General features: G+C 48.0%; 4 protein-coding genes and 1 pseudogene across 4 annotated transcripts; 1 reads left to right on the top strand and 4 right to left on the bottom strand.

Moving 5' to 3' along the window:
* Positions 1-1,310: 1,310 nt before the first annotated feature.
* On the bottom strand, positions 1,311-18,948 carry LOC140532088 (SUN domain-containing protein 2-like). The gene is made up of 17 exons (XM_072650634.1): positions 18,818-18,948; positions 17,941-18,140; positions 17,250-17,384; positions 16,905-17,000; positions 16,541-16,634; positions 14,979-15,075; positions 14,239-14,334; positions 5,577-5,828; positions 5,345-5,422; positions 4,575-4,618; positions 4,058-4,223; positions 3,522-3,743; positions 3,256-3,340; positions 2,931-3,046; positions 2,612-2,779; positions 1,668-1,760; positions 1,311-1,424 (listed from the first exon to the last, which is right to left on the bottom strand). Exons 1-17 carry the CDS (start codon positions 18,946-18,948, stop codon positions 1,311-1,313), a joined length of 2,187 nt encoding a protein of 728 aa, XP_072506735.1.
* Positions 18,949-36,027: 17,079 nt separating this feature from the next.
* LOC140532089 (SUN domain-containing protein 2-like) lies at positions 36,028-52,397 on the bottom strand. Its single transcript, XM_072650635.1, has 15 exons — positions 52,267-52,397; positions 51,390-51,589; positions 50,698-50,832; positions 50,353-50,448; positions 49,989-50,082; positions 48,427-48,523; positions 47,687-47,782; positions 39,003-39,254; positions 38,771-38,848; positions 38,003-38,046; positions 37,486-37,651; positions 36,950-37,171; positions 36,684-36,768; positions 36,359-36,474; positions 36,028-36,207 (listed from the first exon to the last, which is right to left on the bottom strand). Exons 1-15 carry the CDS (start codon positions 52,395-52,397, stop codon positions 36,028-36,030), a joined length of 1,992 nt encoding a protein of 663 aa, XP_072506736.1.
* Positions 52,398-67,431: 15,034 nt separating this feature from the next.
* On the bottom strand, positions 67,432-85,847 carry LOC140534745 (SUN domain-containing protein 2-like). The gene is made up of 13 exons (XM_072656161.1): positions 85,686-85,847; positions 82,182-82,252; positions 81,106-81,233; positions 72,421-72,672; positions 72,189-72,266; positions 71,416-71,459; positions 70,899-71,064; positions 70,363-70,584; positions 70,097-70,181; positions 69,772-69,887; positions 69,453-69,620; positions 68,528-68,620; positions 67,432-68,284 (listed from the first exon to the last, which is right to left on the bottom strand). Exons 1-13 carry the CDS (start codon positions 85,817-85,819, stop codon positions 68,171-68,173), a joined length of 1,671 nt encoding a protein of 556 aa, XP_072512262.1. The 5' UTR covers positions 85,820-85,847; the 3' UTR covers positions 67,432-68,170.
* Positions 85,848-101,568: 15,721 nt separating this feature from the next.
* Positions 101,569-119,210, bottom strand: LOC140532090 (SUN domain-containing protein 2-like). The gene is made up of 17 exons (XM_072650636.1): positions 119,080-119,210; positions 118,203-118,402; positions 117,512-117,646; positions 117,167-117,262; positions 116,803-116,896; positions 115,241-115,337; positions 114,501-114,596; positions 105,826-106,077; positions 105,594-105,671; positions 104,825-104,868; positions 104,308-104,473; positions 103,772-103,993; positions 103,506-103,590; positions 103,181-103,296; positions 102,862-103,029; positions 101,926-102,018; positions 101,569-101,682 (listed from the first exon to the last, which is right to left on the bottom strand). The coding sequence occupies exons 1-17, from the start codon at positions 119,208-119,210 to the stop codon at positions 101,569-101,571; spliced, it is 2,187 nt and encodes a 728-aa protein (XP_072506737.1).
* A 10,590-nt stretch (positions 119,211-129,800) lies between these two features.
* On the top strand, positions 129,801-130,443 carry LOC140532092 (large ribosomal subunit protein eL29-like; annotated as a pseudogene).
* The last annotated feature ends 2,690 nt before the right edge of the window (positions 130,444-133,133 follow it).

Below are 133,133 nucleotides of genomic sequence, written 5' to 3' on the forward strand. Positions count from 1 at the left end.
TTTCTACCAGAATACCACCTTCTTTTCCCCACTACTCCAAGTTGGCCTCAAGAGCAACAGGTGGAGAAGGAGAAGCCACAGATCCCAGAGAAAATTTATATTTGCATAGGCATAAATTAGAATTTGTTGATTAAAAAATCAAAGTAAAGAATTAAACAGTAGCCTTTGTGATGGGGAAGAACTAAGACCCCATCTGTAGGTTCCTATGCAGGGCTGCTCAGACGCCAGCTTCCTGGTAAGCGAACAGAAGCAGAGGGAGCAAACTGGGTTGAGGGCCAGCTAGGGGTCAGCCTGCCGCTGTCTGCTGGTGACCCCCAAAGCCTGCAGATGAGTGAGTGCCCCTGCTTGCTTCAGGGACCAGTGGCCAGCCCTGTGGTGTGAAGGCCTGCCTTCCCTCCTACAGTAAAAGGCAGGAAGGATGGGAATGTCACTGTGAGGATCCGTGCCTGACAGCCTGCCCCCCAGCCCAAGCTGGAGCTGGAGTGAATATCACCCTGGGCCCCAGGGGGAGGAAGCCGGAAATGAAGCCCATAGCTTTTCTGTCTGATAACAAAGAACAAAGAGATCTATGTATAAATATAAATATCTATCTATATACATAATACAATCGGCCCGCAGGGCCAAAGAATTTGCCCTTCCCCTCCCATCCCAGCCTTAACTCCAAAAAACTAACCCCAACTCTATCCCAATAAACTTAACACCAGGGAATTGTGGCCAGTCCCAGATACTTCAGATTTCAAAGACTGCCCCCATCATGCCCCATGGTAAAGAGAACTATGCATGCTACCATGGACGGGAGCTTTAGCCACCTGCTGGGGCATGCCCAAGACAGACTGTCTACCAGTCTGCCCTTTGGAACTGCCCAAGTTGTCATGCCCTCAATAAACCAAGTTCTTTGACCTAGACTCTTGGGCAAGGTAAGCTAAGGTGGCCTAAGCTGTGGTTCTGAGTGCTGCTGAGCATAATAAGGCCCTCATGATGTCTTGACTCACACCTTCAAGATATCATACATAGCTGTGTATACACCTCCTGAGGGCAGGCAGGGCCTGGTAGGGAGCTGGGCCACCTGACCCTCAAGAGGATGGGGAGTGAAACAAATAGCTGAGCTGGTGATCTCCTCTCCATCAGAGAGGGCAGGGTGGGGCCAAACTGCTCCATGGTGGTAGGCTCCCACCTTGTATCTCTCCCAGAAGCCACAGTGGCCATAAGGGATGAAGTGTGGGAGAGGGCGAGAAAGTGGGATGAAGTGCTTGCTGGGGGAGGGGAGGGGCTGAAGGGGGAAAGAGGGGAAAGGCCCTGGGGGGGAGAGGCTAATTGGCAGGCTTCCCATGGACCCGGAAGCGGTAAATGCAGGTGTACTCAGGGTGACCCCAGTTGCTTAAGATCCGAAGTTCGACCACCTGGTATGGGGCTGTGTCATTGCCCTGTGGGAAGAGGAGACTGGGGTCAGGAAGGCTCGTGATCCCTTGGTGGACATCCTGACCCCAGAGCCCGTCCCCCCCAGGCCTTCTTCAGTGGCTGAATGTTATCCCTCAGGTTGCTATCAGAACCATGGGGTCCTGGCTCAAACTGCAGCTCCTAGCAAAGCCACAGCATCCCCATGGCTGGTGAACTAGCCTTCAAGAGCACCAGCCTCCCTGGGACACTGTGGGGCCAGCCCTCCATACCTGAAAGTGGAAGGTCTGAATGGACTCCCCAGCATTATCATAGGTAAAGTGCCCGAGGGCCACCCCTTCCGACTGTGAATCTTCATTTAGCCCCTACAGAGAAGGAAAAGCAAAGGGAAGGGATGGATGGATGGATGGATGGATGGATGGATGGATGGATGGATGGATAGATGGATGGGAGGGGGTTAGAGGAAAGGTCATGCTGTTAGGACATGAATCCAGATCAATCCAGGGAGGCAAAGGAAGGGGAGGTTGTGGAGGAGGAGGTGGAAGAGGAGGAGGAAGGGGGTGTAGGGGGGGATACATTGGGGAGAGTAAAGGGGAGAAAGCAAAAGCCACCATGATGTTTCCTTCTTTGGTCCCCTCACCTTCCAGCATCTCTCACTAACTCAGTAGACAGATCCTTTTCCCTCCAAGCCCCTGGCCTCCTTCTCTGCCTCTTCCCCTAAGCTGCTGAATGGCTTGGGACACACAATTTAATTGTAGGTGCCTCAGTTTCTTCATCTATCAGGATTTAGGTCCTGAAGCATCCTGTTCCCCTACACGTTTCTTCTTCTCCTCTGGCTCCACTTTTTTCACCCACATCCTCCTTATGAGGACATTCCAACTCTGCCCTAAGGAGGTGACTGTAGGGAATGGTGCTCATCATCCCCACTCAGCTCCCCCATGGGACACCTGGCCATGGAGGCACCCATGTATAAAGGAGTTGTATAAAAGGACCCTGAGACAGCATTGAAATCTTGACTGCTGTCAGCTGTCCTCTTCTGGCTTCTCTCTAAGAAGAGGGGGAGCAGGGAAAGGGCTGGTTGTGGAGTCCAGAGACCAGCCTCAATATCCCAGCTGTAAAATGGGCACATCCTTCCATTCCTCACCTCACAATGCTGCTGTTAAGAAATGGCTGTCAGGCATACGGGAATGGAGAGCTGCAAGGCTCAGATACTCACCAAGATGACAAAATCCTTGGGGGCGCTAGGGATGTTGCTGATGGGAGACAGGGCTTTGGGTACATGCTCCAAGGTGACAGCAGTGAGGTGGATGCGGGCAGATAATCGAACCACAGCAAAGCCCTGGGGGCCCCGGAATGCCCAGCAGTTGCCAGGGTAAACATCTGGCTGTGGGCAGAAGACAAGTCAGGTGACAAGTCAGGTGGGCAGCCAATGGAATAGATTTCCATTGTGTAATCCTCCCACCTTGAGAGCCCAGCCCCCACAGAAGGTGGGAGATGGCAGAGAGCCAAGCTGGGGGCCCTTTGTTCTGTCATACCTGGAGGATGGCTCTTGGGGACTGGAAATAGTACCACAAGGGGATGCCAAACAGACTGAGAAGGGCCGTCTTGGTATCATAGGTCTCTGAGCAGCGGCTACTGATGATGCTGGCCCCTGAAAGAACAAGAGGGAGAGAAGTGAGGTGGGGGCAGCTGAGGGCTGGCAGGACACAGAGGTAGTCCTGAAGATGAGGGGTCACTGCCAGGGCATCAGCCCTTCAACTGCCCCGTCCCATAAGGGGCATCATGAGTTTTTAATTCCTGCTGTCCCTTAATGGGCAACCATCATGTCCCCAGCCCTCTGGCTTTCTACAGGCTACCTACCTGAGGACTCCAGGGCATAATCCACTAGCCCAATGCGGTCTTCACTGTATCTCTTCAGGGCCTCATTCACAATCTGGTGCACATCCTAAAAGACAGGCATGGATGGACTCATGGGCCTAGCTGCCTGCAGAACTGGCCCAGCCCTTTCACCAGAGGGCCACGTGTGCTACCTGCTCTGCCAGGGCTTCCCCTTCCTTCCCTGGAGGCTCCTCTCAGGGCAAACCCATGACCTCCGACAGGCAGACAGGGAATGGGGCAGGCCTCACCTCCTCTGTGACCCCAGTCACTCCTTCCTTGTGAAGGGTCAGCCTCAGGCTGGCAGCAGCTTCACTGGCAGATTTGACCTGCCCTTCTGCCACCTGAGTGAGGATTCTGTGCTCCAGGTCCCGAAGTTGGGCCTGTACCTCCTCCAGCTGAAGAAGCCCAGCCTTAGCGCCCTTGTCTCGAAGAAGGTACTGACTGATCCAGGCTGGGAACTGAGACTCTACCTAGAAACCACCAGAGACCATCCACAAAACAGTAGAGGTAAGGAAGAAAGAGGGCCGGGACAGGGGACCTGGGGAGGGGGTGTCTAGAAAGACTCTGAGAGCTCAGAGCCTATGCATGTCTTCCTGGTGCCAGGGAAGGGACGGCTGTGAACCAAGTGACTGGCATTTTTCCACTGCTTTCAGGTCTACCAAAAAAGATCTCATTGGACCCCAGTGGACACCTTAGAGGGTTGGGTCTCCCTGGGCAGATGCTCAGGCAGCCCACCTTGGAGAGAGGGGCACATGTGGTCTAAGTGGTGGACTGGAGGACTCACATCACTGCGCAGGGCTGCCATCTTCTGTGGCCAAAGGTCTACTTCCTCTGCCACTGCAGCCTGTCTCTGGCTCAGGGCTGCCAGTTCCTGTCTCAGGCCAGCCAGCTGGGCCTCCAGTGGACCCATAGCCTTTAATATGTTTTCCTGGAGGGCTTCTTGGGCCAAACTAGACAGTGACAAAAGGAAAAGGGAAGGGCAGCCACTGGCTAGTGACACAGGATAGAGTCAAGCAGAACCACTATCAAAGGGAAAGAACAGAACCAGAGATCTGGGTGCAAGTCTTCCCTGACATTTACTCCCTGTGTGACCCTGGGCAAGTCATTTCCCTCCCAGGCCTCAGGACCCTCATCTGCTCTCTGAGGTCCTTACCAGCTGGGATTAATCCTATGGACATGCTAACCCAAGTATTCTGGCTCTACTGACACCCCCCCAGAGAATCTCAGTGGTGCTTTCTCTGGTCTAGTTTTCTAGCCTTCCTTCCCTCCTCTTCTCTTTGCCAGTTAGTTTGGGGCCTTACCTCTGCCATTCAGATTTTAGCTGGAGCACCCAGCTTTCCAGCTCCTGTAAGGAAGATGATGGCACAATGAGACTGATGAAAACACCAAACCACACTCTGGGGACTCATTGTCTCCTCTGGGTGGACCCTCTGTCTGCTAAGGAGGATCTGAGTCTCTGCAAACTGTTGGGCTCCAGAAATCTTGACCTTGAGTTTGGGCTAGACCTTTCAAAGACTGGACTCCTCTCTTATCATCCCACCAAGAGGAGGCATCTGACAGAGACCCCAACTCAGCTGAGATTAGGCATGAACCACTTTCCCTAGAGTGGTGAGGTCACTTCTCAGTCCCTGAAAAGAGTTTCAAACTCAGCTGTTGAGTTACAGTCTTCTCATTGACAATCTTATCCCTCCCTAGTCTTCATGCATGGATGTGCTCAGTACAGGAAAGGGGTTCCAGAAAGGAGCTACAGGAGGAGGCTTAGGTTGCTTTAGATCAGTAAGCTCTCTGCTTATCCTTCGGACAAGGGGATCCAGAGTCCTCAGACAGGAGCTCTCAGGGACAATGAGTCAATCGAATATGCTCCCATACAAGTATGGAATCTGGCCAGAAACCTGTAAGCAAGTGTTAGGTCTACTGACAGCAGCACCAACATTTCCAGCTACAAGTGACCTCCCCCAAGACGTCTCTGCCCCCTCTCCCCCCCTCCCCGCACCCTTTCCCCCCCCCCCCCCCCCCCCGCCCTCCATCCCCTGTGTCTCTGCCTCCAGAAGCGTCAGAGCTTCTGGATTACCTGGGATGCCTGAGAAATCTTCTTTAGAACATTATCCAAATCTTGCCGATGTTCTGCCCTGAGGGTGGTGAGTGCTTCCTGGAGACCACAAAAAAGGAGACAGGCGTTCAACAAGACCCAGAGAACTTGGCAGGTCCTGCCAAGCCCAGAGTGCTGCCTCACCTCAAGACCTCTATGCCTTCCACTAGCTGGGCTTGCCGACCTGGTCTTCTTAGCAGAGCGTTCTCCTCACCTGGATGTGGGCAGTGGTGTCCCTACGGAAGTCCTTCTTCAGGGTGGGTTCCCATCGGCTCAACAGGCCCTCCAGGAGAGTTGAAATATCCTCGTGGCTCAGGCTTTTTCCACCTCCATTCCCACTGGCCCCCTGCAGCTCCAGCAACTCCAGCCTGATGGCCTCCTTCTGCCAACGTGCAGAGTATTCAGAAGCCAGAGTTTCCAGCCGCCTTTCTAGGGCATGAACCTTGGACAGGACATGCTGTTCAGCCTTGGGAACAAGGAGGAAAACACACAAAGATGAAAAGTCTCTTAGGAGGAGGAACAAGGAGCACTGGGCATTTGTTAAGCACCACTGTGTGCCCGAGGTGGGGCTGAGTGCTGAGAACACAAGGACCAAGAAGGAAACCTTTCTTGTGTACGAAGAACTTCCATTTGAATGGAGGAGACAAGGACATTAAAAGCCACCAGGTCGTTTAACTGCTGTCGGCAGATTTCTTCATTTCACACTTACGCTATTTACAAAAACGTAAGCATTGTTGGTCTCCGCCTGAGAATGGAAGTTCCTGGTCAATGGGAATGGTTTCATTTTGTGTACCTGTGTCCCCTAGGCCGGGACCCGGCACTGAGGAAGTGCTTAATAAATACATGTGGGTTGACAGGCTGACTGGAAGAAAGAGCACCAGAATGAATTCTCAGCATGGGGGCAGCCATTTGGGTAGGGTCACCGAGTGTGAAAGGAGTACAGAAGACCAATGAGGCTAAGGCTGGAAAGACAGGGTGGGGCTGTTTTCCTCTGGGGGGCAAAGGGGAGGCCCTGCCATTGACTGAGGAGGGAAGTCACTTGGTCTGCTCTGTTCTTAAGGAAAGTTCCTTTGAGAGCAGAGTGCAGAACAGACTGAAGGCAGGGAGGCCACTCAGGACACTGCGGCAGTGAGCCAGGAGAGTGATGAGGGAGGGCCAGGGTCACCAGGGTCGAAATGGCAAAGAAGCTGGGAGAGCTCAGGGCAAAAAGCCAGGTCAGAGACCTCCCCAAGAGGTACAAAGGAGGCTAAGCATGCAGAAGGTCCCCTCCCCACCAACCACACAGCACAGGGGCAGAACCAAGAGAACAGAGGGAGGGTGGGCATTTTTGATGAGCCCAGCCCACCTCCTCTCTAACCATCTAGATAATGTGCCAGACCACATTCTCATGAGGAAAGCCAAGAAAACATCCCTGTGTGTCATTTCTCCAGCCCAGGGAAGCTTAAGAAATAAGAGAGCTGTGGACACTGAGGTGGGGGCTGGCCAGGAGCCCAACATAATGGCAGCCAGGACAGTGGGAAGCATTTCATTGCCCAAGGATGGTAAAAGGGCTAGAACTGAATCCCTGAGCAGGAGCAGATCCCAGGCTATCCTGGGAGCATGAAGGGGGCCAAATGACTCTTCTAGGCTGAGAGGAGCAGTTATGAGTGAGCGAGGCCCTAGCTGAGCACTGATCAAGAAAGGGGTTCTGCAAAGAGGTTCTGGACCTGAGCCCCAGAGCACAGCTGGGGGCTCAATGTTCACTTTTAGTCCTGCAGTGGGATACCTCGGGTAGGAGACCCAGGCGCAAGAAGAGTCAATAAGTTCGGTCCCTCTGAACCTGCAGAACCTCAAAGTGTGCTAACAATGACTGAGTCCAATAACATTCTACAGAAACTCCAGCACCTGCAAGCCAGAAGACCTAAACCTGAGTCAGGAACTTGCACAACTCAGACAAGAATAGCAGTGAACAGATATCACCACTATGGAAGCACTGAAAGTTTGCGGACTGAACTAAGAAAGCCCAGAGGTGAGCTGAGCCCAATGCCAACATCAAGTTCATAGTCAAGAAATAGGCTGGAAGAATGAGTAAACAAAACTGAACCTGACCACAAAGGGCTACTATGGCTCAAGACAGAAAGACAGAAGAAGCCAATGACTTGAAGATATCTTTAAGCAAATCCTCCAAGAAAAAGGGTAGATTGGATAAGAGTTGAACAAGAATTCCTAGAAGAGTTAAAGAATGAGATAAAAATGAACAAAAAGTGATTTTAAGAGTGGAAGAGGAAAAATTTTTAAAAAGCGGTACAAGAAAGATATGAGAAAAGAATGAATAATTAGTAAAAGAAGCACAAAAATACTGAATTCCTTAAAAATTAGAACTGAGCAAATAGAAGCTAATAACTCTAGGAGACAACAACAAAAAATAAAATCAATTCAAGAGAAAATGTATAGGATCTCATACAAAACTCCAATGACCTAGAAATGGATTGAGGAGAGAGAATTGGAGAGTCATTTGTCTATCCAAAAGCCAGGAACAAAAAAGGAGCTCAACATAATATTTTAAGATATTACAAAGGAAAATGCCCAGATGTGTTAGAATCAGAGGGCAAAGTAGAACTTGAAACCACAAATCATTTCCTGAAAGAAACCCCTACATGAAAACTCCCAGCAACTGTTCTAAATCCAGAACTGCCAGGTCAAGGAGAAAATTCTGCAAATAGCCAGAGAGAAATAATCCAGTACTGTCAGGACACATGAGATTTAGAAGCTTCCACATTAAAGGAGTACAGGGCTTGGGATATCATATTCTGGAGTGGAAAAGATCTAGGATTAGAGCCCACAATAAGATTAAACTACCCAGCAAAACTGTGTATCGTCCTACAGGGGAATAAGGACCCTTCGTGAAATAGAGAACTTTCAAGCATTCCTGATGAAAAGACCAGAACAGAATAGAAAATTTGACATTCAAACACAGAACTCAGGAGAAGAATAATAAGGTGCACATGAGTGAGAAATCACAAGTCACTAAAAAAGGGCAAATTGTTTAGATCCCTTGTGTGGCAAGATGATACATGTAACCACTTCAGAATTTTATGATCACCACGGGTCCTAGAAGCAGTCTAAATAGATAGCGACCTGAATGACTGTATTATGTTGTGAGGATCTCAAAAGAATGGAAGGGTGGAGAAGAGAAATGCACTGGAAGGTTGTGGGGAAGGAGAGAAAGAATGGGGAAAGTTATCTCATAAATGGGGTGCACTAGAAAGAGTTTATACAATGGGAGGGACAGAAGAGGGGAACAGGCAACACGAACCTTATTCTCATCTGAACTGGTTGAAAGAGGGAAGAATACACATACACACACAATGAGATGGAGAGATTCATTTTACGCAAGGAGAAGTAGGAGGAAAAGCGTCTAAGAGAAAGGTGAGGGGGAGGGAAGAATGACGGGATAGATTAAGGGAGGCAAAGGTCAGAAACAAAAGACTACTGAAGAAGGGACAGAGTAAAAAACAAAAGGATGAGTGTAAAAGAATAGCATGGAAAAAAATATACATTTAATGAACACAACTGTGAATGGGAATGGGATGAACTCACTCATAAAATGGAAGAATACAGTTGAATGGATTAGAAACCAGAATCCAACAATATGTTATTTACAAGAAATATGCTTGAAACAGAAAGATACACAAATAGAGGAGTTGGAGAAAAAGAATGGATCTTACAGAATGGATCCTAAAGAATGGATGAGTCAAAGAACAAATCATAGAAATGGTTAACAATTTCATGGTGACAATGACATAACTAAATTTTGGGGATGCAGTCAATGCAGGACTTAGAGGGAAATGTATATTTTCAAATGCTTACATCAATCAAAGAGACAAAGAAACAGATTAAAGAATTAGACATGCAACTAAAATATTTAGAAAACCAACAGATTAATCCCTTCCCAATTAAACACCAAAATTAAAATCTTGAATCGATAGAAAGATGAACGAAATTGAAAGAACAAAACCCCAATGAACTAATAAATAAAACTATAAGCTTTGAGAAAAACAATTAAATAGATAAATCCTTGGCTAATTTAATTTTTACAAAAGAAAACCAAATTATTACATCAGAAAATGAAAACAGTGAATTTACAATCTATGAAGAGAAAATAAAAGTAATTACTAGGAGCTTTGTTGCCCAACTACATGCCAATAATAAAAATGAAAATCTAAATGAAATGAATTTTTCAAATATAAATAGTCCTGTTTAACAGAGCCCTTAAATAACCCCATCTTAGAAAAAGGAACGAAACAAGCTATAAATGATCTCTCTAAGAAAAAACCCCAGGACTAAATCAAATTTTTCCAAATGATTAAAAAGTAATCAATTCCAACACTAAATAAACGATTTGAAAAACAGGTAAAGATAGAATCTTATCAAATTCTTTCTATGACAAAAATATAATCTTGATACCCAAACCAAGGAGAGTCACGTCTCCCCAAGAAAGGGAACTATAGATCAATTTCCTTAATGAGTATTGATGAAAAATATTAAATGCTAAGAAAGGAGATTACAGGAATATATCACAAAGATATATTGTGACACTGTGACCAAGCTGGATTGATACCAAGAAGTTGGGCCTGGGTCAATTATTAGGAAAACTATAAATGTAACTGATTATATCAATAACATAAACAACAAATTTATATGATTTCAACAGGTGCAGACAAAGCTTTTGACAAAATGCCTCATCCCTGTTGAAAAACACTAGAAAGCACAGGAATAAATGGAGTCTTCTTTAAAATAAGTATTATCTAACTAAAACCAAGAGCAAGCATGATATGTAATGGGGATAAGCCTTCCCAGTAAGATCACGGTAAAGGAAGAAAGTCCATTGCCAACCATTGCTATTCAGTGTTGTACCAGTTACAGCAACTGCTAGATATAGCAATAAGGCAGAAAAGAAACTGAAGGGAAAAAACTGCAATGAGGAACCAAAACTATCTCTTTTGGTAGATGATACAATGGTTTACCAAGAGAACCCTAGAGAGTCATCTAAAAAACCAGTTTAAAACAAAACCAGTTCAAACAATTACTTAAAGAAAGTTGGAAGCCCATCAAAACCATCAGCATTTCTATATATTAATCAAGAAAATCCAGCAGGAAGAGATAGAAAGAGAAATTCCATTGAAAATAACTGTATACAATTGTATACTGTATACAACCTGAGAGTTTGCCTGCCAAGACACACACAGGAACTATATGAACACAATTACAAAACATTCTTCATACGTAGAGATCTCAACAGTTGGAGATGTACTCACTCCTCGTGGGTAGGTCAAGCCAGTAGCATAAAAATGATAAAACTACCTAAATTAACTTATTCAGTGCCATACCAATTGAACCACTAAGAAAGTTCTTTGGTAGCAAAGAACTCATTGACAGAGGAGTGGCTTATGGATACAAGGAAATATGACTATGCTGTACGAAGCCACAACTCTGCTTAATTAGAAGACTTACATGAACTGGGGAAAAGTGGAATAAATGAATGAGGAGAACAAGAAAACAAGCACCACAGACAACCATGGAAATGGAAAGAACAGACATGACCCATGAGGATCTTCTTCCCTTCCCGTCCTGGCTAGGGTGGGAAATACTGGCAGGGAACCTGCATCTAATGCTGGGCTCGCCTGCTGTGTTCTGCTGAACTTTTCTTCCCCTTTTTGGTTTATTCTTTTGCTTAAGGGCTGGCTCTGTGGGAGGGCAAAATGGGAAGGATACACTGAGCAAGGTGGGTCACATGAAAGCAAAAGCTAGAGACAAGTCTTCAAAGTCAGTGGGATGTGTGCGTTTGTGTGTGTGTGTGTGTGTGTGTGTGTGTGTAAAGATGTACCTAATTCAAAATGATTTTCACTAGTAGATCACACAAGCTTTGCAGGGTTTTTCCAAATTCCCTGCTTCTCTTTCTGAGAAGACACACTGGGAAAGGTAGGTTAAGTAAAAACCAATGATATCAAGAAAACTTTTGGAAACACACAACACGATGAGGAGACGTGAAAATGGTTTTCAGACTTTGTGGACATGGACAGGGTTAGAGTTGCTTTGCTTGTCCTGGCAAGGTAGAAGTTGTGGCACATTTCAGAGGCAGGAACAGCTTCCTAACAAGGTGAGTCACTGAGAGGGGAAGGAGCTGACTCAAGAATTTGGGGGCCTCCACTCTCAGGACTGAGCTGAAGAGGGAGGCTGAGGGCCCTTCCTGATGTTTGCTGTTTCACGGGGCCACTGTTTGTATCCTTTAGTCACCACCCTCTTCTTCTCTTGCGCCAGTGGCCTATTTTCAGATCCAGTGTTGCCTTTGGTTTCTTTGCTTGCCAAGAGCCGCTGGTCTCTGACGGAGGCAGCCTCTAGGATTGCTGGCCTTCTCACTGGAATGTGATGTTTTGGGGCAGCAGTCAAACATCCTTAGGAAACGATGCTATGAGTCAGTGTTCCTTTTGCCGTGCCTGAGTGGTTGACACATCTGAAGAGGAAGGACTGGAGCTGTTGGAGCTGTACGGTATGTTTTTTCCCCTTTTGTCCCCCTTTCTTCTAACTTGCTCGATTTTGACCTTTGTGGGGCCCAGTCACTGATCTGGTCCTTGATGCTGAAATGATTCGTGTAACCAGCATTTCTCATTCCGTGAAGATGGTCCTTTGGTTTCGTTGTGACATCTTTTGGTGCTGATCATGTATCCTGTGCCTGGGGACTTTCTTACTGACAAATAATAGTTGTGTCTTCTTCCCTTGCACGTTGTTTTGTGGACTTAGTACAAGGACAGCCAACAAACACTGATACACTCCCACTAAGTGTAACAGGCTATGCCGAGTGTTGGGGTCACAAGGACAAAATGATCTTCTCAGCTTCCTCCTGGACTTCCTTTGCCCTCTGTTGCCTTATGCTCATTTGGAATAGCAACTATGGGGTTTTTTAGTTGCCTTTAAAAATGTGATGAAATCTAATCCTTGAGGCTGATTTGCCTCCTCCAAATTCTTCTGCCTGTGAGTGATCATTCCACTGATTGTTTTCCCCCCCACATCTGAAAAAAAAACTCCTTGCAGCTGACATGAGAAGTCAGACAAATCAAATTCTGACACTGGCTGTGTCCAAAATCGTGGACCTCATTGTGCATCTGACATCCAGCACCTCATCTGTTGCTGTTTCTAGAGCCATGTCCTTTATCCCACCACTCCATGTCACCCCTCAGATTACACTGGAATAATGTCAACCACTTAGACTGTGGTTGGACTGTGTGAGGACTGAGGGAGACCAAGTACTCTTTGTCCTTCTCTGAGGTCCCCTGACCTCTGTCCACAAACAGAAGGTGGCTGCAGAAGGCAAAGGTTGTTTGGTCTTTTTATCTGCTTCCCAAGTCATCATGACTCCCCAAATCCAATCACCTGGTGGCCAAGCTTCTGGTGGGCAGACACCAGGATCTGCACACAGCCTTCAAGTCTTCCCAGCTTGATCAACTCTGATAGTCTGGGCTCTGCTACCAATTTCTGGAGACCCCCCCCCCCCTCCAGAATCACTTCACTGTGTGACAAGGTGTTAGGGAAGGCCTTTTGGGGGAGGCAACTATGATTTCAGTTGAAGGCAGCGGGGGAACGCGGGAGGCTGAGTCTTGAGAGGTTGGCATTGAACTGCCCCAGGTCCCAAAGCTAGCAAGTGGCAAAGCTCAAACTTGAGCCCAGGTTTTCTGACCCTGGCTCCCCAGGGATCTGCATATCCAAGGTGAGAGAGTCTCCTAATGCTGCTTGTGAGTGGCCCTGGTGCAAAGATTGATGAGTTTGGAGATGGAAATCCATGGATAAATCGAGGTTACTAAATGAAGGCTTCATTATAGCCTGGATTTATATTCTCATCTCTTGCCCCACAGCACAGACCATTAAGAAGAGACTGTCACCACTGAGATGAATGACCTATCGTCTGCATGACACACACTTGGCACCCAAACAGCAAAGACAAAGAAATGGAAACTACTGGCTTGCCCCCGAACTGGGCAAGAGCTGAATAAATTATGGTGTAAGGATTGAATACAACCGTGCTCTAAGAAACAATGAAATAGGTGGTATTGAGAGAAACCTGAGAAGACTTTGTATGAACTGGTGCAGAGCAGAGTGAGAAGAACCACAAAGAAGCAACTTTGAAAGACTTTAGAACTCTGATCGATGCAGTGACCAAGTACTTTTCTGGAAAATGACCCAACTTCTGACGGAGAGATGGCCTCAGGAGGCAGAAGGAGACATAGATCTTTTAGACATGGCCAAAAAGGGACTGGTTTGCTTAACTCTGCACATTTGTTACAAGTGGTTTGCTTTTCATTTTTCTGAATGGGTGGGAGAGGGAGAAGGGAAATAAAACAGACTTTTGTTCATTACAAAATGGAAACAAAAGCAGCTTCCTCTGGCTAATCCTGCTTCCCCCTCCTCTGATGCCTCATAGTGCTGCAGAGCTGTTTCAAAGACAGCGCTAGGAGAGGACACCACCTGGAAGATCCTGCCAGGCCAGAACTGTCTTCAAAGATGGTATGGTAATAGTCTGTATGGCTGCCATAGAAGAAACAGCATAGCCAACTCCCTCTACTGCTTCACTCCCATCTGTCCTGGTAGATCTCCATTGTACCTAGTTGTTTCCTCATGACTCGGGGACTCCTTCAGGGCAGGGACTGTGGGCTTGTTTGTTTGGGTTTGAATTCTTTCTTTGAATTCCCATCCCTTAGCACAGTGCCTGACACACAGTAGGCCACACTTAAGAAATGGTAGTGGACTGAGTGATTCTGGGGTTGATTGGAACAGACTTGGTTGTGAGCAGACTGTCTGCCTGTCCTGCACAAAGTGTTCCTGGCACTCACCCAGGCACTCACCTGGAAATATGGGGTGGATTCTCCTGCTTCCCACACCTCCTCTCTCCTGTTGCTGCCCTTTGCTGCCCACCAGGACAGCATAGCAGGGTGGAATGTCTGTAGTCCATAGGGGTAAAAATACCAAGCACCTAGCACATGGGAGGAAAGGCTAATGAAGGCAGAGGCTGAGGCACCAGAAGGGAAACATGTCCAGGATGAGGACCTACACCTGGACTGTGTCTGGCAGTGTCACATCCACATGGGCTCAGACCCTGGCCCAAGGAAGGTGCATGCATTATGGGCCCCATGATCTGGAAGGCAAGACCCTTCAGGAAAGGCATCTCTCATGATCCTTTCAGGAGTCATTACACACTTTTGGATTATGAGAAAAATGAGGGACAAGAAGCAGCTGGGGAGAGGACATGGAGAAGTCCTGCCTCCTGGTCCCAAGCCTGGTCCACATACAGCCCTGTCTCTTCTGGAGGATCAGAGTGCTTTCAGGAGATGCCAGCTGAATAGAGGTCCTGGTAACTGACAGCTTGTGGTGTCACCATTCCCAAGCTGGGCTTCATCTCATAGTAGGGGGTAAGTGATGTCATGGTTCCTGAACAGAGTACAGCTCTTTTGGGACCATCCAGGGAGGACCACCCTGTCCATTCTCCCCAGTGAGAAGGGGCAAAGGCCTCCAGAGCTGGCATTGGCTGTGTCCTGCCCAGCTAACCCATTCATTGTGGACTCAGCTCTTCTACCAGTTCCCCCACCCTCAAGTGCCTTGACAGTGACCACTGAGGGGGCAGATCAAACACCCATGTAAAGCCAGCACTGTCATAGTAGGCATGCAGCATGAGTCTGGGAGGCCTGCATACAGAAGATGCACAAGAAAGGCTTGTGGGATTGGATCAAGAGGAGGAGACACAGGCCGTCTATCCCATTTCAGGCACAAGAACTTTCCCATACAAGGCCTGGGTCCCTTTTCCCCTAAAGGCTAAAGGCTCCCCTTCAAAGCTCTGTCTTCCAGACTTGCGTTCAGCAGCCCTGCCCCCAAGCCCTTGTCTGTCTGGGCTGGCAGGGTGCCCTGGGGACTCAGCAAGGCTCACCGTAAGCCAGCGAAGCCAGAAGCAACAGCATCAAGAGAAGCAGAAACAACTTCTTCAGAGTTGAAAAGCTCCTGGATTTCATGGGGATGAAGGAGGAGACATTAGTGCCTGGTCTTCCCCACCAGATTCCTGTGCGACCCTCCCTGAGCTGCTGAGGAAACCAACAAAGGGTGTGCCCCCACCCTGGGACAGCTACGATGGGGAGCTCTGGGCTTTTATGGACAGCCCTCGAGGTCAAGTGGAAGGAGAAAATTTGACCTTGGTCAAATGTGTGAATGTTGTTATGAAAGGTGACAGGGCTGGTGGAAGGCATCTCCCTCCCAGGGCTCTCAGGAATGTGCTTATATGCTAGTGAATTGGGCAGGCTTCTTTTGGCTAAATCATTTCAGTGCTTGTCAAATTGGGACTTGGAAGGAGTAAGCCCTGACAAGGTTGGCTAGTCTCCCTGGGCCTAGCCTGTGGCCCCAAGAATCCAGAGCTAGATAGGGAACCTGCAGCCTGGAGATCACATGTGGCACTTGAGGTCCTCAAGGGTGGCCCTTTGACTGAATCTAGACTTCCAAGAACAAATCTCCTTAAGAAAAGGATTTGTTCTGTAAAACTTGGCCTCAGTCCAAAGGTTGCACCCCAGGACCTAGAAGGCTACATGTGGCCTGGAGAGCGCAGGTTCCCTACCCCTGCTCTAGAGGCTCCTGGACACAGCCCTGGAGGCTGCCTGGAAACCTGGACATGACCCCCCACAGAGAAACTGTAAGGATGGCCTGGCTACCCGAAGGACTGGGAAGAGACTACAACCCCTGGGAGCTCAGGACTTTCCAACTGGCCAAGGTGAAGCCACCAGAGTCAGTGGAGATGAGAGGCAGGAACTACTGAGGGGACAGCTCCTCCAAGATACTCAGGAATAGAGCAGCACCTGTGCTCATGGGGATTGGCATGTGCTGGGGAAGGGTTAACAAGCAGTTCTGAAGGGGGTGAAGGCACACACAACTTGTCCCATCTTCTTCTTCAGTCTAGATACCCAGAGGAGCCCTGACTGGTAGCTGACACTCAGGAGCAGGTTCAAGCTGGTTCCAGCTGATTCCAGCACACCCCTGACCCTGACCTGACCTTCTGTCATAAGATTCATGGCACAAAAGTCTCAAAAGCTGAACTGAGCTCAAGCGTGGTGAAGCTTTTTCAAGCATGGGTTCTTTGGTTCTGGCAGAGCCCAGGGAGGCCTCACTGACCTGGTTAAGACAAAGACGTCCAGCAGGGAGGCAGCTGTGGTCAGGCGGTAGCAGGTAGTGCCCAGCCACCAGTAGAACAGGCCAAAGAGCCAACCTGTAAAAGTCCCAGCAGAGGGGTTCAAAGGCTTCGCCCTCCTATCCCAGAGTTAGCTTGCTCCCAGCCTGCCCACTCTGCAGCTGCTCCTTGAATCTCCCAAGGCTTTCTAGCTGTGCCTGGGGATCCTGCCATAAAAGCCTGTCTCCACACACTGTCCTAGGGTTAGCACCCAGGCCTGGTGTGCCCCAGCATAGGAATGAGGAAGCTCTTATGGGCCCACAGCAGGGACTGCCCTGGGCAGTGTGCCCACCCACTCCCAGAACCCACCTGGAAAAGTGATGGCCACCCACAAGAAAGCGCCAACTTGGGAGGCAGCATTCCTTAATGAGGATGCTGAGCCAGGCTGGTCCATAAGTGTGTGCCCTGCAGGAAAGTGAAGACATGAGGAGCCACCCAGAAGGAGACACAAGTGGGCCTCAGGCATCCCCATTACCATGCTGAGGCTTGGGCCCTCCCAACCTCCAAACCCCCACCTGGAGCCAGACTGCAGAGTTCTCTATCCTTTTATCTGAAATCTATGTTCTCCCCATCCCCCCTGGATGGGGCACCCTTCAAAGTACACGGGGCAGCGTCCAGGGGATGGAGTTCCAGTAGGCAGGAAGTGCTGCCTACCTGCAGAGTCATCCTCCGAGGAGTATCCTGAGGAAGATCCATAGATATCATAGGTGACTTTGCCCTCATTCAGTCCATTGATCTTACTCTTCTCAGCACCTCCCAGGCCTCTCCTCCTCCTCACCAAGTCCCCACCTGCACAGAGCATGGAGGTGCCTGATAAGCAGGGAGCTTCAGGCTTCCAGCAACAGCAGCTGCCAGAGGTGGAACACCTGGCAGAACTTTTCAGAATTCAGACTTCCCACCCCTTTGGGGGTCTGAACCCAGAAGCCCCCCCCATGTGGTTTAGGGCAGGAATGGAGTTCTGCACAAGGGCAAAATCCGGCCCCCTTCCTATTTCTGTATGAGGTAAGAACACTTTTTATGTTTTTAAGTGTAATGGAACTTTACTGAAACATGTAAAGATGATTTTTAGCTCATTGGCTGCACAAAACCAGGTGGCCTTCTGCCTTAGGAGGCATGGTTATTGTCAGCCAGATCTGGAAAAGTGCCATCTATGGGACTGAGGGGCTTCAGGAGAATGGAAGGATCTCCCACCTGGGAGGATCCAGGGAGATGAGCCAACCTGGAGGAGTAAGGTAACTCCCAACAGACACTAGCCTCCTTAGGAATCTTTAGAAGACAGGGAGGAGCTCCCTTCCTTCTCCCCAGCCCAAGCCCTCGGGTTTGTCAAGCTCTGGCCAGAGCTCACCACGTTCACTCCAGTAGACATCGCTGTTCAGCTGATCTTGTAGGATGGAGCTTTTGTCCACCGAGGCGACCCGGGGGCCCCTGACGTAGGACTCGCTGACCACTGATTCACTGTAGTAGGTAGTGTGAGGATTGGAAGCAGGGCCCAGGTGAGGGGCTGGTGAGAGGCGTTTCACACTGCCAGATTTCCTCTTCAGAATCCTGGGGGGCGCCAAGCATGAAGAGCAAAGGAAAGAGGGTGAAGGAGATGAAGCAGGAGAAAAACAGGGGGAGAAAGGCCTGGAGGAGGAAGAGACTTTCAAGGAGCTTCTAGGATGAAAAGAAATGATCCCCAAAGCCCTCTTCTGTTCTTATTCCTTCAACAGATGAATCCTTTATAACATTGGAACAAATCCCCAGCTCCCATGGGCCAGGCAGGGCCTCTTTCCAAATGGAACCACCATGATGAGGTACAAGAGGAGCTAAAGCCACCTGAACCTGTCTCCTCCCCCACAGGTCCATCACCCCCATGGCTTCCTATGCTCTTGCTAGGCCCTGCAGCTCACCCCAGAAACCGTGGGTACTGGGCCACATGATGGTTGTTCCCTGCCCAGCTTTAAGCCTCAGTTTCTGGCCCTCTCAATGCTCAAAGTCACCCCTCCCTAGTTCCTGTTCTCAGAGAGTGAAGGCAGCAGCAGCCCAGGTTGGGGTAGAAGGGGAAGAGACGGTGCTGGGGACAGGAAATTCTCGCATTTGTGGGGAAAGAAAGCACTAGAGTGATGTTTCCACCAAAGATGGGGGCAGGAAAGAAAGGTGCACATGGAAGCTGGCCAGGCCCTTGGCTGCCCTGAGTGGTTGTGATCTGGAAGATGACCTAGGGCCGCTGTGGAGTGGCTTACCTTAAGGGACTGTCCTTGAAGGCAGTGTGCTGACCAGCCACCAGGGAACTTCCTCCACTGCTGCTGCTGCTGCTGCCTCCATCATCATCAACATGGTAACGATGGCTCAGGCGCTGACTGCGTCGAGACATCATCAAAATCTCACTCTAGAAGTGCTAGAAATTCCTGGAAGAAGCAAAAAGTAATGAGAAGCTGTGCTTACTGACTGACTAGGTGTGATTTTCTGGGACCCCCTGAGAAGAGCCTGATGGGGGAGACGTTGAAGGGGAGGGATGGATTCCTCCAAAAGGAAAGCTGGCTGCACTGGGACAGAGAGGCGCTTTCCTAAAGAGTTTCTGAAGTGTCTCCCAGACGCTGAGGGTGGCTGCTCACCAGGGCCAAGCCTGCCAGCTTTGTGCCTGAGCTGGCCGTGACATCTTCTTGCAGGTGGCTTCCCTGGTGAAGCGCTGCCCCCACTCTCTCTCCAGCCTCCATTTGGAATGTCTCCCTTGGTGTCTTTACTGAATCTGGGGTTTTGACACTTGCCTTGGGATTGTTCTCAGGTCGCTTCGCACACACACAATTTCCTTCTCGCCATAGTTGTTAACTCTGAGGGAAAGGCCTGCTTTCCCTTCCATGTCTTTGTTTCCCCTCATCCCCAACAGCACCCAGTTCTGTGATCATTCTGGAGGGTGGATGGGGTCCAAGCTAACCATCAGATACTAACCCCACCCCTTAGGTCATGTGTTTCTTTAGTAAGAGCCCTCAATGGACAACTGGATTATTGAACTCATTTTACAAATGAGTAAACAGACAAGTGGTAAATTCTCCAGGGTTCCCCATACCACCAGGAAGAGCCTCCAAAGCAGGCCCTGGGCCTTCCTGTCCCCCAGCTCCCTCAGCTCCAACCTCACTGCCTCCTCAGGGATTTCTGAATTGTCAAGGATTGCACAAGCAAAGTTTCAGTGACAGAGGGCTGACACAAAAGGGAGGCTGTCCCAGCCTTAGGAGACATGGATGTCATGAACATGAATTAGACCACCCCTAACTCAGATTACAGACGAGACCAGGTTGTAGGGGATCTCAGCTTGGTTTCCTAGTCTATCCATGCTATAAAACCATCTCTAATATACCCAGCCTTGATTTTGGAGGGCCTGTGACCTTTGCCAGAAGCTGTATTCTGGGGGTTACTGCTTTCATTTCCAAGATGCTTGCTTGGGTCGTGGGACAGAGACCCCAGTGGATGTCTCTGCCAGTTGGGAGAACAAGAAGGCCTGGTTTGGCTAGCAGGGAGAGTTCCTACTAGACTTGTCCTAAAAAGCAAGAAACCACATGTCTCCCTGGCTAAGGAAGCCCATTTGGTCGACCCGTGAGCTTCTCTGAAGATAGGGTGCCCACTTGGCAAGGACAGGAAGAGGGAAATCGGCAGCAGCCAAGGCAGACAGCTGGCCTGATGTCCCTTGCTAGCTTCCACCCCCACATGGTAATCAAGTCTGCCCCACTGGAGTCTTTGAATGCCCACCCACTCGGGCATCAGCATCAGCTCTCACCCTCCCTCCCCCATGCTTGGGTGGAGTCTTTGCCCGAGGCCTCAAACAAAGCAGTACAGCTAGTAGTCAGGCTGTTGTGGATACAAACCTAACCACATCCCAGGGGAGGCCTGAAAAGGCTGTATGGGCACCCCCCAAATTGCCAAGGAAAGCCCCCGGTCTGCCAGGTAGCCTTATCTTCAGCATTCCAGTATCATAAAGACAGAGAATCTAAGCTCTTGACTATTCTGAATTCTACAGTCAAAGGGAAAAGCCAACCCTACCCTCTGTCATCATAATCTAATCCCTGCTCTGCCCTCCCCCCCTCAAAAAACCCCCATGTTTTGAACAGCACAAGGCATGGTTGCAGGCCCAGTAAAGGCAGAACTCTCTCTCTGCTACTACTTCCTATGCTGACCTACAACCATAGAATATGAGTATTGAAAGGGCCCTTGGAGATTTCAGAGGCAGTCACAGTACTGGCCCCCAATAAGGTGGCGCTCATCAAGAAGAGTCCTTTGTTTTCATGTGAGAGGATAAAAGCCCAGTTTAGAAAGATACTGCCTCATCTGCCATCACATGGTCACCAGCAGGGCCAGGGTGGTGTTAGAACCTGGGGCACCTGCCCCCTACATCCCTCTGCTTTATCCTGACTCACCCCACTCCATCCTGTTATGTGCAAATGAGAGCTGATTTTACCCAGAATCTCACTAGTCTCCCACAGTCTCCTGGGGACTGTCAGGCCAAGATGCTACCATCCCCCTGCCTTGAACCTTCACATGCCTCCCCAGCCAAGTGACTTTCATCTGAAGGCCACCTACTGTCTTGCTCTGGCAGTCACTGACCCACAGGGATGGACTCCTGTTGGCTCAGGCTGGTGAGCACACAGGATCTGCCCAGACTGTGAACAGAATTTGCAGGGCCAGAGATGGACAGACTCTTCCAGGCTGCCCAGAAAGGGCCTGGGGGATTGGTAAGGTTTCAACCACAAACATTGACACTTTTCAATAGCTCCAGCGTGGAGCAGCCTGGCCTTCTCTCATCTGCCCAGCGATGACCCACAACACCCTCCACAGTCCTTTTCAGGATCTGCTAACCCAACGAAAAGGGATCACTTGCACGTGCCGGGAGTCTGAGTTTGGTTCAGCTCTGCAAAGTTCAGGGGAAGTGGAGGGAAGTGGCCAGTGGCCTGAGAGGATTTCCTTCAGGGAGGAACTAGGAAGGGGGCCATGATGCTCCGGCAGGGTCACCCAGTGAGCCAGGGGCAGCAGGCCCTTCATCCTGGGAGGATCATCCCCGGGCTGGGGTTGCCCCACGTTAGAGGGTAAGCTGGAGGGCAGCTGGCCTCTGGCACTGGGAGGATGAGCCTGGCCAAGACCAGGCAAAGAGTGGGTGATGAGTCCCAGTCTGGCCAGCCAAGGGGGGCATCTGGGGCCAGGGGACAGGGTGCATCAGGTCTGGGCACGGGACTGTTGCCAGCTCTCCCACCCTCTCCAAATACACACAAGTCACACAGACACGTGTATGCACACACTCACTGGGAAAATCAACACAACTTTGGCCCAGAGGGAGGTGGAAAGGCATGCCAGGCCTTGGCACTGGGAAGTGAGTCCGGGCCTGGGCAACTCCATTTTGGGGTTGTTTGTGGGGAGAGGAAGCAAGGGGGCAAGCAGGCCTGGCACCGAGGGACCCAACTCAGTTACCGACATCCCTGGATGCTGGGGATTTGGGGGAGAGGTTAGGGGATGAACCAGAGGCAGCTGCACCAGGGGCAACTCTGGCGGGAGAGCTGTGCCCAGGTTTGGGGGGCAGACAAGGGGAGGGGCCGCCTCTGTGCCCAGGTTTGGGGGGGCGGCCGTGTCCTGGCACAGAGGAGGGCACCGTGCCCGAGCCGTGGCCCCTCCCCCGCCCCCTCCTCTCCCGGCCCTGACCCGCCCGGGTACATGCAGAGAAGGTACCTGCAGAAACGGCTCCGACCCTCCCCCGCCCGCCAGCCGCGATCGCGTCCGCGTCGGACGCTACCGTGGACACGCGGGAGGAACATTGGGGGAACGCGGGGCGAACGTGGGGCGGGCGGACAATGGGGCGCGGGGGCAAAGCGGTGGCGAGCTGGGGCGGGGGCGCGCGCGGGGAGTGGGTCCACGTAAACCTCGTGTGTGAATTCCACAAATACCTTAATACCTGTTTTATTTCTCAACATCCTTTATTTGGCTGCCGATTAGACTACCTTCTTATCCTCCCGCTCCAGCTCTTAAAAAAATGGAAATAACTTGAGAATGGTTGGAATCATTCGATTTCCCATAATTAGGTCTAACTCGCTTCAATATTTTAGATTCAAGTGTAAATTTCTGCGTGTGTGTGTGTGTGTGTGTGTGTGTGTGTGTGCGTGCGTGCGAGTGCATTGCAAGCAAGCTATGTTGCAGGTAAGAGAAAGTACAAGGAAGGGATTGGCATAAATGAGCTGATACAATCTTCTCCTTTACTTCTATTTTCTCTTTTGAGGAGAATGATCTCTGGGATAGGAAGGATCGGACACCACAATGGATAATGGGGAATGGAAGCCCCAGATCAGTGTGGAGGTGGTAAGTCCATTCAGCTCTGTATAATCTGAGAAGTTCTTGCTACATTGTAGGGACTGAGATACAGAAAGAGCAGTGAAGTGGCCTCTGTCCTCAGAGAGCGTCTCTTCTGTTCCGTGTACATGAATGAGTCAGTATGAGGATGGCGAGAACCCTGACAACTGGGGCAGGGAAGGCATCGGACAAGAGGAGGCTGCTGAGATAGGAGCATGAGGATCCTGAGCAGTCTTAGCTATGGGCTCGCCACCAGGTGGTGACTTTTGGCCATGGCAATTCCTAAAACAAAAAGACAAAATTTGTGGGCATCCCTCTTGCAGGACTCCAGTGATAACAGACAGTGTCAGAAAAGGAAGCAGAAGGTGGCTATGAAATTGCAGCTTTGAACCTCATTTTCTTTTCTATTTAAAAAAATACTTCTTTTCAGCATTCACTTTTATAAGGTTTTGAGTTCCAGAATCATTTTCTCCTTTTGTCTCCCCTTCCCTTTCCCCAAGACAGAAAACGCTCTGATATAGGCTATATGTGGACAATCATATTACGCGCGTTTCCACATTAGTCATGTTGTGAAAGAAGAATCAGAAGAAAAGGGAAAAACGAGAAAGAAAAACAGAGAAAAATAGTGCTCTTAAATCTGCAGTCAGACTTCACAGTTCTTTGTCTGGAGGTCGATGTCATTTCTTCCAACGAGTCTTTTGGAATTGTCTTAGAGCCTTGTACTTCTCAGAAGAACGAAGTCTATCAAAGTTACTTATCACACAAAGTGGCTGTTACTGTGTACAATGTTCTCGTAGTTCTGCTCACTTCACTCAGCATGAGTTCATGTGAGCCTTTCCAGGTTTTTCTGAAATCAGCCTACTCATCACTCTCATAGCACAGTAGTATTCCACTCCATTCATACACCCCAGCTTGTTCAGCCATTTCCCAATCGATGAGCATCCCTTCAATTTCCAATACTTTGCTCTCACAAAAAGCTGCTATAAACATTTTTGTGCATGTGGGTCCTTTCCCTTCTTTATGATCTCTTTGGAATACAGACCTAGTAGTGGTATTGCTGGGTCAAAGGGTACATATAACACAGTTGTATAGTCCTTTGGGTATAGTTTGAACTTCAGTTGAACTGCACTTCCTTAAATGTGAGATCCTTCTCCATTGATTCCTATTCAGCATTCCATTGGAGGATAGCATGTGTATCAATATTGACATTTTTGCTATAAATGAAGCCACAGAAATCAGGAAATGGAAGGATGGCTCACAGGCTCTTTGAGAAATCAAGAAAAGGATTGATATCATTGGATCTAACAAACAAGAAGTGACTCAGGTGATTCAGCCTACTTACTTTACAGATCTCATTAGCCAAACACAAATACAGCAGCTCCCGAAACCTCCTTGGAGCTTTGTAGTCAACATCAGAGCAAAAGATGAGGTCAAGAAATTCTATGAAAATAAACGGTAGATTTCTCCAGATGAAGTCAATATACACCTTGATATTTGGTGATTTCAGTGCAAAGGTGGGGAGAGAAAATGGCAAAAAAGACATTGCAAAGTGTAACCTAGGATTAGGAAAGGAAAGAGTTCAGTCATCTATGTAGCAGAAATACTTCTTTCAGGAAGAGTTAGAAGAATTGAAAAAAATTTAATTGCAGGAATTTGAATCGTATATATTTATTATAAGGGTTTTTTTTTCCCATAAATAAGGGAGACCAGAGGTGGATTTTCGTTAAAATGAAAAAACATGAGTGGGGTGGCGGAGCCAAGATGGGGGACTAGAAAAACACACTTATGTAGGGTCTCCCCACACAGCCCACAAAATACCTGTAGAGAGGGACTCTCAACAAATCATGGAGCAGCAGAAGTGGAGAACAACAGAGTGGAGGAGATTTTCAGCCGACGGTGACCTGAAAGGCCCACAGAAACATCGTTTTAGCTGGACGCTGAGTGGAGCGTGGAGCCCAGCCTGGCCTTGCCCGCCTGATGTGGCGTGGAGCAACATGATGAGACTCTGGAAGGAGGACACCTCAGGAGTGGAATTTCCAGTTGTGGAATCTCCAGTTGCAGCAGCAGGTTCTCAGATCCCTCAACCCACAGGCGCCAAAGATCTGTGATGTGGTTTATTCAGTTGGCCAGGAAGGGAGCAGGGCCTTCCTATAGCTCCAGCAGCAGGCAGCAGCCACAGAGGGTGCACAGCAGCCCATACAGCGTAAAAACCCCTGGGGGCACTGAAGAGCTGAGTCTTACCTCAGCCCTGGGTGGAGGACCTGGCCTAGCTGGTCTTTGTCTCACACTGAATGGCGGCCCTGCCTGTTGGGGTCCCCTAGACCATTTACGGGAACCCCTGACCGCGACCCAAGGCTCTTGTCCAGCAAGAGGCCTTGATCTCGTGAGTAATGAAATGGGGCGGGAGACAAAGGTGGTGAAGACTCCGTTTATTTCATCTCATTCACATGCATATGTAGTCTTTATGTAAAACATTCCTAAGCCTTACGTTGAACCTATCAGCTATCACCTTTCACATTGAACTTATCACCTATCACCTTTCCTTATATGGGTGTCTTCTCCACTGGACATCTGGAGCCAGGACAAAGAACTGCCACGTTGCAAACAAAGACGAGACCCTTCCTCCTGAAATCCATCTAGTTCCACCCCTACTGACAAGCCCCTAGGTTATCTAGGCAGGCTCTCAGTGTGGCGTCCTGAAATGGATAGGGGTTGGCTCTAACTCGTCCCGTTACACCTGCCCATACAGCTTATCTGAAAATCAGCCCCCAGTGCTGACTTGATGGAACTGGAGGTTAGGTGGCTGTGGAGAGGTAATTGCTAAGATTCTGGACATAAAAATCCCTTTCTGCGTCCAGAGCAGCACATGCTTGATCGTGCCACCTTGGAGCAATTGAGATCTCACAGATTCTCAAAGTATACCCTACTCTTGACAAAGGACCCAAGAGTCAAGTAACTGGTTGGGAAAATGCTCAAAAAATGGAAGAAAAATAAGACCAGAGAAGGTTACTTTCTTGGTGAACAGATATCTCTTCCCATCCTTTCAGATGAGGAAGAAGGAGGCTTACCATCAGGGAAAGACATAGAAGTCAAGGCTTCTGTATCCCAAACATCCAAAATCAACATTCAATGGGCTGAGGCCATGGAAGAGCTCAAAAAGGATTTTGAAAATCAAGTTAGAGAGGTGGAGGGAAAACTGGGAAGAGAAATGAGAGAGATGCAAGAAAAACAAGAAAAGCAGGTCAACACCTTGCTAAAAGAGACCCAAAAAGATGCTGAAGAAAATAACACCTTTAAAAATAGCCTAACTCAATTGGCAAAAGAGGTTCAAAAAGCCAATGAGGAGAAGAATGCTTGAAAAAGCAGAATCAGTCAAATGGAAAAGGATGTCCAAAAGCTCACTGAAGAAAATAGTTCTTTCAAAATTAGAATGGAACAGATGGAGGCTAATGACTTTATGAGAAACCAAGAAATCACAAAACAAAACCAAAAGAATGAACAAATGGAAGATAACATGAAATACCTCATTGGAAAAACACTGACCTAGAAAATAGATCCAGGAGAGACAATTTAAAAATTATGGGACTACCTGAAAGCCGTGATCAAAACAAGAGCCTGGACATCATCTTTCATGAAATTATCAAGGAAAACTGCCCTGATATTCTCGAATGAGAGGGCAAAATAAATATTGAAAGAATCCACCCATCACCACCTGAAAGACATCCAAAAAGAGAAACTCCTAGGAACATTGTGGCCAAATTCAAGAGTTCCCAGGTCAAGGAGAAAATATTGCAAGCAGCTGGAAAGAAACAATTCAAATATTGTGGCAATACAATCAGGATAACACAAGATCTAGCAGCCTCTACATTAAGGGATCAAAGGGCGTGGAATATGATATTCCCAAAGTCAAAGGAAGTAGGAAAATAACCAAGAATCACCTACCCAGCAAAACTGAGTATAATACTTCAGGGGAAACAATGGTCTTTAAACAAAATAGAGGACTTTCAAGCATTCTTGATGAAAAGACCAGAGCTGAAAAGAAAATCTGACTTTCAAACACAAGAATGAAGAGAAGCATGAAAAGGTAAACAGCAAAGAGAAGTCAAAGGGACTTACTAAAGTTGAACTGTTTACATTCCTACATGGAAAGACAATATTTGAAACTCTTGAAACTTTTCAGTATTTGGGGAGTTGGTAGGATTACACACACACACACACACACACACACACACAGACACACACACACAGACACACGCACGCACACACACACAGAGCACAGAGTGAATTAAATAGGATGGGATCATATCTTAAAGAAATGAAATTAAGCAGCAAGAGAGAAATATATTGGGAGGAGAAAGGGAGAAATGGAATGGGGCAAATTATTTCTCATAAAAGAGGCAAGCAAAAGACTTTTCAGTGGAGGGAAAAAGAGGGGAGGAGAGAGAAAAACATGAAGCTTACTCTCATCACATTCGACTAAAGGAAGGAATAAAATGCACACTCGTTTTGGTATGAAAACCTATCCTACAATACAGGAAAGTGGGGGAGAATGGGATCAGCAGGGTGGGAGGGATGATAGAAGGGAGGGCAGTGGAAGGAGGGAGCAATTTGAAGTCAACACTTAGGGAGGGACAGGATCAAAAGAGAGAATAGAAGCAATGCGGGGCAGGATAGGATGGAGGGAAATATAGTTAGTCTTACACAACACGACTATTATGGAAGTCACTTGCAAAACTACACAGATATGGCCTATATTGAATTGCTTGCCTTCCCAAAGGGAATGGTTGGGGAGGGAGGGATGAAGAGAAGTTGGAATTCAAAGTTTTAGGAACAACTGTCAAGTATTTTTCTTGCTACTAGGAAATAAGAAATACAGGTAATGGGGTATAGAAAGTTATCTGGCCCTACAGGACAAAAGAGAAGATGGGGACAAGGGAAGGGCAAGAAGAGAGGGCAGACTGGTGATTGGGGCAATTAGAATGCTTGGCGTTTTAGGGGGAAGGGGAGAAATGGGGAGAAAATTTGGAACCCAAAATTTTGTGAAAATGAATGTTAAAAGTTAAATAAATAAATTAATTTAAAACACAAAAACAAAAAACATGAGTGTAGGAAATCCCTGGATGTGGCAAATGCCAAACAATCTCAGCCTAAAATGTATCTTAATGGATAAGAAATGATTGGTTATCGATGTGGGAATCATTTCTGAATAATCTTTGCAGTCAAATCATCTTGTTAAAGCAGAGGACAAAACCCCCAAATTAGAGAGAAAGATAAGATGGCATGCAATCCAAATAGCTTCAACTTGACCCACTCAAGTAAGTGAAAAGTGGTGAAAAGTAGGAAACAGAGGAAGGAAAGGGCAGAAATTGAATCAACATAAAGCAATTGCCACCTAGAGGAGGTCAAAATATCCTAGAAAATATTTAGCCAAGCACCACCTGATCCCATTATCAAATAGAGAAATGTGGCAACCAAGGGCAACACAGGTTTAGAACATGACCTCGTTCCCAAAACCTGAATTAGGGCGATGGAAGATCATGAAGAAAGATCCCCTCTGCCTTTATAAAAACGGAGAAAAATTGTGGAAGGAAAAGCTAAATTTCCAGCAATCTAGGTGTGAGATTGAACCACCCCGAGAGTATATATCAAAAACGAAACTGCCAAGGAGACAACAAAAATACTAAAAATGCAACAGATGTATTGGTGTTTCTGTAAGAAATGAGGTTACCATTGACCACATTTGGATGTTTCTGTCCCTCATGTCCTCTGCTGGATTGAGGAATGTTTATTGATTGGGTACATTGTCTACAAGAGGCACATTCACTTCCTTTCTTTCACTCTCTTTACCCTCTGTAGTCTGGCCTCCAACCTCATTATTCCACCCAAACTGGTGACTTCTTGACTGTCCGATCCTCTCTCAGTCCTCTCTCAGTCCTCATCCTCCATCCATCACTCTGCAGCTTTTAATAGGATCATTCAGTCAATAAATATTTATTAAATACTTATCATGCACCAGGTGTGTTAAAAGGTAGGAATAGAAAGAAAGACAAAAACAGGGTGCCTGCCCTCAAGGGCCTCACAATCTGTTGAGAGAGACAACGTGCAAAAAATGAGTACAAAGAATGTACTGAAAAAGAGGAAAAAGTCAGCAGAAGACAGAATGAAGGCGAGTTGGGGGAGGTTTCTTGTAGAAGGTAAGATTTTAACTGGTGCTTGAAGGGAGCTAGGGAAGCAGAGAAAAGGAGGGACAACATTCCCAGCATGGAAGATGGACGGTCATGTGCAAGGAAGAGTCAGGAGGCCAGTGTCACTGGATTGAAGAAGTGGGGAGTGAAGTGGGAGACGAGTGGAAAGGCAGGAGAGGGCTAGGTTAGGGAGGGTTTTGAACTCTCGTTCAGAGAGGATTCTGTATTTGATCCTGGAGGCAATAGAGAGTCACAGGTTTATTGAGGAGTTGAGTGGCATAGACCTGCACCTCAGGAAAATCAGTTTGACAACTGGAAGGAGGAGGGAGAGACTTGAGGGAGGCACATCCACCAGGAAATACTGCAGTAGTGCAGGCATGACCTTTCCTGTCTCTAGCTTTGACTTCTTCTAGTGGGTGGAATGCCTGTTAGTGAAGGTTGTTGTGTAAAGATGGCTAAGTCTAAGAACCATACCAGCCACAACCAATCACAAAAATGGCACAGAAATGGCATCAGGAAACCTAAGTCACGGTGATACATGTCTCTGAGATGGGTCAACTCCAAGTTTCTGAGAAACACATGCTTTGCCAAGAAACACAAGAAGGAGCTGAAGAAGATGTAAACCAAAAAAACCAAACAATTCCCAAGGTCCAAGCAGAAGCCATGAAGCCACCAAGGCCTTCGAGGTCAAACTTCTTAGGGCTAAGATCTCTGAGGCGAGTGCCCAGCATGCTGGCCACAAGATGGCCACTAAGCATCCAGGCCCTAGGGTTGCCACCAAACGTCCAGGCTTCAGGATCATGAAGCCTGACTCTAAGGCTCCAACGCGCACTGCCCTTAAGGTCACCAAGTCTGCCATCAAGGTCACCAAGTCTGATCCCACGGCAGCCAAGTCTGATTCTAAGGACACAGAGCCCAGTGATTCCAAGGCTGGGAAGCCTGCTGAGTCCAAACCCAAAGATGCTGGAGCTAAAATTGCTAGTCCCAAGCCTTCAAAAGAGATGTTTCAAAATGAAAGAACTTGTTTAAATCCTAAAACATCATCTTCCCCCAGCCATGGTATGATTCTTCACTACTTTGTACAAATAAAATAAATGGTGAGTCATAAGAAAACAACAGTGCACAGGAGATGAGGCCTGGACTAGGGTAGGGGCAGCATCAGAGAAGAAAGTTCTGTTTTTGAAAGATGCTGCAGAGGTGAGCCTGAGGAGAGATGGTGCCAAGGTGAAATCTGCAAGAGACGTTGAAGGGTGAAATCTGCATGACATATTGGAGAGGTGAAACCGATGAGAGATGCTGTAAAGATGAAATTTGTGAGAGATATTGGAGAGGTGAAATTGATGAGAGGTGCTGCAAAGCTGAAATGGACAAGAGATGTTGGACAGGTGAAATTGATGACAAATGTTGCAAAGCTGAAATGGACAAGAGATGTTGGAGAGGTAAAACTGATCAGAGATGCTGCAAAGATGAAATCTGAGAGATGTTGAAGGGTGAAATCTGCAAGGGATGTTGGAGAGGTGAAACTGATGAGAGGTGCTGCAAAGCTGAAATCCACAAGAGATGTTGCAGAGGTAAATTGGACAATCTTTGGCAATCCCTTGGACAGAAGTTAGGATTTGAAGATGATGCCAAGGTTAGGAGCCTGGAAGATGGTGGTGCCCTCTACAGTAATAGGGAAGGTAGGAGGGGAAAGAATAGGGGGAAGATGAAGAGTTCTGTTTTGGACATGTTGAGTTGAAAATGTCTACACGACATCCAATTTGTGGCATCAACAAAGCAACGAGAGATGAAAGACTGGAGGTCAGCACAGGGTTTTAGGCAGAATAGGTAGATTTGAGAAATCATGAGCATGGAGAGGGTGATTCAATCCATGACAGCTGATGAGATCACTGAGTGAAGTAGAATGAAGAGAGAAGAGTAACGGACCCAGGATTGAATCCAGGGTCTTCTTCTCCTTCCCACTCTTTTCTCTCCAGGTTTTCATGAGTCCAACCTCACCTGTTTTTCTTCCTTCATGTTTGACTGCCCTTTCTCAGTCTCCTGGTCGGGATCTTCATCCAGGTCATGCCTGTTAAGAGGCTGGGCTCCCTAGAGCTCTGTAAAATCTCTGCATCTCTGCCTACTGGATTGGACAGGTTACCTTTAGGTAATTGTAGGACCCAGATTAACTTACTTTCCTTTTTAAACTCTTCCCCCCCACCACTCCCCCCTTAAGTTAGAAGCATAGAGGCAAAGGTTTATTAACCTCACTCTCCCTTCTCTCCCATCTCAAGGTGAGCTCCAGCCTATTCTAAATGTCCCTTAGGTAACCCTGATTTTATGTTCTTGCCCCATTTGTGCTTTGTGCCTCAATGAGACATTATGGGCAAGTGACTCTGGACAGAGAATCCTGAACTCTCCCTTCCTGTTCACTGCTTTATATAAGGTGCATGAGTTCATCAAGCAGGTGGGAACTGCTCCATCAAGAAAGCCATTTCCAACCTCAGTTGAACAAGCACTTTTTCAGACTCTGAGCACTATCTCTCCTTTGGTCCACGAAGCAGTTTGTTTTCGTGACAGGAGGGCAGAACTGCACAGGATAAAAATGTGCATTTCCTGCCTACGCTGCCAAGATCCCAGATCCCTTGTAAAATGGTGTCTGATGAGCTGCTAGTCTTTGCTTGGATCAGAGCAATTCTGCAAAGTGCAGTCAGATTTTAGCACAGTCTGAATCTCAGATGACAGGTGGATTTGGAAAGGGTTAACGGGTTACATTGCCCTACCTGTCGAGTGCTGGCTAATGAGCTGATGCCAGCTCCCTGGGAGGTCTCAGGGGAATTGTCCTGATTGCCCCAGGGATCTCCCCTTTTCTCCGTGCTTGTTCAGCATTTTTATCAACGACTTCAGTGAAATAGCACAAGGTGTGCTTGTCCAAATGTGCCAATGCTAGAGCTGGGAGGGAGGGGTGGAGATGTCACATGACTGATAGGATGGAGGAGGTTTCAGCTAGCTAAAATTTAGGATTCTATCCAAATGAAAATATCCAGTGGAGGTAAAAGCAGAGTCCTCAACAAGAATTAGAAAAGAAAAACCAATGAGTGGGGGAGGGTGATGCAGCCATGGCTCCTGTTAAAGGATTTGGGGATTTTAGGGGATAGCAGTGTCTGTGTGAATCACTAGTTAAACTTGATGGTTGGAATGACCAGTGCCTTCCTGAGGGGCATGGAGAGGCCTACGATCTAGGAAGGGGGGTCAGTAATAGGTCAGCCCAAGTCTGTCCTGAGGAGACCACAGCCAGAGGGCAGTGTTCAGGCCTGAGCATCACAGTGTGGGAAAGAAATGACCAAGGTGAGGTGCATTCAGAGAAGGGTGAACAGAAGGATGAAGGGCTCCAAGAACATGGTGTAAGGCCCTTGAGAAGCTGTCAGAGGACCATGAGAACTGTCTTCAGGTGGCACAGGAGATGGAACTCTGCACCTGGAAGCAGGAAGATCCAAGTTCAAATTCTCCCTCAGATACTTACCAGCTGTGTGACCCTGGACAAGTCATTTCACCTCTGTGCCTACATTTCCTCATCTGCAAAATGGGTCTAGAAATGGTGCCTACCTCACAGGGTTGTTGTGTGGATCAAAGGAGATATTTGTAAAGTGCTCGGCACAGTGGCTGGCACGCAGTAGCCACTCTCTAATGCTACTATTTGAAAAGTGATGTGGAAGGGGGATTAGCGTGTTCTGCTTGACCCAGGATGAAAGAACGAGGAATAGTGGGTGGAAGATGCCCAAAGATAGATTTCAGCCTGATTTCAGGACAAATTTCCCAACAACTTGAGCTGTCTGAAAGTGGAAGAGGACGGCTGGCAGTTTGTGATGTGTTTAACCCTTGCTGGAGCTGTCAAAGGCATGCTGGTGACCCCTTGTTGAGAAGGCTGTAGAGTATATTCTTTCTTTACACCTGAGTTGAAGTGAATAGCAATGCTCAGATAAAGTGTCTGCTGGGTGGCAGGCCTTGTGCTAGCTATGGGGGAGACCAAGGCAGACACAAAGCTCTTTTCCTTAGAAAGCTGTCCTGCTCCTGAAAGATGGAGCAGGCACACAGAGGAATGTCTGTCTGGATAGGTGTGTGTTTATGTATGGATATGCAGACACACACAAGGAAGTATAAAACATCAATTTGGGCGCACTGAGGGAGGATTAAGACCAGGAGAGGCCTTGGGTGAGCTTTAAAGGAGCAGGCAGAAATGAGAAAGCCTCCTCTGGTTCCCTTACCCAGCTTTGCTTCTCCCAGCCCAGGCCTGGGCTTAGCTCCCTCTCGATGCCCAGGACAATCCCTCCCAGGCCTCACTCAGCAGCAAGGAAGCCGCCCTTTAACCAGGGAGTTTCTACCAGAATACCACCTTCTTTTCCCCACTACTCCAAGTTGGCCTCAAGAGCAACAGGTGGAGAAGGAGAAGCCACAGATCCCAGGGAAAATTTATATTTGCATAGGCATAAATTAGAATTTGTTGATTAAAAAATCAAAGTAAAGAATTAAACAGTAGCCTTTGTGATGGGGAAGAACTAAGACCCCATCTGTAGGTTCCTATGCAGGGCTGCTCAGACGCCAGCTTCCTGGTAAGCGAACAGAAGCAGAGGGAGCAAACTGGGTTGAGGGCCAGCTAGGGTCAGCCTGCCACTGTCTGCTGGTGACCCCCAAAGCCTGCAGATGAGTGAGTGCCCCTGCTTGCTTCAGGGACCAGTGGCCAGCCCTGTGGTGTGAAGGCCTGCCTTCCCTCCTACAGTAAAAGGCAGGAAGGATGGCAATGTCACTGTGAGGATCCGTGCCTGACAGCCTGCCCCCCACCCCAAGCTGGAGCTGGAGTGAATATCACCCTGGGCCCCAGGGGGAGGAAGCCGGAAATGAAGCCCGTAGCTTTTCTGTCTGATAACAAAGAACAAAGAGATCTATGTATAAATATAAATATCTATCTATATACATAATACAATGGGCCCGCAGGGCCAAAGAATTTGCCCTTCCCCTCCCATCCCAGCCTTAACTCCAAAAAACTAACCCCAACTCTATCCCAATAAACTTAACACCAGGGAATTGTGGCCAGTCCCAGATACTTCAGATTTCAAAGACTGCCCCCATCATGCCCCATGGTAAAGAGAACTATGCATGCTACCATGGACGGGAGCTTTAGCCACCTGCTGGGGCATGCCCAAGACAGACTGTCTACCAGTCTGCCCTTTGGAACTGCCCAAGTTGTCATGCCCTCAATAAACCAAGTTCTTTGACCTAGACTCTTGGGCAAGGTAAGCTAAGGTGGCCTAAGCTGTGGTTCTGAGTGCTGCTGAGCATAATAAGGCCCTCATGATGTCTTGACTCACACCTTCAAGATATCATACATAGCTGTGTATACACCTCCTGAGGGCAGGCAGGGCCTGGTAGGGAGCTGGGCCACCTGACCCTCAAGAGGATGGGGAGTGAAACAAATAGCTGAGCTGGTGATCTCCTCTCCATCAGAGAGGGCAGGGTGGGGCCAAACTGCTCCATGGTGGTAGGCTCCCACCTTGTATCTCTCCCAGAAGCCACAGTGGCCATAAGGGATGAAGTGTGGGAGAGGGCGAGAAAGTGGGATGAAGTGCTTGCTGGGGGAGGGGAGGGGCTGAAGGGGGAAAGAGGGGAAAGGCCCTGGGGGGGAGAGGCTAATTGGCAGGCTTCCCATGGACCCGGAAGCGGTAAATGCAGGTGTACTCAGGGTGACCCCAGTTGCTTAAGATCCGAAGTTCGACCACCTGGTATGGGGCTGTGTCATTGCCCTGTGGGAAGAGGAGACTGGGGTCAGGAAGGCTCGTGATCCCTTGGTGGACATCCTGACCCCAGAGCCCGTCCCCCCCAGGCCTTCTTCAGTGGCTGAATGTTATCCCTCAGGTTGCTATCAGAACCATGGGGTCCTGGCTCAAACTGCAGCTCCTAGCAAAGCCACAGCATCCCCATGGCTGGTGAACTAGCCTTCAAGAGCACCAGCCTCCCTGGGACACTGTGGGGCCAGCCCTCCATACCTGAAAGTGGAAGGTCTGAATGGACTCCCCAGCATTATCATAGGTAAAGTGCCCGAGGGCCACCCCTTCCGACTGTGAATCTTCATTTAGCCCCTACAGAGAAGGAAAAGCAAAGGGAAGGGATGGATGGATGGATGGATGGATGGATGGATGGATGGATGGATGGATGGGAGGGGGTTAGAGGAAAGGTCATGCTGTTAGGACATGAATCCAGATCAATCCAGGGAGGCAAAGGAAGGGGAGGTTGTGGAGGAGGAGGTGGAAGAGGAGGAGGAAGGGGGTGTAGGGGGGGATACATTGGGGAGAGTAAAGGGGAGAAAGCAAAAGCCACCATGATGTTTCCTTCTTTGGTCCCCTCACCTTCCAGCATCTCTCACTAACTCAGTAGACAGATCCTTTTCCCTCCAAGCCCCTGGCCTCCTTCTCTGCCTCTTCCCCTAAGCTGCTGAATGGCTTGGGACACACAATTTAATTGTAGGTGCCTCAGTTTCTTCATCTATCAGGATTTAGGTCCTGAAGCATCCTGTTCCCCTACACGTTTCTTCTTCTCCTCTGGCTCCACTTTTTTCACCCACATCCTCCTTATGAGGACATTCCAACTCTGCCCTAAGGAGGTGACTGTAGGGAATGGTGCTCATCATCCCCACTCAGCTCCCCCATGGGACACCTGGCCATGGAGGCACCCATGTATAAAGGAGTTGTATAAAAGGACCCTGAGACAGCATTGAAATCTTGACTGCTGTCAGCTGTCCTCTTCTGGCTTCTCTCTAAGAAGAGGGGGAGCAGGGAAAGGGCTGGTTGTGGAGTCCAGAGACCAGCCTCAATATCCCAGCTGTAAAATGGGCACATCCTTCCATTCCTCACCTCACAATGCTGCTGTTAAGAAATGGCTGTCAGGCATACGGGAATGGAGAGCTGCAAGGCTCAGATACTCACCAAGATGACAAAATCCTTGGGGGCGCTAGGGATGTTGCTGATGGGAGACAGGGCTTTGGGTACATGCTCCAAGGTGACAGCAGTGAGGTGGATGCGGGCAGATAATCGAACCACAGCAAAGCCCTGGGGGCCCCGGAATGCCCAGCAGTTGCCAGGGTAAACATCTGGCTGTGGGCAGAAGACAAGTCAGGTGACAAGTCAGGTGGGCAGCCAATGGAATAGATTTCCATTGTGTAATCCTCCCACCTTGAGAGCCCAGCCCCCACAGAAGGTGGGAGATGGCAGAGAGCCAAGCTGGGGGCCCTTTGTTCTGTCATACCTGGAGGATGGCTCTTGGGGACTGGAAATAGTACCACAAGGGGATGCCAAACAGACTGAGAAGGGCCGTCTTGGTATCATAGGTCTCTGAGCAGCGGCTACTGATGATGCTGGCCCCTGAAAGAACAAGAGGGAGAGAAGTGAGGTGGGGGCAGCTGAGGGCTGGCAGGACACAGAGGTAGTCCTGAAGATGAGGGGTCACTGCCAGGGCATCAGCCCTTCAACTGCCCCGTCCCATAAGGGGCATCATGAGTTTTTAATTCCTGCTGTCCCTTAATGGGCAACCATCATGTCCCCAGCCCTCTGGCTTTCTACAGGCTACCTACCTGAGGACTCCAGGGCATAATCCACTAGCCCAATGCGGTCTTCACTGTATCTCTTCAGGGCCTCATTCACAATCTGGTGCACATCCTAAAAGACAGGCATGGATGGACTCATGGGCCTAGCTGCCTGCAGAACTGGCCCAGCCCTTTCACCAGAGGGCCACGTGTGCTACCTGCTCTGCCAGGGCTTCCCCTTCCTTCCCTGGAGGCTCCTCTCAGGGCAAACCCATGACCTCCGACAGGCAGACAGGGAATGGGGCAGGCCTCACCTCCTCTGTGACCCCAGTCACTCCTTCCTTGTGAAGGGTCAGCCTCAGGCTGGCAGCAGCTTCACTGGCAGATTTGACCTGCCCTTCTGCCACCTGAGTGAGGATTCTGTGCTCCAGGTCCCGAAGTTGGGCCTGTACCTCCTCCAGCTGAAGAAGCCCAGCCTTAGCGCCCTTGTCTCGAAGAAGGTACTGACTGATCCAGGCTGGGAACTGAGACTCCACCTAGAAACCACCAGAGACCATCCACAAAACAGTAGAGGTAAGGAAGAAAGAGGGCCGGGACAGGGGACCTGGGGAGGGGGTGTCTAGAAAGACTCTGAGAGCTCAGAGCCTATGCATGTCTTCCTGGTGCCAGGGAAGGGACGGTTGTGAACCAAGTGACTGGCATTTTCCCACTGCTTTCAGGTCTACCAAAAAAGATCTCATTGGACCCCAGTGGACACCTTAGAGGGTTGGGTCTCCCTGGGCAGATGCTCAGGCAGCCCACCTTGGAGAGAGGGGCACATGTGGTCTAAGTGGTGGACTGGAGGACTCACATCACTGCGCAGGGCTGCCATCTTCTGTGGCCAAAGGTCTACTTCCTCTGCCGCTGCAGCCTGTCTCTGGCTCAGGGCTGCCAGTTCCTGTCTCAGGCCAGCCAGCTGGGCCTCCAGTGGACCCATAGCCTTTAATATGTTTTCCTGGAGGGCTTCTTGGGCCAAACTAGACAGTGACAAAAGGAAAAGGGAAGGGCAGCCACTGGCTAGTGACACAGGATAGAGTCAAGCAGAACCACTATCAAAGGGAAAGAACAGAACCAGAGATCTGGGTGCAAGTCTTCCCTGACATTTACTCCCTGTGTGACCCTGGGCAAGTCATTTCCCTCCCAGGCCTCAGGACCCTCATCTGCTCTCTGAGGTCCTTACCAGCTGGGATTAATCCTATGGACATGCTAACCCAAGTATTCTGGCTCTACTGACACCCCCCCAGAGAATCTCAGTGGTGCTTTCTCTGGTCTAGTTTTCTAGCCTTCCTTCCCTCCTCTTCTCTTTGCCAGTTAGTTTGGGGCCTTACCTCTGCCATTCAGATTTTAGCTGGAGCACCCAGCTTTCCAGCTCCTGTAAGGAAGATGATGGCACAATGAGACTGATGAAAACACCAAACCACACTCTGGGGACTCATTGTCTCCTCTGGGTGGACCCTCTGTCTGCTAAGGAGGATCTGAGTCTCTGAAAACTGTTGGGCTCCAGAAATCTTGACCTTGAGTTTGGGCTAGACCTTTCAAAGACTGGACTCCTCTCTTATCATCCCACCAAGAGGAGGCATCTGACAGAGACCCCAACTCAGCTGAGATTAGGCATGAACCACTTTCCCTAGAGTGGTGAGGTCACTTCTCAGTCCCTGAAAAGAGTTTCAAACTCAGCTGTTGAGTTACAGTCTTCTCATTGACAATCTTATCCCTCCCTAGTCTTCATGCATGGATGTGCTCAGTACAGGAAAGGGGTTCCAGAAAGGAGCTACAGGAGGAGGCTTAGGTTGCTTTAGATCAGTAAGCTCTCTGCTTATCCTTCGGACAAGGGGATCCAGAGTCCTCAGACAGGAGCTCTCAGGGACAATGAGTCAATCGAATATGCTCCCATACAAGTATGGAATCTGGCCAGAAACCTGTAAGCAAGTGTTAGGTCTACTGACAGCAGCACCAACATTTCCAGCTACAAGTGACCTCCCCCAAGACGTCTCTGCCCCCTCTCCCCCCCTCCCCGCACCCTTTCCCCCGCCCCCCCCCCCCGCCCTCCATCCCCTGTGTCTCTGCCTCCAGAAGCGTCAGAGCTTCTGGATTACCTGGGATGCCTGAGAAATCTTCTTTAGAACATTATCCAAATCTTGCCGATGTTCTGCCCTGAGGGTGGTGAGTGCTTCCTGGAGACCACAAAAAAGGAGACAGGCGTTCAACAAGACCCAGAGAACTTGGCAGGTCCTGCCAAGCCCAGAGTGCTGCCTCACCTCAAGACCTCTATGCCTTCCACTAGCTGGGCTTGCCGACCTGGTCTTCTTAGCAGAGCGTTCTCCTCACCTGGATGTGGGCAGTGGTGTCCCTACGGAAGTCCTTCTTCAGGGTGGGTTCCCATTGGCTCATCAGGCCCTCCAGGAGAGTTGAAATATCCTCGTGGCTCAGGCTTTTTCCACCTCCATTCCCACTGGCCCCCTGCAGCTCCAGCAACTCCAGCCTGATGGCCTCCTTCTGCCAACGTGCAGAGTATTCAGAAGCCAGAGTTTCCAGCCGCCTTTCTAGGGCATGAACCTTGGACAGGACATGCTGTTCAGCCTTGGGAACAAGGAGGAAAACACACAAAGATGAAAAGTCTCTTAGGAGGAGGAACAAGGAGCACTGGGCATTTGTTAAGCACCACTGTGTGCCCGAGGTGGGGCTGAGTGCTGAGAACACAAGGACCAAGAAGGAAACCTTTCTTGTGTACGAAGAACTTCCATTTGAATGGAGGAGACAAGGACATTAAAAGCCACCAGGTCGTTTAACTGCTGTCGGCAGATTTCTTCATTTCACACTTACGCTATTTACAAAAACGTAAGCATTGTTGGTCTCCGCCTGAGAATGGAAGTTCCTGGTCATTGGGAATGGTTTCATTTGTGTACCTGTGTCCCCTAGGCCGGGACCCGGCACTGAGGAAGTGCTTAATAAATACATGTGGGTTGACAGGCTGACTGGAAGAAAGAGCACCAGAATGAATTCTCAGCATGGGGGCAGCCATTTGGGTAGGGTCACCGAGTGTGAAAGGAGTACAGAAGACCAATGAGGCTAAGGCTGGAAAGACAGGGTGGGGCTGTTTTCCTCTGGGGGGCAAAGGGGAGGCCCTGCCATTGACTGAGGAGGGAAGTCACTTGGTCTGCTCTGTTCTTAAGGAAAGTTCCTTTGAGAGCAGAGTGCAGAACAGACTGGAGGCAGGGAGGCCACTCAGGACACTGCGGCAGTGAGCCAGGAGAGTGATGAGGGAGGGCCAGGGTCACCAGGGTCGAAATGGCAAAGAAGCTGAGAGAGCTCAGGGCAAAAAGCCAGGTCAGAGACCTCCCCAAGAGGTACAAAGGAGGCTAAGCATGCAGAAGGTCCCCTCCCCACCAACCACACAGCACAGGGGCAGAACCAAGAGAACAGAGGGAGGGTGGGCATTTTTGATGAGCCCAGCCCACCTCCTCTCTAACCATCTAGATAATGTGCCAGACCACATTCTCATGAGGAAAGCCAAGAAAACATCCCTGTGCGTCATTTCTCCAGCCCAGGGAAGCTTAAGAAATAAGAGAGCTGTGGACACTGAGGTGGGGGCTGGCCAGGAGCCCAACATAATGGCAGCCAGGACAGTGGGAAGCATTTCATTGCCCAAGGATGGTAAAAGGGCTAGAACTGAATCCCTGAGCAGGAGCAGATCCCAGGCTATCCTGGGAGCATGAAGGGGGCCAAATGACTCTTCTAGGCTACAGACGTAGGGCTGAGAGGAGCAGTTATGAGTGAGCGAGGCCCTAGCTGAGCACTGATCAAGAAAGGGGTTCTGCAAAGAGGTTCTGGACCTGAGCCCCAGAGCACAGCTGGGGACTCAATGTTCACTTTTAGTCCTGCAGTGGGATACCTCGGGTAGGAGACCCAGACGCAAGAAGAGTCAATAAGTTCGGTCCCTCTGAACCTGCAGAACCTCAAAGTGTGCTAACAATGACTGAGTCCAATAACATTCTACAGAAACTCCAGCACCCGCAAGCCAGAAGACCTAAACCTGAGTCAGGAACTTGCACAACTCAGACAAGAATAGCAGTGAACAGATATCACCACTATGGAAGCACTGAAAGTTTGCGGACTGAACTAAGAAAGCCCAGAGGTGAGCTGAGCCCAATGCCAACATCAAGTTCATAGTCAAGAAATAGGCTGGAAGAATGAGTAAACAAAACTGAACCTGACCACAAAGGGCTACTATGGCTCAAGACAGAAAGACAGAAGAAGCCAATGACTTGAAGATATCTTTAAGCAAATCCTCCAAGAAAAAGGGTAGATTGGATAAGAGTTGAACAAGAATTCCTAGAAGAGTTAAAGAATGAGATAAAAATGAACAAAAAGTGATTTTAAGAGTGGAAGAGGAAAAATTTTTAAAAAGCGGTACAAGAAAGATATGAGAAAAGAATGAATAATTAGTAAAAGAGGCACAAAAATACTGAATTCCTTAAAAATTAGAACTGAGCAAATAGAAGCTAATAACTCTAGGAGACAACAACAAAAAATAAAATCAATTCAAGAGAAAATGTATAGGATCTCATACAAAACTCCAATGACCTAGAAATGGATTGAGGAGAGAGAATTGGAGAGTCATTTGTCTATCCAAAAGCCAGGAACAAAAAAGGAGCTCAACATAATATTTTAAGATATTACAAAGGAAAATGCCCCGATGTGTTAGAATCAGAGGGCAAAGTAGAACTTGAAACCACAAATCATTTCCTGAAAGAAACCCCTACATGAAAACTCCCAGCAACTGTTCTAAATCCAGAACTGCCAGGTCAAGGAGAAAATTCTGCAAATAGCCAGAGAGAAATAATCCAGTACTGTCAGGACACATGAGATTTAGAAGCTTCCACATTAAAGGAGTACAGGGCTTGGGATATCATATTCTGGAGTGGAAAAGATCTAGGATTAGAGCCCACAATAAGATTAAACTACCCAGCAAAACTGTGTATCGTCCTACAGGGGAATAAGGACCCTTCCTGAAATAGAGAACTTTCAAGCATTCCTGATGAAAAGACCAGAACAGAATAGAAAATTTGACATTCAAACACAGAACTCAGGAGAAGAATAATAAGGTGAACATGAGTGAGAAATCACAAGTCACTAAAAAAGGGCAAATTGTTTAGATCCCTTGTGTGGCAAGATGATACATGTAACCACTTCAGAATTTTATGATCACCACGGGTCCTAGAAGCAGTCTAAATAGATAGCGACCTGAATGACTGTATTATGTTGTGAGGATCTCAAAAGAATGGAAGGGTGGAGAAGAGAAATGCACTGGAAGGTTGTGGGGAAGGAGAGAAAGAATGGGGAAAGTTATCTCATAAATGGGGTGCACTAGAAAGAGTTTATACAATGGGAGGGACAGAAGAGGGGAACAGGCAACACGAACCTTATTCTCATCTGAACTGGTTGAAAGAGGGAAGAATACACATACACACACAATGAGATGGAGAGATTCATTTTACGCAAGGAGAAGTAGGAGGAAAAGCGTCTAAGAGAAAGGTGAGGGGGAGGGAAGAATGACGGGATAGATTAAGGGAGGCAAAGGTCAGAAACAAAAGACTACTGAAGAAGGGACAGAGTAAAAAACAAAAGGATGAGTGTAAAAGAATAGCATGGAAAAAAATATACATTTAATGAACACAACTGTGAATGGGAATGGGATGAACTCACTCATAAAATGGAAGAATACAGTTGAATGGATTAGAAACCAGAATCCAACAATATGTTATTTACAAGAAATATGCTTGAAACAGAAAGATACACAAATAGAGGAGTTGGAGAAAAAGAATGGATCTTACAGAATGGATCCTAAAGAATGGATGAGTCAAAGAACAAATCATAGAAATGGTTAACAATTTCATGGTGACAATGACATAACTAAATTTTGGGGATGCAGTCAATGCAGGACTTAGAGGGAAATGTATATTTTCAAATGCTTACATCAATCAAAGAGACAAAGAAACAGATTAAAGAATTAGACATGCAACTAAAATATTTAGAAAACCAACAGATTAATCCCTTCCCAATTAAACACCAAAATTAAAATCTTGAATCGATAGAAAGATGAACGAAATTGAAAGAACAAAACCCCAATGAACTAATAAATAAAACTATAAGCTTTGAGAAAAACAATTAAATAGATAAATCCTTGGCTAATTTAATTTTTACAAAAGAAAACCAAATTATTACATCAGAAAATGAAAACAGTGAATTTACAATCTATGAAGAGAAAATAAAAGTAATTACTAGGAGCTTTGTTGCCCAACTACATGCCAATAATAAAAATGAAAATCTAAATGAAATGAATTTTACAAATGTAAATAGTCCTGTTTAACAGAGCCCTTAAATAACCCCATCTTAGAAAAAGGAACGAAACAAGCTATAAATGATCTCTCTAAGAAAAAACCCCAGGACTAAATCAAATTTTTCCAAATGATTAAAAAGTAATCAATTCCAACACTAAATAAACGATTTGAAAAACAGGTAAAGATAGAATCTTATCAAATTCTTTCTATGACAAAAATATAATCTTGATACCCAAACCAAGGAGAGTCACGTCTCCCCAAGAAAGGGAACTATAGATCAATTTCCTTAATGAGTATTGATGAAAAATATTAAATGCTAAGAAAGGAGATTACAGGAATATATCACAAAGATATATTGTGACACTGTGACCAAGCTGGATTGATACCAAGAAGTTGGGCCTGGGTCAATTATTAGGAAAACTATAAATGTAACTGATTATATCAATAACATAAACAACAAATTTATATGATTTCAACAGGTGCAGACAAAGCTTTTGACAAAATGCCTCATCCCTGTTGAAAAACACTAGAAAGCACAGGAATAAATGGAGTCTTCTTTAAAATAAGTATTATCTAACTAAAACCAAGAGCAAGCATGATATGTAATGGGGATAAGCCTTCCCAGTAAGATCACGGTAAAGGAAGAAAGTCCATTGCCAACCATTGCTATTCAGTGTTGTACCAGTTACAGCAACTGCTAGATATAGCAATAAGGCAGAAAAGAAACTGAAGGGAAAAAACTGCAATGAGGAACCAAAACTATCTCTTTTGGTAGATGATACAATGGTTTACCAAGAGAACCCTAGAGAGTCATCTAAAAAACCAGTTTAAAACAAAACCAGTTCAAACAATTACTTAAAGAAAGTTGGAAGCCCATCAAAACCATCAGCATTTCTATACATTAATCAAGAAAATCCAGCAGGAAGAGATAGAAAGAGAAATTCCATTGAAAATAACTGTATACAATTGTATACTGTATACAACCTGAGAGTTTGCCTGCCAAGACACACACAGGAACTATATGAACACAATTACAAAACATTCTTCATACGTAGAGATCTCAACAGTTGGAGATGTACTCACTCCTCGTGGGTAGGTCAAGCCAGTAGCATAAAAATGATAAAACTACCTAAATTAACTTATTCAGTGCCATACCAACTGAACCACTAAGAAAGTTCTTTGGTAGCAAAGAACTCATTGACAGAGGAGTGGCTTATGGATACAAGGAAATATGACTATGCTGTACGAAGCCACAACTCTGCTTAATTAGAAGACTTACATGAACTGGGGAAAAGTGGAATAAATGAATGAGGAGAACAAGAAAACAAGCACCACAGACAACCATGGAAATGGAAAGAACAGAGATGACACATGAGGATCTTCTTCCCTTCCCGTCCTGGCTAGGGTGGGAAATACTGGCAGGGAACCTGCATCTAATGCTGGGCTCGCCTGCTGTGTTCTGCTGAACTTTTCTTCCCCTTTTTGGTTTATTCTTTTGCTTAAGGGCTGGCTCTGTGGGAGGGCAAAATGGGAAGGATACACTGAGCAAGGTGGGTCACATGAAAGCAAAAGCTAGAGACAAGTCTTCAAAGTCAGTGGGATGTGTGCGTGTGTGTGTGTGTGTGTGTGTGTGTGTGTGTGTGTGTGTGTGTAAAGATGTACCTAATTCAAAATGATTTTCACTAGTAGATCACACAAGCTTTGCAGGGTTTTTCCAAATTCCTTGCTTCTCTTTCTGAGAAGACACACTGGGAAAGGTAGGTTAAGTAAAAACCAATGATATCAAGAAAACTTTTGGAAACACACAACACGATGAGGAGACATGAAAATGGTTTTCAGACTTTGTGGACATGGACAGGGTTAGAGTTGCTTTGCTTGTCCTGGCAAGGTAGAAGTTGTGGCACATTTCAGAGGCAGGAACAGCTTCCTAACAAGGTGAGTCACTGAGAGGGGAAGGAGCTGCCTCAAGAATTTGGGGGCCTCCACTCTCAGGACTGAGCTGAAGAGGGAGGCTGAGGGCCCTTCCTGATGTTTGCCGTTTCACGGGGCCACTGTTTGTATCCTTTAGTCACCACCCTCTTCTTCTCTTGCGCCAGTGGCCTATTTTCAGATCCAGTGTTGCCTTTGGTTTCTTTGCTTGCCAAGAGCCGCTGGTCTCTGACGGAGGCAGCCTCTAGGATTGCTGGCCTTCTCACTGGAATGTGATGTTTTGGGGCAGCAGTCAAACATCCTTAGGAAACGATGCTATGAGTCAGTGTTCCTTTTGCCGTGCCTCAGTGGTTGACACATCTGAAGAGGAAGGACTGGAGCTGTTGGAGCTGTACGGTATGTTTTTTCCCCTTTTGTCCCCCTTTCTTCTAACTTGCTCGATTTTGACCTTTGTGGGGCCCAGTCACTGATCTGGTCCTTGATGCTGAAATGATTCGTGTAACCAGCATTTCTCATTCCGTGAAGATGGTCCTTTGGTTTCGTTGTGACATCTTTTGGTGCTGATCATGTATCCTGTGCCTGGGGACTTTCTTACTGACAAATAATAGTTGTGTCTTCTTCCCTTGCACGTTGTTTTGTGGACTTAGTACAAGGACAGCCAACAAACACTGATACACTCCCACTAAGTGTAACAGGCTATGCCGAGTGTTGGGGTCACAAGGACAAAATGATCTTCTCAGCTTCCTCCTGGACTTCCTTTGCCCTCTGTTGCCTTATGCTCATTTGGAATAGCAACTATGGGGTTTTTTAGTTGCCTTTAAAAATGTGATGAAATCTAATCCTTGAGGCTGATTTGCCTCCTCCAAATTCTTCTGCCTGTGAGTGATCATTCCACTGATTGTTTTCCCCCCCACATCTGAAAAAAAAACTCCTTGCAGCTGACATGAGAAGTCAGACAAATCAAATTCTGACACTGGCTGTGTCCAAAATCGTGGACCTCATTGTGCATCTGACATCCAGCACCTCATCTGTTGCTGTTTCTAGAGCCATGTCCTTTATCCCACCACTCCATGTCACCCCTCAGATTACACTGGAATAATGTCAACCACTTAGACTGTGGTTGGACTGTGTGAGGACTGAGGGAGACCAAGTACTCTTTGTCCTTCTCTGAGGTCCCCTGACCTCTGTCCACAAACAGAAGGTGGCTGCAGAAGGCAAAGGTTGTTTGGTCTTTTTATCTGCTTCCCAAGTCATCATGACTCCCCAAATCCAATCACCTGGTGGCCAAGCTTCTGGTGGGCAGACACCAGGATCTGCACACAGCCTTCAAGTCTTCCCAGCTTGATCAACTCTGATAGTCTGGGCTCTGCTACCAATTTCTGGAGACCCCCCCCCCCTCCAGAATCACTTCACTGTGTGACAAGGTGTTAGGGAAGGCCTTTTGGGGGAGGCAACTATGATTTCAGTTGAAGGCAGCGGGGGAACGCGGGAGGCTGAGTCTTGAGAGGTTGGCATTGAACTGCCCCAGGTCCCAAAGCTAGCAAGTGGCAAAGCTCAAACTTGAGCCCAGGTTTTCTGACCCTGGCTCCCCAGGGATCTGCATATCCAAGGTGAGAGAGTCTCCTAATGCTGCTTGTGAGTGGCCCTGGTGCAAAGATTGATGAGTTTGGAGATGGAAATCCATGGATAAATCGAGGTTACTAAATGAAGGCTTCATTATAGCCTGGATTTATATTCTCATCTCTTGCCCCACAGCACAGACCATTAAGAAGAGACTGTCACCACTGAGATGAATGACCTATCTTCTGCATGACACACACTTGGCACCCAAACAGCAAAGACAAAGAAATGGAAACTACTGGCTTGCCCCCGAACTGGGCAAGAGCTGAATAAATTATGGTGTAAGGATTGAATACAACCGTGCTCTAAGAAACAATGAAATAGGTGGTATTGAGAGAAACCTGAGAAGACTTTGTATGAACTGGTGCAGAGCAGAGTGAGAAGAACCACAAAGAAGCAACTTTGAAAGACTTTAGAACTCTGATCGATGCAGTGACCAAGTACTTTTCTGGAAAATGACCCAACTTCTGACGGAGAGATGGCCTCAGGAGGCAGAAGGAGACATAGATCTTTTAGACATGGCCAAAAAGGGACTGGTTTGCTTAACTCTGCACATTTGTTACAAGTGGTTTGCTTTTCATTTTTCTGAATGGGTGGGAGAGGGAGAAGGGAAATAAAACAGACTTTTGTTCATTACAAAATGGAAACAAAAGCAGCTTCCTCTGGCTAATCCTGCTTCCCCCTCCTCTGATGCCTCATAGTGCTGCAGAGCTGTTTCAAAGACAGCGCTAGGAGAGGACACCACCTGGAAGATCCTGCCAGGCCAGAACTGTCTTCAAAGATGGTATGGTAATAGTCTGTATGGCTGCCATAGAAGAAACAGCATAGCCAACTCCCTCTACTGCTTCACTCCCATCTGTCCTGGTAGATCTCCATTGTACCTAGTTGTTTCCTCATGACTCGGGGACTCCTTCAGGGCAGGGACTGTGGGCTTGTTTGTTTGGGTTTGAATTCTTTCTTTGAATTCCCATCCCTTAGCACAGTGCCTGACACACAGTAGGCCACACTTAAGAAATGGTAGTGGACTGAGTGATTCTGGGGTTGATTGGAACAGACTTGGTTGTGAGCAGACTGTCTGCCTGTCCTGCACAAAGTGTTCCTGGCACTCACCCAGGCACTCACCTGGAAATATGGGGTGGATTCTCCTGCTTCCCACACCTCCTCTCTCCTGTTGCTGCCCTTTGCTGCCCACCAGGACAGCATAGCAGGGTGGAATGTCTGTAGTCCATAGGGGTAAAAATACCAAGCACCTAGCACATGGGAGGAAAGGCTAATGAAGGCAGAGGCTGAGGCACCAGAAGGGAAACATGTCCAGGATGAGGACCTACACCTGGACTGTGTCTGGCAGTGTCACATCCACATGGGCTCAGACCCTGGCCCAAGGAAGGTGCATGCATTATGGGCCCCATGATCTGGAAGGCAAGACCCTTCAGGAAAGGCATCTCTCATGATCCTTTCAGGAGTCATTACACACTTTTGGATTATGAGAAAAATGAGGGACAAGAAGCAGCTGGGGAGAGGACATGGAGAAGTCCTGCCTCCTGGTCCCAAGCCTGGTCCACATACAGCCCTGTCTCTTCTGGAGGATCAGAGTGCTTTCAGGAGATGCCAGCTGAATAGAGGTCCTGGTAACTGACAGCTTGTGGTGTCACCATTCCCAAGCTGGGCTTCATCTCATAGTAGGGGGTAAGTGATGTCATGGTTCCTGAACAGAGTACAGCTCTTTTGGGACCATCCAGGGAGGACCACCCTGTCCATTCTCCCCAGTGAGAAGGGGCAAAGGCCTCCAGAGCTGGCATTGGCTGTGTCCTGCCCAGCTAACCCATTCATTGTGGACTCAGCTCTTCTACCAGTTCCCCCACCCTCAAGTGCCTTGACAGTGACCACTGAGGGGGCAGATCAAACACCCATGTAAAGCCAGCACTGTCATAGTAGGCATGCAGCATGAGTCTGGGAGGCCTGCATACAGAAGATGCACAAGAAAGGCTTGTGGGATTGGATCAAGAGGAGGAGACACAGGCCGTCTATCCCATTTCAGGCACAAGAACTTTCCCATACAAGGCCTGGGTCCCTTTTCCCCTAAAGGCTAAAGGCTCCCCTTCAAAGCTCTGTCTTCCAGACTTGCGTTCAGCAGCCCTGCCCCCAAGCCCTTGTCTGTCTGGGCTGGCAGGGTGCCCTGGGGACTCAGCAAGGCTCACCGTAAGCCAGCGAAGCCAGAAGCAACAGCATCAAGAGAAGCAGAAACAACTTCTTCAGAGTTGAAAAGCTCCTGGATTTCATGGGGATGAAGGAGGAGACATTAGTGCCTGGTCTTCCCCACCAGATTCCTGTGCGACCCTCCCTGAGCTGCTGAGGAAACCAACAAAGGGTGTGCCCCCACCCTGGGACAGCTACGATGGGGAGCTCTGGGCTTTTATGGACAGCCCTCGAGGTCAAGTGGAAGGAGAAAATTTGACCTTGGTCAAATGTGTGAATGTTGTTATGAAAGGTGACAGGGCTGGTGGAAGGCATCTCCCTCCCAGGGCTCTCAGGAATGTGCTTATATGCTAGTGAATTGGGCAGGCTTCTTTTGGCTAAATCATTTCAGTGCTTGTCAAATTGGGACTTGGAAGGAGTAAGCCCTGACAAGGTTGGCTAGTCTCCCTGGGCCTAGCCTGTGGCCCCAAGAATCCAGAGCTAGATAGGGAACCTGCAGCCTGGAGATCACATGTGGCACTTGAGGTCCTCAAGGGTGGCCCTTTGACTGAATCTAGACTTCCAAGAACAAATCTCCTTAAGAAAAGGATTTGTTCTGTAAAACTTGGCCTCAGTCCAAAGGTTGCACCCCAGGACCTAGAAGGCTACATGTGGCCTGGAGAGCGCAGGTTCCCTACCCCTGCTCTAGAGGCTCCTGGACACAGCCCTGGAGGCTGCCTGGAAACCTGGACATGACCCCCCACAGAGAAACTGTAAGGATGGCCTGGCTACCCGAAGGACTGGGAAGAGACTACAACCCCTGGGAGCTCAGGACTTTCCAACTGGCCAAGGTGAAGCCACCAGAGTCAGTGGAGATGAGAGGCAGGAACTACTGAGGGGACAGCTCCTCCAAGATACTCAGGAATAGAGCAGCACCTGTGCTCATGGGGATTGGCATGTGCTGGGGAAGGGTTAACAAGCAGTTCTGAAGGAGGTGAAGGCACACACAACTTGTCCCATCTTCTTCTTCAGTCTAGATACCCAGAGGAGCCCTGACTGGTAGCTGACACTCAGGAGCAGGTTCAAGCTGGTTCCAGCTGATTCCAGCACACCCCTGACCCTGACCTGACCTTCTGTCATAAGATTCATGGCACAAAAGTCTCAAAAGCTGAACTGAGCTCAAGCGTGGTGAAGCTTTTTCAAGCATGGGTTCTTTGGTTCTGGCAGAGCCCAGGGAGGCCTCACTGACCTGGTTAAGACAAAGACGTCCAGCAGGGAGGCAGCTGTGGTCAGGCGGTAGCAGGTAGTGCCCAGCCACCAGTAGAACAGGCCAAAGAGCCAACCTGTAAAAGTCCCAGCAGAGGGGTTCAAAGGCTTCGCCCTCCTATCCCAGAGTTAGCTTGCTCCCAGCCTGCCCACTCTGCAGCTGCTCCTTGAATCTCCCAAGGCTTTCTAGCTGTGCCTGGGGATCCTGCCATAAAAGCCTGTCTCCACACACTGTCCTAGGGTTAGCACCCAGGCCTGGTGTGCCCCAGCATAGGAATGAGGAAGCTCTTATGGGCCCACAGCAGGGACTGCCCTGGGCAGTGTGCCCACCCACTCCCAGAACCCACCTGGAAAAGTGATGGCCACCCACAAGAAAGCGCCAACTTGGGAGGCAGCATTCCTTAATGAGGATGCTGAGCCAGGCTGGTCCATAAGTGTGTGCCCTGCAGGAAAGTGAAGACATGAGGAGCCACCCAGAAGGAGACACAAGTGGGCCTCAGGCATCCCCATTACCATGTTGAGGCTTGGGCCCTCCCAACCTCCAAACACCCACCTGGAGCCAGACTGCAGAGCTCTCTCTCCTTTTATCTGAAATCTATGTTCTCCCCATCCCCCCTGGATGGGGCACCCTTCAAAGTACACGGGGCAGCGTCCAGGGGATGGAGTTCCAGTAGGCAGGAAGTGCTGCCTACCTGCAGAGTCATCCTCCGAGGAGTATCCTGAGGAAGATCCATAGATATCATAGGTGACTTTGCCCTCATTCAGTCCATTGATCTTACTCTTCTCAGCACCTCCCAGGCCTCTCCTCCTCCTCACCAAGTCCCCACCTGCACAGAGCATGGAGGTGCCTGATAAGCAGGGAGCTTCAGGCTTCCAGCAACAGCAGCTGCCAGAGATGGAACACCTGGCAGAACTTTTCAGAATTCAGACTTCCCACCCCTTTGGGGGTCTGAACCCAGAAGCCCCCCCCCATGTGGTTTAGGGCAGGAATGGAGTTCTGCACAAGGGCAAAATCTGGCCCCCTTCCTATTTCTGTATGAGGTAAGAACACTTTTTATGTTTTTAAGTGTAATGGAACTTTACTGAAACATGTAAAGATGATTTTTAGCTCATTGGCTGCACAAAACCAGGTGGCCTTCTGCCTTAGGAGGCATGGTTATTGTCAGCCAGATCTGGAAAAGTGCCATCTATGGGACTGAGGGGCTTCAGGAGAATGGAAGGATCTCCCACCTGGGAGGATCCAGGGAGATGAGCCAACCTGGAGGAGTAAGGTAACTCCCAACAGACACTAGCCTCCTTAGGAATCTTTAGAAGACAGGGAGGAGCTCCCTTCCTTCTCCCCAGCCCAAGCCCTCGGGTTTGTCAAGCTCTGGCCAGAGCTCACCACGTTCACTCCAGTAGACATCGCTGTTCAGCTGATCTTGTAGGATGGAGCTTTTGTCCACCGAGGCGACCCGGGGGCCCCTGACGTAGGACTCGCTGACCACTGATTCACTGTAGTAGGTAGTGTGAGGATTGGAAGCAGGGCCCAGGTGAGGGGCTGGTGAGAGGCGTTTCACACTGCCAGATTTCCTCTTCAGAATCCTGGGGGGCGCCAAGCATGAAGAGCAAAGGAAAGAGGGTGAAGGAGATGAAGCAGGAGAAAAACAGGGGGAGAAAGGCCTGGAGGAGGAAGAGACTTTCAAGGAGCTTCTAGGATGAAAAGAAATGATCCCCAAAGCCCTCTTCTGTTCTTATTCCTTCAACAGATGAATCCTTTATAACATTGGAACAAATCCCCAGCTCCCATGGGCCAGGCAGGGCCTCTTTCCAAATGGAACCACCATGATGAGGTACAAGAGGAGCTAAAGCCACCTGAACCTGTCTCCTCCCCCACAGGTCCATCACCCCCATGGCTTCCTATGCTCTTGCTAGGCCCTGCAGCTCACCCCAGAAACCGTGGGTACTGGGCCACATGATGGTTGTTCCCTGCCCAGCTTTAAGCCTCAGTTTCTGGCCCTCTCAATGCTCAAAGTCACCCCTCCCTAGTTCCTGTTCTCAGAGAGTGAAGGCAGCAGCAGCCCAGGTTGGGGTAGAAGGGGAAGAGACGGTGCTGGGGACAGGAAATTCTCGCATTTGTGGGGAAAGAAAGCACTAGAGTGATGTTTCCACCAAAGATGGGGGCAGGAAAGAAAGGTGCACATGGAAGCTGGCCAGGCCCTTGGCTGCCCTGAGTGGTTGTGATCTGGAAGATGACCTAGGGCCGCTGTGGAGTGGCTTACCTTAAGGGACTGTCCTTGAAGGCAGTGTGCTGACCAGCCACCAGGGAACTTCCTCCACTGCTGCTGCTGCTGCTGCCTCCATCATCATCAACATGGTAACGATGGCTCAGGCGCTGACTGCGTCGAGACATCATCAAAATCTCACTCTAGAAGTGCTAGAAATTCCTGGAAGAAGCAAAAAGTAATGAGAAGCTGTGCTTACTGACTGACTAGGTGTGATTTTCTGGGACCCCCTGAGAAGAGCCTGATGGGGGAGACGTTGAAGGGGAGGGATGGATTCCTCCAAAAGGAAAGCTGGCTGCACTGGGACAGAGAGGCGCTTTCCTAAAGAGTTTCTGAAGTGTCTCCCAGACGCTGAGGGTGGCTGCTCACCAGGGCCAAGCCTGCCAGCTTTGTGCCTGAGCTGGCCGTGACATCTTCTTGCAGGTGGCTTCCCTGGTGAAGCGCTGCCCTCACTCTCTCTCCAACCTCCATTTGGAATGTCTCCCTTGGTGTCTTTACTGAATCTGGGGTTTTGACACTTGCCTTGGGATTGTTCTCAGGTCGCTTCACACACACACACAATTTCCTTCTCGCCATAGTTGTTAACTCTGAGGGAAAGGCCTGCTTTCCCTTCCATGTCTTTGTTTCCCCTCATCCCCAACAGCACCCAGTTCTGTGATCATTCTGGAGGGTGGATGGGGACCAAGCTAACCATCAGATACTAACCCCACCCCTTAGGTCATGTGTTTCTTTAGTAAGAGCCCTCAATGGACAACTGGATTATTGAACTCATTTTACAAATGAGTAAACAGACAAGTGGTAAATTCTCCAGGGGTCCCCATACCTCTTTGGAGGAAGAGCCTCCAAAGCAGGCCCTGGGCCTTCCTGTCCCCCAGCTCCCTCAGCTCCAACCTCACTGCCTCCTCAGGGATTTCTGAATTGTCAAGGATTGCACAAGCAAAGTTTCAGTGACAGAGGGCTGATACAAAAGGGAGGCTGTCCCAGCCTTAGGAGACATGGATGTCATGAACATGAATTAGACCACCCCTAACTCAGATTACAGACGAGACCAGGTTGTAGGGGATCTCAGCTTGGTTTCCTAGTCTATCCATGCTATAAAACCATCTCTAATATACCCAACCTTGATTTTGGAGGGCCTGTGACCTTTGCCAGAAGCTGTATTCTGGGGGTTACTGCTTTCATTTCCAAGATGCTTGCTTGGGTCGTGGGACAGAGACCCCAATGGATGTCTCTGCCAGTTGGGAGAACAAGAAGGCCTGGTTTGGCTAGCAGGGAGAGTTCCTACTAGACTTGTCCTAAAAAGCAAGAAACCACATGTCTCCCTGGCTAAGGAAGCCCATTTGGTCGACCCGTGAGCTTCTCTGAAGATGGGGTGCCCACTTGGCAAGGACAGGAAGAGGGAAATCGGCAGCAGCCAAGGCAGACAGCTGGCCTGATGTCCCTTGCTAGCTTCCACCCCCACATGGTAATCAAGTCTGCCCCACTGGAGTCTTTGAATGCCCACCCACTCGGGCATCAGCATCAGCTCTCACCCTCCCTCCCCCATGCTTGGGTGGAGTCTTTGCCCGAGGCCTCAAACAAAGCAGTACAGCTAGTAGTCAGGCTGTTGTGGATACAAACCTAACCACATCCCAGGGGAGGCCTGAAAAGGCTGTATGGGCACCCCCTAAATTGCCAAGGAAAGCCCCCGGTCTGCCAGGTAGCCTTATCTTCAGCATTCCAGTATCATAAAGACAGAGAATCTAAGCTCTTGACTATTCTGAATTCTACAGTCAAAGGGAAAAGCCAACCCTACCCTCTGTCATCATAATCTAATCCCTGCTCTGCCCTCCCCCCCTCAAAAAACCCCCATGTTTTGAACAGCACAAGGCATGGTTGCAGGCCCAGTAAAGGCAGAACTCTCTCTCTGCTACTACTTCCTATGCTGACCTACAACCATAGAATATGAGTATTGAAAGGGCCCTTGGAGATTTCAGAGGCAGTCACAGTACTGGCCCCCAATAAGGTGGCGCTCATCAAGAAGAGTCCTTTGTTTTCATGTGAGAGGATAAAAGCCCAGTTTAGAAAGATACTGCCTCATCTGCCATCACATGGTCACCAGCAGGGCCAGGGTGGTGTTAGAACCTGGGGCACCTGCCCCCTACATCCCTCTGCTTTATCCTGACTCACCCCACTCCATCCTGTTATGTGCAAATGAGAGCTGATTTTACCCAGAATCTCACTAGTCTCCCACAGTCTCCTGGGGACTGTCAGGCCAAGATGCTACCATCCCCCTGCCTTGAACCTTCACATGCCTCCCCAGCCAAGTGACTTTCATCTGAAGGCCACCTACTGTCTTGCTCTGGCAGTCACTGACCCACAGGGATGGACTCCTGTTGGCTCAGGCTGGTGAGCACACAGGATCTGCCCAGACTGTGAACAGAATTTGCAGGGCCAGAGATGGACAGACTCTTCCAGGCTGCCCAGAAAGGGCCTGGGGGATTGGTAAGGTTTCAACCACAAACATTGACACTTATCAATAGCTCCAGTGTGGAGCAGCCTGGCCTTCTCTCATCTGCCCAGCAATGACCCACAACACCCTCCACAGTCCTTTTCAGGATCTGCTAACCCAACGAAAAGGGATCACTTGCACGTGCCGGGAGTCTGAGTTTGGTTCAGCTCTGCAAAGTTCAGGGGAAGTGGAGGGAAGTGGCCAGTGGCCTGAGAGGATTTCCTTCAGGGAGGAACTAGGAAGGGGGCCATGATGCTCCGGCAGGGTCACCCAGTGAGCCAGGGGCAGCAGGGCCTTCATCCTGGGAGGATCATCCCCGGGCTGGGGTTGCCCCACGTTAGAGGGTAAGCTGGAGGGCAGCTGGCCTCTGGCACTGGGAGGATGAGCCTGGCCAAGACCAGGCAAAGAGTGGGTGATGAGTCCCAGTCTGGCCAGCCAAGGGGGGCATCTGGGGCCAGGGGACAGGGTGCATCAGGTCTGGGCACGGGACTGTTGCCAGCTCTCCCACCCTCTCCAAATACACACAAGTCACACAGACACGTGTATGCACACACTCACTGGGAAAATCAACACAACTTTGGCCCAGAGGGAGGTGGAAAGGCATGCCAGGCCTTGGCACTGGGAAGTGAGTCCGGGCCTGGGCAACTCCATTTTGGGGTTGTTTGTGGGGAGAGGAAGCAAGGGGGCAAGCAGGCCTGGCACCGAGGGACCCAACTCGGTTACCGACATCCCTGGATGCTGGGGATTTGGGGGAGAGGTTAGGGGATGAACCAGAGGCAGCTGCACCAGGGGCAACTCTGGCGGGAGAGCTGTGCCCAGGTTTGGGGGGCAGACAAGGGGAGGGGCCGCCTCTGTGCCCAGGTTTGGGGGTGCGGCCGTGTCCTGGCACAGAGGAGGGCACCGTGCCCGAGCCCTGGCCCCTCCCCCGCCCCCTCCTCTCCCGGCCCTGACCCGCCCGGGTACATGCAGAGAAGGTACCTGCAGAAACGGCTCCGACCCTCCCCCGCCCGCCAGCCGCGATCGCGTCCGCGTCGGCCGCTACCGTGGACACGCGGGAGGAACATTGGGGGAACGCGGGGCGAACGTGGGGCGGGCGGACAATGGGGCGCGGGGGCAAAGCGGTGGCGAGCTGGGGCGGGGGCGCGCGCGGGGAGTGGGTCCACGTAAACCTCGTGTGTGAATTCCACAAATACCTTAATACCTGTTTTATTTCTCAACATCCTTTATTTGGCTGCCGATTAGACTACCTTCTTATCCTCCCGCTCCAGCTCTTAAAAAAATGGAAATAACTTGAGAATGGTTGGAATCATTCGATTTCCCATAATTAGGTCTAACTCGCTTCAATATTTTAGATTCAAGTGTAAATTTCTGCGTGTGTGTGTGTGTGTGTGTGTGTGTGTGTGTGCGTGCGTGCGTGCGAGTGCATTGCAAGCAAGCTATGTTGCAGGTAAGAGAAAGTACAAGGAAGGGATTGGCATAAATGAGCTGATACAATCTTCTCCTTTACTTCTATTTTCTCTTTTGAGGAGAATGATCTCTGGGATAGGAAGGATCGGACACCACAATGGATAATGGGGAATGGAAGCCCCAGATCAGTGTGGAGGTGGTAAGTCCATTCAGCTCTGTATAATCTGAGAAGTTCTTGCTACATTGTAGGGACTGAGATACAGAAAGAGCAGTGAAGTGGCCTCTGTCCTCAGAGAGCGTCTCTTCTGTTCCGTGTACATGAATGAGTCAGTATGAGGATGGCGAGAACCCTGACAACTGGGGCAGGGAAGGCATCGGACAAGAGGAGGCTGCTGAGATAGGAGCATGAGGATCCTGAGCAGTCTTAGCTATGGGCTCGCCACCAGGTGGTGACTTTTGGCCATGGCAATTCCTAAAACAAAAAGACAAAATTTGTGGGCATCCCTCTTGCAGGACTCCAGTGATAACAGACAGTGTCAGAAAAGGAAGCAGAAGGTGGCTATGAAATTGCAGCTTTGAACCTCATTTTCTTTTGTATTTAAAAAAATACTTCTTTTCAGCATTCACTTTTATAAGGTTTTGAGTTCCACAATTATTTTCTCCTTTCGTCTCCCCTTCCCTTTCCCCAAGACAGAAAACGCTCTGATATAGGCTATATGTGGACAATCATATTACGCGCGTTTCCACATTAGTCATGTTGTGAAAGAAGAATCAGAAGAAAAGGGAAAAACGAGAAAGAAAAACAGAGAAAAATAGTGCTCTTAAATCTGCAGTCAGACTTCACAGTTCTTTGTCTGGAGGTCGATGTCATTTCTTCCAACGAGTCTTTTGGAATTGTCTTAGAGCCTTGTACTTCTCAGAAGAACGAAGTCTATCAAAGTTACTTATCACACAAAGTGGCTGTTACTGTGTACAATGTTCTCGTAGTTCTGCTCACTTCATTCAGCATGAGTTCATGTGAGCCTTTCCAGGTTTTTCTGAAATCAGCCTACTCATCACTCTCATAGCACAGTAGTATTCCACTCCATTCATACACCCCAGCTTGTTCAGCCATTTCCCAATCGATGAGCATCCCTTCAATTTCCAATACTTTGCTCTCACAAAAAGCTGCTATAAACATTTTTGTGCATGTGGGTCCTTTCCCTTCTTTATGATCTCTTTGGAATACAGACCTAGTAGTGGTATTGCTGGGTCAAAGGGTACATATAACACAGTTGTATAGTCCTTTGGGTATAGTTTGAACTTCAGTTGAACTGCACTTCCTTAAATGTGAGATCCTTCTCCATTGATTCCTATTCAGCATTCCATTGGAGGATAGCATGTGTATCAATATTGACATTTTTGCTATAAATGAAGCCACAGAAATCAGGAAATGGAAGGATGGCTCACAGGCTCTTTGAGAAATCAAGAAAAGGATTGATATCATTGGATCTAACAAACAAGAAGTGACTCAGGTGATTCAGCCTACTTACTTTACAGATCTCATTAGCCAAACGCAAATATAGCAGCTCCCGAAACCTCCTTGCAACTTTGGAGTCAACATCAAAGCAAAAGATGAGGTCAAGAAATTCTATGAAAAAAATGGTAGATTTCTCCAGATGAAGTCAATATACACCTTGATATTTGGTGATTTCAGTGCAAAGGTGGGGAGAGAAAATGGCAAAAAAGACATTGCAAAGTGTAACCTAGGATTAGGAAAGGAAAGAGTTCAGTCATCTATGTAGCAGAAATACTTGTTTCAGGAAGAGTTAGAAGAATTGAAAAAAATTTAATTGCAGGAATTTGAATTGTATATATTTATTATAAGGGTTTTTTTTCCCATAGATAAGGGAGACCAGAGGTGGATTTTCGTTAAAATGAAAAAACATGAGTGGGGTGGCGGAGCCAAGATGGGGGACTAGAAAAACACACTTATGTAGGGTCTCCCCACACAGCCCACAAAATACCTGTAGAGAGGGACTCTCAACAAATCGTGGAGCAGCAGAAGTGGAGAACAACAGACTGGAGGAGATTTTCAGCCTACGGTGACCTGAAAGGCCCACAGAAACTTCGTTTGTGCTAGACGCTGAGCGGAGCGTGGAGCCCAGCCTGGCCTTGCCCGCCTGATGTGGCGTGGAGCAACGCGATGAGACTCTGGAAGGAGGACACCTCAGGAGTGGAATTTCCAGTTGTGGAGTCTCCAGTTGCAGCAGCAGGTTCTCAGATCCCTCAACCCACAGGCGCCAAAGATCTGTGATGTGGTTTATTCAGTTGGCCAGGAAGGGAGAAGGGCCTTCCTATAGCTCCAGCAGCAGGCAGCAGCCACAGAGAGTGCACAGCAGCCCATACAGCGTAAAAACCCCTGGGGGCACTGAAGAGCTGAGTCTTACCTCAGCCCTGGGTGGAGGACCTGGCCTAGCTGGTCTTTGTCTCACACTGAATGGCGGCCCTGCCTGTTGGGGTCCCCTAGACCATTTACGGGAACCCCTGACCGCGACCCAAGGCTCTTGTCCAGCAAGAGGCCTTGATCTCGTGAGTAATGAAATGGGGCGGGAGACAAAGGTGGTGAAGACTCCGTTTATTTCATCTCATTCACATGCATATGTAGTCTTTATGTAAAACATTCCTAAGCCTTACGTTGAACCTATCAGCTATCACCTTTCACATTGAACCTATCACCTATCACCTTTCCTTATATGGGTGTCTTCTCCACTGGACATCCGGAGCCAGGACAAAGAACTGCCACGTTGCAAACAAAGACGAGACCCTTCCTCCTGAAATCCATCTAGTTCCACCCCTACTGACAAGCCCCTAGGTTATCTAGGCAGGCTCTCAGTGTGGCGTCCTGAAATGGATAGGGGTTGGCTCTAACTCGTCCCGTTCCACCTGCCCATACAGCTTATCTGAAAATCAGCCCCCAGTGCTGACTTGATGGAACTGGAGGCTAGGTGGCTGTGGAGAGGTAATTGCTAAGATTCTGGACATAAAAATCCCTTTCTGCGTCCAGAGCAGCACATGCTTGATCGTGCCACCTTGGAGCAACTGAGATCTCACAGATTCTCAAAGTATACCCTACTCTTGACAAAGGACCCAAGAGTCAAGTAACTGGTTGGGAAAATGCCCAAAAAATGGAAAAAAAAAATAAGACCAGAGAAGGTTACTTTCGTGGTGAACAGACATCTCTTCCCATCCTTTCAGATGAGGAAGAACGAGGCTTACCATCAGGGAAAGACATAGAAGTCAAGGCTTCTGTATCCCAAACGTCCAAAATCAATATTCAAGGGGCTGAGGCCATGGAAGAGCTCAAAAAGGATTTTGAAAATCAAGTTAGAGAGGTGGAGGGAAAACTGGGAAGAGAAATGAGAGAGATGCAAGAAAAACAGGAAAAGCAGGTCAACACCTTGCTAAAAGAGAACCAAAAAGATGCTGAAGAAAATAACACCTTTAAAAATAGCCTAACTCAATTGGCAAAAGAATTTCAAAAAGCCAATGAGGAGAAGAATGCTTGAAAAAGCAGAATCAGTCAAATGGAAAAGGATGTCCAAAAGCTCACTGAAGAAAATAGTTCTTTCAAAATTAGAATGGAACAGATGGAGGCTAATGACTTTATGAGAAACCAAGAAATCACAAAACAAAACCAAAAGAATGAACAAATGGAAGATAACATGAAATACCTCATTGGAAAAACACTGACCTAGAAAATAGATCCAGGAGAGACAATTTAAAAATTATGGGACTACCTGAAAGCCGTGATCAAAACAAGAGCCTGGACATCATCTTTCATGAAATTATCAAGGAAAACTGCCCTGATATTCTCGAATGAGAGGGCAAAATAAATATTGAAAGAATCCACCCATCACCACCTGAAAGACATCCAAAAAGAGAAACTCCTAGGAACATTGTGGCCAAATTCCAGAGTTCCCAGGTCAAGGAGAAAATATTGCAAGCAGCTGGAAAGAAACAATTCAAATATTGTGGCAATACAATCAGGATAACACAAGATCTAGCAGCTTCTACATTAAGGGATCAAAGAGCGTGGAATATGATATTCCCAAAGTCAAAGGAAGTAGGACCAAAACCAAGAATCACCTACCCAGCAAAACTGAGTATAATACTTCAGGGGAAACAATGGCCTTGCAACAAAATAGAGGACTTTCAAGCATTCTTGATGGAAAGACCAGAGCTGAAAAGAAAATCTGACTTTCAAACACAAGAATGAAGAGAAGCATGAAAAGGTAAACAGCAAAGAGAAGTCAAAGGGACTTACTAAAGTTGAACTGTTTACATTCCTACATGGAAAGACAATATTTGTAACTCTTGAAACTTTTCAGTATTTCGGGAGTTGGTAGGATTGCACACACAGACACGCACACGCACACACACACAGAGCACAGAGTGAATTAAATAGGATGGGATCATATCTTAAAGAAATGAAATTAAGCAGCAAGAGAAAAATGTATTGGGAGGAGAAAGGGAGAAATGGAATGGGGCAAATTATTTCTCATAAAAGAGGCAAGCAAAAGACTTTTCAGTGGAGGGAAAAAGAGGGGAGGAGAGAGAAAAACATGAAGCTTACTCTCATCACATTCGACTAAAGGAAGGAATAAAATGCACACTCGTTTTGGTATGAAAACCTATCCTACAATACAGGAAAGTGGGGGAGAATGGGATCAGCAGGGTGGGAGGGATGATAGAAGGGAGGGCAGTGGAAGGAGGGAGCAATTTGAAGTCAACACTTAGGGAGGGACAGGATCAAAAGAGAGAATAGAAGCAATGCGGGGCAGGATAGGATGGAGGGAAATATAGTTAGTCTTACACAACACGACTATTATGGAAGTCACTTGCAAAACTACACAGATATGGCCTATATTGAATTGCTTGCCTTCCCACAGGGAATGGTTGGGGAGGGAGGGATGAAGAGAAGTTGGAATTCAAAGTTTTAGGAACAACTGTCAAGTATTTTTCTTGCTACTAGGAAATAAGAAATACAGGTAATGGGGTATAGAAAGTTATCTGGCCCTACAGGACAAAAGAGAAGATGGGGACAAGGGAAGGGCAAGAAGAGAGGGCAGACTGGTGATTGGGGCAATTAGAATGCTTGGCGTTTTAGGGGGAAGGGGAGAAATGGGGAGAAAATTTGGAACCCAAAATTTCGTGAAAATGAATGTTAAAAGTTAAATAAATAAATTAATTTAAAAAACAAAAACAAAAAACATGAGTGTAGGAAATCCCTGGGTGTGTCAAATGCCAAACAATCTCAGCCTAAAATGTATCTTAATGGATAAGAAATGATTGGTTATCGATGTGGGAATCATTTCTGAATAATCTTTGCAGTCAAATCATCTTGTTAAAGCAGAGGACAAAACCCCCAAATTAGAGAGAAAGATAAGATGGCATGCAATCCAAATAGCTTCAACTTGACCCACTCAAGTAAGTGAAAAGTGGTGAAAAGTAGGAAACAGAGGAAGGAAAGGGCAGAAATTGAATCAACATAAAGCAATTGCCACCTAGAGGAGGTCAAAATATCCTAGAAAATATTTAGCCAAGCACCACCTGATCCCATTATCAAATAGAGAAATGTGGCAACCAAGGGCAACACAGGTTTAGAACATGACCTCGTTCCCAAAACCTGAATTAGGGCGATGGAAGATCATGAAGAAAGATCCCCTCTGCCTTTATAAAAACGGAGAAAAATTGTGGAAGGAAAAGCTAAATTTCCAGCAATCTAGGTGTGAGATTGAACCACCCCGAGAGTATATATCAAAAACGCAACTGCCAAGGAGACAACAAAAATACTAAAAATGCAACAGATGTGTTGGTGTTTCTGTAAGAAATGAGGTTACCATTGACCACATTTGGATGTTTCTGTCCCTCATGTCCTCTGCTGGATTGAGGAATGTTTATTGATTGGGTACATTGTCTACAAGAGGCACATTCACTTCCTTTCTTTCACTCTCTTTACCCTCTGTAGTCTGGCCTCCAACCTCATTATTCCACCCAAACTGGTGACTTCTTGACTGTCCGATCCTCTCTCAGTCCTCTCTCAGTCCTCATCCTCCATCCATCGCTCTGCAGCTTTTAATAGGATCATTCAGTCAATAAATATTTATTAAATACTTATCATGCACCAGGTGTGTTAAAAGGTAGGAATAGAAAGAAAGACAAAAACAGGGTGCCTGCCCTCAAGGGCCTCACAATCTGATGAGAGAGACAACGTGCAAAAAATGAGTACAAAGAATGTACTGAAAAAGAGGAAAAAGTCAGCAGAAGACAGAATGAAGGCGAGTTGGGGGAGGCTTCTTGTAGAAGGTAAGATTTTAACTGGTGCTTGAAGGGAGCTAGGGAAGCAGAGAAAAGGAGGGACAACATTCCCAGCATGGAAGATGGACGGTCATGTGCAAGGAAGAGTCAGGAGGCCAGTGTCACTGGATTGAAGAAGTGGGGAGTGAAGTGGGAGACGAGTGGAAAGGCAGGAGAGGGCTAGGTTAGGGAGGGTTTTGAACTCTCGTTCAGAGAGGATTCTGTATTTGATCCTGGAGGCAATAGAGAGTCACAGGTTTATTGAGGAGTTGAGTGGCATAGACCTGCACCTCAGGAAAATCAGTTTGACATCTGGAAGGAGGAGGGAGAGACTTGAGGGAGGCACATCCACCGGGAAATACTGCAGTAGTGCAGGCATGACCTTTCCTGTCTCTAGCTTTGACTTCTTCTAGTGGGTGGAATGCCTGTTAGTGAAGGTTGTTGTGTAAAGATGGCTAAGTCTAAGAACCATACCAGCCACAACCAATCACAAAAATGGCACAGAAATGGCATCAGGAAACCTAAGTCACGGTGATACATGTCTCTGAGATGGGTCAACTCCAAGTTTCTGAGAAACACATGCTTTGCCAAGAAACACAAGAAGGAGCTGAAGAAGATGTAAACCAAAAAAACCAAACAATTCCCAAGGTCCAAGCAGAAGCCATGAAGCCACCAAGGCCTTCGAGGTCAAACTTCTTAGGGCTAAGATCCCTGAGGCGAGTGCCCAGCATGCTGGCCACAAGATGGCCACTAAGCATCCAGGCCCTAGGGCTGCCACCAAACGTCCAGGCTTCAGGATCATGAAGCCTGACTCTAAGGCTCCAAAGCGCACTGACCTTAAGGTCACCAAGTCTGCCATCAAGGTCACCAAGTCTGATCCCACGGCAGCCAAGTCTGATTCTAAGGACACAGAGCCCAGTGATTCCAAGGCTGGGAAGCCTGCTGAGTCCAAACCCAAAGATGCTGGAGCTAAAATTACTAGTCCCAAGCCTTCAAAAGAGATGTTTCAAAATGAAAGAACTTGTTTAAATCCTAAAACATCATTTTCCCCCAGCCATGGTATGATTCTTCACTACTTTGTACAAATAAAATAAATGGTGAGTCATAAGAAAACAACAGTGCACAGGAGATGAGGCCTGGACTAGGGTAGGGGCAGCATCAGAGAAGAAAGTTCTGTTTTTGAAAGATGCTGCAGAGGTGAGCCTGAGGAGAGATGGTGCCAAGGTGAAATCTGCAAGAGACGTTGAAGGGTGAAATCTGCATGACATATTGGAGAGGTGAAACCGATGAGAGATGCTGTAAAGATGAAATCTGTGAGAGATATTGGAGAGGTGAAATTGATGAGAGGTGCTGCAAAGCTGAAATGGACAAGAGATGTTGGAGAGGTGAAATTGATGACAAATGTTGCAAAGCTGAAATGGACAAGAGATGTTGGAGAGGTAAAACTGATCAGAGATGCTGCAAAGATGAAATCTGAGAGATGTTGAAGGGTGAAATCTGCAAGGGATGTTGGAGAGGTGAAACTGATGAGAGGTGCTGCAAAGCTGAAATCCACAAGAGATGTTGCAGAGGTAAATTGGACAATCTTTGGCAATCCCTTGGACAGAAGTTAGGATTTGAAGATGATGCCAAGGTTAGGAGCCTGGAAGATGGTGGTGCCCTCTACAGTAATAGGGAAGGTAGGAGGGGAAAGAATAGGGGGAAGATGAAGAGTTCTGTTTTGGACATGTTGAGTTGAAAATGTCTACACGACATCCAATTTGTGGCATCAACAAAGCAACGAGAGATGAAAGACTGGAGGTCAGCACAGGATTTTAGGCAGAATAGGTAGATTTGAGAAATCATGAGCATGGAGAGGGTGATTCAATCCATGGCAGCTGATGAGATCACTGAGTGAAGTAGAATGAAGAGAGAAGAGTAACGGACCCAGGATTGAATCCAGGGTCTTCTTCTCCTTCCCACTCTTTTCTCTCCAGGTTTTCATGAGTCCAACCTCACCTGTTTTTCTTCCTTCATGTTTGACTGCCCTTTCTCAGTCTCCTGGTCGGGATCTTCATCCAGGTCATGCCTGTTAAGAGGCTGGGCTCCCTAGAGCTCTGTAAAATCTCTGCATCTCTGCCTACTGGATTGGACAGGTTACCTTTAGGTAATTGTAGGACCCAGATTAACTTACTTTCCTTTTTAAACTCTTCCCCCCCACCACTCCCCCCTTAAGTTAGAAGCATAGAGGCAAAGGTTTATTAACCTCACTCTCCCTTCTCTCCCATCTCAAGGTGAGCTCCAGCCTATTCTAAATGTCCCTTAGGTAACCCTGATTTTATGTTCTTGCCCCATTTGTGCTTTGTGCCTCAATGAGACATTATGGGCAAGTGACTCTGGACAGAGAATCCTGAACTCTCCCTTCCTGTTCACTGCTTTATATAAGGTGCCTGAGTTCATCAAGCAGGTGGGAACTGCTCCATCAAGAAAGCCATTTCCAACCTCAGTTGAACAAGAACTTTTTCAGACTCTGAGCACTATCTCTCCTTTGGTCCACGAAGCAGTTTGTTTTCGTGACAGGAGGGCAGAACTGCACAGGATAAAAATGTGCATTTCCTGCCTACGCTGCCAAGATCCCAGATCCCTTGTAAAATGGTGTCTGATGAGCTGCTAGTCTTTGCTTGGATCAGAGCAATTCTGCAAAGTGCAGTCAGATTTTAGCACAGTCTGAATCTCAGATGACAGGTGGATTTGGAAAGGGTTAACGGGTTACATTGCCCTACCTGTCGAGTGCTGGCTAATGAGCTGATGCCAGCTCCCTGGGAGGTCTCAGGGGAATTGTCCTGATTGCCCCAGGGATCTCCCCTTTTCTCCGTGCTTGTTCAGCATTTTTATCAACGACTTCAGTGAAATAGCACAAGGTGTGCTTGTCCAAATGTGCCAATGCTAGAGCTGGGAGGGAGGGGTGGAGATGTCACATGACTGATAGGATGGAGGAGGTTTCAGCTAGCTAAAATTTAGGATTCTATCCAAATGAAAATATCCAGTGGAGGTAAAAGCAGAGTCCTCAACAAGAATTAGAAAAGAAAAACCAATGAGTGGGGGAGGGTGATGCAGCCATGGCTCCTGTTAAAGGATTTGGGGATTTTAGGGGATAGCAGTGTCTGTGTGAATCACTAGTTAAACTTGATGGTTGGAATGACCAGTGCCTTCCTGAGGGGCATGGAGAGGCCTACGATCTAGGAAGGGGGGTCAGTAATAGGTCAGCCCAAGTCTGTCCTGAGGAGACCACAGCTAGAGGGCAGTGTTCAGGCATGAGCATCACAGTGTGGGAAACAAATGACCAAGGTGAGGTGCATTCAGAGAAGGGTGAACAGAAGGATGAAGGGCTCCAAGAACATGGTGTAAGGCCCTTGAGAAGCTGTCAGAGGACCATGAGAACTGTCTTCAGGTGGCACAGGAGATGGAACTCTGCACCTGGAAGCAGGAAGATCCAAGTTCAAATTCTCCCTCAGATACTTACCAGCTGTGTGACCCTGGACAAGTCATTTCACCTCTGTGCCTACATTTCCTCATCTGCAAAATGGGTCTAGAAATGGTGCCTACCTCACAGGGTTGTTGTGTGGATCAAAGGAGATATTTGTAAAGTGCTCGGCACAGTGGCTGGCACGCAGTAGCCACTCTCTAATGCTACTATTTGAAAAGTGATGTGGAAGGGGGATTAGCGTGTTCTGCTTGACCCAGGATGAAAGAACGAGGAATAGTGGGTGGAAGATGCCCAAAGATAGATTTCAGCCTGATTTCAGGACAAATTTCCCAACAACTTGAGCTGTCTGAAAGTGGAAGAGGACGGCTGGCAGTTTGTGACGTGTTTAACCCTTGCTGGAGGCTGTCAAAGGCATGCTGGTGACCCCTTGTTGAGAAGGCTGTAGAGTATATTCTTTCTTTACACCTGAGTTGAAGTGAATAGCAATGCTCAGATAAAGTGTCTGCTGGGTGGCAGGCCTTGTGCTAGCTATGGGGGAGACCAAGGCAGACACAAAGCTCTTTTCCTTAGAAAGCTGTCCTGCTCCTGAAAGATGGAGCAGGCACACAGAGGAATGTCTGTCTGGATAGGTGTGTGTTTATGTATGGATATGCAGACACACACAAGGAAGTATAAAACATCAATTTGGGCGCACTGAGGGAGGATTAAGACCAGGAGAGGCCTTGGGTGAGCTTTAAAGGAGCAGGCAGAAATGAGAAAGCCTCCTCTGGTTCCCTTACCCAGCTTTGCTTCTCCCAGCCCAGGCCTGGGCTTAGCTCCCTCTCGATGCCCAGGACAATCCCTCCCAGGCCTCACTCAGCAGCAAGGAAGCCGCCCTTTAACCAGGGAGTTTCTACCAGAATACCACCTTCTTTTCCCCACTACTCCAAGTTGGCCTCAAGAGCAACAGGTGGACAAGGAGAAGCCACAGATCCCAGGGAAAATTTATATTTGCATAGGCATAAATTAGAATTTGTTGATTAAAAAATCAAAGTAAAGAATTAAACAGTAGCCTTTGTGATGGGGAAGAACTAAGACCCCATCTGTAGGTTCCTACGCAGGGCTGCTCAGACGCCAGCTTCCTGGTAAGCGAACAGAAGCAGAGGGAGCAAACTGGGTTGAGGGCCAGCTAGGGTCAGCCTGCCACTGTCTGCTGGTGACCCCCAAAGCCTGCAGATGAGTGAGTGCCCCTGCTTGCTTCAGGGACCAGTGGCCAGCCCTGTGGTGTGAAGGCCTGCCTTCCCTCCTACAGTAAAAGGCAGGAAGGATGGCAATGTCACTGTGAGGATCCGTGCCTGACAGCCTGCCCCCCACCCCAAGCTGGAGCTGGAGTGAATATCACCCTGGGCCCCAGGGGGAGGAAGCCGGAAATGAAGCCTGTAGCTTTTCTGTCTGATAACAAAGAACAAAGAGATCTATGTATAAATATAAATATCTATCTATATACATAATACAATGGGCCCGCAGGGCCAAAGAATTTGCCCTTCCCCTCCCATCCCAGCCTTAACTCCAAAAAACTAACCCCAACTCTATCCCAATAAACTTAACACCAGGGAATTGTGGCCAGTCCCAGATACTTCAGATTTCAAAGACTGCCCCCATCATGCCCCATGGTAAAGAGAACTATGCATGCTACCATGGACGGGAGCTTTAGCCACCTGCTGGGGCATGCCCAAGACAGACTGTCTACCAGTCTGCCCTTTGGAACTGCCCAAGTTGTCATGCCCTCAATAAACCAAGTTCTTTGACCTAGACTCTTGGGCAAGGTAAGCTAAGGTGGCCTAAGCTGTGGTTCTGAGTGCTGCTGAGCATAATAAGGCCCTCATGATGTCTTGACTCACACCTTCAAGATATCATACATAGCTGTGTATACACCTCCTGAGGGCAGGCAGGGCCTGGTAGGGAGCTGGGCCACCTGACCCTCAAGAGGATGGGGAGTGAAACAAATAGCTGAGCTGGTGATCTCCTCTCCATCAGAGAGGGCAGGGTGGGGCCAAACTGCTCCATGGTGGTAGGCTCCCACCTTGTATCTCTCCCAGAAGCCACAGTGGCCATAAGGGATGAAGTGTGGGAGAGGGCGAGAAAGTGGGATGAAGTGCTTGCTGGGGGAGGGGAGGGGCTGAAGGGGGAAAGAGGGGAAAGGCCCTGGGGGGGAGAGGCTAATTGGCAGGCTTCCCATGGACCCGGAAGCGGTAAATGCAGGTGTACTCAGGGTGACCCCAGTTGCTTAAGATCCGAAGTTCGACCACCTGGTATGGGGCTGTGTCATTGCCCTGTGGGAAGAGGAGACTGGGGTCAGGAAGGCTCGTGATCCCTTGGTGGACATCCTGACCCCAGAGCCCGTCCCCCCCAGGCCTTCTTCAGTGGCTGAATGTTATCCCTCAGGTTGCTATCAGAACCATGGGGTCCTGGCTCAAACTGCAGCTCCTAGCAAAGCCACAGCATCCCCATGGCTGGTGATCTAGCCTTCAAGAGCACCAGCCTCCCTGGGACACTGTGGGGCCAGCCCTCCATACCTGAAAGTGGAAGGTCTGAATGGACTCCCCAGCATTATCATAGGTAAAGTGCCCGAGGGCCACCCCTTCCGACTGTGAATCTTCATTTAGCCCCTACAGAGAAGGAAAAGCAAAGGGAAGGGATGGATGGATGGATGGATGGATGGATGGATGGATGGGAGGGGGTTAGAGGAAAGGTCATGCTGTTAAGACATGAATCCAGATCTATCCAGGGAGGCAAAGGAAGGGGAGGTTGTGGAGGAGAAGGTGGAAGAGGAGGAGGAAGGGGGTGTAGGGGGGGATACATTGGGGAGAGTAAAGGGGAGAAAGCAAAAGCCACCATGATGTTTCCTTCTTTGGTCCCCTCACCTTCCAGCATCTCTCACTAACTCAGTAGACAGATCCTTTTCCCTCCAAGCCCCTGGCCTCCTTCTCTGCCTCTTCCCCTAAGCTGCTGAATGGCTTTGGGACACACAATTTAATTGTAGGTGCCTCAGTTTCTTCATCTATCAGGATTTAGGTCCTGAAGCATCCTGTTCCCCTACACGTTTCTTCTTCTCCTCTGGCTCCACTTTTTTCACCCACATCCTCCTTATGAGGACATTCCAACTCTGCCCTAAGGAGGTGACTGTAGGGAATGGTGCTCATCATCCCCACTCAGCTCCCCCATGGGACACCTGGCCATGGAGGCACCCATGTATAAAGGAGTTGTATAAAAGGACCCTGAGACAGCATTGAAATCTTGACTGCTGTCAGCTGTCCTCTTCTGGCTTCTCTCTAAGAAGAGGGGGAGCAGGGAAAGGGCTGGTTGTGGAGTCCAGAGACCAGCCTCAATATCCCAGCTGTAAAATGGGCACATCCTTCCATTCCTCACCTCACAATGCTGCTGTTAAGAAATGGCTGTCAGGCATACGGGAATGGAGAGCTGCAAGGCTCAGATACTCACCAAGATGACAAAATCCTTGGGGGCGCTAGGGATGTTGCTGATGGGAGACAGGGCTTTGGGTACATGCTCCAAGGTGACAGCAGTGAGGTGGATGCGGGCAGATAATCGAACCACAGCAAAGCCCTGGGGGCCCCGGAATGCCCAGCAGTTGCCAGGGTAAACATCTGGCTGTGGGCAGAAGACAAGTCAGGTGACAAGTCAGGTGGGCAGCCAATGGAATAGATTTCCATTGTGTAATCCTCCCACCTTGAGAGCCCAGCCCCCACAGAAGGTGGGAGATGGCAGAGAGCCAAGCTGGGGGCCCTTTGTTCTGTCATACCTGGAGGATGGCTCTTGGGGACTGGAAATAGTACCACAAGGGGATGCCAAACAGACTGAGAAGGGCCGTCTTGGTATCATAGGTCTCTGAGCAGCGGCTACTGATGATGCTGGCCCCTGAAAGAACAAGAGGGAGAGAAGTGAGGTGGGGGCAGCTGAGGGCTGGCAGGACACAGAGGTAGTCCTGAAGATGAGGGGTCACTGCCAGGGCATCAGCCCTTCAACTGCCCCGTCCCATAAGGGGCATCATGAGTTTTTAATTCCTGCTGTCCCTTAATGGGCAACCATCATGTCCCCAGCCCTCTGGCTTTCTACAGGCTACCTACCTGAGGACTCCAGGGCATAATCCACTAGCCCAATGCGGTCTTCACTGTATCTCTTCAGGGCCTCATTCACAATCTGGTGCACATCCTAAAAGACAGGCATGGTTGGACTCATGGGCCTAGCTGCCTGCAGAACTGGCCCAGCCCTTTCACCAGAGGGCCACGTGTGCTACCTGCTCTGCCAGGGCTTCCCCTTCCTTCCCTGGAGGCTCCTCTCAGGGCAAACCCATGACCTCCGACAGGCAGACAGGGAATGGGGCAGGCCTCACCTCCTCTGTGACCCCAGTCACTCCTTCCTTGTGAAGGGTCAGCCTCAGGCTGGCAGCAGCTTCACTGGCAGATTTGACCTGCCCTTCTGCCACCTGAGTGAGGATTCTGTGCTCCAGGTCCCGAAGTTGGGCCTGTACCTCCTCCAGCTGAAGAAGCCCAGCCTTAGCGCCCTTGTCTCGAAGAAGGTACTGACTGATCCAGGCTGGGAACTGAGACTCCACCTAGAAACCACCAGAGACCATCCACAAAACAGTAGAGGTAAGGAAGAAAGAGGGCCGGGACAGGGGACCTGGGGAGGGGGTGTCTAGAAAGACTCTGAGAGCTCAGAGCCTATGCATGTCTTCCTGGTGCCAGGGAAGGGACGGTTGTGAACCAAGTGACTGGCATTTTTCCACTGCTTTCAGGTCTACCAAAAAAGATCTCATTGGACCCCAGTGGACACCTTAGAGGGTTGGGTCTCCCTGGGCAGATGCTCAGGCAGCCCACCTTGGAGAGAGGGGCACATGTGGTCTAAGTGGTGGACTGGAGGACTCACATCACTGCGCAGGGCTGCCATCTTCTGTGGCCAAAGGTCTACTTCCTCTGCCACTGCAGCCTGTCTCTGGCTCAGGGCTGCCAGTTCCTGTCTCAGGCCAGCCAGCTGGGCCTCCAGTGGACCCATAGCCTTTAATATGTTTTCCTGGAGGGCTTCTTGGGCCAAACTAGACAGTGACAAAAGGAAAAGGGAAGGGCAGCCACTGGCTAGTGACACAGGATAGAGTCAAGCAGAACCACTATCAAAGGGAAAGAACAGAACCAGAGATCTGGGTGCAAGTCTTCCCTGACATTTACTCCCTGTGTGACCCTGGGCAAGTCATTTCCCTCCCAGGCCTCAGGACCCTCATCTGCTCTCTGAGGTCCTTACCAGCTGGGATTAATCCTATGGACATGCTAACCCAAGTATTCTGGCTCTACTGACACCCCCCCAGAGAATCTCAGTGGTGCTTTCTCTGGTCTAGTTTTCTAGCCTTCCTTCCCTCCTCTTCTCTTTGCCAGTTAGTTTGGGGCCTTACCTCTGCCATTCAGATTTTAGCTGGAGCACCCAGCTTTCCAGCTCCTGTAAGGAAGATGATGGCACAATGAGACTGATGAAAACACCAAACCACACTCTGGGGATTCATTATCTCCTCTGGGTGGACCCTCTGTCTGCTAAGGAGGATCTGAGTCTCTGCAAACTGTTGGGCTCCAGAAATCTTGACCTTGAGTTTGGGCTAGACCTTTCAAAGACTGGACTCCTCTCTTATCATCCCACCAAGAGGAGGCATCTGACAGAGACCCCAACTCAGCTGAGATTAGGCATGAACCACTTTCCCTAGAGTGGTGAGGTCACTTCTCAGTCCCTGAAAAGAGTTTCAAACTCAGCTGTTGAGTTACAGTCTTCTCATTGACAATCTTATCCCTCCCTAGTCTTCATGCATGGATGTGCTCAGTACAGGAAAGGGGTTCCAGAAAGGAGCTACAGGAGGAGGCTTAGGTTGCTTTAGATCAGTAAGCTCTCTGCTTATCCTTCGGATAAGGGGATCCAGAGTCCTCAGACAGGAGCTCTCAGGGACAATGAGTCAATCGAATATGCTCCCATACAAGTATGGAATCTGGCCAGAAACCTGTAAGCAAGTGTTAGGTCTACTGACAGCAGCACCAACATTTCCAGCTACAAGTGACCTCCCCCAAGACGTCTCTGCCCCCTCTCTCCCCCCCCGCCCCCCTCGCCCCGCCCCCCCCCCCCCCCCCCCGCCCTCCATCCCCTGTGTCTCTGCCTCCAGAAGCGTCAGAGCTTCTGGATTACCTGGGATGCCTGAGAAATCTTCTTTAGAACATTATCCAAATCTTGCCGATGTTCTGCCCTGAGGGTGGTGAGTGCTTCCTGGAGACCACAAAAAAGGAGACAGGCGTTCAACAAGACCCAGAGAACTTGGCAGGTCCTGCCAAGCCCAGAGTGCTGCCTCACCTCAAGACCTCTATGCCTTCCACTAGCTGGGCTTGCCGACCTGGTCTTCTTAGCAGAGCGTTCTCCTCACCTGGATGTGGGCAGTGGTGTCCCTACGGAAGTCCTCCTTCAGGGTGGGTTCCCATCGCCTCATCAGGCCCTCCAGGAGAGTTAAAATATCCTCGTGGCTCAGGCTTTTTCCACCTCCATTCCCACTGGCCCCCTGCAGCTCCAGCAACTCCAGCCTGATGGCCTCCTTCTGCCAACGTGCAGAGTATTCAGAAGCCAGAGTTTCCAGCCGCCTTTCTAGGGCATGAACCTTGGACAGGACATGCTGTTCAGCCTTGGGAACAAGGAGGAAAACACACAAAGATGAAAAGTCTCTTAGGAGGAGGAACAAGGAGCACTGGGCATTTGTTAAGCACCAACTGTGTGCCCGAGGTGGGGCTGAGTGCTGAGAACACAAGGACCAAGAAGGAAACCTTTCTTGTGTACGAAGAACTTCCATTTGAATGGAGGAGACAAGGACATTAAAAGCCACCAGGTCGTTTAACTGCTGTCGGCAGATTTCTTCATTTCACACTTACGCTATTTACAAAAACGTAAACATTGCTGGTCTCCTCCTGAGAATGGAAGTTCCTGGTCAATGGGAATGGTTTCATTTTGTGTACCTGTGTCCCCTAGGCCGGGACCCGGCACTGAGGAAGTGCTTAATAAATACATGTGGGTTGACAGGCTGACTGGAAGAAAGAGCACCAGAATGAATTCTCAGCATGGGGGCAGCCATTTGGGTAGGGTCACCGAGTGTGAAAGGAGTACAGAAGACCAATGAGGCTAAGGCTGGAAAGACAGGGTGGGGCTGTTTTCCTCTGGGGGGCAAAGGGGAGGCTCTGCCATTGACTGAGGAGGGAAGTCACTTGGTCTGCTCTGTTCTTAAGGAAAGTTCCTTTGAGAGCAGAGTGCAGAACAGACTGGAGGCAAGGAGGCCACTCAGGACACTGCTGCAGTGAGCCAGGAGAGTGATGAGGGAGGGCCAGGGTCACCAGGGTCGAAATGGCAAAGAAGCTGAGAGAGCTCAGGGCAAAAAGCCAGGTCAGAGACCTCCCCAAGAGGTACAAAGGAGGCTAAGCATGCAGAAGGTCCCCTCCCCACCAACCACACAGCACAGGGGCAGAACCAAGAGAACAGAGGGAGGGTGGGCATTTTTGATGAGCCCAGCCCACCTCCTCTCTAACCATCTAGATAATGTGCCAGACCACATTCTCATGAGGAAAGCCAAGAAAACATCCCTGTGCGTCATTTCTCCAGCCCAGGGAAGCTTAAGAAATAAGAGAGCTGTGGACACTGAGGTGGGGGCTGGCCAGGAGCCCAACATAATGGCAGCCAGGACAGTGGGAAGCATTTCATTGCCCAAGGATGGTAAAAGGGCTAGAACTGAATCCCTGAGCAGGAGCAGATCCCAGGCTATCCTGGGAGCATGAAGGGGGCCAAATGACTCTTCTAGGCTACAGACGTAGGGCTGAGAGGAGCAGTTATGAGTGAGCGAGGCCCTAGCTGAGCACTGATCAAGAAAGGGGTTCTGCAAAGAGGTTCTGGACCTGAGCCCCAGAGCACAGCTGGGTACTCAATGTTCACTTTTAGTCCTGCAGTGGGATACCTCGGGTAGGAGACCCAGACGCAAGAAGAGTCAATAAGTTCGGTCCCTCTGAACCTGCAGAACCTCAAAGTGTGCTAACAATGACTGAGTCCAATAACATTCTACAGAAACTCCAGCACCCGCAAGCCAGAAGACCTAAACCTGAGTCAGGAACTTGCACAACTCAGACAAGAATAGCAGTGAACAGATATCACCACTATGGAAGCACTGAAAGTTTGCGGACTGAACTAAGAAAGCCCAGAGGTGAGCTGAGCCCAATGCCAACATCAAGTTCATAGTCAAGAAATAGGCTGGAAGAATGAGTAAACAAAACTGAACCTGACCACAAAGGGCTACTATGGCTCAAGACAGAAAGACAGAAGAAGCCAATGACTTGAAGATATCTTTAAGCAAATCCTCCAAGAAAAAGGGTAGATTGGATAAGAGTTGAACAAGAATTCCTAGAAGAGTTAAAGAATGAGATAAAAATGAACAAAAAGTGATTTTAAGAGTGGAAGAGGAAAAATTTTTAAAAAGCGGTACAAGAAAGATATGAGAAAAGAATGAATAATTAGTAAAAGAGGCACAAAAATACTGAATTCCTTAAAAATTAGAACTGAGCAAATAGAAGCTAATAACTCTAGGAGACAACAACAAAAAATAAAATCAATTCAAGAGAAAATGTATAGGATCTCATACAAAACTCCAATGACCTAGAAATGGATTGAGGAGAGAGAATTGGAGAGTCATTTGTCTATCCAAAAGCCAGGAACAAAAAAGGAGCTCAACATAATATTTTAAGATATTACAAAGGAAAATGCCCAGATGTGTTAGAATCAGAGGGCAAAGTAGAACTTGAAACCACAAATCATTTCCTGAAAGAAACCCCTACATGAAAACTCCCAGCAACTGTTCTAAATCCAGAACTGCCAGGTCAAGGAGAAAATTCTGCAAATAGCCAGAGAGAAATAATCCAGTACTGTCAGGACACATGAGATTTAGAAGCTTCCACATTAAAGGAGTACAGGGCTTGGGATATCATATTCTGGAGTGGAAAAGATCTAGGATTAGAGCCCACAATAAGATTAAACTACCCAGCAAAACTGTGTATCGTCCTACAGGGGAATAAGGACCCTTCCTGAAATAGAGAACTTTCAAGCATTCCTGATGAAAAGACCAGAACAGAATAGAAAATTTGACATTCAAACACAGAACTCAGGAGAAGAATAATAAGGTGAACATGAGTGAGAAATCACAAGTCACTAAAAAAGGGCAAATTGTTTAGATCCCTTGTGTGGCAAGATGATACATGTAACCACTTCAGAATTTTATGATCACCACGGGTCCTAGAAGCAGTCTAAATAGATAGCGACCTGAATGACTGTATTATGTTGTGAGGATCTCAAAAGAATGGAAGGGTGGAGAAGAGAAATGCACTGGAAGGTTGTGGGGAAGGAGAGAAAGAATGGGGAAAGTTATCTCATAAATGGGGTGCACTAGAAAGAGTTTATACAATGGGAGGGACAGAAGAGGGGAACAGGCAACACGAACCTTATTCTCATCTGAACTGGTTGAAAGAGGGAAGAATACACATACACACACAATGAGATGGAGAGATTCATTTTACCCAAGGAGAAGTAGGAGGAAAAGCGTCTAAGAGAAAGGTGAGGGGGAGGGAAGAATGACGGGATAGATTAAGGGAGGCAAAGGTCAGAAACAAAAGACTACTGAAGAAGGGACAGAGTAAAAAACAAAAGGATGAGTGTAAAAGAATAGCATGGAAAAAAATATACATTTAATGAACACAACTGTGAATGGGAATGGGATGAACTCACTCATAAAATGGAAGAATACAGTTGAATGGATTAGAAACCAGAATCCAACAATATGTTATTTACAAGAAATATGCTTGAAACAGAAAGATACACAAATAGAGGAGTTGGAGAAAAAGAATGGATCTTACAGAATGGATCCTAAAGAATGGATGAGTCAAAGAACAAATCATAGAAATGGTTAACAATTTCATGGTGACAATGACATAACTAAATTTTGGGGATGCAGTCAATGCAGGACTTAGAGGGAAATGTATATTTTCAAATGCTTACATCAATCAAAGAGACAAAGAAACAGATTAAAGAATTAGACATGCAACTAAAATATTTAGAAAACCAACAGATTAATCCCTTCCCAATTAAACACCAAAATTAAAATCTTGAATCGATAGAAAGATGAACGAAATTGAAAGAACAAAACCCCAATGAACTAATAAATAAAACTATAAGCTTTGAGAAAAACAATTAAATAGATAAATCCTTGGCTAATTTAATTTTTACAAAAGAAAACCAAATTATTACATCAGAAAATGAAAACAGTGAATTTACAATCTATGAAGAGAAAATAAAAGTAATTACTAGGAGCTTTGTTGCCCAACTACATGCCAATAATAAAAATGAAAATCTAAATGAAATGAATTTTTCAAATATAAATAGTCCTGTTTAACAGAGCCCTTAAATAACCCCATCTTAGAAAAAGGAACGAAACAAGCTATAAATGATCTCTCTAAGAAAAAACCCCAGGACTAAATCAAATTTTTCCAAATGATTAAAAAGTAATCAATTCCAACACTAAATAAACGATTTGAAAAACAGGTAAAGATAGAATCTTATCAAATTCTTTCTATGACAAAAATATAATCTTGATACCCAAACCAAGGAGAGTCACGTCTCCCCAAGAAAGGGAACTATAGATCAATTTCCTTAATGAATATTGATGAAAAATATTAAATGCTAAGAAAGGAGATTACAGGAATATATCACAAAGATATATTGTGACACTGTGACCAAGCTGGATTGATACCAAGAAGTTGGGCCTGGGTCAATTATTAGGAAAACTATAAATGTAACTGATTATATCAATAACATAAACAACAAATTTATATGATTTCAACAGGTGCAGACAAAGCTTTTGACAAAATGCCTCATCCCTGTTGAAAAACACTAGAAAGCACAGGAATAAATGCAGTCTTCTTTAAAATAAGTATTATCTAACTAAAACCAAGAGCAAGCATGATATGTAATGGGGATAAGCCTTCCCAGTAAGATCACGGTAAAGGAAGAAAGTCCATTGCCAACCATTGCTATTCAGTGTTGTACCAGTTACAGCAACTGCTAGATATAGCAATAAGGCAGAAAAGAAACTGAAGGGAAAAAACTGCAATGAGGAACCAAAACTATCTCTTTTGGTAGATGATACAATGGTTTACCAAGAGAACCCTAGAGAGTCATCTAAAAAACCAGTTTAAAACAAAACCAGTTCAAACAATTACTTAAAGAAAGTTGGAAGCCCATCAAAACCATCAGCATTTCTATACATTAATCAAGAAAATCCAGCAGGAAGAGATAGAAAGAGAAATTCCATTGAAAATAACTGTATACAATTGTATACTGTATACAACCTGAGAGTTTGCCTGCCAAGACACACACAGGAACTATATGAACACAATTACAAAACATTCTTCATACGTAGAGATCTCAACAGTTGGAGATGTACTCACTCCTCGTGGGTAGGTCAAGCCAGTAGCATAAAAATGATAAAACTACCTAAATTAACTTATTCAGTGCCATACCAACTGAACCACTAAGAAAGATCTTTGGTAGCAAAGAACTCATTGACAGAGGAGTGGCTTATGGATACAAGGAAATATGACTATGCTGTACGAAGCCACAACTCTGCTTAATTAGAAGACTTACATGAACTGGGGAAAAGTGGAATAAATGAATGAGGAGAACAAGAAAACAAGCACCACAGACAACCATGGAAATGGAAAGAACAGACATGACCCATGAGGATCTTCTTCCCTTCCCGTCCTGGCTAGGGTGGGAAATACTGGCAGGGAACCTGCATCTAATGCCGGGCTCGCCTGCTGTGTTCTGCTGAACTTTTCTTCCCCTTTTTGGTTTATTCTTTTGCTTAAGGGCTGGCTCTGTGGGAGGGCAAAATGGGAAGGATACACTGAGCAAGGTGGGTCACATGAAAGCAAAAGCTAGAGACAAGTCTTCAACGTCAGTGGGATGTGTGCGTGTGTGTGTGTGTGTGTGTGTGTGTGTGTGTGTGTGTGTGTGTGTAAAGATGTACCTAATTCAAAATGATTTTCACTAGTAGATCACACAAGCTTTGCAGGGTTTTTCCAAATTCCTTGCTTCTCTTTCTGAGAAGACACACTGGGAAAGGTAGGTTAAGTAAAAACCAATGATATCAAGAAAACTTTTGGAAACACACAACACGATGAGGAGACATGAAAATGGTTTTCAGACTTTGTGGACATGGACAGGGTTAGAGTTGCTTTGCTTGTCCTGGCAAGGTAGAAGTTGTGGCACATTTCAGAGGCAGGAACAGCTTCCTAACAAGGTGAGTCACTGAGAGGGGAAGGAGCTGCCTCAAGAATTTGGGGGCCTCCACTCTCAGGACTGAGCTGAAGAGGGAGGCTGAGGGCCCTTCCTGATGTTTGCCGTTTCACGGGGCCACTGTTTGTATCCTTTAGTCACCACCCTCTTCTTCTCTTGCGCCAGTGGCCTATTTTCAGATCCAGTGTTGCCTTTGGTTTCTTTGCTTGCCAAGAGCCGCTGGTCTCTGACGGAGGCAGCCTCTAGGATTGCTGGCCTTCTCACTGGAATGTGATGTTTTGGGGCAGCAGTCAAACATCCTTAGGAAACGATGCTATGAGTCAGTGTTCCTTTTGCCGTGCCTCAGTGGTTGACACATCTGAAGAGGAAGGACTGGAGCTGTTGGAGCTGTACGGTATGTTTTTTCCCCTTTTGTCCCCCTTTCTTCTAACTTGCTGGATTTTGACCTTTGTGGGGCCCAGTCACTGATCTGGTCCTTGATGCTGAAATGATTCGTGTAACCAGCATTTCTCATTCCGTGAAGATGGTCCTTTGGTTTCGTTGTGACATCTTTTGGTGCTGATCATGTATCCTGTGCCTGGGGACTTTCTTACTGACAAATAATAGTTGTGTCTTCTTCCCTTGCACGTTGTTTTGTGGACTTAGTACAAGGACAGCCAACAAACACTGATACACTCCCACTAAGTGTAACAGGCTATGCCGAGTGTTGGGGTCACAAGGACAAAATGATCTTCTCAGCTTCCTCCTGGACTTCCTTTGCCCTCTGTTGCCTTATGCTCATTTGGAATAGCAACTATGGGGTTTTTTAGTTGCCTTTAAAAATGTGATGAAATCTAATCCTTGAGGCTGATTTGCCTCCTCCAAATTCTTCTGCCTGTGAGTGATCATTCCACTGATTGTTTTCCCCCCCACATCTGAAAAAAAAACTCCTTGCAGCTGACATGAGAAGTCAGACAAATCAAATTCTGACACTGGCTGTGTCCAAAATCGTGGACCTCATTGTGCATCTGACATCCAGCACCTCATCTGTTGCTGTTTCTAGAGCCATGTCCTTTATCCCACCACTCCATGTCACCCCTCAGATTACACTGGAATAATGTCAACCACTTAGACTGTGGTTGGACTGTGTGAGGACTGAGGGAGACCAAGTACTCTTTGTCCTTCTCTGAGGTCCCCTGACCTCTGTCCACAAACAGAAGGTGGCTGCAGAAGGCAAAGGTTGTTTGGTCTTTTTATCTGCTTCCCAAGTCATCATGACTCCCCAAATCCAATCACCTGGTGGCCAAGCTTCTGGTGGGCAGACACCAGGATCTGCACACAGCCTTCAAGTCTTCCCAGCTTGATCAACTCTGATAGTCTGGGCTTCTACCAATTTCTGGAGACCCCCCCCCTCCAGAATCACTTCACTGTGTGACAAGGTGTTAGGGAAGGCCTTTTGGGGGAGGCAACTATGATTTCAGTTGAAGGCAGCGGGGGAACGCGGGAGGCTGAGTCTTGAGAGGTTGGCATTGAACTGCCCCAGGTCCCAAAGCTAGCAAGTGGCAAAGCTCAAACTTGAGCCCAGGTTTTCTGACCCTGGCTCCCCAGGGATCTGCATATCCAAGGTGAGAGAGTCTCCTAATGCTGCTTGTGAGTGGCCCTGGGGCAAAGATTGATGAGTTTGGAGATGGAAATCCATGGATAAATCGAGGTTACTAAATGAAGGCTTCATTATAGCCTGGATTTATATTCTCATCTCTTGCCCCACAGCACAGACCATTAAGAAGAGACTGTCACCACTGAGATGAATGACGTATCTTCAGCATGACACACACTTGGCACCCAAACAGCAAAGACAAAGAAATGGAAACTACTGGCTTGCCCCCGAACTGGGCAAGAGCTGAATAAATTATGGTGTAAGGATTGAATACAACCGTGCTCTAAGAAACAATGAAATAGGTGGTATTGAGAGAAACCTGAGAAGACTTTGTATGAACTGGTGCAGAGCAGAGTGAGAAGAACCACAAAGAAGCAACTTTGAAAGACTTTAGAACTCTGATCGATGCAGTGACCAAGTACTTTTCTGGAAAATGACCCAACTTCTGACGGAGAGATGGCCTCAGGAGGCAGAAGGAGACATAGATCTTTTAGACATGGCCAAAAAGGGACTGGTTTGCTTAACTCTGCACATTTGTTACAAGTGGTTTGCTTTTCATTTTTCTGAATGGGTGGGAGAGGGAGAAGGGAAATAAAACAGACTTTTGTTCATTACAAAATGGAAAACTAAAGCAGCTTCCTCTGGCTAATCCTGCTTCCCCCTCCTCTGATGCCTCATAGTGCTGCAGAGCTGTTTCAAAGACAGCGCTAGGAGAGGACACCACCTGGAAGATCCTGCCAGGCCAGAACTGTCTTCAAAGATGGTATGGTAATAGTCTGTATGGCTGCCATAGAAGAAACAGCATAGCCAACTCCCTCTACTGCTTCACTCCCATCTGTCCTGGTAGATCTCCATTGTACCTAGTTGTTTCCTCATGACTCGGGGACTCCTTCAGGGCAGGGACTGTGGGCTTGTTTGTTTGGGTTTGAATTCTTTCTTTGAATTCCCATCCCTTAGCACAGTGCCTGACACACAGTAGGCCATACTTAAGAAATGGTAGTGGACTGAGTGATTCTGGGGTTGATTGGAACAGACTTGGTTGTGAGCAGACTGTCTGCCTGTCCTGCACAAAGTGTTCCTGGCACTCACCCAGGCACTCACCTGGAAATATGGGGTGGATTCTCCTGCTTCCCACACCTCCTCTCTCCTGTTGCTGCCCTTTGCTGCCCACCAGGACAGCATAGCAGGGTGGAATGTCTGTAGTCCATAGGGGTAAAAATACCAAGCACCTAGCACATGGGAGGAAAGGCTAATGAAGGCAGAGGCTGAGGCACCAGAAGGGAAACATGTCCAGGATGAGGACCTACACCTGGACTGTGTCTGGCAGTGTCACATCCACATGGGCTCAGACCCTGGCCCAAGGAAGGTGCATGCATTATGGGCCCCATGATCTGGAAGGCAAGACCCTTCAGGAAAGGCATCTCTCATGATCCTTTCAGGAGTCATTACACACTTTTGGATTATGAGAAAAATGAGGGACAAGAAGCAGCTGGGGAGAGGACATGGAGAAGTCCTGCCTCCTGGTCCCAAGCCTGGTCCACATACAGCCCTGTCTCTTCTGGAGGATCAGAGTGCTTTCAGGAGATGCCAGCTGAATAGAGGTCCTGGTAACTGACAGCTTGTGGTGTCACCATTCCCAAGCTGGGCTTCATCTCATAGTAGGGGGTAAGTGATGTCATGGTTCCTGAACAGAGTACAGCTCTTTTGGGACCATCCAGGGAGGACCACCCTGTCCATTCTCCCCAGTGAGAAGGGGCAAAGGCCTCCAGAGCTGGCATTGGCTGTGTCCTGCCCAGCTAACCCATTCATTGTGGACTCAGCTCTTCTACCAGTTCCCCCACCCTCAAGTGCCTTGACAGTGACCACTGAGGGGGCAGATCAAACACCCATGTAAAGCCAGCACTGTCATAGTAGGCATGCAGCATGAGTCTGGGAGGCCTGCATACAGAAGATGCACAAGAAAGGCTTGTGGGATTGGATCAAGAGGAGGAGACACAGGCCGTCTATCCCATTTCAGGCACAAGAACTTTCCCATACAAGGCCTGGGTCCCTTTTCCCCTAAAGGCTAAAGGCTCCCCTTCAAAGCTCTGTCTTCCAGACTTGCGTTCAGCAGCCCTGCCCCCAAGCCCTTGTCTGTCTGGGCTGGCAGGGTGCCCTGGGGACTCAGCAAGGCTCACCGTAAGCCAGCGAAGCCAGAAGCAACAGCATCAAGAGAAGCAGAAACAACTTCTTCAGAGTTGAAAAGCTCCTGGATTTCATGGGGATGAAGGAGGAGACATTAGTGCCTGGTCTTCCCCACCAGATTCCTGTGCGACCCTCCCTGAGCTGCTGAGGAAACCAACAAAGGGTGTGCCCCCACCCTGGGACAGCTACGATGGGGAGCTCTGGGCTTTTATGGACAGCCCTCGAGGTCAAGTGGAAGGAGAAAATTTGACCTTGGTCAAATGTGTGAATGTTGTTATGAAAGGTGACAGGGCTGGTGGAAGGCATCTCCCTCCCAGGGCTCTCAGGAATGTGCTTATATGCTAGTGAATTGGGCAGGCTTCTTTTGGCTAAATCATTTCAGTGCTTGTCAAATTGGGACTTGGAAGGAGTAAGCCCTGACAAGGTTGGCTAGTCTCCCTGGGCCTAGCCTGTGGCCCCAAGAATCCAGAGCTAGATAGGGAACCTGCAGCCTGGAGATCACATGTGGCACTTGAGGTCCTCAAGGGTGGCCCTTTGACTGAATCTAGACTTCCAAGAACAAATCTCCTTAAGAAAAGGATTTGTTCTGTAAAACTTGGCCTCAGTCCAAAGGTTGCACCCCAGGACCTAGAAGGCTACATGTGGCCTGGAGAGCGCAGGTTCCCTACCCCTGCTCTAGAGGCTCCTGGACACAGCCCTGGAGGCTGCCTGGAAACCTGGACATGACCCCCCACAGAGAAACTGTAAGGATGGCCTGGCTACCCGAAGGACTGGGAAGAGACTACAACCCCTGGGAGCTCAGGACTTTCCAACTGGCCAAGGTGAAGCCACCAGAGTCAGTGGAGATGAGAGGCAGGAACTACTGAGGGGACAGCTCCTCCAAGATACTCAGGAATAGAGCAGCACCTGTGCTCATGGGGATTGGCATGTGCTGGGGAAGGGTTAACAAGCAGTTCTGAAGGAGGTGAAGGCACACACAACTTGTCCCATCTTCTTCTTCAGTCTAGATACCCAGAGGAGCCCTGACTGGTAGCTGACACTCAGGAGCAGGTTCAAGCTGGTTCCAGCTGATTCCAGCACACCCCTGACCCTGACCTGACCTTCTGTCATAAGATTCATGGCACAAAAGTCTCAAAAGCTGAACTGAGCTCAAGGGTGGTGAAGCTTTTTCAAGCATGGGTTCTTTGGTTCTGGCAGAGCCCAGGGAGGCCTCACTGACCTGGTTAAGACAAAGACGTCCAGCAGGGAGGCAGCTGTGGTCAGGCGGTAGCAGGTAGTGCCCAGCCACCAGTAGAACAGGCCAAAGAGCCAACCTGTAAAAGTCCCAGCAGAGGGGTTCAAAGGCTTCGCTCTCCTATCCCAGAGTTAGCTTGCTCCCAGCCTGCCCACTCTGCAGCTGCTCCTTGAATCTCCCAAGGCTTTCTAGCTGTGCCTGGGGATCCTGCCATAAAAGCCTGTCTCCACACACTGTCCTAGGGTTAGCACCCAGGCCTGGTGTGCCCCAGCATAGGAATGAGGAAGCTCTTATGGGCCCACAGCAGGGACTGCCCTGGGCAGTGTGCCCACCCACTCCCAGAACCCACCTGGAAAAGTGATGGCCACCCACAAGAAAGCGCCAACTTGGGAGGCAGCATTCCTTAATGAGGATGCTGAGCCAGGCTGGTCCATAAGTGTGTGCCCTGCAGGAAAGTGAAGACATGAGGAGCCACCCAGAAGGAGACACAAGTGGGCCTCAGGCATCCCCATTACCATGTTGAGGCTTGGGCCCTCCCAACCTCCAAACACCCACCTGGAGCCAGACTGCAGAGCTCTCTCTCCTTTTATCTGAAATCTATGTTCTCCCCATCCCCCCTGGATGGGGCACCCTTCAAAGTACACGGGGCAGCGTCCAGGGGATGGAGTTCCAGTAGGCAGGAAGTGCTGCCTACCTGCAGAGTCATCCTCCGAGGAGTATCCTGAGGAAGATCCATAGATATCATAGGTGACTTTGCCCTCATTCAGTCCATTGATCTTACTCTTCTCAGCACCTCCCAGGCCTCTCCTCCTCCTCACCAAGTCCCCACCTGCACAGAGCATGGAGGTGCCTGATAAGCAGGGAGCTTCAGGCTTCCAGCAACAGCAGCTGCCAGAGATGGAACACCTGGCAGAACTTTTCAGAATTCAGACTTCCCACCCCTTTGGGGGTCTGAACCCAGAAGCCCCCTCCCATGTGGTTTAGGGCAGGAATGGAGTTCTGCACAAGGGCAAAATCTGGCCCCCTTCCTATTTCTGTATGAGGTAAGAACACTTTTTATGTTTTTAAGTGTAATGGAACTTTACTGAAACATGTAAAGATGATTTTTAGCTCATTGGCTGCACAAAACCAGGTGGCCTTCTGCCTTAGGAGGCATGGTTATTGTCAGCCAGATCTGGAAAAGTGCCATCTATGGGACTGAGGGGCTTCAGGAGAATGGAAGGATCTCCCACCTGGGAGGATCCAGGGAGATGAGCCAACCTGGAGGAGTAAGGTAACTCCCAACAGACACTAGCCTCCTTAGGAATCTTTAGAAGACAGGGAGGAGCTTCCTTCCTTCTCCCCAGCCCAAGCCCTCGGGTTTGTCAAGCTCTGGCCAGAGCTCACCACGTTCACTCCAGTAGACATCGCTGTCCAGCTGATCTTGTAGGATGGAGCTTTTGTCCACCGAGGCGACCCGGGGGCCCCTGACGTAGGACTCGCTGACCACTGATTCACTGTAGTAGGTAGTGTGAGGATTGGAAGCAGGGCCCAGGTGAGGGGCTGGTGAGAGGCGTTTCACACTGCCAGATTTCCTCTTCAGAGTCCTGGGGGGCGCCAAGCATGAAGAGCAAAGGAAAGAGGGTGAAGGAGATGAAGCAGGAGAAAAACAGGGGGAGAAAGGCCTGGAGGAGGAAGAGACTTTCAAGGAGCTTCTAGGATGAAAAGAAATGATCCCCAAAGCCCTCTTCTGTTCTTATTCCTTCAACAGATGAATCCTTTATAACATTGGAACAAATCCCCAGCTCCCATGGGCCAGGCAGGGCCTCTTTCCAAATGGAACCACCATGATGAGGTACAAGAGGAGCTAAAGCCACCTGAACCTGTCTCCTCCCCCACAGGTCCATCACCCCCATGGCTTCCTATGCTCTTGCTAGGCCCTGCAGCTCACCCCAGAAACCGTGGGTACTGGGCCACATGATGGTTGTTCCCTGCCCAGCTTTAAGCCTCAGTTTCTGGCCCTCTCAATGCTCAAAGTCACCCCTCCCTAGTTCCTGTTCTCAGAGAGTGAAGGCAGCAGCAGCCCAGGTTGGGGTAGAAGGGGAAGAGACGGTGCTGGGGACAGGAAATTCTCGCATTTGTGGGGAAAGAAAGCACTAGAGTGATGTTTCCACCAAAGATGGGGGCAGGAAAGAAAGGTGCACATGGAAGCTGGCCAGGCCCTTGGCTGCCCTGAGTGGTTGTGATCTGGAAGATGACCTAGGGTCGCTGTGGAGTGGCTTACCTTAAGGGACTGTCCTTGAAGGCAGTGTGCTGACCAGCCACCAGGGAACTTCCTCCACTGCTGCTGCTGCTGCTGCCTCCATCATCATCAACATGGTAACGATGGCTCAGGCGCTGACTGCGTCGAGACATCATCAAAATCTCACTCTAGAAGTGCTAGAAATTCCTGGAAGAAGCAAAAAGTAATGAGAAGCTGTGCTTACTGACTGACTAGGTGTGATTTTCTGGGACCCCCTGAGAAGAGCCTGATGGGGGAGACGTTGAAGGGGAGGGATGGATTCCTCCAAAAGGAAAGCTGGCTGCACTGGGACAGAGAGGCGCTTTCCTAAAGAGTTTCTGAAGTGTCTCCCAGACGCTGAGGGTGGCTGCTCACCAGGGCCAAGCCTGCCAGCTTTGTGCCTGAGCTGGCCGTGACATCTTCTTGCAGGTGGCTTCCCTGGTGAAGCGCTGCCCCCACTCTCTCTCCAGCCTCCATTTGGAATGTCTCCCTTGGTGTCTTTACTGAATCTGGGGTTTTGACACTTGCCTTGGGATTGTTCTCAGGTCGCTTCACACACACACACAATTTCCTTCTCGCCATAGTTGTTAACTCTGAGGGAAAGGCCTGCTTTCCCTTCCATGTCTTTGTTTCCCCTCATCCCCAACAGCACCCAGTTCTGTGATCATTCTGGAGGGTGGATGGGGTCCAAGCTAACCATCAGATACTAACCCCACCCCTTAGGTCATGTGTTTCTTTAGTAAGAGCCCTCAATGGACAACTGGATTATTGAACTCATTTTACAAATGAGTAAACAGACAAGTGGTAAATTCTCCAGGGGTCCCCATACCTCTTTGGAGGAAGAGCCTCCAAAGCAGGCCCTGGGCCTTCCTGTCCCCCAGCTCCCTCAGCTCCAACCTCACTGCCTCCTCAGGGATTTCTGAATTGTCAAGGATTGCACAAGCAAAGTTTCAGTGACAGAGGGCTGATACAAAAGGGAGGCTGTCCCAGCCTTAGGAGACATGGATGTCATGAACATGAATTAGACCACCCCTAACTCAGATTACAGACGAGACCAGGTTGTAGGGGATCTCAGCTTGGTTTCCTAGTCTATCCATGCTATAAAACCATCTCTAATATACCCAACCTTGATTTTGGAGGGCCTGTGACCTTTGCCAGAAGCTGTATTCTGGGGGTTACTGCTTTCATTTCCAAGATGCTTGCTTGGGTCGTGGGACAGAGACCCCAATGGATGTCTCTGCCAGTTGGGAGAACAAGAAGGCCTGGTTTGGCTAGCAGGGAGAGTTCCTACTAGACTTGTCCTAAAAAGCAAGAAACCACATGTCTCCCTGGCTAAGGAAGCCCATTTGGTCGACCCGTGAGCTTCTCTGAAGATGGGGTGCCCACTTGGCAAGGACAGGAAGAGGGAAATCGGCAGCAGCCAAGGCAGACAGCTGGCCTGATGTCCCTTGCTAGCTTCCACCCCCACATGGTAATCAAGTCTGCCCCACTGGAGTCTTTGAATGCCCACCCACTCGGGCATCAGCATCAGCTCTCACCCTCCCTCCCCCATGCTTGGGTGGAGTCTTTGCCCGAGGCCTCAAACAAAGCAGTACAGCTAGTAGTCAGGCTGTTGTGGATACAAACCTAACCACATCCCAGGGGAGGCCTGAAAAGGCTGTATGGGCACCCCCCAAATTGCCAAGGAAAGCCCCCGGTCTGCCAGGTAGCCTTATCTTCAGCATTCCAGTATCATAAAGACAGAGAATCTAAGCTCTTGACTATTCTGAATTCTACAGTCAAAGGGAAAAGCCAACCCTACCCTCTGTCATCATAATCTAATCCCTGCTCTGCCCTCCCCCCCTCAAAAAACCCCCATGTTTTGAACAGCACAAGGCATGGTTGCAGGCCCAGTAAAGGCAGAACTCTCTCTCTGCTACTACTTCCTATGCTGACCTACAACCATAGAATATGAGTATTGAAAGGGCCCTTGGAGATTTCAGAGGCAGTCACAGTACTGGCCCCCAATAAGGTGGCGCTCATCAAGAAGAGTCCTTTGTTTTCATGTGAGAGGATAAAAGCCCAGTTTAGAAAGATACTGCCTCATCTGCCATCACATGGTCACCAGCAGGGCCAGGGTGGTGTTAGAACCTGGGGCACCTGCCCCCTACATCCCTCTGCTTTATCCTGACTCACCCCACTCCATCCTGTTATGTGCAAATGAGAGCTGATTTTACCCAGAATCTCACTAGTCTCCCACAGTCTCCTGGGGACTGTCAGGCCAAGATGCTACCATCCCCCTGCCTTGAACCTTCACATGCCTCCCCAGCCAAGTGACTTTCATCTGAAGGCCACCTACTGTCTTGCTCTGGCAGTCACTGACCCACAGGGATGGACTCCTGTTGGCTCAGGCTGGTGAGCACACAGGATCTGCCCAGACTGTGAACAGAATTTGCAGGGCCAGAGATGGACAGACTCTTCCAGGCTGCCCAGAAAGGGCCTGGGGGATTGGTAAGGTTTCAACCACAAACATTGACACTTTTCAATAGCTCCAGCGTGGAGCAGCCTGGCCTTCTCTCATCTGCCCAGCGATGACCCACAACACCCTCCACAGTCCTTTTCAGGATCTGCTAACCCAACGAAAAGGGATCACTTGCACGTGCCGGGAGTCTGAGTTTGGTTCAGCTCTGCAAAGTTCAGGGGAAGTGGAGGGAAGTGGCCAGTGGCCTGAGAGGATTTCCTTCAGGGAGGAACTAGGAAGGGGGCCATGATGCTCTGGCAGGGTCACCCAGTGAGCCAGGGGCAGCAGGGCCTTCATCCTGGGAGGATCATCCCCGGGCTGGGGATGCCCCACGTTAGAGGGTAAGCTGGAGGGCAGCTGGCCTCTGGCACTGGGAGGATGAGCCTGGCCAAGACCAGGCAAAGAGTGGGTGATGAGTCCCAGTCTGGCCAGCCAAGGGGGGCATCTGGGGCCAGGGGACAGGGTGCATCAGGTCTGGGCACGGGACTGTTGCCAGCTCTCCCACCCTCTCCAAATACACACAAGTCACACAGACACGTGTATGCACACACTCACTGGGAAAATCAACACAACTTTGGCCCAGAGGGAGGTGGAAAGGCATGCTAGGCCTTGGCACTGGGAAGTGAGTCCGGGCCTGGGCAACTCCATTTTGGGGTTGTTTGTGGGGAGAGGAAGCAAGGGGGCAAGCAGGCCTGGCACCGAGGGACCCAACTCGGTTACCGACATCCCTGGATGCTGGGGATTTGGGGGAGAGGTTAGGGGATGAACCAGAGGCAGCTGCCCCAGGGGCAACTCTGGCGGGAGAGCTGTGCCCAGGTTTGGGGGGCAGACAAGGGGAGGGGCCGCCTCTGTGCCCAGGTTTGGGGGGGCGGCCGTGTCCTGGCACAGAGGAGGGCACCGTGCCCGAGCCCTGGCCCCTCCCCCGCCCCCTCCTCTCCCGGCCCTGACCCGCCCGGGTACATGCAGAGAAGGTACCTGCAGAAACGGCTCCGACCCTCCCCCGCCCGCCAGCCGCGATCGCGTCCGCGTCGGCCGCTACCGTGGACACGCGGGAGGAACATTGGGGGAACGCGGGGCGAACGTGGGGCGGGCGGACAATGGGGCGCGGGGGCAAGCTGGGGCGGGGGCGCGCGCGGGGAGTGGGTCCACGTAAACCTCGTGTGTGAATTCCACAAGTACCTTAATATCTGTTTTATTTCTCAACATCCTTTATTTGGGTGCCGATTAGACTACCTTCTTATCCTCCCACTCCAGCTCTTAAAAAAATGGAAATAACTTGAGAATGGTTGGAATCATTCGATTTCCCATAATTAGGTCTAACTCGCTTCAATATTTTAGATTCAAGTGTAAATTTCTGCGTGTGTGTGTGTGTGTATGTGTGTGTGCGTGCGTGCGAGTGCATTGCAAGCAAGCTATGTTGCAGGTAAGAGAAAGTACAAGGAAGGGATTGGCATAAATGAGCTGATACAATCTTCTCCTTTACTTCTATTTTCTCTTTTGAGGAGAATGATCTCTGGGATAGGAAGGATCGGACACCACAATGGATAATGGGGAATGGAAGCCCCAGATCAGTGTGGAGGTGGTAAGTCCATTCAGCTCTGTATAATCTGAGAAGTTCTTGCTACATTGTAGGGACTGAGATACAGAAAGAGCAGTGAAGTGGCCTCTGTCCTCAGAGAGCGTCTCTTCTGTTCCGTGTACATGAATGAGTCAGTATGAGGATGGCGAGAACCCTGACAACTGGGGCAGGGAAGGCATCGGACAAGAGGAGGCTGCTGAGATAGGAGCATGAGGATCCTGAGCAGTCTTAGCTATGGGCTCGCCACCAGGTGGTGACTTTTGGCCATGGCAATTCCTAAAACAAAAAGACAAAATTTGTGGGCATCCCTCTTGCAGGACTCCAGTGATAACAGACAGTGTCAGAAAAGGAAGCAGAAGGTGGCTATGAAATTGCAGCTTTGAACCTCATTTTCTTTTCTATTTAAAAAAATACTTCTTTTCAGCATTCACTTTTATAAGGTTTTGAGTTCCAGAATCATTTTCTCCTTTCGTCTCCCCTTCCCTTTCCCCAAGACAGAAAACGCTCTGATATAGGCTATATGTGGACAATCATATTACGCGCGTTTCCACATTAGTCATGTTGTGAAAGAAGAATCAGAAGAAAAGGGAAAAACGAGAAAGAAAAACAGAGAAAAATAGTGCTCTTAAATCTGCAGTCAGACTTCACAGTTCTTTGTCTGGAGGTCGATGTCATTTCTTCCAACGAGTCTTTTGGAATTGTCTTAGAGCCTTGTACTTCTCAGAAGAACGAAGTCTATCAAAGTTACTTATCACACAAAGTGGCTGTTACTGTGTACAATGTTCTCGTAGTTCTGCTCACTTCACTCAGCATGAGTTCATGTGAGCCTTTCCAGGTTTTTCTGAAATCAGCCTACTCATCACTCTCATAGCACAGTAGTATTCCACTCCATTCATACACCCCAGCTTGTTCAGCCATTTCCCTATCGATGAGCATCCCTTCAATTTCCAATACTTTGCTCTCACAAAAAGCTGCTATAAACATTTTTGTGCATGTGGGTCCTTTCCCTTCTTTATGATCTCTTTGGAATACAGACCTAGTAGTGGTATTGCTGGGTCAAAGGGTACATATAACACAGTTGTATAGTCCTTTGGGTATAGTTTGAACTTCAGTTGAACTGCACTTCCTTAAATGTGAGATCCTTCTCCATTGATTCCTATTCAGCATTCCATTGGAGGATAGCATGTGTATCAATATTGACATTTTTGCTATAAATGAAGCCACAGAAATCAGGAAATGGAAGGATGGCTCACAGGCTCTTTGAGAAATCAAGAAAAGGATTGATATCATTGGATCTAACAAACAAGAAGTGACTCAGGTGATTCAGCCTACTTACTTTACAGATCTCATTAGCCAAACACAAATACAGCAGCTCCCAAAACCTCCTTGGAGCTTTGGAGTCAACATCAGAGCAAAAGATGAGGTCAAGAAATTCTATGAAAAAAAACGGTAGATTTCTCCAGATGAAGTCAATATACACCTTGATATTTGGTGATTTCAGTGCAAAGGTGGGCAGAGAAAATGGCAAAAAAGACATTGCGAAGTGTAACCTAGGATTAGGAAAGGAAAGAGTTCAGTCATCTATGTAGCAGAAATACTTGTTTCAGGAAGAGTTAGAAGAATTGAAAAAAATTTAATTGCAGGAATTTGAATTGTATATATTTATTATAAGGGTTTTTTTTCCCATAGATAAGGGAGACCAGAGATGGATTTTCGTTAATATGAAAACGCATGAGTGGGGTGGCGGAGCCAAGATGGGGGACTAGAAAAACACACTTATGTAGGGTCTCCCCACACAGCCCACAAAATACCTGTAGAGAGGGACTCTCAACAAATCATGGAGCAGCAGAAGTGGAGAACAACAGAGTGGAGGAGATTTTCAGCCGACGGTGACCTGAAAGGCCCACAGAAACATCGTTTATGCTGGACGCTGAGCGGAGCGTGGAGCCCAGCCTGGCCTTGCCCGCCTGATGTGACGTGGAGCAACATGATGAGACTCTGGAAGGAGGACACCTCAGGAGTGGAATTTCCAGTTGTGGAATCTCCAGTTGCAGCAGCAGGTTCTCAGATCCCTCAACCCACAGGCGCCAAAGATCTGTGATGTGGTTTATTCAGTTGGCCAGGAAGGGAGCAGGGCCTTCCTATAGCTCCAGCAGCAGGCAGCAGCCACAGAGAGTGCACAGCAGCCCATACAGCGTAAAAACCCCTGGGGGCACTGAAGAGCTGAGTCTTACCTCAGCCCTGGGTGGAGGACCTGGCCTAGCTGGTCTTTGTCTCACACTGAATGGCGGCCCTGCCTGTTGGGGTCCCCTAGACCATTTACGGGAACCCCTGACCGCGACCCAAGGCTCTTGTCCAGCAAGAGGCCTTGATCTCGTGAGTAATGAAATGGGGCGGGAGACAAAGGTGGTGAAGACTCCGTTTATTTCATCTCATTCACATGCATATGTAGTCTTTATGTAAAACATTCCTAAGCCTTACGTTGAACCTATCAGCTATCACCTTTCACATTGAACCTATCACCTATCACCTTTCCTTATATGGGTGTCTTCTCCACTGGACATCCGGAGCCAGGACAAAGAACTGCCACGTTGCAAACAAAGACGAGACCCTTCCTCCTGAAATCCATCTAGTTCCACCCCTACTGACAAGCCCCTAGGTTATCTAGGCAGGCTCTCAGTGTGGCGTCCTGAAATGGATAGGGGTTGGCTCTAACTCGTCCCGTTCCACCTGCCCATACAGCTTATCTGAAAATCAGCCCCCAGTGCTGACTTGATGGAACTGGAGGCTAGGTGGCTGTGGAGAGGTAATTGCTAAGATTCTGGACATAAAAATCCCTTTCTGCGTCCAGAGCAGCACATGCTTGATCGTGCCACCTTGGAGCAACTGAGATCTCACAGATTCTCAAAGTATACCCTACTCTTGACAAAGGACCCAAGAGTCAAGTAACTCGTTGGGAAAATGCCCAAAAAATGGAAAAAAAGATAAGACCAGAGAAGGTTACTTTCTTGGTGAACAGACATCTCTTCCCATCCTTTCAGATGAGGAAGAACGAGGCTTACCATCAGGGAAAGACATAGAAGTCAAGGCTTCTGTATCCCAAACATCCAAAATCAACATTCAATGGGCTGAGGCCATGGAAGAGCTCAAAAAGGATTTTGAAAATCAAGTTAGAGAGGTGGAGGGAAAACTGGGAAGAGAAATGAGAGAGATGCAAGAAAAACAGGAAAAGCAGGTCAACACCTTGCTAAAAGAGACCCAAAAAGATGCTGAAGAAAATAACACCTTTGAAAATAGCCTAACTCAATTGGCAAAAGAGGTTCAAAAAGCCAATGAGGAGAAGAATGCTTGAAAAAGCAGAATCAGTCAAATGGAAAAGGATGTCCAAAAGCTCACTGAAGAAAATAGTTCTTTCAAAATTAGAATGGAACAGATGGAGGCTAATGACTTTATGAGAAACCAAAAATCACAAAACAAAACCAAAAGAATGAACAAATGGAAGATAACATGAAATACCTCATTGGAAAAACACTGACCTAGAAAATAGATCCAGGAGAGACAATTTAAAAATTATGGGACTACCTGAAAGCCGTGATCAAAACAAGAGCCTGGACATCATCTTTCATGAAATTATCAAGGAAAACTGCCCTGATATTCTCGAATGAGAGGGCAAAATAAATATTGAAAGAATCCACCCATCACCACCTGAAAGACATCCAAAAAGAGAAACTCCTAGGAACATTGTGGCCAAATTCCAGAGTTCCCAGGTCAAGGAGAAAATATTGCAAGCAGCTGGAAAGAAACAATTCAAATATTGTGGCAATACAATCAGGATAACACAAGATCTAGCAGCTTCTACATTAAGGGATCAAAGGGCGTGGAATATGATATTCCCAAAGTCAAAGGAAGTAGGACCAAAACCAAGAATCACCTACCCAGCAAAACTGAGTATAATACGTCAGGGGAAACAATGGTCTTGCAACAAAATAGAGGACTTTCAAGCATTCTTGATGAAAAGACCAGAGCTGAAAAGAAAATCTGACTTTCAAACACAAGAATGAAGAGAAGCATGAAAAGGTAAACAGCAAAGAGAAGTCAAAGGGACTTACTAAAGTTGAACTGTTTACATTCCTACATGGAAAGACAATATTTGTAACTCTTGAAACTTTTCAGTATTTGGGGAGTTGGTAGGATTACACACACACACACACACACACGCACACACACACAGAGCACAGAGTGAATTAAATAGGATGGGATCATATCTTAAAGAAATGAAATTAAGCAGCAAGAGAGAAATATATTGGGAGGAGACAGGGAGAAATGGAATGGGGCAAATTATTTCTCATAAAAGAGGCAAGCAAAAGACTTTTCAGTGGAGGGAAAAAGAGGGGAGGAGAGAGAAAAACATGAAGCTTACTCTCATCACATTCGACTAAAGGAAGGAATAAAATGCACACTCGTTTTGGTATGAAAACCTATCCTACAATACAGGAAAGTGGGGGAGAATGGGATCAGCAGGGTGGGAGGGATGATAGAAGGGAGGGCAGTGGAAGGAGGGAGCAATTTGAAGTCAACACTTAGGGAGGGACAGGATCAAAAGAGAGAATAGAAGCAATGCGGGGCAGGATAGGATGGAGGGAAATATAGTTAGTCTTACACAACACGACTATTATGGAAGTCACTTGCAAAACTACACAGATATGGCCTATAGTGAATTGCTTGCCTTCCCAAAGGGAATGGTTGGGGAGGGAGGGATGAAGAGAAGTTGGAATTCAAAGTTTTAGGAACAACTGTCAAGTATTTTTCTTGCTACTAGGAAATAAGAAATACAGGTAATGGGGTATAGAAAGTTATCTGGCCCTACAGGACAAAAGAGAAGATGGGGACAAGGGAAGGGCAAGAAGAGAGGGCAGACTGGTGATTGGGGCAATTAGAATGCTTGGCGTTTTAGGGGGAAGGGGAGAAATGGGGAGAAAATTTGGAACCCAAAATTTTGTGAAAATGAATGTTAAAAGTTAAATAAATAAATTAATTTAAAACACAAAAACAAAAAACATGAGTGTAGGAAATCCCTGGATGTGGCAAATGCCAAACAATCTCAGCCTAAAATGTATCTTAATGGATAAGAAATGATTGGTTATCGATGTGGGAATCATTTCTGAATAATCTTTGCAGTCAAATCATCTTGTTAAAGCAGAGGACAAAACCCCCAAATTAGAGAGAAAGATAAGATGGCATGCAATCCAAATAGCTTCAACTTGACCCACTCAAGTAAGTGAAAAGTGGTGAAAAGTAGGAAACAGAGGAAGGAAAGGGCAGAAATTGAATCAACATAAAGCAATTGCCACCTAGAGGAGGTCAAAATATCCTAGAAAATATTTAGCCAAGCACCACCTGATCCCATTATCAAATAGAGAAATGTGGCAACCAAGGGCAACACAGGTTTAGAACATGACCTCGTTCCCAAAACCTGAATTAGGGCGATGGAAGATCATGAAGAAAGATCCCCTCTGCCTTTATAAAAACGGAGAAAAATTGTGGAAGGAAAAGCTAAATTTCCAGCAATCTAGGTGTGAGATTGAACCACCCCGAGAGTATATATCAAAAACGAAACTGCCAAGGAGACAACAAAAATACTAAAAATGCAACAGATGTGTTGGTGTTTCTGTAAGAAATGAGGTTACCATTGACCACATTTGGATGTTTCTGTCCCTCATGTACTCTGCCGGATTGAGGAATGTTTATTGATTGGGTACATTGTCTACAAGAGGCACATTCACTTCCTTTCTTTCACTCTCTTTACCCTCTGTAGTCTGGCCTCCAACCTCATTATTCCACCCAAACTGGTGACTTCTTGACTGTCCGATCCTCTCTCAGTCCTCTCTCAGTCCTCATCCTCCATCCATAGCTCTGCAGCTTTTAATAGGATCATTCAGTCAATAAATATTTATTAAATACTTATCATGCACCAGGTGTGTTAAAAGGTAGGAATAGAAAGAAAGACAAAAACAGGGTGCCTGCCCTCAAGGGCCTCACAATCTGATGAGAGAGACAACGTGCAAAAAATGAGTACAAAGAATGTACTGAAAAAGAGGAAAAAGTCAGCAGAAGACAGAATGAAGGCGAGTTGGGGGAGGCTTCTTGTAGAAGGTAAGTTTTTAACTGGTGCTTGAAGGGAGCTAGGGAAGCAGAGAAAAGGAGGGACAACATTCCCAGCATGGAAGATGGACGGTCATGTGCAAGGAAGAGTCAGGAGGCCAGTGTCACTGGATTGAAGAAGTGGGGAGTGAAGTGGGAGACGAGTGGAAAGGCAGGAGAGGGCTAGGTTAGGGAGGGTTTTGAACTCTTGTTCAGAGAGGATTCTGTATTTGATCCTGGAGGCAATAGAGAGTCACAGGTTTATTGAGGAGTTGAGTGGCATAGACCTGCACCTCAGGAAAATCAGTTTGACAACTGGAAGGAGGAGGGAGAGACTTGAGGGAGGCACATCCACCGGGAAATACTGCAGTAGTGCAGGCATGACCTTTCCTGTCTCTAGCTTTGACTTCTTCTATTGGGTGGAATGCCTGTTAGTGAAGGTTGTTGTGTAAAGATGGCTAAGTCTAAGAACTATACCAGCCACAACCAATCACAAAAATGGCACAGAAATGGCATCAGGAAGCCTAAGTCACGGTGATACATGTCTCTGAGATGGGTCAACTCCAAGTTTCTGAGAAACACATGCTTTGCCAAGAAACACAAGAAGGAGCTGAAGAAGATGTAAACCAAAAAAACCAAACAATTCCCAAGGTCCAAGCAGAAGCCATGAAGCCACCAAGGCCTTCGAGGTCAAACTTCTTAGGGCTAAGATCCCTGAGGCGAGTGCCCAGCACGCTGGCCACAAGATGGCCACTAAGCATCCAGGCCCTAGGGCTGCCACCAAACGTCCAGGCTTCAGGATCATGAAGCCTGACTCTAAGGCTCCAAAGCGCACTGACCTTAAGGTCACCAAGTCTGCCATCAAGGTCACCAAGTCTGATCCCACGGCAGCCAAGTCTGATTCTAAGGACACCGAGCCCAGTGATTCCAAGGCTGGGAAGCCTGCTGAGTCCAAACCCAAAGATGCTGGAGCTAAAATTACTAGTCCCAAGCCTTCAAAAGAGATGTTTCAAAATGAAAGAACTTGTTTAAATCCTAAAACATCATCTTCCCCCAGCCATGGTATGATTCTTCACTACTTTGTACAAATAAAATAAATGGTGAGTCATAAGAAAACAACAGTGCACAGGAGATGAGGCCTGGACTAGGGTAGGGGCAGCATCAGAGAAGAAAGTTCTGTTTTTGAAAGATGCTGCAGAGGTGAGCCTGAGGAGAGATGGTGCCAAGGTGAAATCTGCAAGAGACGTTGAAGGGTGAAATCTGCATGACATATTGGAGAGGTGAAACCGATGAGAGATGCTGTAAAGATGAAATCTGTGAGAGATATTGGAGAGGTGAAATTGATGAGAGGTGCTGCAAAGCTGAAATGGACAAGAGATGTTGGAGAGGTGAAATTGATGACAAATGTTGCAAAGCTGAAATGGACAAGAGATGTTGGAGAGGTAAAACTGATCAGAGATGCTGCAAAGATGAAATCTGAGAGATGTTGAAGGGTGAAATCTGCAAGGGATGTTGGAGAGGTGAAACTGATGAGAGGTGCTGCAAAGCTGAAATCCACAAGAGATGTTGCAGAGGTAAATTGGACAATCTTTGGCAATCCCTTGGACAGAAGTTAGGATTTGAAGATGATGCCAAGGTTAGGAGCCTGGAAGATGGTGGTGCCCTCTACAGTAATAGGGAAGGTAGGAGGGGAAAGAATAGGGGGAAGATGAAGAGTTCTGTTTTGGACATGTTGAGTTGAAAATGTCTACACGACATCCAATTTGTGGCATCAACAAAGCAACGAGAGATGAAAGACTGGAGGTCAGCACAGGGTTTTAGGCAGAATAGGTAGATTTGAGAAATCATGAGCATGGAGAGGGTGATTCAATCCATGGCAGCTGATGAGATCACTGAGTGAAGTAGAATGAAGAGAGAAGAGTAACGGACCCAGGATTGAATCCAGGGTCTTCTTCTCCTTCCCACTCTTTTCTCTCCAGGTTTTCATGAGTCCAACCTCACCTGTTTTTCATCCTTCATGTTTGACTGCCCTTTCTCAGTCTCCTGGTCGGGATCTTCATCCAGGTCATGCCTGTTAAGAGGCTGGGCTCCCTAGAGCTCTGTAAAATCTCTGCATCTCTGCCTACTGGATTGGACAGGTTACCTTTAGGTAATTGTAGGACCCAGATTAACTTACTTTCCTTTTTAAACTCTTCCCCCCCACCACTCCCCCCTTAAGTTAGAAGCATAGAGGCAAAGGTTTATTAACCTCACTCTCCCTTCTCTCCCATCTCAAGGTGAGCTCCAGCCTATTCTAAATGTCCCTTAGGTAACCCTGATTTTATGTTCTTGCCCCATTTGTGCTTTGTGCCTCAATGAGACATTATGGGCAAGTGACTCTGGACAGAGAATCCTGAACTCTCCCTTCCTGTTCACTGCTTTATATAAGGTGCATGAGTTCATCAAGCAGGTGGGAACTGCTCCATCAAGAAAGCCATTTCCAACCTCAGTTGAACAAGCACTTTTTCAGACTCTGAGCACTATCTCTCCTTTGGTCCACGAAGCAGTTTGTTTTCGTGACAGGAGGGCAGAACTGCACAGGATAAAAATGTGCATTTCCTGCCTACGCTGCCAAGATCCCAGATCCCTTGTAAAATGGTGTCTGATGAGCTGCTAGTCTTTGCTTGGATCAGAGCAATTCTGCAAAGTGCAGTCAGATTTTAGCACAGTCTGAATCTCAGATGACAGGTGGATTTGGAAAGGGTTAACGGGTTACATTGCCCTACCTGTCGAGTGCTGGCTAATGAGCTGATGCCAGCTCCCTGGGAGGTCTCAGGGGAATTGTCCTGATTGCCCCAGGGATCTCCCCTTTTCTCCGTGCTTGTTCAGCATTTTTATCAACGACTTCAGTGAAATAGCACAAGGTGTGCTTGTCCAAATGTGCCAATGCTAGAGCTGGGAGGGAGGGGTGGAGATGTCACATGACTGATAGGATGGAGGAGGTTTCAGCTAGCTAAAATTTAGGATTCTATCCAAATGAAAATATCCAGTGGAGGTAAAAGCAGAGTCCTCAACAAGAATTAGAAAAGAAAAACCAATGAGTGGGGGAGGGTGATGCAGCCATGGCTCCTGTTAAAGGATTTGGGGATTTTAGGGGATAGCAGTGTCTGTGTGAATCACTAGTTAAACTTGATGGTTGGAATGACCAGTGCCTTCCTGAGGGGCATGGAGAGGCCTACGATCTAGGAAGGGGGGTCAGTAATAGGTCAGCCCAAGTCTGTCCTGAGGAGACCACAGCCAGAGGGCAGTGTTCAGGCCTGAGCATCACAGTGTGGGAAAGAAATGACCAAGGTGAGGTGCATTCAGAGAAGGGTGAACAGAAGGATGAAGGGCTCCAAGAACATGGTGTAAGGCCCTTGAGAAGCTGTCAGAGGACCATGAGAACTGTCTTCAGGTGGCACAGGAGATGGAACTCTGCACCTGGAAGCAGGAAGATCCAAGTTCAAATTCTCCCTCAGATACTTACCAGCTGTGTGACCCTGGACAAGTCATTTCACCTCTGTGCCTACATTTCCTCATCTGCAAAATGGGTCTAGAAATGGTGCCTACCTCACAGGGTTGTTGTGTGGATCAAAGGAGATATTTGTAAAGTGCTCGGCACAGTGGCTGGCACGCAGTAGCCACTCTCTAATGCTACTATTTGAAAAGTGATGTGGAAGGGGGATTAGCGTGTTCTGCTTGACCCAGGATGAAAGAACGAGGAATAGTGGGTGGAAGATGCCCAAAGATAGATTTCAGCCTGATTTCAGGACAAATTTCCCAACAACTTGAGCTGTCTGAAAGTGGAAGAGGACGGCTGGCAGTTTGTGATGTGTTTAACCCTTGCTGGAGCTGTCAAAGGCATGCTGGTGACCCCTTGTTGAGAAGGCTGTAGAGTATATTCTTTCTTTACACCTGAGTTGAAGTGAATAGCAATGCTCAGATAAAGTGTCTGCTGGGTGGCAGGCCTTGTGCTAGCTATGGGGGAGACCAAGGCAGACACAAAGCTCTTTTCCTTAGAAAGCTGTCCTGCTCCTGAAAGATGGAGCAGGCACACAGAGGAATGTCTGTCTGGATAGGTGTGTGTTTATGTATGGATATGCAGACACACACAAGGAAGTATAAAACATCAATTTGGGCACACTGAGGGAGGATTAAGACCAGGAGAGGCCTTGGGTGAGCTTTAAAGGAGCAGGCAGAAATGAGAAAGCCTCCTCTGGTTCCCTTACCCAGCTTTGCTTCTCCCAGCCCAGGCCTGGGCTTAGCTCCCTCTCGATGCCCAGGACAATCCCTCCCAGGCCTCACTCAGCAGCAAGGAAGCCGCCCTTTAACCAGGGAGTTTCTACCAGAATACCACCTTCTTTTCCCCACTACTCCAAGTTGGCCTCAAGAGCAACAGGTGGACAAGGAGAAGCCACAGATCCCAGAGAAAATTTATATTTGCATAGGCATAAATTAGAATTTGTTGATTAAAAAATCAAAGTAAAGAATTAAACAGTAGCCTTTGTGATGGGAAAGAACTAAGACCCCATCTATAGGTTCCTATGCAGGGCTGCTCAGACGCCAGCTTCCTGGTAAGCGAACAGAAGCAGAGGGAGCAAACTGGGTTGAGGGCCAGCTAGGGTCAGCCTGCCACTGTCTGCTGGTGACCCCCAAAGCCTGCAGATGAGTGAGTGCCCCTGCTTGCTTCAGGGACCAGTGGCCAGCCCTGTGGTGTGAAGGCCTGCCTTCCCTCCTACAGTAAAAGGCAGGAAGGATGGCAATGTCACTGTGAGGATCCGTGCCTGACAGCCTGCCCCCCAGCCCAAGCTGGAGCTGGAGTGAATATCACCCTGGGCCCCAGGGGGAGGAAGCCAGAAATGAAGCCCGTAGCTTTTCTGTCTGATAACAAAGAACAAAGAGATCTATGTATAAATATAAATATCTATCTATATACATAATACAATGGGCCCGCAGGGCCAAAGAATTTGCCCTTCCCCTCCCATCCCAGCCTTAACTCCAAAAAACTAACCCCAACTCTATCCCAATAAACTTAACACCAGGGAATTGTGGCCAGTCCCAGATACTTCAGATTTCAAAGACTGCCCCCATCATGCCCCATGGTAAAGAGAACTATGCATGCTACCATGGACGGGAGCTTTAGCCACCTGCTGGGGCATGCCCAAGACAGACTGTCTACCAGTCTGCCCTTTGGAACTGCCCAAGTTGTCATGCCCTCAATAAACCAAGTTCTTTGACCTAGACTCTTGGGCAAGGTAAGCTAAGGTGGCCTAAGCTGTGGTTCTGAGTGCTGCTGAGCATAATAAGGCCCTCATGATGTCTTGACTCACACCTTCAAGATATCATACATAGCTGTGTATACACCTCCTGAGGGCAGGCAGGGCCTGGTAGGGAGCTGGGCCACCTGACCCTCAAGAGGATGGGGAGTGAAACAAATAGCTGAGCTGGTGATCTCCTCTCCATCAGAGAGGGCAGGGTGGGGCCAAACTGCTCCATGGTGGTAGGCTCCTACCTTGTATCTCTCGCAGAAGCCACAGTGGCCATAAGGGATGAAGTGTGGGAGAGGGCGAGAAAGTGGGATGAAGTGCTTGCTGGGGGAGGGGAGGGGCTGAAGGGGGAAAGAGGGGAAAGGCCCTGGGGGGGAGAGGCTAATTGGCAGGCTTCCCATGGACCCGGAAGCGGTAAATGCAGGTGTACTCAGGGTGACCCCAGTTGCTTAAGATCCGAAGTTCGACCACCTGGTATGGGGCTGTGTCATTGCCCTGTGGGAAGAGGAGACTGGGGTCAGGAAGGCTCGTGATCCCTTGGTGGACATCCTGACCCCAGAGCCCGTCCCCCCCAGGCCTTCTTCAGTGGCTGAATGTTATCCCTCAGGTTGCTATCAGAACCATGGGGTCCTGGCTCAAACTGCAGCTCCTAGCAAAGCCACAGCATCCCCATGGCTGGTGATCTAGCCTTCAAGAGCACCAGCCTCCCTGGGACACTGTGGGGCCAGCCCTCCATACCTGAAAGTGGAAGGTCTGAATGGACTCCCCAGCATTATCATAGGTAAAGTGCCCGAGGGCCACCCCTTCCGACTGTGAATCTTCATTTAGCCCCTACAGAGAAGGAAAAGCAAAGGGAAGGGATGGATGGATGGATGGATGGATGGATGGATGGATGGATGGATGGATGGGAGGGGGTTAGAGGAAAGGTCATGCTGTTAAGACATGAATCCAGATCTATCCAGGGAGGCAAAGGAAGGGGAGGTTGTGGAGGAGAAGGTGGAAGAGGAGGAGGAAGGGGGTGTAGGGGGGGATACATTGGGGAGAGTAAAGGGGAGAAAGCAAAAGCCACCATGATGTTTCCTTCTTTGGTCCCCTCACCTTCCAGCATCTCTCACTAACTCAGTAGACAGATCCTTTTCCCTCCAAGCCCCTGGCCTCCTTCTCTGCCTCTTCCCCTAAGCTGCTGAATGGCTTGGGACACACAATTTAATTGTAGGTGCCTCAGTTTCTTCATCTATCAGGATTTAGGTCCTGAAGCATCCTGTTCCCCTACACGTTTCTTCTTCTCCTCTGGCTCCACTTTTTTCACCCACATCCTCCTTATGAGGACATTCCAACTCTGCCCTAAGGAGGTGACTGTAGGGAATGGTGCTCATCATCCCCACTCAGCTCCCCCATGGGACACCTGGCCATGGAGGCACCCATGTATAAAGGAGTTGTATAAAAGGACCCTGAGACAGCATTGAAATCTTGACTGCTGTCAGCTGTCCTCTTCTGGCTTCTCTCTAAGAAGAGGGGGAGCAGGGAAAGGGCTGGTTGTGGAGTCCAGAGACCAGCCTCAATATCCCAGCTGTAAAATGGGCACATCCTTCCATTCCTCACCTCACAATGCTGCTGTTAAGAAATGGCTGTCAGGCATACGGGAATGGAGAGCTGCAAGGCTCAGATACTCACCAAGATGACAAAATCCTTGGGGGCGCTAGGGATGTTGCTGATGGGAGACAGGGCTTTGGGTACATGCTCCAAGGTGACAGCACTGAGGTGGATGCGGGCAGATAATCGAACCACAGCAAAGCCCTGGGGGCCCCGGAATGCCCAGCAGTTGCCAGGGTAAACATCTGGCTGTGGGCAGAAGACAAGTCAGGTGACAAGTCAGGTGGGCAGCCAATGGAATAGATTTCCATTGTGTAATCCTCCCACCTTGAGAGCCCAGCCCCCACAGAAGGTGGGAGATGGCAGAGAGCCAAGCTGGGGGCCCTTTGTTCTGTCATACCTGGAGGATGGCTCTTGGGGACTGGAAATAGTACCACAAGGGGATGCCAAACAGACTGAGAAGGGCCGTCTTGGTATCATAGGTCTCTGAGCAGCGGCTACTGATGATGCTGGCCCCTGAAAGAACAAGAGGGAGAGAAGTGAGGTGGGGGCAGCTGAAGGCTGGCAGGACACAGAGGTAGTCCTGAAGATGAGGGGTCACTGCCAGGGCATCAGCCCTTCAACTGCCCCGTCCCATAAGGGGCATCATGAGTTTTTAATTCCTGCTGTCCCTTAATGGGCAACCATCATGTCCCCAGCCCTCTGGCTTTCTACAGGCTACCTACCTGAGGACTCCAGGGCATAATCCACTAGCCCAATGCGGTCTTCACTGTATCTCTTCAGGGCCTCATTCACAATCTGGTGCACATCCTAAAAGACAGGCATGGATGGACTCATGGGCCTAGCTGCCTGCAGAACTGGCCCAGCCCTTTCACCAGAGGGCCACGTGTGCTACCTGCTCTGCCAGGGCTTCCCCTTCCTTCCCTGGAGGCTCCTCTCAGGGCAAACCCATGACCTCCGACAGGCAGACAGGGAATGGGGCAGGCCTCACCTCCTCTGTGACCCCAGTCACTCCTTCCTTGTGAAGGGTCAGCCTCAGGCTGGCAGCAGCTTCACTGGCAGATTTGACCTGCCCTTCTGCCACCTGAGTGAGGATTCTGTGCTCCAGGTCCCGAAGTTGGGCCTGTACCTCCTCCAGCTGAAGAAGCCCAGCCTTAGCGCCCTTGTCTCGAAGAAGGTACTGACTGATCCAGGCTGGGAACTGAGACTCCACCTAGAAACCACCAGAGACCATCCACAAAACAGTAGAGGTAAGGAAGAAAGAGGGCCGGGACAGGGGACCTGGGGAGGGGGTGTCTAGAAAGACTCTGAGAGCTCAGAGCCTATGCATGTCTTCCTGGTGCCAGGGAAGGGACGGCTGTGAACCAAGTGACTGGCATTTTTCCACTGCTTTCAGGTCTACCAAAAAAGATCTCATTGGACCCCAGTGGACACCTTAGAGGGTTGGGTCTCCCTGGGCAGATGCTCAGGCAGCCCACCTTGGAGAGAGGGGCACATGTGGTCTAAGTGGTGGACTGGAGGACTCACATCACTGCGCAGGGCTGCCATCTTCTGTGGCCAAAGGTCTACTTCCTCTGCCACTGCAGCCTGTCTCTGGCTCAGGGCTGCCAGTTCCTGTCTCAGGCCAGCCAGCTGGGCCTCCAGTGGACCCATAGCCTTTAATATGTTTTCCTGGAGGGCTTCTTGGGCCAAACTAGACAGTGACAAAAGGAAAAGGGAAGGGCAGCCACTGGCTAGTGACACAGGATAGAGTCAAGCAGAACCACTATCAAAGGGAAAGAACAGAACCAGAGATCTGGGTGCAAGTCTTCCCTGACATTTACTCCCTGTGTGACCCTGGGCAAGTCATTTCCCTCCCAGGCCTCAGGACCCTCATCTGCTCTCTGAGGTCCTTACCAGCTGGGATTAATCCTATGGACATGCTAACCCAAGTATTCTGGCTCTACTGACACCCCCCCAGAGAATCTCAGTGGTGCTTTCTCTGGTCTAGTTTTCTAGCCTTCCTTCCCTCCTCTTCTCTTTGCCAGTTAGTTTGGGGCCTTACCTCTGCCATTCAGATTTTAGCTGGAGCACCCAGCTTTCCAGCTCCTGTAAGGAAGATGATGGCACAATGAGACTGATGAAAACACCAAACCACACTCTGGGGACTCATTGTCTCCTCTGGGTGGACCCTCTGTCTGCTAAGGAGGATCTGAGTCTCTGCAAACTGTTGGGCTCCAGAAATCTTGACCTTGAGTTTGGGCTAGACCTTTCAAAGACTGGACTCCTCTCTTATCATCCCACCAAGAGGAGGCATCTGACAGAGACCCCAACTCAGCTGAGATTAGGCATGAACCACTTTCCCTAGAGTGGTGAGGTCACTTCTCAGTCCCTGAAAAGAGTTTCAAACTCAGCTGTTGAGTTACAGTCTTCTCATTGACAATCTTATCCCTCCTTAGTCTTCATGCATGGATGTGCTCAGTACAGGAAAGGGGTTCCAGAAAGGAGCTAAGGAGGAGGCTTAGGTTGCTTTAGATCAGTAAGCTCTCTGCTTATCCTTCGGACAAGGGGATCCAGAGTCCTCAGACAGGAGCTCTCAGGGACAATGAGTCAATCGAATATGCTCCCATACAAGTATGGAATCTGGCCAGAAACCTGTAAGCAAGTGTTAGGTCTACTGACAGCAGCACCAACATTTCCAGCTACAAGTGACCTCCCCCAAGACGTCTCTGCCCCCTCTCCCCCCCTCCCCGCACCCTTTCCCCCGCCCGCCCTCCCCCCGCCCTCCATCCCCTGTGTCTCTGCCTCCAGAAGCGTCAGAGCTTCTGGATTACCTGGGATGCCTGAGAAATCTTCTTTAGAACATTATCCAAATCTTGCCGATGTTCTGCCCTGAGGGTGGTGAGTGCTTCCTGGAGACCACAAAAAAGGAGACAGGCGTTCAACAAGACCCAGAGAACTTGGCAGGTCCTGCCAAGCCCAGAGTGCTGCCTCACCTCAAGACCTCTATGCCTTCCACTAGCTGGGCTTGCCGACCTGGTCTTCTTAGCAGAGCGTTCTCCTCACCTGGATGTGGGCAGTGGTGTCCCTACGGAAGTCCTTCTTCAGGGTGGGTTCCCATTGGCTCATCAGGCCCTCCAGGAGAGTTGAAATATCCTCGTGGCTCAGGCTTTTTCCACCTCCATTCCCACTGGCCCCCTGCAGCTCCAGCAACTCCAGCCTGATGGCCTCCTTCTGCCAACGTGCAGAGTATTCAGAAGCCAGAGTTTCCAGCCGCCTTTCTAGGGCATGAACCTTGGACAGGACATGCTGTTCAGCCTTGGGAACAAGGAGGAAAACACACAAAGATGAAAAGTCTCTTAGGAGGAGGAACAAGGAGCACTGGGCATTTGTTAAGCACCACTGTGTGCCCGAGGTGGGGCTGAGTGCTGAGAACACAAGGACCAAGAAGGAAACCTTTCTTGTGTACGAAGAACTTCCATTTGAATGGAGGAGACAAGGACATTAAAAGCCACCAGGTCGTTTAACTGCTGTCGGCAGATTTCTTCATTTCACACTTACGCTATTTACAAAAACGTAAGCATTGTTGGTCTCCGCCTGAGAATGGAAGTTCCTGGTCATTGGGAATGGTTTCATTTTGTGTACCTGTGTCCCCTAGGCCGGGACCCGGCACTGAGGAAGTGCTTAATAAATACATGTGGGTTGACAGGCTGACTGGAAGAAAGAGCACCAGAATGAATTCTCAGCATGGGGGCAGCCATTTGGGTAGGGTCACCGAGTGTGAAAGGAGTACAGAAGACCAATGAGGCTAAGGCTGGAAAGACAGGGTGGGGCTGTTTTCCTCTGGGGGGCAAAGGGGAGGCCCTGCCATTGACTGAGGAGGGAAGTCACTTGGTCTGCTCTGTTCTTAAGGAAAGTTCCTTTGAGAGCAGAGTGCAGAACAGACTGGAGGCAGGGAGGCCACTCAGGACACTGCGGCAGTGAGCCAGGAGAGTGATGAGGGAGGGCCAGGGTCACCAGGGTCGAAATGGCAAAGAAGCTGAGAGAGCTCAGGGCAAAAAGCCAGGTCAGAGACCTCCCCAAGAGGTACAAAGGAGGCTAAGCATGCAGAAGGTCCCCTCCCCACCAACCACACAGCACAGGGGCAGAACCAAGAGAACAGAGGGAGGGTGGGCATTTTTGATGAGCCCAGCCCACCTCCTCTCTAACCATCTAGATAATGTGCCAGACCACATTCTCATGAGGAAAGCCAAGAAAACATCCCTGTGCGTCATTTCTCCAGCCCAGGGAAGCTTAAGAAATAAGAGAGCTGTGGACACTGAGGTGGGGGCTGGCCAGGAGCCCAACATAATGGCAGCCAGGACAGTGGGAAGCATTTCATTGCCCAAGGATGGTAAAAGGGCTAGAACTGAATCCCTGAGCAGGAGCAGATCCCAGGCTATCCTGGGAGCATGAAGGGGGCCAAATGACTCTTCTAGGCTACAGACGTAGGGCTGAGAGGAGCAGTTATGAGTGAGCGAGGCCCTAGCTGAGCACTGATCAAGAAAGGGGTTCTGCAAAGAGGTTCTGGACCTGAGCCCCAGAGCACAGCTGGGGGCTCAATGTTCACTTTTAGTCCTGCAGTGGGATACCTCGGGTAGGAGACCCAGACGCAAGAAGAGTCAATAAGTTCGGTCCCTCTGAACCTGCAGAACCTCAAAGTGTGCTAACAATGACTGAGTCCAATAACATTCTACAGAAACTCCAGCACCCGCAAGCCAGAAGACCTAAACCTGAGTCAGGAACATGCACAACTCAGACAAGAATAGCAGTGAACAGATATCACCACTATGGAAGCACTGAAAGTTTGTGGACTGAACTAAGAAAGCCCAGAGGTGAGCTGAGCCCAATGCCAACATCAAGTTCATAGTCAAGAAATAGGCTGGAAGAATGAGTAAACAAAACTGAACCTGACCACAAAGGGCTACTATGGCTCAAGACAGAAAGACAGAAGAAGCCAATGACTTGAAGATATCTTTAAGCAAATCCTCCAAGAAAAAGGGTAGATTGGATAAGAGTTGAACAAGAATTCCTAGAAGAGTTAAAGAATGAGATAAAAATGAACAAAAAGTGATTTTAAGAGTGGAAGAGGAAAAATTTTTAAAAAGCGGTACAAGAAAGATATGAGAAAAGAATGAATAATTAGTAAAAGAGGCACAAAAATACTGAATTCCTTAAAAATTAGAACTGAGCAAATAGAAGCTAATAACTCTAGGAGACAACAACAAAAAATAAAATCAATTCAAGAGAAAATGTATAGGATCTCATACAAAACTCCAATGACCTAGAAATGGATTGAGGAGAGAGAATTGGAGAGTCATTTGTCTATCCAAAAGCCAGGAACAAAAAAGGAGCTCAACATAATATTTTAAGATATTACAAAGGAAAATGCCCAGATGTGTTAGAATCAGAGGGCAAAGTAGAACTTGAAACCACAAATCATTTCCTGAAAGAAACCCCTACATGAAAACTCCCAGCAACTGTTCTAAATCCAGAACTGCCAGGTCAAGGAGAAAATTCTGCAAATAGCCAGAGAGAAATAATCCAGTACTGTCAGGACACATGAGATTTAGAAGCTTCCACATTAAAGGAGTACAGGGCTTGGGATATCATATTCTGGAGTGGAAAAGATCTAGGATTAGAGCCCACAATAAGATTAAACTACCCAGCAAAACTGTGTATCGTCCTACAGGGGAATAAGGACCCTTCCTGAAATAGAGAACTTTCAAGCATTCCTGATGAAAAGACCAGAACAGAATAGAAAATTTGACATTCAAACACAGAACTCAGGAGAAGAATAATAAGGTGAACATGAGTGAGAAATCACAAGTCACTAAAAAAGGGCAAATTGTTTAGATCCCTTGTGTGGCAAGATGATACATGTAACCACTTCAGAATTTTATGATCACCACGGGTCCTAGAAGCAGTCTAAATAGATAGCGACCTGAATGACTGTATTATGTTGTGAGGATCTCAAAAGAATGGAAGGGTGGAGAAGAGAAATGCACTGGAAGGTTGTGGGGAAGGAGAGAAAGAATGGGGAAAGTTATCTCATAAATGGGGTGCACTAGAAAGAGTTTATACAATGGGAGGGACAGAAGAGGGGAACAGGCAACACGAACCTTATTCTCATCTGAACTGGTTGAAAGAGGGAAGAATACACATACACACACAATGAGATGGAGAGATTCATTTTACGCAAGGAGAAGTAGGAGGAAAAGCGTCTAAGAGAAAGGTGAGGGGGAGGGAAGAATGACGGGATAGATTAAGGGAGGCAAAGGTCAGAAACAAAAGACTACTGAAGAAGGGACAGAGTAAAAAACAAAAGGATGAGTGTAAAAGAATAGCATGGAAAAAAATATACATTTAATGAACACAACTGTGAATGGGAATGGGATGAACTCACTCATAAAATGGAAGAATACAGTTGAATGGATTAGAAACCAGAATCCAACAATATGTTATTTACAAGAAATATGCTTGAAACAGAAAGATACACAAATAGAGGAGTTGGAGAAAAAGAATGGATCTTACAGAATGGATCCTAAAGAATGGATGAGTCAAAGAACAAATCATAGAAATGGTTAACAATTTCATGGTGACAATGACATAACTAAATTTTGGGGATGCAGTCAATGCAGGACTTAGAGGGAAATGTATATTTTCAAATGCTTACATCAATCAAAGAGACAAAGAAACAGATTAAAGAATTAGACATGCAACTAAAATATTTAGAAAACCAACAGATTAATCCCTTCCCAATTAAACACCAAAATTAAAATCTTGAATCGATAGAAAGATGAACGAAATTGAAAGAACAAAACCCCAATGAACTAATAAATAAAACTATAAGCTTTGAGAAAAACAATTAAATAGATAAATCCTTGGCTAATTTAATTTTTACAAAAGAAAACCAAATTATTACATCAGAAAATGAAAACAGTGAATTTACAATCTATGAAGAGAAAATAAAAGTAATTACTAGGAGCTTTGTTGCCCAACTACATGCCAATAATAAAAATGAAAATCTAAATGAAATGAATTTTACAAATATAAATAGTCCTGTTTAACAGAGCCCTTAAATAACCCCATCTTAGAAAAAGGAACGAAACAAGCTATAAATGATCTCTCTAAGAAAAAACCCCAGGACTAAATCAAATTTTTCCAAATGATTAAAAAGTAATCAATTCCAACACTAAATAAACGATTTGAAAAACAGGTAAAGATAGAATCTTATCAAATTCTTTCTATGACAAAAATATAATCTTGATACCCAAACCAAGGAGAGTCACGTCTCCCCAAGAAAGGGAACTATAGATCAATTTCCTTAATGAGTATTGATGAAAAATATTAAATGCTAAGAAAGGAGATTACAGGAATATATCACAAAGATATATTGTGACACTGTGACCAAGCTGGATTGATACCAAGAAGTTGGGCCTGGGTCAATTATTAGGAAAACTATAAATGTAACTGATTATATCAATAACATAAACAACAAATTTATATGATTTCAACAGGTGCAGACAAAGCTTTTGACAAAATGCCTCATCCCTGTTGAAAAACACTAGAAAGCACAGGAATAAATGGAGTCTTCTTTAAAATAAGTATTATCTAACTAAAACCAAGAGCAAGCATGATATGTAATGGGGATAAGCCTTCCCAGTAAGATCACGGTAAAGGAAGAAAGTCCATTGCCAACCATTGCTATTCAGTGTTGTACCAGTTACAGCAACTGCTAGATATAGCAATAAGGCAGAAAAGAAACTGAAGGGAAAAAACTGCAATGAGGAACCAAAACTATCTCTTTTGGTAGATGATACAATGGTTTACCAAGAGAACCCTAGAGAGTCATCTAAAAAACCAGTTTAAAACAAAACCAGTTCAAACAATTACTTAAAGAAAGTTGGAAGCCCATCAAAACCATCAGCATTTCTATATATTAATCAAGAAAATCCAGCAGGAAGAGATAGAAAGAGAAATTCCATTGAAAATAACTGTATACAATTGTATACTGTATACAACCTGAGAGTTTGCCTGCCAAGACACACACAGGAACTATATGAACACAATTACAAAACATTCTTCATACGTAGAGATCTCAACAGTTGGAGATGTACTCACTCCTCGTGGGTAGGTCAAGCCAGTAGCATAAAAATGATAAAACTACCTAAATTAACTTATTCAGTGCCATACCAATTGAACCACTAAGAAAGTTCTTTGGTAGCAAAGAACTCATTGACAGAGGAGTGGCTTATGGATACAAGGAAATATGACTATGCTGTACGAAGCCACAACTCTGCTTAATTAGAAGACTTACATGAACTGGGGAAAAGTGGAATAAATGAATGAGGAGAACAAGAAAACAAGCACCACAGACAACCATGGAAATGGAAAGAACAGACATGACCCATGAGGATCTTCTTCCCTTCCCGTCCTGGCTAGGGTGGGAAATACTGGCAGGGAACCTGCATCTAATGCTGGGCTCGCCTGCTGTGTTCTGCTGAACTTTTCTTCCCCTTTTTGGTTTATTCTTTTGCTTAAGGGCTGGCTCTGTGGGAGGGCAAAATGGGAAGGATACACTGAGCAAGGTGGGTCACATGAAAGCAAAAGCTAGAGACAAGTCTTCAAAGTCAGTGGGATGTGTGCGTTTGTGTGTGTGTGTGTGTGTGTGTGTGTGTGTAAAGATGTACCTAATTCAAAATGATTTTCACTAGTAGATCACACAAGCTTTGCAGGGTTTTTCCAAATTCCCTGCTTCTCTTTCTGAGAAGACACACTGGGAAAGGTAGGTTAAGTAAAAACCAATGATATCAAGAAAACTTTTGGAAACACACAACACGATGAGGAGACGTGAAAATGGTTTTCAGACTTTGTGGACATGGACAGGGTTAGAGTTGCTTTGCTTGTCCTGGCAAGGTAGAAGTTGTGGCACATTTCAGAGGCAGGAACAGCTTCCTAACAAGGTGAGTCACTGAGAGGGGAAGGAGCTGACTCAAGAATTTGGGGGCCTCCACTCTCAGGACTGAGCTGAAGAGGGAGGCTGAGGGCCCTTCCTGATGTTTGCTGTTTCACGGGGCCACTGTTTGTATCCTTTAGTCACCACCCTCTTCTTCTCTTGCGCCAGTGGCCTATTTTCAGATCCAGTGTTGCCTTTGGTTTCTTTGCTTGCCAAGAGCCGCTGGTCTCTGACGGAGGCAGCCTCTAGGATTGCTGGCCTTCTCACTGGAATGTGATGTTTTGGGGCAGCAGTCAAACATCCTTAGGAAACGATGCTATGAGTCAGTGTTCCTTTTGCCGTGCCTGAGTGGTTGACACATCTGAAGAGGAAGGACTGGAGCTGTTGGAGCTGTACGGTATGTTTTTTCCCCTTTTGTCCCCCTTTCTTCTAACTTGCTCGATTTTGACCTTTGTGGGGCCCAGTCACTGATCTGGTCCTTGATGCTGAAATGATTCGTGTAACCAGCATTTCTCATTCCGTGAAGATGGTCCTTTGGTTTCGTTGTGACATCTTTTGGTGCTGATCATGTATCCTGTGCCTGGGGACTTTCTTACTGACAAATAATAGTTGTGTCTTCTTCCCTTGCACGTTGTTTTGTGGACTTAGTACAAGGACAGCCAACAAACACTGATACACTCCCACTAAGTGTAACAGGCTATGCCGAGTGTTGGGGTCACAAGGACAAAATGATCTTCTCAGCTTCCTCCTGGACTTCCTTTGCCCTCTGTTGCCTTATGCTCATTTGGAATAGCAACTATGGGGTTTTTTAGTTGCCTTTAAAAATGTGATGAAATCTAATCCTTGAGGCTGATTTGCCTCCTCCAAATTCTTCTGCCTGTGAGTGATCATTCCACTGATTGTTTTCCCCCCCACATCTGAAAAAAAAACTCCTTGCAGCTGACATGAGAAGTCAGACAAATCAAATTCTGACACTGGCTGTGTCCAAAATCGTGGACCTCATTGTGCATCTGACATCCAGCACCTCATCTGTTGCTGTTTCTAGAGCCATGTCCTTTATCCCACCACTCCATGTCACCCCTCAGATTACACTGGAATAATGTCAACCACTTAGACTGTGGTTGGACTGTGTGAGGACTGAGGGAGACCAAGTACTCTTTGTCCTTCTCTGAGGTCCCCTGACCTCTGTCCACAAACAGAAGGTGGCTGCAGAAGGCAAAGGTTGTTTGGTCTTTTTATCTGCTTCCCAAGTCATCATGACTCCCCAAATCCAATCACCTGGTGGCCAAGCTTCTGGTGGGCAGACACCAGGATCTGCACACAGCCTTCAAGTCTTCCCAGCTTGATCAACTCTGATAGTCTGGGCTCTGCTACCAATTTCTGGAGACCCCCCCCCCCTCCAGAATCACTTCACTGTGTGACAAGGTGTTAGGGAAGGCCTTTTGGGGGAGGCAACTATGATTTCAGTTGAAGGCAGCGGGGGAACGCGGGAGGCTGAGTCTTGAGAGGTTGGCATTGAACTGCCCCAGGTCCCAAAGCTAGCAAGTGGCAAAGCTCAAACTTGAGCCCAGGTTTTCTGACCCTGGCTCCCCAGGGATCTGCATATCCAAGGTGAGAGAGTCTCCTAATGCTGCTTGTGAGTGGCCCTGGTGCAAAGATTGATGAGTTTGGAGATGGAAATCCATGGATAAATCGAGGTTACTAAATGAAGGCTTCATTATAGCCTGGATTTATATTCTCATCTCTTGCCCCACAGCACAGACCATTAAGAAGAGACTGTCACCACTGAGATGAATGACCTATCGTCTGCATGACACACACTTGGCACCCAAACAGCAAAGACAAAGAAATGGAAACTACTGGCTTGCCCCCGAACTGGGCAAGAGCTGAATAAATTATGGTGTAAGGATTGAATACAACCGTGCTCTAAGAAACAATGAAATAGGTGGTATTGAGAGAAACCTGAGAAGACTTTGTATGAACTGGTGCAGAGCAGAGTGAGAAGAACCACAAAGAAGCAACTTTGAAAGACTTTAGAACTCTGATCGATGCAGTGACCAAGTACTTTTCTGGAAAATGACCCAACTTCTGACGGAGAGATGGCCTCAGGAGGCAGAAGGAGACATAGATCTTTTAGACATGGCCAAAAAGGGACTGGTTTGCTTAACTCTGCACATTTGTTACAAGTGGTTTGCTTTTCATTTTTCTGAATGGGTGGGAGAGGGAGAAGGGAAATAAAACAGACTTTTGTTCATTACAAAATGGAAACAAAAGCAGCTTCCTCTGGCTAATCCTGCTTCCCCCTCCTCTGATGCCTCATAGTGCTGCAGAGCTGTTTCAAAGACAGCGCTAGGAGAGGACACCACCTGGAAGATCCTGCCAGGCCAGAACTGTCTTCAAAGATGGTATGGTAATAGTCTGTATGGCTGCCATAGAAGAAACAGCATAGCCAACTCCCTCTACTGCTTCACTCCCATCTGTCCTGGTAGATCTCCATTGTACCTAGTTGTTTCCTCATGACTCGGGGACTCCTTCAGGGCAGGGACTGTGGGCTTGTTTGTTTGGGTTTGAATTCTTTCTTTGAATTCCCATCCCTTAGCACAGTGCCTGACACACAGTAGGCCACACTTAAGAAATGGTAGTGGACTGAGTGATTCTGGGGTTGATTGGAACAGACTTGGTTGTGAGCAGACTGTCTGCCTGTCCTGCACAAAGTGTTCCTGGCACTCACCCAGGCACTCACCTGGAAATATGGGGTGGATTCTCCTGCTTCCCACACCTCCTCTCTCCTGTTGCTGCCCTTTGCTGCCCACCAGGACAGCATAGCAGGGTGGAATGTCTGTAGTCCATAGGGGTAAAAATACCAAGCACCTAGCACATGGGAGGAAAGGCTAATGAAGGCAGAGGCTGAGGCACCAGAAGGGAAACATGTCCAGGATGAGGACCTACACCTGGACTGTGTCTGGCAGTGTCACATCCACATGGGCTCAGACCCTGGCCCAAGGAAGGTGCATGCATTATGGGCCCCATGATCTGGAAGGCAAGACCCTTCAGGAAAGGCATCTCTCATGATCCTTTCAGGAGTCATTACACACTTTTGGATTATGAGAAAAATGAGGGACAAGAAGCAGCTGGGGAGAGGACATGGAGAAGTCCTGCCTCCTGGTCCCAAGCCTGGTCCACATACAGCCCTGTCTCTTCTGGAGGATCAGAGTGCTTTCAGGAGATGCCAGCTGAATAGAGGTCCTGGTAACTGACAGCTTGTGGTGTCACCATTCCCAAGCTGGGCTTCATCTCATAGTAGGGGGTAAGTGATGTCATGGTTCCTGAACAGAGTACAGCTCTTTTGGGACCATCCAGGGAGGACCACCCTGTCCATTCTCCCCAGTGAGAAGGGGCAAAGGCCTCCAGAGCTGGCATTGGCTGTGTCCTGCCCAGCTAACCCATTCATTGTGGACTCAGCTCTTCTACCAGTTCCCCCACCCTCAAGTGCCTTGACAGTGACCACTGAGGGGGCAGATCAAACACCCATGTAAAGCCAGCACTGTCATAGTAGGCATGCAGCATGAGTCTGGGAGGCCTGCATACAGAAGATGCACAAGAAAGGCTTGTGGGATTGGATCAAGAGGAGGAGACACAGGCCGTCTATCCCATTTCAGGCACAAGAACTTTCCCATACAAGGCCTGGGTCCCTTTTCCCCTAAAGGCTAAAGGCTCCCCTTCAAAGCTCTGTCTTCCAGACTTGCGTTCAGCAGCCCTGCCCCCAAGCCCTTGTCTGTCTGGGCTGGCAGGGTGCCCTGGGGACTCAGCAAGGCTCACCGTAAGCCAGCGAAGCCAGAAGCAACAGCATCAAGAGAAGCAGAAACAACTTCTTCAGAGTTGAAAAGCTCCTGGATTTCATGGGGATGAAGGAGGAGACATTAGTGCCTGGTCTTCCCCACCAGATTCCTGTGCGACCCTCCCTGAGCTGCTGAGGAAACCAACAAAGGGTGTGCCCCCACCCTGGGACAGCTACGATGGGGAGCTCTGGGCTTTTATGGACAGCCCTCGAGGTCAAGTGGAAGGAGAAAATTTGACCTTGGTCAAATGTGTGAATGTTGTTATGAAAGGTGACAGGGCTGGTGGAAGGCATCTCCCTCCCAGGGCTCTCAGGAATGTGCTTATATGCTAGTGAATTGGGCAGGCTTCTTTTGGCTAAATCATTTCAGTGCTTGTCAAATTGGGACTTGGAAGGAGTAAGCCCTGACAAGGTTGGCTAGTCTCCCTGGGCCTAGCCTGTGGCCCCAAGAATCCAGAGCTAGATAGGGAACCTGCAGCCTGGAGATCACATGTGGCACTTGAGGTCCTCAAGGGTGGCCCTTTGACTGAATCTAGACTTCCAAGAACAAATCTCCTTAAGAAAAGGATTTGTTCTGTAAAACTTGGCCTCAGTCCAAAGGTTGCACCCCAGGACCTAGAAGGCTACATGTGGCCTGGAGAGCGCAGGTTCCCTACCCCTGCTCTAGAGGCTCCTGGACACAGCCCTGGAGGCTGCCTGGAAACCTGGACATGACCCCCCACAGAGAAACTGTAAGGATGGCCTGGCTACCCGAAGGACTGGGAAGAGACTACAACCCCTGGGAGCTCAGGACTTTCCAACTGGCCAAGGTGAAGCCACCAGAGTCAGTGGAGATGAGAGGCAGGAACTACTGAGGGGACAGCTCCTCCAAGATACTCAGGAATAGAGCAGCACCTGTGCTCATGGGGATTGGCATGTGCTGGGGAAGGGTTAACAAGCAGTTCTGAAGGAGGTGAAGGCACACACAACTTGTCCCATCTTCTTCTTCAGTCTAGATACCCAGAGGAGCCCTGACTGGTAGCTGACACTCAGGAGCAGGTTCAAGCTGGTTCCAGCTGATTCCAGCACACCCCTGACCCTGACCTGACCTTCTGTCATAAGATTCATGGCACAAAAGTCTCAAAAGCTGAACTGAGCTCAAGGGTGGTGAAGCTTTTTCAAGCATGGGTTCTTTGGTTCTGGCAGAGCCCAGGGAGGCCTCACTGACCTGGTTAAGACAAAGACGTCCAGCAGGGAGGCAGCTGTGGTCAGGCGGTAGCAGGTAGTGCCCAGCCACCAGTAGAACAGGCCAAAGAGCCAACCTGTAAAAGTCCCAGCAGAGGGGTTCAAAGGCTTCGCCCTCCTATCCCAGAGTTAGCTTGCTCCCAGCCTGCCCACTCTGCAGCTGCTCCTTGAATCTCCCAAGGCTTTCTAGCTGTGCCTGGGGATCCTGCCATAAAAGCCTGTCTCCACACACTGTCCTAGGGTTAGCACCCAGGCCTGGTGTGCCCCAGCATAGGAATGAGGAAGCTCTTATGGGCCCACAGCAGGGACTGCCCTGGGCAGTGTGCCCACCCACTCCCAGAACCCACCTGGAAAAGTGATGGCCACCCACAAGAAAGCGCCAACTTGGGAGGCAGCATTCCTTAAGGAGGATGCTGAGCCAGGCTGGTCCATAAGTGTGTGCCCTGCAGGAAAGTGAAGACATGAGGAGCCACCCAGAAGGAGACACAAGTGGGCCTCAGGCATCCCCATTACCATGCTGAGGCTTGGGCCCTCCCAACCTCCAAACCCCCACCTGGAGCCAGACTGCAGAGTTCTCTATCCTTTTATCTGAAATCTATGTTCTCCCCATCCCCCCTGGATGGGGCACCCTTCAAAGTACATGGGGCAGCGTCCAGGGGATGGAGTTCCAGTAGGCAGGAAGTGCTGCCTACCTGCAGAGTCATCCTCCGAGGAGTATCCTGAGGAAGATCCATAGATATCATAGGTGACTTTGCCCTCATTCAGTCCATTGATCTTACTCTTCTCAGCACCTCCCAGGCCTCTCCTCCTCCTCACCAAGTCCCCACCTGCACAGAGCATGGAGGTGCCTGATAAGCAGGGAGCTTCAGGCTTCCAGCAACAGCAGCTGCCAGAGGTGGAACACCTGGCAGAACTTTTCAGAATTCAGACTTCCCACCCCTTTGGGGGTCTGAACCCAGAAGCCCCCCCCATGTGGTTTAGGGCAGGAATGGAGTTCTGCACAAGGGCAAAATCTGGCCCCCTTCCTATTTCTGTATGAGGTAAGAACACTTTTTATGTTTTTAAGTGTAATGGAACTTTACTGAAACATGTAAAGATGATTTTTAGCTCATTGGCTGCACAAAACCAGGTGGCCTTCTGCCTTAGGAGGCATGGTTATTGTCAGCCAGATCTGGAAAAGTGCCATCTATGGGACTGAGGGGCTTCAGGAGAATGGAAGGATCTCCCACCTGGGAGGATCCAGGGAGATGAGCCAACCTGGAGGAGTAAGGTAACTCCCAACAGACACTAGCCTCCTTAGGAATCTTTAGAAGACAGGGAGGAGCTTCCTTCCTTCTCCCCAGCCCAAGCCCTCGGGTTTGTCAAGCTCTGGCCAGAGCTCACCACGTTCACTCCAGTAGACATCGCTGTCCAGCTGATCTTGTAGGATGGAGCTTTTGTCCACCGAGGCGACCCGGGGGCCCCTGACGTAGGACTCGCTGACCACTGATTCACTGTAGTAGGTAGTGTGAGGATTGGAAGCAGGGCCCAGGTGAGGGGCTGGTGAGAGGCGTTTCACACTGCCAGATTTCCTCTTCAGAGTCCTGGGGGGCGCCAAGCATGAAGAGCAAAGGAAAGAGGGTGAAGGAGATGAAGCAGGAGAAAAACAGGGGGAGAAAGGCCTGGAGGAGGAAGAGACTTTCAAGGAGCTTCTAGGATGAAAAGAAATGATCCCCAAAGCCCTCTTCTGTTCTTATTCCTTCAACAGATGAATCCTTTATAACATTGGAACAAATCCCCAGCTCCCATGGGCCAGGCAGGGCCTCTTTCCAAATGGAACCACCATGATGAGGTACAAGAGGAGCTAAAGCCACCTGAACCTGTCTCCTCCCCCACAGGTCCATCACCCCCATGGCTTCCTATGCTCTTGCTAGGCCCTGCAGCTCACCCCAGAAACCGTGGGTACTGGGCCACATGATGGTTGTTCCCTGCCCAGCTTTAAGCCTCAGTTTCTGGCCCTCTCAATGCTCAAAGTCACCCCTCCCTAGTTCCTGTTCTCAGAGAGTGAAGGCAGCAGCAGCCCAGGTTGGGGTAGAAGGGGAAGAGACGGTGCTGGGGACAGGAAATTCTCGCATTTGTGGGGAAAGAAAGCACTAGAGTGATGTTTCCACCAAAGATGGGGGCAGGAAAGAAAGGTGCACATGGAAGCTGGCCAGGCCCTTGGCTGCCCTGAGTGGTTGTGATCTGGAAGATGACCTAGGGCCGCTGTGGAGTGGCTTACCTTAAGGGACTGTCCTTGAAGGCAGTGTGCTGACCAGCCACCAGGGAACTTCCTCCACTGCTGCTGCTGCTGCTGCCTCCATCATCATCAACATGGTAACGATGGCTCAGGCGCTGACTGCGTCGAGACATCATCAAAATCTCACTCTAGAAGTGCTAGAAATTCCTGGAAGAAGCAAAAAGTAATGAGAAGCTGTGCTTACTGACTGACTAGGTGTGATTTTCTGGGACCCCCTGAGAAGAGCCTGATGGGGGAGACGTTGAAGGGGAGGGATGGATTCCTCCAAAAGGAAAGCTGGCTGCACTGGGACAGAGAGGCGCTTTCCTAAAGAGTTTCTGAAGTGTCTCCCAGACGCTGAGGGTGGCTGCTCACCAGGGCCAAGCCTGCCAGCTTTGTGCCTGAGCTGGCCGTGACATCTTCTTGCAGGTGGCTTCCCTGGTGAAGCGCTGCCCCCACTCTCTCTCCAGCCTCCATTTGGAATGTCTCCCTTGGTGTCTTTACTGAATCTGGGGTTTTGACACTTGCCTTGGGATTGTTCTCAGGTCGCTTCGCACACACACAATTTCCTTCTCGCCATAGTTGTTAACTCTGAGGGAAAGGCCTGCTTTCCCTTCCATGTCTTTGTTTCCCCTCATCCCCAACAGCACCCAGTTCTGTGATCATTCTGGAGGGTGGATGGGGTCCAAGCTAACCATCAGATACTAACCCCACCCCTTAGGTCATGTGTTTCTTTAGTAAGAGCCCTCAATGGACAACTGGATTATTGAACTCATTTTACAAATGAGTAAACAGACAAGTGGTAAATTCTCCAGGGGTCCCCATACCACCAGGAAGAGCTTCCAAAGCAGGCCCTGGGCCTTCCTGTCCCCCAGCTCCCTCAGCTCCAACCTCACTGCCTCCTCAGGGATTTCTGAATTGTCAAGGATTGCACAAGCAAAGTTTCAGTGACAGAGGGCTGACACAAAAGGGAGGCTGTCCCAGCCTTAGGAGACATGGATGTCATGAACATGAATTAGACCACCCCTAACTCAGATTACAGACGAGACCAGGTTGTAGGGGATCTCAGCTTGGTTTCCTAGTCTATCCATGCTATAAAACCATCTCTAATATACCCAGCCTTGATTTTGGAGGGCCTGTGACCTTTGCCAGAAGCTGTATTCTGGGGGTTACTGCTTTCATTTCCAAGATGCTTGCTTGGGTCGTGGGACAGAGACCCCAGTGGATGTCTCTGCCAGTTGGGAGAACAAGAAGGCCTGGTTTGGCTAGCAGGGAGAGTTCCTACTAGACTTGTCCTAAAAAGCAAGAAACCACATGTCTCCCTGGCTAAGGAAGCCCATTTGGTCGACCCGTGAGCTTCTCTGAAGATAGGGTGCCCACTTGGCAAGGACAGGAAGAGGGAAATCGGCAGCAGCCAAGGCAGACAGCTGGCCTGATGTCCCTTGCTAGCTTCCACCCCCACATGGTAATCAAGTCTGCCCCACTGGAGTCTTTGAATGCCCACCCACTCGGGCATCAGCATCAGCTCTCACCCTCCCTCCCCCATGCTTGGGTGGAGTCTTTGCCCGAGGCCTCAAACAAAGCAGTACAGCTAGTAGTCAGGCTGTTGTGGATACAAACCTAACCACATCCCAGGGGAGGCCTGAAAAGGCTGTATGGGCACCCCCCAAATTGCCAAGGAAAGCCCCCGGTCTGCCAGGTAGCCTTATCTTCAGCATTCCAGTATCATAAAGACAGAGAATCTAAGCTCTTGACTATTCTGAATTCTACAGTCAAAGGGAAAAGCCAACCCTACCCTCTGTCATCATAATCTAATCCCTGCTCTGCCCTCCCCCCCTCAAAAAACCCCCATGTTTTGAACAGCACAAGGCATGGTTGCAGGCCCAGTAAAGGCAGAACTCTCTCTCTGCTACTACTTCCTATGCTGACCTACAACCATAGAATATGAGTATTGAAAGGGCCCTTGGAGATTTCAGAGGCAGTCACAGTACTGGCCCCCAATAAGGTGGCGCTCATCAAGAAGAGTCCTTTGTTTTCATGTGAGAGGATAAAAGCCCAGTTTAGAAAGATACTGCCTCATCTGCCATCACATGGTCACCAGCAGGGCCAGGGTGGTGTTAGAACCTGGGGCACCTGCCCCCTACATCCCTCTGCTTTATCCTGACTCACCCCACTCCATCCTGTTATGTGCAAATGAGAGCTGATTTTACCCAGAATCTCACTAGTCTCCCACAGTCTCCTGGGGACTGTCAGGCCAAGATGCTACCATCCCCCTGCCTTGAACCTTCACATGCCTCCCCAGCCAAGTGACTTTCATCTGAAGGCCACCTACTGTCTTGCTCTGGCAGTCACTGACCCACAGGGATGGACTCCCGTTGGCTCAGGCTGGTGAGCACACAGGATCTGCCCAGACTGTGAACAGAATTTGCAGGGCCAGAGATGGACAGACTCTTCCAGGCTGCCCAGAAAGGGCCTGGGGGATTGGTAAGGTTTCAACCACAAACATTGACACTTTTCAATAGCTCCAGCGTGGAGCAGCCTGGCCTTCTCTCATCTGCCCAGCGATGACCCACAACACCCTCCACAGTCCTTTTCAGGATCTGCTAACCCAACGAAAAGGGATCACTTGCACGTGCCGGGAGTCTGAGTTTGGTTCAGCTCTGCAAAGTTCAGGGGAAGTGGAGGGAAGTGGCCAGTGGCCTGAGAGGATTTCCTTCAGGGAGGAACTAGGAAGGGGGCCATGATGCTCCGGCAGGGTCACCCAGTGAGCCAGGGGCAGCAGGCCCTTCATCCTGGGAGGATCATCCCCGGGCTGGGGTTGCCCCACGTTAGAGGGTAAGCTGGAGGGCAGCTGGCCTCTGGCACTGGGAGGATGAGCCTGGCCAAGACCAGGCAAAGAGTGGGTGATGAGTCCCAGTCTGGCCAGCCAAGGGGGGCATCTGGGGCCAGGGGACAGGGTGCATCAGGTCTGGGCACGGGACTGTTGCCAGCTCTCCCACCCTCTCCAAATACACACAAGTCACACAGACACGTGTATGCACACACTCACTGGGAAAATCAACACAACTTTGGCCCAGAGGGAGGTGGAAAGGCATGCTAGGCCTTGGCACTGGGAAGTGAGTCCGGGCCTGGGCAACTCCATTTTGGGGTTGTTTGTGGGGAGAGGAAGCAAGGGGGCAAGCAGGCCTGGCACCGAGGGACCCAACTCAGTTACCGACATCCCTGGATGCTGGGGATTTGGGGGAGAGGTTAGGGGATGAACCAGAGGCAGCTGCACCAGGGGCAACTCTGGCGGGAGAGCTGTGCCCAGGTTTGGGGGGCAGACAAGGGGAGGGGCCGCCTCTGTGCCCAGGTTTGGGGGGGCGGCCGTGTCCTGGCACAGAGGAGGGCACCGTGCCCGAGCCGTGGCCCCTCCCCCGCCCCCTTCTCTCCCGGCCCTGACCCGCCCGGGTACATGCAGAGAAGGTACCTGCAGAAACGGCTCCGACCCTCCCCCGCCCGCCAGCCGCGATCGCGTCCGCGTCGGCCGCTACCGTGGACACGCGGGAGGAACATTGGGGGAACGCGGGGCGAACGTGGGGCGGGCGGACAATGGGGCGCGGGGGCAAAGCGGTGGCGAGCTGGGGCGGGGGCGCGCGCGGGGAGTGGGTCCACGTAAACCTCGTGTGTGAATTCCACAAGTACCTTAATATCTGTTTTATTTCTCAACATCCTTTATTTGGGTGCCGATTAGACTACCTTCTTATCCTCCCACTCCAGCTCTTAAAAAAATGGAAATAACTTGAGAATGGTTGGAATCATTCGATTTCCCATAATTAGGTCTAACTCGCTTCAATATTTTAGATTCAAGTGTAAATTTCTGCGTGTGTGTGTGTGTTTGTGTGTGTGTGTGTGTGTGTGTGCGTGCGTGCGAGTGCATTGCAAGCAAGCTATGTTGCAGGTAAGAGAAAGTACAAGGAAGGGATTGGCATAAATGAGCTGATACAATCTTCTCCTTTACTTCTATTTTCTCTTTTGAGGAGAATGATCTCTGGGATAGGAAGGATCGGACACCACAATGGATAATGGGGAATGGAAGCCCCAGATCAGTGTGGAGGTGGTAAGTCCATTCAGCTCTGTATAATCTGAGAAGTTCTTGCTACATTGTAGGGACTGAGATACAGAAAGAGCAGTGAAGTGGCCTCTGTCCTCAGAGAGCGTCTCTTCTGTTCCGTGTACATGAATGAGTCAGTATGAGGATGGCGAGAACCCTGACAACTGGGGCAGGGAAGGCATCGGACAAGAGGAGGCTGCTGAGATAGGAGCATGAGGATCCTGAGCAGTCTTAGCTATGGGCTCGCCACCAGGTGGTGACTTTTGGCCATGGCAATTCCTAAAACAAAAAGACAAAATTTGTGGGCATCCCTCTTGTAGGACTCCAGTGATAACAGACAGTGTCAGAAAAGGAAGCAGAAGGTGGCTATGAAATTGCAGCTTTGAACCTCATTTTCTTTTCTATTTAAAAAAATACTTCTTTTCAGCATTCACTTTTATAAGGTTTTGAGTTCCAGAATCATTTTCTCCTTTCGTCTCGCCTTCCCTTTCCACAAGACAGAAAACGCTCTGATATAGGCTATATGTGGACAATCATATTACGCGCGTTTCCACATTAGTCATGTTGTGAAAGAAGAATCAGAAGAAAAGGGAAAAACGAGAAAGAAAAACAGAGAAAAATAGTGCTCTTAAATCTGCAGTCAGACTTCACAGTTCTTTGTCTGGAGGTCGATGTCATTTCTTCCAACGAGTCTTTTGGAATTGTCTTAGAGCCTTGTACTTCTCAGAAGAACGAAGTCTATCAAAGTTACTTATCACACAAAGTGGCTGTTACTGTGTACAATGTTCTCGTAGTTCTGCTCACTTCACTCAGCATGAGTTCATGTGAGCCTTTCCAGGTTTTTCTGAAATCAGCCTACTCATCACTCTCATAGCACAGTAGTATTCCACTCCATTCATACACCCCAGCTTGTTCAGCCATTTCCCAATCGATGAGCATCCCTTCAATTTCCAATACTTTGCTCTCACAAAAAGCTGCTATAAACATTTTTGTGCATGTGGGTCCTTTCCCTTCTTTATGATCTCTTTGGAATACAGACCTAGTAGTGGTATTGCTGGGTCAAAGGGTACATATAACACAGTTGTATAGTCCTTTGGGTATAGTTTGAACTTCAGTTGAACTGCACTTCCTTAAATGTGAGATCCTTCTCCATTGATTCCTATTCAGCATTCCATTGGAGGATAGCATGTGTATCAATATTGACATTTTTGCTATAAATGAAGCCACAGAAATCAGGAAATGGAAGGATGGCTCACAGGCTCTTTGAGAAATCAAGAAAAGGATTGATATCATTGGATCTAACAAACAAGAAGTGACTCAGGTGATTCAGCCTACTTACTTTACAGATCTCATTAGCCAAACACAAATACAGCAGCTCCCGAAACCTCCTTGGAGCTTTGGAGTCAACATCAGAGCAAAAGATGAGGTCAAGAAATTCTATGAAAATAAACGGTCGATTTCTCCAGATGAAGTCAATATACACCTTGATATATGGTGATTTCAGTGCAAAGGTGGGCAGAGAAAATGGCAAAAAAGACATTGCAAAGTGTAACCTAGGATTAGGAAAGGAAAGAGTTCAGTCATCTATGTAGCAGAAATACTTCTTTCAGGAAGAGTTAGAAGAATTGAAAAAAATTTAATTGCAGGAATTTGAATCGTATATATTTATTATAAGGGTTTTTTTTTCCCATAAATAAGGGAGACCAGAGGTGGATTTTCGTTAAAATGAAAAAACATGAGTGGGGTGGCGGAGCCAAGATGGGGGACTAGAAAAACACACTTATGTAGGGTCTCCCCACACAGCCCACAAAATACCTGTAGAGAGGGACTCTCAACAAATCATGGAGCAGCAGAAGTGGAGAACAACAGAGTGGAGGAGATTTTCAGCCGACGGTGACCTGAAAGGCCCACAGAAACATCGTTTTAGCTGGACGCTGAGCGGAGCGTGGAGCCCAGCCTGGCCTTGCCCGCCTGATGTGGCGTGGAGCAACATGATGAGACTCTGGAAGGAGGACACCTCAGGAGTGGAATTTCCAGTTGTGGAATCTCCAGTTGCAGCAGCAGGTTCTCAGATCCCTCAACCCACAGGCGCCAAAGATCTGTGATGTGGTTTATTCAGTTGGCCAGGAAGGGAGCAGGGCCTTCCTATAGCTCCAGCAGCAGGCAGCAGCCACAGAGGGTGCACAGCAGCCCATACAGCGTAAAAACCCCTGGGGGCACTGAAGAGCTGAGTCTTACCTCAGCCCTGGGTGGAGGACCTGGCCTAGCTGGTCTTTGTCTCACACTGAATGGCGGCCCTGCCTGTTGGGGTCCCCTAGACCATTTACGGGAACCCCTGACCGCGACCCAAGGCTCTTGTCCAGCAAGAGGCCTTGATCTCGTGAGTAATGAAATGGGGCGGGAGACAAAGGTGGTGAAGACTCCGTTTATTTCATCTCATTCACATGCATATGTAGTCTTTATGTAAAACATTCCTAAGCCTTACGTTGAACCTATCAGCTATCACCTTTCACATTGAACCTATCACCTATCACCTTTCCTTATATGGGTGTCTTCTCCACTGGACATCCGGAGCCAGGACAAAGAACTGCCACGTTGCAAACAAAGACGAGACCCTTCCTCCTGAAATCCATCTAGTTCCACCCCTACTGACAAGCCCCTAGGTTATCTAGGCAGGCTCTCAGTGTGGCGTCCTGAAATGGATAGGGGTTGGCTCTAACTCGTCCCGTTACACCTGCCCATACAGCTTATCTGAAAATCAGCCCCCAGTGCTGACTTGATGGAACTGGAGGCTAGGTGGCTGTGGAGAGGTAATTGCTAAGATTCTGGACATAAAAATCCCTTTCTGCGTCCAGAGCAGCACATGCTTGATCGTGCCACCTTGGAGCAACTGAGATCTCACAGATTCTCAAAGTATACCCTACTCTTGACAAAGGACCCAAGAGTCAAGTAACTGGTTGGGAAAATGCTCAAAAAATGGAAAAAAAATAAGACCAGAGAAGGTTACTTTCTTGGTGAACAGATATCTCTTCCCATCCTTTCAGATGAGGAAGAACGAGGCTTACCATCAGGGAAAGACATAGAAGTCAAGGCTTCTGTATCCCAAACATCCAAAATCAACATTCAATGGGCTGAGGCCATGGAAGAGCTCAAAAAGGATTTTGAAAATCAAGTTAGAGAGGTGGAGGGAAAACTGGGAAGAGAAATGAGAGAGATGCAAGAAAAACAGGAAAAGCAGGTCAACACCTTGCTAAAAGAGACCCAAAAAGATGCTGAAGAAAATAACACCTTTAAAAATAGCCTAACTCAATTGGCAAAAGAGGTTCAAAAAGCCAATGAGGAGAAGAATGCTTGAAAAAGCAGAATCAGTCAAATGGAAAAGGATGTCCAAAAGCTCACTGAAGAAAATAGTTCTTTCAAAATTAGAATGGAACAGATGGAGGCTAATGACTTTATGAGAAACCAAGAAATCACAAAACAAAACCAAAAGAATGAACAAATGGAAGATAACATGAAATACCTCATTGGAAAAACACTGACCTAGAAAATAGATCCAGGAGAGACAATTTAAAAATTATGGGACTACCTGAAAGCCGTGATCAAAACAAGAGCCTGGACATCATCTTTCATGAAATTATCAAGGAAAACTGCCCTGATATTCTCGAATGAGAGGGCAAAATAAATATTGAAAGAATCCACCCATCACCACCTGAAAGACATCCAAAAAGAGAAACTCCTAGGAACATTGTGGCCAAATTCCAGAGTTCCCAGGTCAAGGAGAAAATATTGCAAGCAGCTGGAAAGAAACAATTCAAATATTGTGGCAATACAATCAGGATAACACAAGATCTAGCAGCCTCTACATTAAGGGATCAAAGGGCGTGGAATATGATATTCCCAAAGTCAAAGGAAGTAGGACCAAAACCAAGAATCACCTACCCAGCAAAACTGAGTATAATACTTCAGGGGAAACAATGGTCTTTCAACAAAATAGAGGACTTTCAAGCATTCTTGATGAAAAGACCAGAGCTGAAAAGAAAATCTGACTTTCAAACACAAGAATGAAGAGAAGCATGAAAAGGTAAACAGCAAAGAGAAGTCAAAGGGACTTACTAAAGTTGAACTGTTTACATTCCTACATGGAAAGACAATATTTGTAACTCTTGAAACTTTTCAGTATTTGGGGAGTTGGTAGGATTACACACACACACACACACACACACACACAGACACACACACACAGACACACGCACGCACACACACACAGAGCACAGAGTGAATTAAATAGGATGGGATCATATCTTAAAGAAATGAAATTAAGCAGCAAGAGAGAAATATATTGGGAGGAGAAAGGGAGAAATGGAATGGGGCAAATTATTTCTCATAAAAGAGGCAAGCAAAAGACTTTTCAGTGGAGGGAAAAAGAGGGGAGGAGAGAGAAAAACATGAAGCTTACTCTCATCACATTCGACTAAAGGAAGGAATAAAATGCACACTCGTTTTGGTATGAAAACCTATCCTACAATACAGGAAAGTGGGGGAGAATGGGATCAGCAGGGTGGGAGGGATGATAGAAGGGAGGGCAGTGGAAGGAGGGAGCAATTTGAAGTCAACACTTAGGGAGGGACAGGATCAAAAGAGAGAATAGAAGCAATGCGGAGCAGGATAGGATGGAGGGAAATATAGTTAGTCTTACACAACACGACTATTATGGAAGTCACTTGCAAAACTACACAGATATGGCCTATAGTGAATTGCTTGCCTTCCCAAAGGGAATGGTTGGGGAGGGAGGGATGAAGAGAAGTTGGAATTCAAAGTTTTAGGAACAATTGTCAAGTATTTTTCTTGCTACTAGGAAATAAGAAATACAGGTAATGGGGTATAGAAAGTTATCTGGCACTACAGGACAAAAGAGAAGATGGGGACAAGGGAAGGGCAAGAAGAGAGGGCAGACTGGTGATTGGGGCAATTAGAATGCTTGGCGTTTTAGGGGGAAGGGGAGAAATGGGGAGAAAATTTGGAACCCAAAATTTTGTGAAAATGAATGTTAAAAGTTAAATAAATAAATTAATTTAAAACACAAAAACAAAAAACATGAGTGTAGGAAATCCCTGGATGTGGCAAATGCCAAACAATCTCAGCCTAAAATGTATCTTAATGGATAAGAAATGATTGGTTATCGATGTGGGAATCATTTCTGAATAATCTTTGCAGTCAAATCATCTTGTTAAAGCAGAGGACAAAACCCCCAAATTAGAGAGAAAGATAAGATGGCATGCAATCCAAATAGCTTCAACTTGACCCACTCAAGTAAGTGAAAAGTGGTGAAAAGTAGGAAACAGAGGAAGGAAAGGGCAGAAATTGAATCAACATAAAGCAATTGCCACCTAGAGGAGGTCAAAATATCCTAGAAAATATTTAGCCAAGCACCACCTGATCCCATTATCAAATAGAGAAATGTGGCAACCAAGGGCAACACAGGTTTAGAACATGACCTCGTTCCCAAAACCTGAATTAGGGCGATGGAAGATCATGAAGAAAGATCCCCTCTGCCTTTATAAAAACGGAGAAAAATTGTGGAAGGAAAAGCTAAATTTCCAGCAATCTAGGTGTGAGATTGAACCACCCCGAGAGTATATATCAAAAACGAAACTGCCAAGGAGACAACAAAAATACTAAAAATGCAACAGATGTGTTGGTGTTTCTGTAAGAAATGAGGTTACCATTGACCACATTTGGATGTTTCTGTCCCTCATGTCCTCTGCTGGATTGAGGAATGTTTATTGATTGGGTACATTGTCTACAAGAGGCACATTCACTTCCTTTCTTTCACTCTCTTTACCCTCTGTAGTCTGGCCTCCAACCTCATTATTCCACCCAAACTGGTGACTTCTTGACTGTCCGATCCTCTCTCAGTCCCCTCTCAGTCCTCATCCTCCATCCATCGCTCTGCAGCTTTTAATAGGATCATTCAGTCAATAAATATTTATTAAATACTTATCATGCACCAGGTGTGTTAAAAGGTAGGAATAGAAAGAAAGACAAAAACAGGGTGCCTGCCCTCAAGGGCCTCACAATCTGATGAGAGAGACAACGTGCAAAAAATGAGTACAAAGAATGTACTGAAAAAGAGGAAAAAGTCAGCAGAAGACAGAATGAAGGCGAGTTGGGGGAGGTTTCTTGTAGAAGGTAAGATTTTAACTGGTGCTTGAAGGGAGCTAGGGAAGCAGAGAAAAGGAGGGACAACATTCCCAGCATGGAAGATGGACGGTCATGTGCAAGGAAGAGTCAGGAGGCCAGTGTCACTGGATTGAAGAAGTGGGGAGTGAAGTGCGAGACGAGTGGAAAGGCAGGAGAGGGCTAGGTTAGGGAGGGTTTTGAACTCTCGTTCAGAGAGGATTCTGTATTTGATCCTGGAGGCAATAGAGAGTCACAGGTTTATTGAGGAGTTGAGTGGCATAGACCTGCACCTCAGGAAAATCAGTTTGACAACTGGAAGGAGGAGGGAGAGACTTGAGGGAGGCACATCCACCAGGAAATACTGCAGTAGTGCAGGCATGACCTTTCCTGTCTCTAGCTTTGACTTCTTCTAGTGGGTGGAATGCCTGTTAGTGAAGGTTGTTGTATAAAGATGGCTAAGTCTAAGAACCATACCAGCCACAACCAATCACAAAAATGGCACAGAAATGGCATCAGGAAACCTAAGTCACGGTGATACATGTCTCTGAGATGGGTCAACTCCAAGTTTCTGAGAAACACATGCTTTGCCAAGAAACACAAGAAGGAGCTGAAGAAGATGTAAACCAAAAAAACCAAACAATTCCCAAGGTCCAAGCAGAAGCCATGAAGCCACCAAGGCCTTCGAGGTCAAACTTCTTAGGGCTAAGATCCCTGAGGCGAGTGCCCAGCATGCTGGCCACAAGATGGCCACTAAGCATCCAGGCCCTAGGGTTGCCACCAAACGTCCAGGCTTCAGGATCATGAAGCCTGACTCTAAGGCTCCAAAGCGCACTGACCTTAAGGTCACCAAGTCTGCCATCAAGGTCACCAAGTCTGATCCCACGGCAGCCAAGTCTGATTCTAAGGACACAGAGCCCAGTGATTCCAAGGCTGGGAAGCCTGCTGAGTCCAAACCCAAAGATGCTGGAGCTAAAATTGCTAGTCCCAAGCCTTCAAAAGAGATGTTTCAAAATGAAAGAACTTGTTTAAATCCTAAAACATCATTTTCCCCCAGCCATGGTATGATTCTTCACTACTTTGTACAAATAAAATAAATGGTGAGTCATAAGAAAACAACAGTGCACAGGAGATGAGGCCTGGACTAGGGTAGGGGCAGCATCAGAGAAGAAAGTTCTGTTTTTGAAAGATGCTGCAGAGGTGAGCCTGAGGAGAGATGGTGCCAAGGTGAAATCTGCAAGAGACGTTGAAGGGTGAAATCTGCATGACATATTGGAGAGGTGAAACCGATGAGAGATGCTGTAAAGATGAAATCTGTGAGAGATATTGGAGAGGTGAAATTGATGAGAGGTGCTGCAAAGCTGAAATGGACAAGAGATGTTGGAGAGGTGAAATTGATGACAAATGTTGCAAAGCTGAAATGGACAAGAGATGTTGGAGAGGTAAAACTGATCAGAGATGCTGCAAAGATGAAATCTGAGAGATGTTGAAGGGTGAAATCTGCAAGGGATGTTGGAGAGGTGAAACTGATGAGAGGTGCTGCAAAGCTGAAATCCACAAGAGATGTTGCAGAGGTAAATTGGACAATCTTTGGCAATCCCTTGGACAGAAGTTAGGATTTGAAGATGATGCCAAGGTTAGGAGCCTGGAAGATGGTGGTGCCCTCTACAGTAATAGGGAAGGTAGGAGGGGAAAGAATAGGGGGAAGATGAAGAGTTCTGTTTTGGACATGTTGAGTTGAAAATGTCTACACGACATCCAATTTGTGGCATCAACAAAGCAACGAGAGATGAAAGACTGGAGGTCAGCACAGGGTTTTAGGCAGAATAGGTAGATTTGAGAAATCATGAGCATGGAGAGGGTGATTCAATCCATGACAGCTGATGAGATCACTGAGTGAAGTAGAATGAAGAGAGAAGAGTAACGGACCCAGGATTGAATCCAGGGTCTTCTTCTCCTTCCCACTCTTTTCTCTCCAGGTTTTCATGAGTCCAACCTCACCTGTTTTTCTTCCTTCATGTTTGACTGCCCTTTCTCAGTCTCCTGGTCGGGATCTTCATCCAGGTCATGCCTGTTAAGAGGCTGGGCTCCCTAGAGCTCTGTAAAATCTCTGCATCTCTGCCTACTGGATTGGACAGGTTACCTTTAGGTAATTGTAGGACCCAGATTAACTTACTTTCCTTTTTAAACTCTTCCCCCCCACCACTCCCCCCTTAAGTTAGAAGCATAGAGGCAAAGGTTTATTAACCTCACTCTCCCTTCTCTCCCATCTCAAGGTGAGCTCCAGCCTATTCTAAATGTCCCTTAGGTAACCCTGATTTTATGTTCTTGCCCCATTTGTGCATTGTAGCTCAATGAGACATTATGGGCAAGTGACTCTGGACAGAGAATCCTGAACTCTCCCTTCCTGTTCACTGCTTTATATAAGGTGCATGAGTTCATCAAGCAGGTGGGAACTGCTCCATCAAGAAAGCCATTTCCAACCTCAGTTGAACAAGCACTTTTTCAGACTCTGAGCACTATCTCTCCTTTGGTCCACGAAGCAGTTTGTTTTCGTGACAGGAGGGCAGAACTGCACAGGATAAAAATGTGCATTTCCTGCCTACGCTGCCAAGATCCCAGATCCCTTGTAAAATGGTGTCTGATGAGCTGCTAGTCTTTGCTTGGATCAGAGCAATTCTGCAAAGTGCAGTCAGATTTTAGCACAGTCTGAATCTCAGATGACAGGTGGATTTGGAAAGGGTTAACGGGTTACATTGCCCTACCTGTCGAGTGCTGGCTAATGAGCTGATGCCAGCTCCCTGGGAGGTCTCAGGGGAATTGTCCTGATTGCCCCAGGGATCTCCCCTTTTCTCCGTGCTTGTTCAGCATTTTTATCAACGACTTCAGTGAAATAGCACAAGGTGTGCTTGTCCAAATGTGCCAATGCTAGAGCTGGGAGGGAGGGGTGGAGATGTCACATGACTGATAGGATGGAGGAGGTTTCAGCTAGCTAAAATTTAGGATTCTATCCAAATGAAAATATCCAGTGGAGGTAAAAGCAGAGTCCTCAACAAGAATTAGAAAAGAAAAACCAATGAGTGGGGGAGGGTGATGCAGCCATGGCTCCTGTTAAAGGATTTGGGGATTTTAGGGGATAGCAGTGTCTGTGTGAATCACTAGTTAAACTTGATGGTTGGAATGACCAGTGCCTTCCTGAGGGGCATGGAGAGGCCTACGATCTAGGAAGGGGGGTCAGTAATAGGTCAGCCCAAGTCTGTCCTGAGGAGACCACAGCCAGAGGGCAGTGTTCAGGCCTGAGCATCACAGTGTGGGAAAGAAATGACCAAGGTGAGGTGCATTCAGAGAAGGGTGAACAGAAGGATGAAGGGCTCCAAGAACATGGTGTAAGGCCCTTGAGAAGCTGTCAGAGGACCATGAGAACTGTCTTCAGGTGGCACAGGAGATGGAACTCTGCACCTGGAAGCAGGAAGATCCAAGTTCAAATTCTCCCTCAGATACTTACCAGCTGTGTGACCCTGGACAAGTCATTTCACCTCTGTGCCTACATTTCCTCATCTGCAAAATGGGTCTAGAAATGGTGCCTACCTCACAGGGTTGTTGTGTGGATCAAAGGAGATATTTGTAAAGTGCTCGGCACAGTGGCTGGCACGCAGTAGCCACTCTCTAATGCTACTATTTGAAAAGTGATGTGGAAGGGGGATTAGCGTGTTCTGCTTGACCCAGGATGAAAGAACGAGGAATAGTGGGTGGAAGATGCCCAAAGATAGATTTCAGCCTGATTTCA

The sequence above is a fragment of the Notamacropus eugenii genome, chromosome 3, assembly GCF_028372415.1.
Source record: "Notamacropus eugenii isolate mMacEug1 chromosome 3, mMacEug1.pri_v2, whole genome shotgun sequence".
NCBI classification, from domain to species: domain Eukaryota; kingdom Metazoa; phylum Chordata; class Mammalia; order Diprotodontia; family Macropodidae; genus Notamacropus; species Notamacropus eugenii.

Excerpts from the sequence above, each read along its gene's own strand:
- LOC140532089 (XM_072650635.1), bottom strand. The coding sequence starts at position 52,397 with ATGTCTCGACGCAGTCAGCGCCTGAGCCATCGTTACCATGTTGATGAT. Across the intron at positions 37,652-38,002 it reads CTAAAATCTGAATGGCAGAG|TTTGGCCCAAGAAGCCCTCC; the intron begins GTAAGGCCCCAA and ends GTCACTGTCTAG. Across the intron at positions 37,172-37,485 it reads TGGCAGCCCTGCGCAGTGAT|GTGGAGTCTCAGTTCCCAGC; the intron begins GTGAGTCCTCCA and ends GGTGGTTTCTAG.
- LOC140534745 (XM_072656161.1), bottom strand. The coding sequence starts at position 85,819 with ATGATGTCTCGACGCAGTCAGCGCCTGAGCCATCGTTACCATGTTGAT. Across the intron at positions 72,673-81,105 it reads AATCCACCCCATATTTCCAG|GCTGAACAGCATGTCCTGTC; the intron begins GTGAGTGCCTGG and ends CTTGTTCCCAAG. Across the intron at positions 70,182-70,362 it reads TGACTGGGGTCACAGAGGAG|GATGTGCACCAGATTGTGAA; the intron begins GTGAGGCCTGCC and ends CCTGTCTTTTAG.
- LOC140532090 (XM_072650636.1), bottom strand. The coding sequence starts at position 119,210 with ATGTCTCGACGCAGTCAGCGCCTGAGCCATCGTTACCATGTTGATGAT. Across the intron at positions 118,403-119,079 it reads TTCAAGGACAGTCCCTTAAG|GACTCTGAAGAGGAAATCTG; the intron begins GTAAGCCACTCC and ends GGCGCCCCCCAG. Across the intron at positions 103,030-103,180 it reads CCCCAAGAGCCATCCTCCAG|CCAGATGTTTACCCTGGCAA; the intron begins GTATGACAGAAC and ends TTCTGCCCACAG.
- LOC140532088 (XM_072650634.1), bottom strand. The coding sequence starts at position 18,948 with ATGTCTCGACGCAGTCAGCGCCTGAGCCATCGTTACCATGTTGATGAT. Across the intron at positions 4,224-4,574 it reads CTAAAATCTGAATGGCAGAG|TTTGGCCCAAGAAGCCCTCC; the intron begins GTAAGGCCCCAA and ends GTCACTGTCTAG. Across the intron at positions 1,761-2,611 it reads CCAAGGATTTTGTCATCTTG|GGGCTAAATGAAGATTCACA; the intron begins GTGAGTATCTGA and ends CCTTCTCTGTAG.